General features: G+C 42.2%; 2 protein-coding genes and 2 non-coding genes across 5 annotated transcripts; all 4 read left to right on the forward strand.

Moving 5' to 3' along the window:
• The first annotated feature begins 2,909 nt into the window (after positions 1 to 2,909).
• Positions 2,910 to 3,057, forward strand: LOC129066805 (small nucleolar RNA SNORA57). Its single transcript, XR_008528739.1, has one exon. It is a non-coding gene; the product is annotated as a small nucleolar RNA SNORA57 (small nucleolar RNA).
• A 3,058-nt stretch (positions 3,058 to 6,115) lies between these two features.
• On the forward strand, positions 6,116 to 42,748 carry LOC129066760 (hepatitis A virus cellular receptor 1 homolog). The gene is given in 11 exon segments (XM_054568594.1): positions 6,116 to 6,148; positions 6,151 to 6,216; positions 8,461 to 8,518; positions 10,554 to 10,892; positions 13,767 to 13,856; positions 22,266 to 22,355; positions 30,905 to 31,003; positions 36,612 to 36,667; positions 39,302 to 39,410; positions 40,238 to 40,274; positions 42,637 to 42,748. Coding segments are annotated over 11 exon segments (1,089 nt in total).
• Positions 16,511 to 16,653, forward strand: LOC129066809 (small nucleolar RNA SNORA79). The gene has a single exon (XR_008528742.1). It is a non-coding gene; the product is annotated as a small nucleolar RNA SNORA79 (small nucleolar RNA).
• Positions 42,749 to 71,226: 28,478 nt separating the features above from the next.
• Positions 71,227 to 101,618, forward strand: TIMD4 (T cell immunoglobulin and mucin domain containing 4). 2 transcript variants are annotated; one of them, XM_054567904.1, is made up of 9 exons: positions 71,227 to 71,314; positions 75,742 to 76,083; positions 78,723 to 78,998; positions 80,519 to 80,569; positions 81,741 to 81,824; positions 97,008 to 97,054; positions 98,497 to 98,596; positions 100,018 to 100,057; positions 101,096 to 101,618. In XM_054567904.1, the coding sequence occupies exons 1-9, from the start codon at positions 71,257 to 71,259 to the stop codon at positions 101,184 to 101,186; spliced, it is 1,089 nt and encodes a 362-aa protein (XP_054423879.1). In that variant the 5' UTR covers positions 71,227 to 71,256; the 3' UTR covers positions 101,187 to 101,618. The 2 variants fall into 2 exon arrangements, with proteins under 2 accessions (XP_054423879.1, XP_054423880.1); XM_054567905.1 differs by lacking the exon at positions 80,519 to 80,569.
• The last annotated feature ends 6,778 nt before the right edge of the window (positions 101,619 to 108,396 follow it).

Raw genomic sequence — 108,396 nt, forward strand, 5'->3', positions numbered from 1 at the left:
TTGTACACACATACTGTATGCATTACTCCAAAATCATGACTACTTAGAAGGACAGATGGGGAAGTCCTGTTAAATTTGCCATTTTTCCCTTAGCAGTTGCTCAAGAAAATCTTAACACTACAGTGACAGGCATTCACGACATGACATCAAATCCATATATCGGCGCTCAGCAATGCCCAGCAATCCTGCAGTTTTCTAGTGCACTCTCTAGATGCTCTGAGATGAGCATCTGTGCCTCGCTGCCATTCCAGCCTCCCTTACTTCTCACTCAGCTGATGAAGTATCAAAGGCCTGGTCCGACAGCTTCGCCTTAGCCAAGACTTTATCCCTCCCCTTCTGTGGAATTATCTAGCTCATAGTTTTGTAATCTACTATTTTTATTAGCATAAAATTAGGTTTTAATTTACACACTCCTCTCCAGGTACTCCCATTTCTCTGCTCTACTTCACAGTCACATTTCTCAGAAGAGTTTTTCCTACTTCTCAACCCACTGGACTCTGCAACCCACCATCCAGCTTCTACACGCAAAGCACCATGGGGATAGTTCAGTCTACTCACCAGTGACCTCCATCTAACTAAATGCAATAGACACTTCTGCCTTGACTGTAGTTGCTCTTTCAGCAATATTTAGGTTGACCCTCACTCATGCTAGAATATCTTCTCTTGGCTTTTGAAACAGTGTTCTTTTACTTTATTGACCATTTCTTTTTCCTTTTTCTAAAAGATTTTATTTATTTTTAGAGAGAGGGGAAGGGAGGGAGAGAAAGAGAGAGAGAAACATCACTGTGCGAGAGAAACATTGGTCGATTGTCTCTCATACGTGCCCGACTGGGGGACCTGGCCCACAAACCCAGGCATGTACCCTGACTTGGAATCCGACTGGCGGCCATTTGGTTCACAGGCCAGGACTCAGTCCACTGAGCCAGACCAGACAAGGCCAGCTTCATTTTTAAGTTTGTATTGTTGTCTTTGGAAACTATCAAATGTGTCAGCTGATTGGCATTAAGGTTCTGCCCACTGTCACCAAGCAACCTTTTTCCATTTTCTGAAGATGATGAGTTCACATAAGGATTGGACTGTGACCTGCATAATTCTCAGGCTTGTTACATTAGCCCTGCATTCCGGCCACGGGGTTACCCAACTCAGAGGCTGCTCATTGGGGCATTAGAACCCAAAGGAGCTTCTGTGTAAGATGGAATTCTTACTATGCGGTCCTAGAATTCCAGGGATTTCAGTCCCATGATGTGTCCACGAAGCTCCTGAAACTGTGGGGAAAGTTACATGCTGGGATACATGCATTGTCTCTTTTGGTACAGAAAGTCTAAGGGCCACTGATTTCAAGGAGCACGGTGACTCATCAAAGGTTAAGAAACTACTGGAGCAGGACCAGATGGTCTTGAAGGTGTCCTTTGAGTCTCAGGGCTTCTGCTGCTTTGAAGGAAGACTCTCCAGCAGCAGCTGCCCCTGCACAGCTCTCCTCCCCAGTTGAAGACGGCCCAGCCGGCCGGCGGTGGCGCAGGAGCACCTGAGAAAAAGGAAGTGCCCTCGGTGTATGTTGTCAAGTTCTGCTTGGGACGCACTCAAAGGGAAATATCTCTGACCGACTTCTCCATTCATGGAGAGAACTGGAGCTTGTTGTCCACAGAAGAAGAAGCAGTGACTGGCATGCAGTTTCTGTTTCCCAGTGGAAAGAAGGCAAAGGGCTCCAGCGGTCCACGTTTGTCTTGGTGGAAAGACAGCTTCCATTCCAAGGTTGTGGAGACTGGGTCTGCTTTATTTATTTGTTGCCACCCTAGTGCGTGCCATTGCTCTCACACAACATGGAAATTTGCAGACGGAGCGCTGTCACCTCACTTCTTGGAGAATTCGCAAGCACCCCTAAGCTCCGTGTGTGCCCTTACGTAGGCAAAGGTGGCTGTTGTTTCTCAGCATCGTCTCCCATGTCAGGCGCTTGGCAGTCTGTTACCCCTTGTCTGTTTCCCGCTTCCTGCTGAGCCCTCCTCTGTGCACAAGGGACTAATCAACAACACGCACCTGTCCCTGCCTGAAGACTGTCCCCCCGCCCCCAGGTGATGGCTAAACTGCTGCTGTGCCACAGGCCATAGATATTAGTCACCAAAGGCGCGGGCAGGCTGTCTGCTTGTTCCTAGGAGGCTTTCCGGCAGCCTGAGCTATGGTGTGAATTCTAGCATTGGGCTGCATCTAGACAGCTTGGGGAAGTGCTGGCTTTTTTTAGGGAGCCATGGAAAGGAGATCATTTTGCAAAATCACAAGCAGTGGCTCTCATATCGGTTGAAAAAATTAATCATAAATGTTTTAAAGTTATGAAATTCTGGTGGGAAGGGACTTCAGAACACACTTGGGCCAGCTCAGTGGTTCCCCCACAAAGGAGATTCTTATCCTACAGCATTTGAACAAGTGCATATATACACCGATTACATTCACATTGTTTGCAAGAGATTTTTTCCATCAGCAGGGGAATAGTTGATTATTGTGATCCATGAGCAAGTGGGTGCAGGCAGAATTAGGCAGTTTTATCATTGAGCTGTTTTGCTCATTCAGCAAGTGTTTATTAGTGCTTACTAAGTGCCAGATACTCTGATGCTGAGACCAGAGAGACAGACCAAATAGACACACCCCTGACCCGACAGAACTCCTAGTCTGACCGGCTGGAGTATTCATTCCATCCATTCGTTCCATGAACATCCATTGGCATCGACTCTGTTAGGCATGGGGTTAGTCCCCAGGAAAAGAACAGCGAGGAAGCAGATTAAACCCTCCTTCTGAAAAAGCTATGTTACTTGTCCGAGGAGAATGCTGTATTGCTATGTCCAAAGAGATAAGTTCCAGAATATTATATGTATAGTTGATGGAAATATTTTTCTTTACCTTAAAAAAGTCTGGAAGGCCCTTCTCTTCTTGGTGGAGATAGGGTGTGCGGGTCTGGTCCCTGTAATATAAGGAGGCAGAAGGAAAGGTCTCTGGCACCTTCTGCATCATGTCTCCAGTGTGAGGGCTTCCAGGCTGCTGGTTGTATGCCCCAGGGCCCAGAAACTGGGGGAAAAAAAAAATGGAAGAATTTACCCAAATTAATATGTTTACCCCACAGGGGCAAATGGTCAAGACATAGATACTCCCTTTTTTATTTCACATGCTGTTGTGATTATTTGATGATCTCCATTTTCTTTTGTAATCACAACATAGGATCGAAGCATTATAGCCCTGCTGTCTTGTTTACCTCTTCATAGTAAGGAAACGAAGGCTGCTCCGCCTGCAGATAGCTGTTCTCTGTCTCACTGCTGTGCCAAGGAACTCTCCTACTCTAATTAGGAAATGAAAGGAAGAAAGAAAGAGGAAATGAAGTGAAATGAAGTGAGACGAAATAAAATAAAATAAAATAAAATAAAGTAAAATAAAATAAAATAAATTAGGTTGGGACAGGATGAGTAAGTTGAAGTTCACGGCCGACAGCAGAGTGTGGCCACAAGCTCGGACTGAAATTCTTGTTTTCAGAGTCGGATTCACATCACATCGATTATTGGGGATGGGAAAGATGGCGGAAGGGGAATGAAAAGTTACTTCAAATACCCTGGCGATGACAACTGGTAACGTACAGTGTAATAATATTGAATATGTGGTTTGTTCATAGAGCTCTGCTTAAGAGATTCACAATGTCTTTTTAGACTGAAAAAGTAAGGCCTTACTATGTTTTATCAGTCTCTTACGTTTTCTAGGCTTAGAATTCCTGAAGCAGAAATGCCAAGTGATTCTTCGTTTGGACTTCCCTGTTTGTACTTCACAGGTGTTGAGTTACTTCTACAAATCGAAGGCAGGGCTCTTCACCAGCAAAAAGATTCCTCCTGGGTTTAACGTGGGTGGTCTGGGACTGAGCCCACATAAGCTCCAAGGTGTGCCTGCAATTCATTTTGGGGCATCCCTTGAGCTTATTCTCATTCAAATTTAAGTTAAAAAAAATTAAACTAAACCACATTAGTTTGTCTCCAGCTTTCTAGGGAGAGAGTGTGGATTCTTCTGGAGAAAAGTAGAGATGCCCTAGGTGTAATTTTTAAGATTTTCTATCAACCTTTTCTGGGACTCTGCTGGAGAAGAGGGGAAAGGAGCGGGGCAGCTGGACCATTTAGGTGAAAGGTGCCCAAGTTCAAGCAGGGCTCAGATTTCGGGTGATTTTCACTGAAAACCTGTGCAAAGATCAGTATGAGCCAGAAATGTTACTTTAAGAGCTTCCAGTTCCTCTCTATATTTTCTTAGTTAAATTGACTATGCTTATAAAGGACATTCCAAGTAACTCATTTCCACATAGTAGTGAATTTATTTTTCTGAATTCTTGTTCAAATCCCTTTTGATTGTGGTACCACTCTCTTTTTCCCAGAAAAAAACAGTGAGTTTTTAAAAAATGGTTATTTAAGATATTCATATATGGTGGTGATGGTGGGCTATATGTTTAACTAGGCATATTATTTTAATATAGTTGTTTTGTGGGTGGGTCACCTTTAGAAAATATTTCATAATATTTTGCATAGTAATAGATAGCAAATCTTGCAAAAGCCCAGTGCTGTTAAGTGTCTCTGACCCAGTCATCTTCCCCAACATTTCCTTCACTGCTGCGAAGGAAACGTCTTATAATCATGTGATAATGCAACAAGGCACACTGGTTACAAACAGAAGTCTTGATCCAAAGGCAAATTGGTGCTTTCACCAATGTTTTTAAGCAGACAACACCCATTGTTTTGGTTTCAGGGTGAGGGGAAAGTCACCATAATATCGTAATTCCTCAGGAAAACACTCTGCTGTGCACAAGTAGTACTGTAACTGAACGCAGGTGCGGCTGCCTGCTGCTACAAAAGCCAATACTCAAGAGGCAGGTGCTGACATAAAGGAAAGTGGTTTATTTGCAGATGATGGCCACCTCCCAGATGGGGGGCCCATGTCTCAGAGTCCGTCTCAACATCTCAACGGAGGCAGAGGTTTGTATAAGGAAGGAGAAGGGAACAGAACAAAGAGATCAAGGAAGGGGGTCGAATAGTTCTCTCCGTGCAGACTAGCCCAGTCCATTCTTATAAGGCAAGTGATGGTCCAATCTGCACCATCCTGGTTTAGTCATCCTGGCTTCACGTCATCCAGGCTCCATGGATAAAGGTCCGCAAATCTCCTGCAGCTGGGGTGCCTGAGGGTCGGATTCTGTATTTTCTGAAGTTAGTTCCTAGGATTCTTATACCGACATGCTGTTTATTGACAAGCTACGCGTTAGTCAGAGTCAGCACTTACAGAAACAATGTCAAAGAGTGGTGAGGTGGCTTACAATTCCCCATTATCATAATCTGCGGTTACAGTCCCCTCTAGCTGTGTGAGCAGGAGCTCAGTTCACACCCAGTTTTCTGACACCTTTGTCCTACACAAGTTCAGTACCTTGAGTATCAGGGAACATGCTATTAACACTGGAAAGATGTGTATTAATTATATTGGGGTTCATTTTTACTTTGCTTCACAGGTTGGTGCTCAATCCACTGAGCCACACCAGCTGGGACTAGTTTGTTTTTATTAAAGGCGACAACTAGTTTTCCTAAACTTTTGAAGGTAGAGACTGTAGGTTTGCTTTTTTTTTTTTTTTTTGCATAGGGTGTTCTGTTGCTTAGCATGAGTTGGTCAATGAATATTTGGTGAAATAATGTTCATTGAGTGACACGAACAGCTAGTAGGAATGGGCACACTACACTTTCACATCTCTGTCTGCCTCACAGTACGTCTTCTATGGATCCCATTATCTAGTCCTCATTCTGGTGCTCAGTTTATTCACTGTAAGTTGAAGAGTTGACCCCAAGTAGTTTAAGGTCCCTTTGTGTATAAACAGTCTCAAAATCTGCATGACTTTTCAGGCCTAGAGTCTGGCCTAAAATCAAGCTCTGTGCTCAATCTTTTAGAGAGAGCCTAGCAGAGAGCAAATGCTGTTCCAGCCCACTAACGTCTCCTTCTAATCTATTTAAGCCAATAAGTAGAGAAATTCAGCAAGAATTCTGTGGCAGACTGGAGAAGTTTGACTTTCAAAGAGCCTTCCCCATGTTCTTATGCAGAGGTGTGGCAAAGAGATAAAGAAAGAATGGAATTCTGGAAGAGAGTTGTCTTTACCCATGAAAACCTTTAGGAGAAGGATCAGTGACAACTGCCAGAGGAGCTGGAAGCCTCCTGCCTCACCGGTAAGTAGAACCCTCTGGAAATGTATGCCAAGGAGGAAATCAGAACTTTGTTGCTTGAACTGTCCGAGCATTATATGGCATATTAGGAAAACGAGGACTGAGCCAATAGGAATTAGGGAAAATTCGGTGGGGGGCGGAGTCAAGGTGACTGAACAGGTAAATCCTCAGCTGGGTTCTTCCCGAAGCATATTAGTATTAAATCTAAATATTAGCACAGCCATCTCTGATAACCACCTGAAGACGAGCTGAACAGCGGTCCTCTACGATTATAAAGACGGAGCCACGTTGAGACAGGTAGGGGGGTGGATATGTGGTCCGGGCAGGTCCCACACCCCCGTGTGGTGACTGATGAATGGGAGGGAGAGCTGGGCTGCAAAGGTCCCCGGGAGGAGCCAGAGGTCTGAGCCCCACACCAGGCTCCCTAGCCTGGCGCGCCTATGCCGGGAAGACGAGTCCCTGTAACGTCCAGCTTTGAACACCAGTGGGGATTGTGTCTGAGACCGTGGAACGGTTGTGGGAGACCAAGGAGCTGTAGTTAGAGGTTCGGCGCAAACTCACTCCCTCCAGGGTCCAGCACAGAGGCGGCAGTTGCAGAATGGCCTGGGACATAGGGGAGGACGTGAATTGACCCACTTGAGGGCAAAGGCGGGAGGGGCGGGGGTTGGTAGGAGCTGTTTCGGGGCGCAGGAGCTCTGGTGGGTGTTATCGTTCCTTTGTTGAGCTCTGCTCCCATCCAGCCGGCCCAGAGCGGGCAGGAACAAAATCTCTCTCGTTCCCTCAACCTGGCTACACTGTCTGCTCTGCTCTGGCTTTTCCCTGAGACCCTGCCCCACCCAACCTGCTTCCCCTGCTGGAGCTCATTCCGACAGCTCCAGGCCCTTCACTGGAGCCTTGGGGCCCATCTTGTCTCTTCTAAATGCCTTCTAGCTCTACAGGAGTAGTGGGTTGCTTCCGGCATTCCTTGCAATCTATCTTAATTGCCCTCCCGCTCTACAAGAGCAGTGGCTGGGCTGGACATACTACTGCCCCTCCCAAATGCCTTCGAGCTCCAGGGGAGCAATGGCTGTGCTCAGCAAACCTCACCCCCACCCCCACAGCCCCCAGACTCTCCTAAAAGCCCTTAAGTGGCTGGCCTCAGCTCCCATTGTAGCTCCTGCTAGGAGCCCTAAGCCCAGCAGAAATGGCGCACACCTCAGCTCACATTATAGCCTTTTTTAAGTGCCCACAGCCTGGCACAAGTAGTGACTGGCCTGGGCTTACAAGATAGCTCCAACCAAGTGGCCCCAGGACTGAAAGTAGCAATGGCCTCAGCCACCACAAGAATCCCACCTAAGCAGCTCTAAACCTGACACACCTGATGGGCAGCTAAAATAATGAATGCCTCACAGGATATATAGGTGAGTGTCAAAAGGTGTCAGTATAAATATTGCCACTAGCACAAAAGGGCATACCTTCTAAAATAAAAAAATAATAATTTGGGAGAAAGTAAGCCACATAGCTATAAGACATTGAGGAAAGAAACTGAGGAAGATGCAAATAAATGGAAGGATATACTATGCTCATGGATAGGAAAAATCAACATTGTTAAAATGTCCATACTACCTAAAGCAATCTACAGATTCAATATAATACCTATCAAAACTCCAATTACCTTTTTCTCAGAACAAAAACGAATAATCCTAAAAATTTACATGGAACTCCAAAAGAGCCTGAATAGCCAAAGCAATCTGAAGAAAGAAGAACAAAGTTGGAGGTATCATGCTACCTGATATAAAACTATACTACAAGGCTATAGTATTCAAAACAGTATTGGCAAAAAACAGACACAGATTAATGGAACAGAATACAGAACCTGGAAATAGTCTCACAGCTGTATGGCTAATTAAGCTATGAAAAAGGTACAAGAAGATAGAAATGTTAAAGACAGTCTCTTCAGTAAATGAAGTTGGGAAAACTGGACAGACATGCAAAATAATGAAACTGGGTTACTTTCTTACACTATATACAAGAATAAAGGGAAATAATGATCTGCTTCCACAAATAACTTTGTTAGAGGTGCAGAGCCCTCAGCCACCTAAGCTAACAGAGGCCTGAAGCCATTGTACGTGGTCGCCAGTCCCCAGCAGGGTAAGCTCATGGGATTCACCCAGCCAGAGCGAAAGGAAAAGTTGCACTCTGAGAATTCAGACTTGTTCCCATACCTTCTGGTGGGGGGCACACCCAACAGTCCATTTTCTCCTTCCTTTAGGCTGATTCCGTCATGCATTTGTGGGTAGCCTTCGCGGGCCTCATGCTGCTTTGGACAGGTAAGGGAATAGGTGGGCTGGGGTTTGGAAGCCCTGAGTGGGTGGGTGTGGTGGAGGTGCATGTTCTTGGGCTCTGTTGGAAGGTGATGGGTCAGCTAGTGAGCAAAGAACCAGGCTGCAATCTTAGTCCAAAGACATTGCTTAAATGCTCTGAATTACAAAAGCTGTGGCTAAGTAGAACTGTGTCGTATGCTGCCATTTGTGTTCAAACAAAAAGGGGGTGGGTAGGTAGGTGGGTATGCGTGGACTTCTCGTGTGTATGTGAGAAATAGTACCAGTGTGACCTTGGGGTGGGAGGGGATGGAAGGAAGGAATGAGGACAGGAGGGAAAAGTGACCAGTCTTTCCTTGTACACTCTGTGCAGTTTGATTGCATTTTTTTAATCATTTACAATGATTTATTTTAAAAATAAGATATTTTAATTCAAAACATTCTATAAGATGGAGAAAAACTTAGTAATAGATATTCTAAACTTAAACAATAACCTCCAGAAGTGGGATTGTGGGGGGAATTTTTATTCTACTACTATAACTTATAATTAGCTTGTATTATATTTGTAATGCAGAGTGATTTTAGGCAAAAGTAAATATTATATTAATCCAGTGAAAATGGACTCTTATTTTAGGTAACAATAAACATTTTATTCCCAGAGAATTTCTGTAACTCACAGCTGAGTCCTGACTATGACTATTTTACAGGATGTAAACTGCAACACGAGAAATACAGTCAATAATATTGTCATAATTATGTATGGTGTCAGGTGGGCACTAGACTTATTGGTGTGATCACTTCATTAGTTATATAAATGTTTAATCACTATTTTGTACACCTGCAACTAATATAATACTGTATATCAATTGTAATATAAAAACTCAAAAAACTTAAGTAAATAAGATTAATTGGTAAATGTCAGATTTCATTTAAGGACCACCTTGGCTACATTTAACAACATAGAGTTTCGATACCACTACCACAGGGGAGAGTTTTGTTTTTAAGTGGCATCGTTCAGTACTCGACTGAATATTGTCCCGCTCCTGGCTTCACCCGGGGAAGCGGGCCCTGCTGTAGGGCTGGCTGCCACCCACCCACGGGGTCCGGTGCCTGCGTGGAGGGTTTTCGAGCAGCCTAAAGCACGTGATAAGCCTTTGCTCCTCCTGGAACTTTTGGAAACCCGTTTCCTAAAAATTGATTTCTGAAGGGTTTATTAGACTTCTGCCTTTAAGCCAACAATACCTTAAACAAAACATTAGTTTTGTTTATTTTTGTGAGAGAGAAGTAGTGAGGTGACTTCATTTGTGATAGACACTTAAAGAATCTCAATAAAAATGAAAACTTTAGCCCTGGCAGGTGTGGCTCAGTGGATTGAGTGCCAGCCTGCAAACCACAGGGTTGCAGGTTCGATCCCCAGTCAGGGCACATGCCTGGGTTGCAGGCCAGGCCCCTAGTAGATAGCGTGTGAGAGGCAACCCCACATTGATGTTTCTCCTCCTCTCTTTCTCCCTCCCTTCCTGTCTAAAAATAAATAAATACAATCTTTAAAAAAATGAAAACTTTAATGACAATAGAATTTTCAAACATATTTCAGCTGAGACAGTGATGGACTCTAGGGGAGGGGGAGAGCGACATGCATGTGTTACCTATTTAATAAGCAGGGCCTGCCAAACACAGAATGAAATACATGCTCACGTATTGCTAGAGTGTCATTTGGTTTGAACACTTTGGGAAGAAATTTGAAAAAAGAGATGGAAAATATTTCTGCTCTTTATTCTGATCATTTCTCTTTTAGACATTTATCCTATTAGGAAACAATCCTAAATATAGGAAAAAAAGTTTACATTATTTGTTATTTACAAACATCAAAAACCAAAATGTTGATAAAGATGTAAACCGAAAAATGCTTATAATAAAATTTTTAGACTGAAGACATATGGTCATGTGATTGCAAATGAAATAAACTATGTAAAGAGAAAAAGGCAGGAATTAATAAAAAATTAAAACACTGAGTCCGCAAGCTCTGTTTTCCCCTTATTTGCAGAAGCTGCAGTTGCTCAGGCGCGTGTTAACGGAGTGGTGGGCCAGCCTGTCACGCTGCCCTGCACCTACTCCACAGCTCGTGAAACCACATCCATGTGCTGGGGCCGTGGCTCATGTCCTTCCTCTCAATGCGCAAGTCAACTCATCTGGACGGATGGCTACCGCGTCACCTTTCAGAGGGACAGGCGTTATACCCTGAAAGGAAGGATTTCTCAAGGGAACGTGTCTTTAACCATAGAGAATGCAGCCCAGTCTGATAGTGGCATGTATTGTTGCCGTGTTGAGCGCTCAGGGTGGTTTAATGATTTGAAAGTCAACATATTATTGGATGTAAAGCCAGGTGAGCTCCTCCTTCTTTTGATCACTTCACTTGGGTGAACTGAGATGTTTACTGTTTGGTAATAATTTTCTCTTCTTTTAATAAAGAAAGAGGAGGTTGTACAATTGTTTTTTAATAACTCCTGGGAAATAGAATTACTTAATTGGGTAGAATGAAGTGTTAAAAACAACTTTGATTCAAGAACGTCAGCTAGGGGATCTTCCCATTCAGCAAACTATCTCTTACAGCAGTGCTTCCAAAATGTTAGTTACTTCGTGAAAAAGCATTCACTGCTCCATTGTGAATTGTAGTGAACTGTGTGTCAAGCTGAATTTATTCAGTTTAAACATCTGCATTTTTTCTCTGAAATTATGTCTTAGAAAAATGATGAAATGTCCTCTCAAGATTTTAAAACTCTTATGGAGAATTTCAAACATATAAATAAGCAATATTTTGCATGATACTATCAAGTTAATCTATCACCTAGTTTTCATATGTATCAACTCAATTTTGTTGCATATATGTTGTCTAAACATATATAGTTCAGCCCCACTCCCTGCCCTGCCTTGGAGTTCATGAAGCATAATTCATATCCTATCTCAACATTGCTTGTTTAAAAATCACAATGACTTTATTGCAATATAAAAACATTTGCATCTCAATAACTGTTCACCAGTTGCTTTTAAGATTTTCATGAAATGCAAAAATCTGCAAGTTTACATTTTTTTCTCTTAAGGTGGGCATCTTAAAAGCCCAGGTTTCTGATTATTTTTTCTTAATCTCCTTATGGTAAAGTCTTATATTGACAGTAGAATACAGTATTTACAACCTTACTTAATAAGCTGTATCTCCGTTTCTTTTTTATTGAATTAGAAAAACTTTATTTGCATATTCCTGATTTTTGGACTAGGTTATTTCCATTATAAAAGCAAGTAAGATAAGGTCAGTTCTGATGGAAAAACAGCTGACTGGGGAAAGTTTATCTGCAAGGCAACTCAGGGGAGCCAAAGAGCTGATGAGATAGAGGTCTAGAGACAGATGTGAGGGGGAGGCAGCATGTGGAGAAGAGATCATGATTACAAACTTTTGGAGTTTTGAAATTATTTTGATCTGGTTAAATTTTTGAAAATGTCATGGAAAGGAATTAGTAGGAGGCTTTTACTGTGCCTACCAATTCTTTAATAGGCAGGTATTTACAAGGCCACTGCTCTATCCGGTGGGAAGTGTGTCCATAACTGAGGCAAAGTGACTCTCTGGCTCCAATAACCAATTCTTTGCTTACGTTTCCTTGTATCTTTCACAGGCTCAGCTTAGTCTTCAACTTCTGTTACAGCTTTTCCTCACCTGCATCTACACTTCTATCTTCCTTGTTTCTTCCTGGGAAAGATATTTCCTTTTGGTTAAGGCAAGTTCATTACTAGATCTGTCTTGGTTTCCTCCACTTTATTGTTTCTTACGCTCCTTTGATCTTTGAGAAAAAAAAAAAGATTTTTTGCATGCTTGCTTTATCCTCCAGATTAGATTGTACACTTCTTAAAAGCCTCTGACTACAGCTTAGATCAGAGTCAGCAAACTATATAGGCCAGGGCCAGATCAGATTCAAAACAGGCCCACCAAGTGTTTTATAAATAAATAATGCTTATACTATCTGGTCTCTGGCTGCTTTCAACACTGGCGTAGTTGAGCTACTGCTGCTGAGACCGTCGGGCCCCCAAAGCCTAACACAGTTATTGCCTGCCCCTTTGCAGAAAGTGTGCTGGCCTCTGCTTAAGGCTAATATCTTGCATGTAATAGATGCTCACAAATATTTGTCGGAAAATTATTTTTTCCTCTTTAGGGCACAAATTGGCCTAATTCCAAATTAAACTTATTCTCTAAAAAGAAGAGCATGCAAACCAATTGTTTGCTCTCCAGGGATTTCTTTAATAGTAGAGTTGAGTTTTAAAGAAACTTCTTGTAAAAAAAAGGAGGGCCTATTGAGAAAAATGTACATATATTGTTTAAAAAATTTATTGAGAGAGAGAGAGAAAGATTGAGAGAGAGATGCATATGTTGTTCCACTTGTTTATGCATTCATTGGTTGCTTATTGTATGTGCCCTGACTGGGAATTGAACCTATAACCTTGGCACATCAGGACAACACTCTAACCAACTGAGCTACCTGGCCAGGCATTCCTTGATCTACATTTGCGCCAGGCACTTTTTGGGCTTAACTCTAGTTTCAGCTCTCTGTCTGGATAGCTCTGAGACCTTCTGTAAGTGGTTTTGAATTCCACATCCCTCGGACCCCGTGGTCTAGTCCACCTTCTAGCCAAATATATAAATCATCTGTGTGATCTAACATAGGCTAGTGAGTATGAGTTGATCCTCACTTAGGGTGCAGGTCTCGGGATGGTATCCTCAAGACTGATTGAATTTAATGTTTGTTTGTTTGTTTCTTTATAACTTCCTGGGCCTAGAAACTACTTTTTGAGTTAGTCATTCACCACTGAGAGGACAATGACAGGTCCAGGTTCTAGACATTTTCTCCATCTCTCTGATCTTTACAAATATGTATGAATCTGATAGGCAAGGTTGGTCTTCTCAAAGTGCTTCAGTGTTCACCCCAAGTATCCTTCTTTACCTCTGAACTTCCCAAAATATATACTTTTCCATACAGCTGTGATTTTTGTTTGTTTGTTTGTTTGTTTGTTTGTTTGGCTTCTCTTCAAGAAGTCCTCCTCTGCAAGAATTTCACTGACCAAGGATAGAAACCTTGAGTCCAGGGGAGATTAGTGTCCATTTCTGCCTGGGGACAGACAGCCTCTCATTGGTTATGTGTATATAAGCCCAACACAAGGCTCTTAGCTTCCTGCTGCCTGATTGATTAATCTTTGCTTTCATGTTGGTTTGTAGCACCACCTAAGACCACCAGGGCTCCAACATCACCCAGGGTCTTCACCTCTGCTCCTACAACTGCAGCTCCCATGCAGAACCTCAAGACAGGTAAAGCAATGTGTGTCTGAGGCCAGAGGCCTCCTGATGAGAGAGCGTAGGCCATCCGTGGCCTTGTGTTCAGTCAGATGTACAATCCACATTAAGGGTTCTTAGGTGGCTCCAAATGGGTATCACAGCATCTGTGAATCCTGGTCTGATGTTATATGCAGCTTTTGTAACTTCAAGTATTTGCAGAATACTTGAGGATACTCATTTGTTTTTATAGTGAGACTCTCAGAGAGATTCATTATTAGCCAAACACCCCCAGAATATTGCTCTTCGATGTCTAATAAGGGTGGTGTGGATTTTGCACAATGAGCATGGGTTTAAGAAGCAAATATAGAAAATTCCAGAGGAAAATGGTCAGGTAAATGGAATTCTATTCTCCCAAGAAGTTCTGAATAAAGAGCCTTTTCTTGACTCCACTCCACAGAATAAGATTGTAGTGAGGTTAATATTTACTCAGGAGACATTATTACTTAATTCTGATGACAACCCTATGCACTGTAGATGTGATTCAAATCTATCTTAAAAGATACTGTCAAGCAGACACAACACCAGCTTTAATAATTGTCTATTCAATCTTGTTGCACGTACCTTGTGTAAGCATTAAAGAAGACAAGTTCATTAGACAGTAAGGTTAGTGTTTCTCCTCTTTATTTTTCCTTATGTTTCTTTAAATAGATTTTTTGCATGCTTGCATTTTCCTTCCTATTAGATTTACAGCTAGAGAAAGGAGATTGGATTGTCTCTTCCTAAAAACCTCTGACTACACCTTAGATCAGGGTCAGTTAACAATAGCCCCAGGGCCAGATCAGATTCAAAATAGGCCCATCCCCTCTTTTATAAATAAAGCTTTATTGGAACAGTTACATCCATTTACACTATCTTTTGTATGGGAACTTTCACACTGATAGAATTGAGCAACTGCCATGGGACCACCCAGCCTAAGTTACCATCTGGACCTTTACATCATGTTTGTTGATCTCAGCTTTAGAACACTGCCTTGCATGTAATAGACACAAATATTTGTCGAAAACCAGTTTTTTTTCTCTTCAAGGAAGCAATTGGCTCAATTCCAAATTAAACTAGATCTCTCAAAAAAAGAGTTTTCGAGTCAGTAGTCTCCTATTCATGGGTTGTCTTTTATGCTTAGTAGAGTTGGGATTTAAGAAAGCTTCTTGTAAAACAACAATAAGGTACATGGTGAGAAAAAGTTATACATTCTTGAATCAGGCCTACATTGATAGGCTCCTGAGCCAAGCATTATGATTGGGATTAATTTTAGTTTCAGCTCTCTCTGTATGGCTCTGAGATCTTCTGCAATTGACCAGCAAATCTTACACCTCCTCTGACTCTGGACAAAGTTAAAGTCATTCCTTTAGTCCACTTTTATCCAAATATATGTTGTATAAATCCTCCCTGTGATTGAGCATCAGCTAGTGGGCGTGAATTATCCTCATTTATGGTGCAGGTCATTTGGGAAGGTACCCTCAGGGCTGACTCAGTTCAAAACTACTTATTTGTTAAACATTTTGAGTCTGGGAGCCTCTATTTAAGTAAGTCTTAGCCTTTTGCCACTGAGAAAACTAAGAGAGGTCCAGGTTCTACACATTTTCTCTATCTCACAGATAGATGTTTATGAAGACATATAAATCAGAAAGGTATGGACAATATTTTGAAAGTACTTCTATGTTAATTGTGGGTACCCTTTTTCACCTCTGAACCTCCTGGAATATATACTTTCCAGTGCAGCTGTTCCCTTTCTGTGGGCTTGTCCTCCTGCCCTCTCCTGTCCACTTGTAGTAGCACCAGGACAGGCACTCTGGGTTCAGGGGAGGGTAGCGCGTAATTCAGCTGGGGGACCACCTCTCTGGTTATGTTGATGTACAGGCCCAGAGCAAAGCTCTTCTTTCTTGCTGCTTGATTAATCCTTGCTTTCCCCTTGGTTTCTAGATCCACCCAAGGTCACCAGTGTTCGCACATCACCTCGAATATCACCTTGGGTCTCTACCTCTGCCCCTACAACTACAGCACCAACACCGAAACTTAACACAGGTAAACTGCTGTGTCTCTGTGGCCAGAGGCTTTCTAATGAGAGGATGGAGACCTCCCAGGTGTGTGTTAAGGCAGAGTTACAATCCAAAGTATTAATTGTTCCCATGGGCTTCACAGGATATGTGAACCCTCATCTCTTACTATATGCAGGTTTTGTACCTCTAAGTATTTTCAGAGTTAGGGGGCCTTTGTTTTTAAGACTGAATTCCTAAAGTTGTTTACTTTTAGGCAACCAACTACCAAAATGTTTGATTATCTAATGAGGGTGGTATGAATTTGGCCCTGTTGAGTATAAGTTTATGAGGAAATATAGGAAATGCCAAAGAGAAGGGTCAGCCTAATGAGATGCTGATTTCACGCAGGGCTCTGAATGGAGACCCTGTGGTCCTCTGTGAAGCTGGACCCCCCACTGAAGGATAAGATTTCAGTGAAGTTAACACTTAGTTGGTCCTCTATGTGCCAGGAAGCATTGTAAGAATTTTTACAAGTATTATACATGTAATTCTCATGACAATCCTATGCACTGTGGGTGTGATTCAATCTATTTTATAGTTGTGGGTACTGACAAATAGATACATCACCAGCTTTAACAGTAATTGGCTCTTTCATGACTGTACCTTCTATTGCCTGTAGGGCTGGCACTAGAATTTTAGGTCATCATAAATTAAAATTCAATTTTCTTCACTCAGAGAATATTAGAGTAAAGGATTATCATTTTATTCTCTGAAATTTGGGGAATCAAACATTTAGGGGAAAAATTATCAACTCAATCTTGTTGCACATACATTGTGTAAGTCCATATGGTTCCACCCACACACTCCGCGCTATCTTGAATTTCTTGGAAGCATGTCTTACATCATCACAACATTGCTTATTTAAACATAAAAATGACCTTATTGCAGTTGAAAACACTTGGATCCCAGTAACTGTTCTCCAGTTGCTTTAAGATTTCACGAAGTCAGGAAATCTGGGAAGTTTACAGTTCTTCAGTCTTGATGTGCATATGCTAAGCCTAATTCTATGGAAGAAGTAGGTGTTTGAGGATTTCCTGGTTTCTAGTGTTCCTTCTTAATGAACCTGTCCACTAAAGGTTTATATTTGCAGCAAAATACAATGCCTGTGGCCCTAATTACCTAATAACCTGTACCTCTCTCTTTCTATCTTTTAAATTAAGAGAACCTTCATTTTGTAAATTCAGATTTTTGGACAAGGCTTATTCCCCTTAAGAAGGGAGGTAAGATAAAGTCAATTCAGATGGAAAAAACAGCTGACCCTGCAGAAAGTGTATCTGGGAAATGTATCTGGGAAGCCAACGAACCTGAGGAGATGGTGGGCTCAAGGCAGATATGAGGAGGAATTTCGAGTTGGAAAAAATTATTTTGATTTGGCTGAATATAACATGGGAAGGAATTAATAGGAGGCTTTTACCATGCCTCCCAATGTTTTAAAATGTTTTTAAAAAAGAATTTTATTTATTTTATAGAAAGAGGGAAAAGGAAAGAGATACAGGGAGAAAAACATTGATATGAGAGTGAAACATTGATCAGTTGCCCTGACTGGGAATCAAACTGGCACCCAACTAACTGAGCCACACCAGTTAGGGCAAGCCTGCCATTTTTAAATTTTTTTTTTTTAAAGATTTTATTTATTTTTAGAGAGCGGGAAAAGGAGGGAGGAAGAGAGGGAGAGAAATATTAATGTGCAAGAGATACATCAATCAGGTTGTCTCTCACACACCCCCAACTGGGGACCTTGCTCACAACCAGTGCATATACCCTGACTGGGAATCAAACTGGCGACCTTTCAGTTCACAGGCCGGCACTCAACTCATTGAGCCACACCAGCTAGGGCAACCTATGAATTGTTTAATAGGCAGGTATTTACAAGGTCACTGCTCTATCTGGTGGGAAGTGGGTCCGTAATTGAGACAAAGTGACTCTTTGGCTCAATAACCAATTCTTTGCTTAAGTTTCCTTGCATTTTTCACAGACTCAGCTTAGTCTTCTACTCTCTGTTGCAGCTTTTCCTCACCTGCATCTACACTTATGTCTTCTTCGCTTCTTCCTGGGGAAGATACTTTCCACCAATAATAACAAATTCATTACTAGGTTTGTTTTAGTTTCCTCCACTTTATTGTTCCTTATGCTCCTTTGATCAGATTTTTTGCATGCTTGCTTTTTCCTCCAAATTAGATTTTAAACTAGAAGAAAAGGATTAGATTGTATACTTCTTAATGCCTCTGACTACAGCTTAGATCAGGGGCAGCAAACTATATAGACCAGGGCCAGGTCAGATTCAAAACAGGCCCACCAAGTGTTTTATAAGTAAGTTTTATTGGAACAGCCATACCCATTCATTATATTGCTGGTCTCTGGCTGCTTTCAACATTGGCATAGTCGAGCTACTGCCGCTGAGACCGTCGGGCCCCCAAAGCCTAACACAGTTATTGTCTGTCCCTTTACAGAAAGAGTGCTGGCCTCTGCTTAAAGCTAATGGCTTGCATGTAACAGAAACTCAAAATGTATGTAAAAAAAAAAGTTTTTCCTCTTTAAGGCACAAATTGGTTTAATTCCAAATTAAATTGATTCTCTAAAAAGAAGAGCATTCAAACCAATCGTTTGTTCTCTAAGGGTTTTTTAATAGTTAATAGAGTTGATTTTAAGGATCAACGTTGTGTTTCGTATAAAAACAAACAAAACAGATGTCTGGTAAGAAAAATGAATACATTCTTGATTCTGGCCTTCATTGACCTGCTTTTGTGCCAGACAGTGGGTTTGGCTTAATTTTCATTTCAGCATTCTCTCTCGGTAGCTCTGAGACCTTCTGTAAGTGGTTTTGAGTCCTACACCTGCTCTGACCGTGGAAAGAATCAAAGTTATTTCCTGTGGTCTAGTTTACCTTCTAGCCAAATGTATATATCGTCTGTGTGATCTAGCATATGCTGGTGACTGTGAGTTAATCCTCACTTAGGGTGCAGGCCCCTTGGGAGCATACCCGTAGGACTGACTGATGTGAAGGCTCTATGTGTGGGAAGCGTTCTGGACCTGGGTACTACTGTCGAAGCCTTAGTCATTCCCCAATGAGTAGACTAAGGTGGGTCCAGTCTCTCACGCACATTTGTGAGGATATATGTATAATGCATAGCTGGATTTTCAAAGGGCTTCAGTGTAAATCCCAGGTATGCTTTTTCAACTCTGAACTTCCCAGAATATATATCTTTTAATAGAGCTGTTTCTTTTCTTTCAAGCCCTCCTCTGTCAGATTTTTGTACCAGGAACCAGGACAGGAACTTCCTCTGTCAGGAACCAGGACAGGAACTCTCAGCCCAGGGGAGATCAGTACCTAATTCTTCCTGGGGTCAGAATGCCTCTTGTTGGTTGAGTTGATGCACAGGCCCAGCGCAAAGCTCTCCTTCCTGCTGCCGGATTAATCCTGGCTTTCGCGTTGGTCTCCAGCTCCACCCAAGACCACCAGTGCTCTGACCACGTCTGGGGTCTCTACCTCAGCTCCTGCCACTGCAGCGCCCACGCAGAAACTCAAGCCAGGTGACCTGCTGTGCTCCTGAGGCCAGAGGGCTCCTGGTGAGAGGATGTGGATTTCCCAAGGCACTGTGTTCAGACAGAAGTCAAATTCAGGCTAAGGTTTCTTAGATGGCTTCCAAAGGAGAACCTCACCGTGTCTGTGAACCCCCATCCCATAGTACATGCACCTTTTATATAAATATTTTCAGAATGAGGAAACCCACTAGTTTTTCAGTCAGAGTCTCAAAGGGATGCATTACTAGCCTAAACCCTCCAGACCACTGGTCTTTGGCTTATGATGAAGATGGTGTCGATCTGACTCTGTGGAGCACGAGGAAAATACAGGGTTATGCCTAAGAAGAGGCTCCGGTTAGTGAGTCAGTCCTCACATGCAGCTGTGAGTTGAGATCCTTTTGTCTGCTCTGAAGTTGGGGCCTGCACTTGAGGATGAGATTTCAGTGAATTCAATGTATATCCTGTCTCTTATGTCAGGGACCATGCTAAGTTCCGTGGAAGTATTACATTACTTAATTTCTTAACACAACCCTATGCACTATGGGCGTGATTCAACCCTATTTTTTAGTTGTGGGTACTGTCAAGTGGATACATCGACAGGTTTAACAATTGTCCATTCAATCTTTTTGCGTATACGTTGTGTAAGCATATGTAGTTTCACACCTACTCTTTGCCCTGCCTTTGATTGTTGAAGCATATCTCATCATAACATTGTCTAAAAATTAAAATAAATGTATTGCAATGTGAAAATATTGGCATCCTAATAACTTTTCACCCACCGGCTTTAGGAATCTCATGAAATTCAAATATCTGGGAAGCTTACATTTTTTTTTCCATTTTGAGGGGGACATACAAATAGCCTTATCATTTGATGAAAAAAGTGAGTGATACTTGGGGAGTTCCTGGTTTATGCTCTCTTTCTTAACCTCCATCCACTAAGGTCTTTTGTTGACAGTAGAATCCAATATCCGTGGTCTTAATAACCTATATCTACTTTTCTTTTAATTAAGAGAATCTTTATTTTGTCATCTCCCAAGTTATCAACTGGGTGTTTGTCTTATGCAGGCAAGTAAGATAAGGTCAATTCAGATGGAGAAAACAGCTGCCTGTGGAAACTGTATCTGACAGGCAATTTAGGGAAGTAAAGAAACTGGCGAGATAGCGGGCTGGAGACGGGTGTGAAGAGGCAGCAAGTGAAGAAGAAATGATTGCAGCATCGTTGGAGCTGTGAAATTATTTTGACCTGGCTGAAGTTTTAAAAGTAACATGGAAAGGAAGTGGGAGGAGACTTCAGTAGGTGGGTAATTACAAGGCAACTGCTGGGTCCAGTACAAAGAAGGTCCGCAACTGAGCCAAAGTGACTCACAGCTTCCAAAAACCCATTATTTGCTTAAATTTTCTTGCTTTTGCACAGGCTGAGTATACTCTTCTCCTCACCAGCAGCTACCCTAACCTTTAGTGGAGGATACTTACCACCGAATAAGACAAGTTGAATAGACAATCTAACTAGGTATCCTCCCCCTTATTGTTCCTTATGCTCCTTTGATTGGCTTTTTGGGTTTCTTTTGCATGTTTGCTTTTTTCCCTCAAGGTTAGATTTTAAACCAGAGAGAGAAGATAGAGTTGTACTCTTTTTTAGCCCCTGACTACACTTTACATCAGGGCCAGCAAACTATAGCCCTGAGACAGACCGTATTCAAAAAAGTCTCACAGACGGTTTTATGAATAAAGTTTTATTGGAACAGTCATATCTAATCATTATACTATCTTGCCTATGACTAATTTCATATGTCAGGGTTGAGTAACTGCCACTGACACCATGGTGCCACCAGAGCCTAAACATGTACTATCGGGCCCTTTGCTGACAGTCACAAATACTTGTTGAAAAACAGTTTTTTCCTCTTCAAGGCAAGAATTGGCTTGATTCCCATTTTAAATTGGATCTCTTAAAGAAGAGCTTTCAGGTCAATGGTCTCCTATGCCAAGTTCTCTTTTCTAGTAGTGGAGTTGAGATTCAAGGAAGCTTCTTGCAGGGTAAAAAGATGTCTTGTGAGAAAAAAATGAAAAGTACACACTCTTGATCAGGCCTTCATTGCTCTGATCTTTTGTGCGAGGCACTGTGTTGGACTTAATGCTGGTGCCAGCTCTCTCTCTCTCTCTCTCTCTCTCTCTCTCTCTGTAGCTCTGAGACCTTCCATTAATGCTTTGAAGTCCTAAATCTGCTCTGTCATGGAAAGGGTCAAAGTTATTACCTGTTACCATATCTTAGTTGGGAAGCAACCATTAATGGCCTAATTCACCTTTCAGCCAAATGTATCATGTATAATCATCTGTGTGGGAACAGGTCCCTTGGGATGTTATCCTCAAAGCTGACCGTTCCAAGCTAGAGATAGACTTGATGTTGTTTATTTAGTAAAATTCTGGGCCTGGGTGCTACTGTTTAAATCTTAGTCATTCATCATTTAGAGAACAAAGACGTGTCCAGGTTCCAGACATCTTTCTTACTTCACTGATGTTTATAATGTATCTGATAGAATTGGTTGGTCTTCTCAAGTACTTCCATGTTAATTGTGGGTAACCTTTTCCACCTCTGAACCTCATGGAATATATACCTTTCAGTGCAGCTCTTTCCTTTTTGTGGGCTTGTCCTCATGCCCTCCCCTGTTAGACGTAGTAGCACCAGGACAGGAACTCCGAGTTCAGGAGAGGCTAGTGCCCAATCTGCCCGGGCACCGTCTCTCATTGGTTATGTTGATGTACAGGCCAGGGCAAAGCTCTTCTTTCCTGCTGCCTGATTAATCCTGGCTTTCATGTTGGTTTCTAGATCCACCTAAAGTCACCAGTGTCCCAACATCACGTCGGGTCTCTATCCCTGCTCCTGCAACTGCAGCACCAACACCGAATCTTAACACAGGTAAATGGATGTGTCTCTGAGGCCAGAGGCCTTCTAATGGGAGGATGGAGCCCAGCCAGGGCATGTGTCTATGGCAGAGTTACAATTTAGGGTATGAGTTATTCCTGGGGTTACAAGCATGAACTTCACAGGATATGTGAACCCTCATCTCTTATTGAATATATGCAGCTTTTGTACCTCTATCTATTTTCAGAGTGAGGGGGAGCATTCTTTTTTAAATCAATTTTCGAATTTGTTCATCCTTAACTAACCAACCGCAGATCACTGATCTTTGACATCTAATGAGGATGGTATGGATTTAGTCCAGTTCAGCACAGGTTTCTGAGGAAAATATAGGAATGCCAGAGAAGGGTCAGTTTAATGAGAGTCTGTGCTCACAAGGAGCTCAGAATGTCCATCTTTCAGTCCTCCTTGAATTCGGACCATGCATGCAAAGATCGGATTTCAGTAAAGTTAACATTCACCCAGTCTTCTATGTGCCAGGAACCATTATAATTTCTTTACATTATTGCCTTTATTATTTCACCTAATTCTCATGACAATCCTATGCACTGTAGATGTAATTCAATTCTATTTTATAGTTGTGGGTACTGACAGGTAGATACATTACCATCTTTAACAATTATCAACTTGGCGTTAGTACATACACATTGTGTTAACCTATATAGTTCTACCTATACTCCTGCAATACCATGGATTTTTTAAGCATTATCTCACTTCAAATCAAACATTGCTTTTTCTAAACATTAATGTTTTAATGTTTAAAATGTTATTGCAACATGAAAACGCTCACAACCCAATAACTATTCATTGGTTGCTTTAAGAATTTCATGAAATCCATGTCCTGGCTGGTATGGCTTATTGGAGTGAGCACCAGGCTGCAAACTGAAATGTTTCTGGTTAAATTCCCAGTCAGGGCACATGCCTGGGTTGATGGCTGGGTCCCCAGTTGGGAGTGTGCGAGAGGCAACCAATCAGTGTTTCTCTCGCACATAGATGTTTCTCTCTCTCTTTCTCCCTTTCTACCCCTCTCTCTAAAAATAAATAAATAAAATCTTTTACAAAAATAATTTCATGAAATCAAAAAATCTCAGACATTTATATTCCATCTTGATGTGTACATCCTAATACCCTTATTATTCAATTAAAGAAATAGGTTCTTAAGGATTTCCTGGTTTCTGATGCTCCTTCTAAATGAATATCTGTCCACTATAATCTTTTATTGACAGCAAAACCCAATAATGGTTGCCTTAATAATCTATGTTCTCTCTTTTTTTTTAATTAAGAGAAACTTTATTTTGTAATCTCCCACATTTGGCCTGGGCTTGTTTACCCCTAAAGAGAAGTAATATAAGGTCAGTTCAGATGGGGGAAACCGCTGACTCTGGGGAAACTATACCTGGAAAGTGATTCAGGGAAGCCAAAGACGCTGGTGAGATAGTAGGCTAGAGATAGGTGTGAGGTGCCTGAAATTCAAGAAGAAATTATGGTTTCAAGTTTGCAGAGTTGTGAAATTTGTATCTGCTTACATTTTTAAAAATAACATGGAAGAGCATTAGTAGGAAAATTTTATATTGCCTCCCAGTTCTTTTATTTAAATTTATTTTCTTTTTTTAGAGAGCAGGGAAGGGAGGGAGAAGAAAATGGGTATGAGAGAGATACATCAATTGGTTGCCTCTTGCACATCCCCAGCTGGGAACCTGGCCCACAACCCAGGCATGTGTCCTGATGGGGAATCAAACCAGCAACCTTTCAGTTCATAGGTTAAGGCTCAATTCACTGAGCCACACCAGTCAGGGTGCCTCCCAATTCTTTAATAGATGAGGCCACTGCTCTATCCAGTGGGAAGTGGGTTCATAACTGAGACAAGTGACTCTCAACTTCCAATAACCAAGTCTTTGCTTAAGTTTTCTTGTATTTTTCATGGGCTGACATTACTCTCCAAACTTCTGTTAGAGCTTTTCCTCCCTGGATCTATTTTTATATCGTCCTAGCTTTTTCCTGGGAAAAATATTTCCCACTGATGAAGTCTATTTCATTACACAATCTGACTAGTTTTTCTCCTTTTTATTGTTTCTTATACTCACTTGATCATATTTTTTGCATGTTTGCTTTTTTCTCTAGAGTAGATTTTGAACTGAAGGGAGGGAACACAATTATACTATTCTTAAATGACTTTGACTATACCCTAGATCAGGGTCAACAAATTATATCCCAGAGCTAGATCATATTCAGAACAATCTCACCAGTGGTTTTATGAGTAAAGATTTATTGGAATGGATATGCCCATTCATGATACTGTCTTATCTGTGACTACTTTCATGCTGACAGAATTGAGCAACTGCCACTGAAGCCGTAGAGCCACTAGAGCCTAAACACATACTATTGGGCCCGTTACATAAAGTTTGCTGACCTCAGCTTTAGACTAATGTGACACATATCATAGACACACAAATATTTCTTGAAAAAATTTTTTTCCTCTCAAGGCAAAAATTGGCTTGATTCTGAAGAAATTGGATCTCTCAAGAAGAGCTTTCAGATCAATGGTCTCCTATGCAAAGGTCCCTTTTCTAGTTAGTAGATTTGAGAGTTTTGGAAGCTTCTTGCAGGATAGAAAATGTCTGGTGAGAAAAAAACATACAGATTTGATCAGGCCTTCATTGCTCTGCTTTTGTACCAAGCACTGTGTTTGGACTTTATTCTAGAGCCAGTTCTCTCTCTCCCCGCCCCCTCACCCCCCGCTGCCTCTCTCTGCGTAGCTCTGAGACATTCTATAAGTGCTTTGAAATCCTGAATCTGCTCTGTCATGGGAAGAGTCAGAGTTACTACTTGTTATCATCTCTTAATTGGAAAACTACCATTAATGGCCTAATTCGCCTTTCAGCCAAATGTATAATGTATAAATCGGCTGTGTGATCTAGCATATGCCATTGGTGTGAGTTTATCCTTATTTAGGGTGCAAGATTCTTGGGAGGGTACCCTCAGGACTGACTGAAATGAATGTTATGTATTTGGTAAACATTCTTTGTCTGGGGCTGCTGTTTAAATCTTAGTCATTTGCCATAGCGGGGACAGACACAAGTCCTGGCTGTAGACATTTTTCCCACCTCACCAATGTGTTTAAAGTTACATAAATCTGATATGCATGGCCGGCATTTTCGAAGTTTGTCAGTGCATAACCCAAATAATCTTTTTCACCTCTGACCTTCCCAGAATATATAAATTTTAATGCAACTATTTTCTTTTCGTGGGCTTGTCCTCACGCCCTCCCCTGTCAGATCGTAGTAGCACCAGGACGGGAACTCTGAGTTCAGGGGAGATTAGTGCCCAATCTGCCTGGGGACAGTCTCTCATTGGTTTTGTTGATGTACAGGGCTCAGCACAAAGCTCTTGTCTCCTGCTGCCTGATTAATCCTGGCTTTCGTGTTCTTTTCTAGCTCCACATAATATCAGCAGTGTCCCAACATTCACCTCTGCCTCTGTGACTCCTGCACCAACAGCGAACCTTACGACAGGTAACCGGATGTGTCTCTGAGGCCAGAGGCCTTCTAATGAGACAGTGTAGACCACCCAGAGCATGTGTTAAGGCAGAGTTACAATCTGTGCTGAAGGTTCTTTCCCTGGGTTCCATCTGGTCTCATGTGTTCTGTGAAACCTTGTCCCATATGACATGCATCTGCTGTACCTATGTGTATCTCCAGAGTGAGAGGGCCCATTGTTTTTTAAATCAGAGTCTCAGAGGGATTCCCCATTGGCCAAATATGCCCAGACTATTGATATTAGACATCTAATGAGGATGATGGAGATTTGGCCCAGCTGAGCACAGGTTTATGAGGAAAATCCAGGTAATGCCAGAGAAGGAGGGTCAGGTTAATGAGATTCTGTCTTCACAAGCAAATCTGAGTGGAGTTCCTTTAGTTCTCTCTGTACCTGGACCTTCCACTCAAGGATAACAAACCCACCACTGGTTTTATATGAAAGTTTTACTGGAACAGCCTTATCCAATCATTATCCTCTCCGGTCTATGGCTGCTTTCCCACCGACAGAGTGAACAAGAGCCACTGAGACCATGAGTCCCCAAACCATAACACTTATTGTCTGGCCCCTTATATAAGGTTTGCTGTTGTTTGCCTTAGACAAATGTCTTGCATGTAATGGATACTCACAAATATTTGTTGAAAAAGGTTTTTTCCCTCTCAAGGCAAACATTGGCTTGATTCCAAATTATACTGATCTCTCAAAAGAAGAGCTTTCAAATCAATGGGCTCCTATGCAAGTGTTCTTTTTTATACTTACTTAGCTTAGAGGTAAGAAAGCTTCTTGTAAGAAAATAAAATGGTGTCTGGGGGGGAAAAGTATATGTTCTTTTTTAAAAAATATTTTCTGATTTTTGAATACAGGTAACATACATTATTATATTAGTTTCAGGTGTGCACTCCAGTGATTAGACATTACACACCTTACTAAGGATAATCCAATACATTTTGAACCCATCTCATATAACACCTAGTTATTAGAATATTATTGGCTATATTTCCTATGCAAAAAAAGTATGTATTCTTGAATCCAGGTTTCATTGAGTTGCTTTTGTGCAAGGCATTGTGTTTGGGCTTAATTTTAAGTTTCGGCTCTCTTTCTGAGACTCTCCATAGAAGAAGTGTAATCCTATGCCTACTGTAAGTCTTTAAAGACTCAAAGTTATCACCTTCTAACCAAATGTATGTTGCATAAATCCTCCCTGTGAGCTAGCATGTGTTAGTGAGTTGTGAGCTAATCCTCATTCAGGATGCAGTTTTTTGGAGGATATACCCACAACTGACTGAGCTAAATGCTATTTATTTGGTAAACATTCTGGGTCCATGGCTACTGTTTAAGCCTTAGTCATTCACCACCGAGAGGACAGAAACAAGTTCTGGTTCTAGACACTTCCCCTACTCATCAATCTCTATGAAGGTTCATAAATCTGATATGCGTGGCTGGTCTTTTCAAACTGTTTCAGTGCTAACCCAGGGAACCTATTTTTATTCTGGACATCCTGAAATACATACTTTTCAGTGTAGTTGTTTCCTTTTTTGTGAGCATGTTCTCAAGTTCCCTCCTGTCTGATTCTAGTAGACCAAGGATTAAGAACTCTAAATTCAGAGAGATTAGTGCCTCAGGAAGATTAATGCCCAGTTCCACTTGGGGTCAGTCTCATAGCAGGAGTTGATGCACAGGCCCAGCACAGGCTCTTAGTTTCCTGCTGCCTGATTAATCTTTGCTTTCACACTGGTTCCTAGCTCCACCTAAGGCCCGCAGTGCTCCAACATCACCCAGGGTCCTCATCTCTGCTCCTACAACGCCAGCGCCCACGCGGGACATTCTGAGAGGTAAAGTGATGTATTTTTGATCTCAGAGGCTTTCTAATTAAAGGCGGTAGACCACCCAAGGTATTATGTTAAGGTAAAAGTACAATCTAGGATTAATACTCTCCCTTTGGGTTCCATATGTGAGTTTCACAGATTCTGACAGTCTCCATTCCAGATAACACGTACCTTTTGTACCTGTCAATATTTTCAGAGTAAAGAGACCCATAGTTTTTTAAAGATCAGGTTCTCAAGGGCATTCATTATTAGCCAAAAAGAAAAAAATCCTCAGACCACTTATCTTTGATATCTATTGAGGAGCGTGTGGATTTGGTTCAGTTGAGCACAGGTTTACCGGGAAAATTAAGGAACCAGGAGAAGACAAGGAAGGGGCAGGATAATGACTGTCCTCACAGGGAGCTCTTAGTGGAGACCCTTCCGTCCACTCTGACCTTGGAATCTCATATGGAGAAGATTTCACTGAAGTCATCATTGACTCTCTCTCCTATGCGACAAGATTCATGTTACGTTCTCTCTCTCTTTTTTTTTTATTTTACAAGTTTTTATTTATTTAATTAAAAAAACACACTTAACTATATTATTATATTAGCTTCACGTGTACAACCCTGTGATTAGACATTTATGTAACTTAAGAAGCAATCACCCTGATAAATCGAGGACACATCTGACACCGTATAAAGTTGTTACAATATTACTGACTGTATTCCCTATGCTGTACTTTACATCCCCGTGACTATTCTTGTAACTACAATTTGTAATTATAAATCCTTTCACCTTTTTCATCTAGCCCATCTGCTAAGTTATTTCTTTATATATTTTTTTTACAAGTGTTATTATTTAATTCTTATGACAACCCCATTCGTTGTAGGTGTGATTCAATCCTATTTTATAGCTGTGGGAACCTAGGCACACAGTCTAAGTTCTTTGTTGAAAGGCATGTGGATAGAAAGTGGTTGAGTCAGGATTCGATCTCCATTAGTTTGAATTTGGGGCTGTGGTTACAATTACCAGATCGTGCCTTCCACCGTGAGCCCTGACTGAGGTGACATGAGGAGGGATTTGCCCTGACTGACCTCCTCATTGAACAAGTCTTTATATAATTTACGCTGTTTTTCCATGTCAGTCAGTGACTTACACAGTTTTGCATCAAGTATTCTATACTATTATGTAGCATAGAAATAGAAAAAAATTGCTATTTGTATAATGACACAAGATTTAAGGATTTCCGGGATTTAGAATGTATAGCTCCTTTTTCAATTCAGGCTACATGCTTCACACTTCAGATTTCTGTTAGTTGAGAGTTCAGAGGTAAAACGAACGAAGATAATTCAACTGATAGGTAGGGAAATAGCCTGGTCTCCTGAGAAGCAGGTTAGGTTCAGAATTGCTATTTGTAGGACTAAAAAGATAACTTTTAGTGAAGAGCCCCAAAGCTGTCACAACTCTTTGGCTCCTTGAGGTGGTCTGGATTCTGAGGAGTAACAGCGATGTCACAGCCTCTCAGCCGGAATTCCTGATGGGACATGTTGATTCTCCCTGACTCCCTTTGAACCACGTGTGTGTTCACGAGGAAGGACCTGAAGCACTGGGCTACGAGCGGAGTTTGGATGAGGGCTTCAGGTTAAAACTGGGATTCAGAGCCATAGGAATTTCTTGGGGTGGGGGGAGCTTTGTTTCAGACAGCTGAATATACTAGAGAATTTGTTCACTTTCTCAATATTGGTTTAGCTTCCTTACACTTAGTTTGGTGTACTGTGTGCCTGCAAAAATGTGAGGATTAGCAGACTTGGTTTAGCGAACACACATGAGTTTTTGACTTCATTCAATGCAGATTCAGAAGGAAAATGTCTGTGTGACATCCTAGGGAATATTAATTGTATTATTAATTGAATTGAGCCTCATCTTTATCCTGATAGTTTCCTAAGGAGTTTGAGTTTAGAATTGAGCTTCCAGAACAGGAAGGAGGTGAACAATGGACGTAATTCACTGCAGAGATATTTACCTTTACACCCACCCCCTGCCTGTCCTCAGTGTCTCTACACCTGCTGGCTTCCTAAAATAGCCGTGGGATGGTTGGGGCTTGAGGTTACAGGAGCAGGTGAGAAAAGAAAGATGCCCACAAAGAACCAAAACCAGGAAAGAAGTTAAGGTCAAGAGCCTTGTGTGCAGATCTAAGTTGGATAGACTCTGATCATCTGACTTTCTTGTATTGTCCTGGTCATTGTTCCCAAAGAGGGCCACATCCTCTTATCAGGTTCGGTAAGGAGGAAACCATGAAATCGGTTCAGAACATAAGGAAGGGCGACGTTGAAATGTGAAGGCGATGGTGGCAAAGGGGAAACAGAAAGCGCGGTGAGAGGCAGCGAGGGCAGCCCAGGTGTGAGAATCCTTGCCCAGCCAGCCACACTCGTTTGCTCTGAAAGTCTGTGCGGTGCTCTCGGGGGCGGGAATATAAAGACCCGATAAAGAGGCAAGCGATGCATAGCTGTGCGTTGGACAATTCTGGGGCAGCATTTTGGGGGAAATGGAAGATGAGTCAGAGAACGCAGGAAATCAGTCATACAAAAGCGGTGACCGGAATGCCACTGCAGAAGGAGCTGGGGTCAAGGTTACCAGGCATCGTGCTTTGAGGGCAGTGAGTGATTACCAAGTGGAGGCTCTGGGCAGCATAGTCAGCTTGAAGAGACTTCCAGGAATTAGTACTGAGGGCACGTATCCCGTGCTGGCCCATAGGTGCATCTCCCTGGAAGGGTGTGTGATCGGATAACTGGGAACTTGAATAAGGCCAGAAAATCCACATTGGGGTTCTGGTGAAGACGGGAAGACAGATCAGTGCAAACGGCCAGGCCCCGTTCCATGAAAATGGGGCGTCATTTGTATGAATAAAGGCTCTATTTGGTTTCCTGCAGAAGACGCACTGTTGCAGGCATTACACACTCAGGGGGATCCTAAGAGTATGAAAAGTGAAAAGTTCCCATCTATAGGTAACGATCGAGATCATTATCCATATCAGATTTCTTCCTAATAATAAAATACCTAGATAGCAGTACAGTGCCTCAATGTTGTGTTTGAATGAATTTCTAAGAGAGAGTTGAAGGTCGTTCCTGACTTTAGTTTTGCTGGATGTGGGTGGGAACGCTTGTCCACAAACAGAGCACAGCGCTCTCATCCTTTCTGTTTCAGAAACTGCTTCATCTTCTCCAGTGCAGACAGCAGAAACCCAGCCTAACACACCACAGGGAACGAACACGACCAGCTCATCATCACACTGTGGCCCAACAGGTAACCTCATTTTCTGTCCTGAAGCCCTAGAGCATTCACATTCTCATAATCATTGACGTGCTGTTAAGAGCACATGATCTGGCACGAACGCCGCCACTGGTCCTTCCATCTGCTGTGGGACTTGAACAAATGTTTCTCTCTCTGAATCTGTTTTCACCATTTGTACAATGAATGGAACATCTCTGACCACGTAGAATCCTCGTGAAGGTTAAATGAGGGGAAGAACGTGGGGCATAGTGACAATAGCCACTATGACTATCGCTTAGATGTCCGGGTACTTAAACCTGACTAGCATAGGTAGCTTGTATGATTTGGGAACATCCACATGCATATCTCTATCTTTCTAGATCGCATGAACCAGTCTTTACTCCATATGTACTTATTACTGGGTTTACTACCTTGGGCCAGAGCTATAATATTGTTAAATCGGGACCAAACTGGTCACCTGTGTGGATGTTTCGCCTAAGCTCTGAGCCTCAGCGCATCTAGGAGGCTGTTCTGCTGCCTGGAGAGGCCTGCAGGGGACACTGAGAGATGGTTTGCGGCCACCGACACTGGCGCCAAAGGGAGAGGCACGCCCCACGGAGAGCCTGCTATTGCCTTCTATTTCTAGGCCGGTCCCATGTAATTCCTCCCTTCTGAAATGGAAGAATGGCCTGTCTTTCCCACGGTGGAGAAAGGTGGTCCTGCAGCCTGTCCTCTTTCCCAGCTAACCCTGTGACCCAGGGCGCTGAGTGTGCCGAGCGCCCCATGCGGAACCCCCCTGGGTTTGTGCTGTACCCAAACAAGGGCAAACCTTGCAGACTCCTCCCGTGCAGGCCTCGCTGTGCCCAGGAGCTGCCAATCTGTGGGGCCCCGCTACGGCCTCCCTCTTGCCAATCATTCCTGGAAGATGGTTCATTGCAGTGAGAGTCACAGAGAGACCCATTCTGTTGGGATGAGAGCATGTGACATTTGGTTTTGAATGTGGAATCCTTACATGCAAACTGTTTCCAGACACAGAAGCAAAGTGAAAAGAGATAAGAACACAGGGTAACAGCAGGAGGAGCAGCCGCACCCGCACTTTTAGGGCTGTGAGCAGGAAGAAGGTAGGAGTGGAACTCATTTTGTAAATACCATGTCACCGTAACCCGGTGAAGGCAGAGCTTTCCAGGGTGGAACAGACGTTGGAGCAGCTGTGTCCCCATCCTGGCGGGTGTCTGGGGCTCTGAGCCAAACCCTGCCTGTGCCCGAGTGAGCCTCCCACGGGCGGTAGCTTCACAGAAGCAAAGACTGTTAGGTCTGGAGGGATTTCGGTTGTAGTATGGCCCGCCGCCCACCTTGGGCAGTTGTACGGGCCAGGAAACTTTCCTACTTTACCTCATTTAATTTTTCAGCGCAGGCCTTCTTAGTGCCGCTGCCAGCCGGGGCAGGCCCCGTGGCTGAGTTTGGGAGTCGGCGCCCAGCTCCGCGCAGGCACGGGCTGCGTGGCCGAGGGCGAGTGGGTGCGTTCCTCCCAGGTGCTTGTGCTGACTGAGGGGCGGGAGGTTTGGGCAGTCGTGGCACAGTGTCCCCGCCCTCTGCTCCTTTCGTAGAATGACATAATATTTAGTAGCAGCTGGTATTTATCTGATACGATGTTAAGTACTTTACATGCATCATCTAATTTAACAACTTTATGAGATGGGTGATATAAATAAGTTATAGTTGTAGTCCAAGGTTACTTTAGCTAGGAAAAATAATATATATATATAATGTATATGTATATATGTATGTATGTGTATATATGGATGTTAATATACACACACACAAATATATGGATGCAATGGACCTTGGTCAAGGTCACGCTTGTAAGGCATATTTTCTTATTTAAACTCAATCTCCTCTGACTCAAGTCCAGGTATTTTTACTGCATCTTCCAGTCCTATAACCAAACAACTTCCTTAAAGTCAATCACAAGTCATGAACACAGCCTAACTGTAGATATTGCCTAATCCTCGTTATTGCCCTAGTCTGAAGTAGTCTCAGAATGAGTAAAATATAAGCACAGAAATTATGTAAAGATATTGGAGGATAAGACTATTCCAATTTCACAACTGTGGTTTCTTTTTTTGTTTGCAATTATTTATATATTTTTGATCTAATCTGTCGTGTATTTTTTCCGTGACCATTTAGTCTCCTTAGGCTTCCCTTCCCCCAGCAATCACCACACTGTCGTGCATGTCCGTGAGTCCTTCTTCCTTTCGCTCAGCTGCTCCACTTCCTACCACCCCACCCCACTCCAAGGAGTCTTCCTGCTCTCCATCTCTGAGTCTGTCGCCATCTGGCCGGCTCACTGAGCATAATGTTCTCCGGGCCCATCCCTCCTGCCACAAAGAGTAAAATTTTCTTCTGTTTTTGCAGCCAAATAGTATTCCATTGTATAAATGTCCCATGGTTGTTTTATCTACTCATCTACTTAATGGACACATGGGTTGCTTCCATATCTTACTGATTGTAAATAATGCTGCAATGAACATAGGGGTGCCTATGTTCTCTCAAATTAGTGTTTTGGATTTGATGTATTCCCAGAAGTGGGAGAGTTGGGTCAAAGGCAGTTTCATTTTTTATTTTTTAAGGTGTTTCCATACTGCTTTCCACAGTGGCTGCACCAGTCTGCGTTCAGACAACAGTGTAAAAGTGTTCTCCTTTCTCCACATCCTCACCAGTGCTTATTTGTATTTATTGATGATAGACATTCTGACAGCTGTGAGGTGATAACCTTATTGTGGTTTTAATTTGCATTTCTCTGATGATTAGTGATGCTGAGCATCTTTTCATATATCTGTTGGCCATCTGTATGCCATTTTTGGATAAATGTCTATTCAGGTTCTTTGCTCATATTTTAATTGGGTTGTTTGTTTTTTTGCTGTTGAGTTTTGAAAGTTCTTTACAAATTTTGGATATAAAGGAGTTAATATCCAAACCAATATGAATATGTTCTCCCATTCAGTGGGTTGTCTTTTTATTTTGCTGATGATTTCCTTTGTCATGCAAAGTTTTAGTTTGAAGTAGTCCCTTTTGTTTATTTTTTCTTTTTTTTCTCTTGCCTGGGGAGATAGATCCAATAAAATATTGCTACAATCAATGTCTGAGATTTTGCTGCCTATGATCTCTTCTATGATTTTTATGGTTTCAGGTCTAACATTTAAGTCTGACTCATTTTGAATTTATTCTTGTATGTGGTATAAGAAGGTAGCCTAGTTTCATTTTTCTGCATATACCTGTCCAATTTTCCCAGCATCATTTATTGAATAAACTATCTTTAGCCCATTGTATGTGTTCATTCCTCTGTCAAATATTAATCGACTATAAGTTGGCAGTTTATTTCTGGGCTATCTATTCTGTTCCATTGATCTGTGTTTGTTTTTACGCCAATACCATGCTGTTTTAATTACTATGGACTTATGGTATAGTTTGATATTAGGTAGTATGATTCCTCCAACTTTGTCCTTCCTTCTCAGGGTCACTATTGCTATTTGGGGCCTTGTGGTTCAATATGCATTTTTGAAATATTTGTTCTAGTTCTGTGAAATACATCATTGGAATCCCTATCATATCAAGATAGGGATTGCATTGAATCTATAGGTTGCCTTGAGTAGTGTAGACATTTTAATGATATTAATTCTTCTTATCCATGAACACGATATGTATTTTACCCCTGGGTTTCTATAGCCTTGTCAGTAGTTAGGGAATTTAGGGAATTTCAAAAGCCTGAAGTATGTGTGGTGGTTATGATTGGATACTTTTGTCATTACTAGAGTTAGAAACTTCTTTAACCATTCCAGGTCTGCTTCCTCATCTACAAAATTAGATCAAGGAAATTGTTGTAAAGATGTGAAGTGCTTGGTACATCATAGATACTCAGTTAAAAGAGAATTCTATATTTGACCTATAATTTCCTAGGAAGGCCAGCAATATTACAAACCAGGTATTTGAAAGCACTAATATAATTTGAACATTCAAAACTTTAAAAGAATGGAAAAAGATATTTCATGAAAATAGAAGCAAAGAAAAAAAGCTGTGGTAGCAATACTTATACCAGACAAAATAAACTTTAAAACAAAGTCTATAACAAGAGATAAGAAGGACATAGCAATTCCACCTCCCAGGTCTTTATCCAAAGGAACCCAAAACTTTAATTCTCAAAGATATATGTACCTACATGGTCATTGCAGCATTATTTACAATAGCCAAGATATGGAAGCAACCTAAATGTCCATCAGTATATGAATAGATAAAGAAGAAGTGGTATACATATATAGTGGAATACAACTTAGTCATAAAAAAGAATGAATCTTGCCAGCTACAACAATATGCGTAGACATAGAGGGTATTGTGCTAAATAAAATAAGTCAGACACAGAAAGACAAATATCATACGATTTCAGTTATATGTGGAATCTAAAAAAGGAAATAAACAAATCAGCAAAAGAGAAATGAAATCATAGATACAGAGAACATTTTGATGGTTGTCAGGTGGGTGGGGAGTTGGGGGGATGGGAGCTAAAGGGGATGGGATTAAAAAGTACAAAGTGGTAGTTATAGTCATGGGAATGTAAAATACAGCATAGGGAATATAGTCAATAATACTGTAATAATTATATATGGTGGCAGGTGGGTACTATATTTTTTAAGGTGTTCACTTTGTAAGTTATGGATGTCTGTTCACTATGTTGTATACATGAAAGTAATGTATTATATGTCAGCTGGATTAAAAAATAAAAATTATTTAAAAAGTAAACTAAAAAAGAAACTAATAAAACTCAGTCACTTATAAGTCAGTTTATGTGGGGATTGATAGAGATTGGAGGAAAGAAGAGAGTGAAACTTTTTATATCATTTTCAGTTTGGACCATATAAAAGTACTCGTTATTTAAAATGTAGAATTAACTTAAAATTAAGATATTTTAATCATTTAAAAATTATGCATGCAAACATAAATATAATTGTTTTACAAAAATATGGAATAATGCCTTTTAATATTAGGATTTTAGGTAGTATAAGATATGTTGGTCTTGTGGGTGATATAACAGGTGTTTTCTACAGTACTTCTGGATCACTCCCTAAGCACATTGGCATATAATGCAGGAGTTAGGTGCCACTTGTTTTAGATATCTTAGTACTTTTTCCTTACCATTTGAATGTAAAAATCCATGCAATGTCCACCGTGAATAGAGTAGTTTGATCTTTAGATGTGCATAGGGCCCCTGGGCTCTCATTGACAGGTTCTTAGCTGGCATAAAAATATTGATTACCTATGTATAAGTGGCATTCTTAACCTGGTTCCAAGAGGGCCTCTGTTATCCTAAAATTGTATGTAAAACTTTGCATGCAATGCATTTTTTTTCCATAAAAGGTAGAAACGGGTTTTCATAGGGTCCATGACAAAATTGTTAAGAAACACAACCTTCCAGGATAAATTCGTAAATGCTAGTAATTTGGTATAATTCTTGCAATACCTTCTGCATTTCGGCATACTATTATTCATCTTTTTATTCATTACCAGGGAGCAATGTGAATATATTTGGTGTTTGTAATGAAAATTCAATATTTTTCTCACTCTGAATAATTTTCTTTTTGTTGAGCAGATGGGAACAGCACTGTGATGCAACCATCAGAGGGTGGCTGGCAAGACAGTGGAAATGTAAGCAAATCCCCCCTATTTTATTTACCTTTCCTCGTATGTCTCCCTGGAGGCAAGTTATATTCAGGGATTACTTCTGTAAGGCTCGCCCCCAGGCTGACTCTTTCTAGGGAAGAGACAAAGAAGAAAATAATTCGTTTCTTAAATAAGGATGCTTTAATTAATTTGTAAAGTTCACGTAGATACAGGTAGAGCAGCTTGTGAGAGGTGACTGAGAAGTGACATTTTACTCAAACCGACACACACACAACCCCCACAGATGACAGGCTCCCTCCTGGCCAAAACTTGGGCAAAAAATAATGAACTAATTTCAGGAGAGTGAGTTAACATGACACGCCCAGGAAGACTTCAGTTACCATCTGGGGGACAACAGGCTTCAAGTCTCTGCGGTGGCTCAGAGGCCACCCCCAACCCACGTATTAGGTACATGGAAGTGTGCTGCTTCGACCTGGGCTCCCTGGTGTGCTTTCCAACCCTATTGTTTTTCTGTGTAGAAATTTTAAGGCCACTGCAGAGTGTTTATGTACCTGAACCTCCCCACAGGATGACTAATTAAGGCATTAACTGTCACAAGTGGTGATAAATGACAACCCACAGTACTAAGAGCAATTCAAGCTGTGTCAAAGTGGGGAGGTTTAGTGTAGGATCAGATTATATTGTTAACCTTAGTTACAAAGAGAACATTACAGAGGAGTGATATGAACAGTTTTAACAATTTACATGGCATGACTGGCATGGTGGATGTGGGCTGAATTTGTATATACCTCCTAAATACCAGAACTGCCACCATGGATATTATTATTATATTGCTATATGGCTGGATTTATGCTGAATTAAAAGAGCACAAACACTCACATTCTGAATGATGAGATTGTTCTTGACCTCAGTTACCTGTAGAACAGGTATGTTTAACAACAAGGAGAAGCATCTTAGAAGCAAGTTCATGATAGACAATAGTAAAATTGTGGGCATTTTGTGCCTTGGTTCTGAGGATGTCAAGATGTCTTTCTGGTATCTTGAAAACACACAGCATATATTTTGACACAGTAGGTCAACATGCTGGACACTATGTGAAGGAGAGTATTGAGCAAATACATGAAGGTGTATGAGAAAAGATGTTCATTGATGCTCTCTGTAATCATGATAGCATTGTAAGCATCCTCAGTGCTCCATAGGAAGGGATCGATTACTTAATTAAGCACACTCCCATATTGCCATTCAGCATGTCATCGCTGCAGTGCATTTGCTGACTTGGGAAGACAGTCACCATTGATTGTTAAGTGGAAAAACTAACTTTTAAAATAATATATATATTCATTATATATTGAATGTAGTAATTATTTATGTTAAGAAAAAACAATAGAAAGAATAATTCTAAAATAGTATGTAATAAAAAACGGTAATAGTGGTTGTTTTGGGATGTTAGGATTATGGTTGATTTTAGTTTTCCTCCCGTTGTGCTTGGCTGCACATTTTAAAAGGAACATGCACTTTTCATGTAATATAATCTTTAAAAAATGGAATGTAAAGTCTCCTTTGGCAGCCCCCTGCACCATCTACCACTTTAGCCTCCATAGGTCAGGTAGTTCCAACGCAGCTTTCTCTCCCGGATAGTGTCTATTTCCCCTTCAAACACAGACAGCTCAAGTGCTAAATTACCCTACTCACATTCCTGTTAGTTTTTTTCAGGAAGTATCTAAACCTACCTTTTCCAGGAACTCTATTTAATCTTCAGTTGACAGACACAGAAACAGAGGCTCAGAGAAGCGGGATAACTCGTTGAGGGCCCCACAGGGACTAAAAGAGCCAGAATTCTGACTCCAGAGATTAAACTTTCAGCTGCAAAAGGTTCCATCCGTCTCTCTGATTTTCCACTTCCTTTCTGTTACCTATGCCCTGTGGGGCCTTCTTAGGACTGGAGCTAAGCTATGTCAGGGGGTCTGGCACGATGCCTGGCATAGTTCGGGCTTATTCGAGGAGGGTGATCTTTATGAAATGCACCAGGAGACGTAAACAAAATTCTGCACTTGTAGCCCATTGCACGGCATTTTAAGTTAACTTTCTCAGGGCCATGTCTGTGAGCAGTTGCTTTCAGGTCCATTATATAGACATAGATAGATAGAACCTTGAATTATAGTGAAAAAAAAATAAAGACTGTATCAATGACCAAGTTCATTAATTATATTGTGATGATATCATATACCATCACCTAGTCTTATTAGCATCATGGCCTCACAAAGTCCACTTATATAGGAAAAAATTGTTTTTTTGTTTAATATCATAATAGGATATGTTCATGGAAATAGCTTAATGATTTTTTTAAATATGGGTAATTTACATATATAAAGAACACCCTTTAAAGCATACAGTTTGATCTGCCACACATGTATACACCCACATAAGTCCCACTCCAAGAATGATGTAAAATATTTCCACATCTCCAAACGCTCTCAATTTCAAATTCTTTTATAATTTCTCCATGGTTACGACGTCAGATCATTTCGTCTTATCCCTCATGATCTAGGAGTAGATAAGGGCCACTAAAGATAAATGTGTCTGAGTACATTATTTTAGGAAATGTTGTCTGCCCATAATTCTGACAAGATGTTTTTGAATCTGCTGATCTTTCCTCAGCGCGTGAACTTGGAAGAAAACCCATGGATGAGCCGTAAGGCTCTCTCCATCGGGCTCTCCACAGCCGCCCTGATGCTGCTCAGTGTTTTGGCTGCCGTAGTTACCAGAAGTAAGTCATTTCAGGGTCGGGCGGAAGGGAACAGAGCGAGGGTCCCAGAGCCGAACGGCCTGACTTTAAGTAGCTCCACACACCAAGTAATTCTGATTTCACATAATTACCATGTCTCATAACCTTTTTCTCTTTTTCTTAAAAATATTGACCTGTAAAAAGAAGACTGAAATTTAAATTCTCTATAGGAGAAATTAAATACTAAGAAACAAGCGTTTGTTGGATAGAGTTGGGATTTGGAAAGCAACAAAACCTATTATGTAAGATTTGTTGACTCTTCTTCTCTTCCCCTCAAGACCTAGTGTTTGTGCTTGTGAAGGACAATGTTGTTCATAGTTTTACAACATTCACTCAGCTGAAGAGGCAAAGGAGACACTGGAAGGGAAGCAGATCTCAGTAGCCATCCACCAGCTCATGCGTGTGTGTGTGTGTGTGTGCGTGTGTAACCAGCCTCCATGAAGAATCACACATTCTATTTTTTAAAAATTAAATATAATTATTATAATTGCCTTAAAGTAAGTTGGGGCATGTGTATGAATACACTAAATCAAAAATCCACACAAGGTAGTTTGCACAAAGGGACTTGTCTGGGTCCTACATATTTGAAAAGAGTTAGCTACAGTTACCAGAGAAGAGCCTAGGCTGGGTTTTATTTGTTTTCCTTCTTTTTTAAACATTCTTCTAAATTTAATTTTTCAGACCCTGTCTTTATAGAGATTTTGTTCATATTAAAATAATAGCAGAAATAATATACATGTTTGGGAAAAGATCTCATGAACTCTTTGACTGACACATTTAATTTTCTCTTTATCTGTTCCCCAATTTAGGATATTTTTGCGTGAATAAAATGGTGTTCCAAGTAAGGTAAGCTCGAAAGCTGTGTGGATGCCTGTTGATGTCCCTACCCTAATAAAAATAAAGAAGCATTTCTGTCTGTCCCTCTCCTCTTTCTCCTGAACTCTCCATTTCACACCCCGGATCCTGAAAAATCTCGTGTAACGGGAGCCTCCATTGCTGCCCGCAGGGTCCAGGGACAGCTTTAGCTTGCTGCATTTCCCTGGCACTGTGCCCGGAACTCCTGCAGACACAGCCCCCCAAGCCTCACCTCAGAGTAACGGGACTAAGTCACAAAGAGTGTTTGATGAAATTACATTCAAATGAGTTGTTTGGTTTGGTCTTGATTTCTTTCAGTGCCTTGTTTACTGAAAGCCTATTATATGCCAAAGAGATAAACAAAACAGGCAAAACACGTAAGCAAATAAACAGGGTCCTTTTAGTGCTTCCAGGCAAATGCCATGGGGGATGTAGACCAGGGTAGGGGGCTGTGTGAGCAAGCCCTGGCGGACCAGGAGGCCGCGCACAAAGACCTGGAGGAAGACCACGCCAGGCTGAAGCAGGGCAAAGGCACGGGGTGGGGGCAGGGCCTCAGTGCTCCGCAGTCCCCCGGCCCTTGTAGGCATTTGATTTACAATTTTTGTAAATCCGCTGTACTGCCCAATTAAAGCTTAAATCCCCTTTACTTTCATCCATGCCTTGGGTTCATCTGAGCGAACACCTGTATTGGTATGAAGCCACTACTTACTACCAGTTCCAGGTAGCCTGCTTCATTCAGTCCAATTTGGGCTTTAAGCAAGGTGTTTATATACATATATATAAATAAATTTATTTATTTATTTATTTTTAGAGAGGAGGAAGGGAGGGAGAAAGAGAGGGAGAGAAACATCAATTTGTGGTTGTCTCTCATGCACCCCCCTACTGGGGACCTGGCCTGCAACCCAGGCATGTGCCCTTACTGGGAGTCGAACCTATGACCTTTCAGTTCACAAGATGGCACTCAATCCACTAAGCCACACCAGCCAGGGCTCAGCAAGGTCTTTCTTTGGCTCAGAAGCCATCCTTGTTAGGCTGCCATTCATTATTCGCTGGCTGTCAGGCATTCCTATGTCTTCACTACATGAGCCAGTCCCCAGAGTTTGCCTTGAACATTACCCACCACATCGTAACTGCTCTGTAAATGCTGGCTTTAACTATTGCTATCATTCCTTCATATCAATAAACCTGTGGGATAGGCACTACTATCCTCACTTCATACATTAGAGAACAGGTTTAGAAATTTTAAGTGACATCCCAGTTCACATCACACAACAGATAAAAGACTCAGTATTAGGTCTTTTAGAGTTCAAAACCCATACTAATAGAAGTTTTGAGTACCTGCTTCCATCAATAGAAGGGGAAAGAATACTTGTTACTGGCAGAAAAGCAAGGAATGTAGTATCCCTTTAGTCGATTTCTGTCCTATCACTATCGATATTTTCTTTATATTCACTCTTATCACTTAATTATAAATGAAAAATTTATTGTAGAAAATATTGTAAAATTTTTAAAAGCTGAAAAAAAGAAAGAAGAAGAGCCTTTTATTATGCCAGTTTGTTGGCAGCTATTTCACACCTGACTCATTTCGTGCTATTGACGCCTGATCGGTTTCACACTTGTAAGGCTGGTTTATTTAAAGGTTTGAGTTGCGTGAAGACTCAGTACATTTCATGTCATTTCCAGGTGGGTTCTGGTAATTTAACAAATCACTGTATTCAAATTATGAAATAGCAGCTATACCAAAACTTTACTCATACCTTTTCGTCCACTTGATATGTGAATGTATGTATTATAAAAGTTATCTAGCTCATGGCTTTCAAATTCTGACCATAAAGACACAGCTAAGATTTTTGACACCATCTTCTAGTACACACTTATGTGAAACAACATTGTTTTACTACATTCAATATGCTCTGATATTTTGTATTATTCTGTTTATGTTAAATACAAGATGTATATCACTACCTAGATTTAAAAACTCTCCCTAAAATGGCACAGTCGAGAGTGGGGAAAGCACCAGCCAAACCATTTGGTAGCCACCTTTGAGAATGTACATCTTGATTTATTAGTACTTCAATTTGATTTTTGATAACTGTCTTAGGTTTTCAATTTTTGTATTCTATTACATGCATCTCTTGAAGGAGGATAGTCTGAATATGTCTTAGGTTTTTGTTTTTTGTTTTTTAAATCCTGGTTATTAAACAAACTTTCCCACAAGTTAATATTCACAACTCTGGAAACCTCTACTCATGTAATAGGTTGTGTGAATAGGGCCTTGGCATTGCAAATAAATGTGCTGCTCACTATTTAGACATGGTCTGCTTTTCACTTACTCATGTTATTCTGTTTGTAGCAAGCCTTCGTCTATAGAGCTTCTGACTGGACCTTCTCAAAATGAAACTGCAGTGCACTACCAAGGAGACGAGAATGTCCACTTCGAGAACAATCTTTACAACGAGCATTAAGACTCAGCGGCCGTCCAAGGCTTTATACCCTTGTCTGCAGAAGACAATAACCAGATCTCACCATATCAGAATCCTTTTAAGCTCCAGGACAATTTTTCTGTCAATTTTTCATGGCATTCTAACCTGTCTGTGAGTTGGTTAGAGTGTCTCTAGTTCATCTGTGTGTAGTCAACCTTAGTGGTTATAGGTCCTAATTTTTTATGTGAAAACTGGCTAGGTCTTTCTGACTATAGCAGAGCTCTCTCCCAAAAATGAAGTGAATACTTTAGACCTTCTGAATCCTGTGTCTAGCAAGAATTTTCACTGTGTAGACAGGAAAAGAACTGCTACCTTGGTCACATAGGACTTGAAATCAACAAATCTGACTTGGTACTTAAATGATTTCACTTGGAAGCATTCCCTAATTATCTCTTGTTTTTTATTTTGTTTATGCCAAATGTTATATTTAAGCCACCCAAGGGTTTCAAATCATGTATCATGAAGGTGCATAGGTTTTTATTTCTTTCATGGGGAAATAAATTCAGTGTGATTTCACCTTAGCTCTTTTTTTCATGGTTCTGAATATATAAAGTTTTAAGTGCTTTCCCTGGGACCAGGATGGTGTTTCTAGTAGTCAGAAGCTCGGGCGGTAAGAGGATCGAGGAGATCAGGGGAGAAGGTCAGTTGACACCTGATTTAACACATATACACTATTTCTGCTACACCTGGGCCATTACATCCCAGCACTTACGAAGACCACTGTTAGGGAATCTGAATTAATTTCAGGAATGATGCAGGGCAGAGATTTTTTTAAAAAAGGAAAAAAGAAAGAGAGGGATTGGGGAAGAAGGCTTGCTGCCTTAGAAAAGCATAGTAGAGTGGTTTGAGGGTGTTACTAGTTTCATCTGAAATTCTAAATTGTCCCTAACAACTTTGATTATTAAAATTATTTTGGAAGGATGACGGTTTTTGTCATATCAAATCAATTGCAATGCTCTTCTTTCAAAACTGAATTAAATTTTTTATTTTGCTTAGAGACTTAAACAAGCAAAAAGTAAGGATTTTTTTTAGCCACCAGAAACATTTCTACATTAATAGTTCACAAGGCTGGGGATGAATTTCAGTTTGAGTTAATCCTGAAATAATTCACGCCTGGACTTCAGTGCTGCTCACACCAGAGTGGTCCTGGAGGGCAGGGTGCTTGTATTTGAAGGCAACATTTTTTGACACAACTCTGCAGAATTCTAGAAGATTAATAGCAAGAGCCTCAATAAAGGTTGTATGGGTAAATAAGATTAAGCATTGTCTATCAGATTTCCCAAATTGGGCCAGACTAATCTGGTCTCAAAAAGTCTTTTTCAAGCTACAGTGTTTTTTATTTTTTCCCCCTTTTGAATTTTTTTAAATTTTTAAACCATGTTTATTCTATTACAGTTTCTCAATCTTTCCCCTTTACCCTCCCTCACCCATCCCACCCCTCCCCCCTGCTCCCACGGTCAGTTCCCACTCTGTTGTCCACGTCCATGGGTCATTCATACATGTTCTTTGTTTAGTCCCTTCTTTCCACCATTGTCCTCCTTCCCCATCCCCTCTGGTCACTTTCAATCTGCTCCATGTTTCCATGCCTGTGGTTTATTTTGTTCATTAATTTATTTTGTTGAATAGATTCCACTTATAAATGAGATCATATGTATTTGTCTTTCACTCACTGGCTTATTTTACTGAGCATAATATCCTCTAGTTCCATCCATGTTGTAGCAAAAGGCAGGAGCTCCTTCTTTCATTTATTTTTTAAATGCAGATTAATTTTATCTTTATTTTTTAAATGTCAAAATTCATTATAAAATATTAAAAATTTAAATCTATTATAAAGTTTCAGCAATTAAAACATGACACCAGCACATGATCAAGTAGATCAATGAAATAAAATGAGTATTCTAGAAACAAACATATATATATATGTCTAACAATGTAATATATGATTGAATTGATATTTCAGATCAATGCAGAAAATAAGGTTTATCGAACAAATAAAGTGCATGGACCACTATTACTTGAAATAAAACAAATATAGAGCCGTATTTCACACATTATACAAGAAATATTCAGGTGAGTTAAAAAGCAATATGTAGAATCTAAGGAGTTTTAGGAGAAAATACAAAATAATACTTTTCTTACCCCAAAGTATTATATTCAAATCCAGAAGCTATGAAGTAAAATATTGACAATATGCACATATATTAAATACTTAAGACTATATAGTAATATACATATTAAAAAATGTTAAAGGACAAGTAATAGAATAGGAAAGTATTTGTAACATATAAAAAAGGGTTAATAGTTTTTGGGGTTTTTTTAGGGAGAAAATTCTACAAACATTTAATGAAAAAATCAATAAAGAATACCAAAAAGTCATCTAAAGCTTTTTAAAAATAATAGAAATATACAAAAACAGATTTAGTTTCAACAAATAATAAAGTAACAAAATAACATCATTGTCACAACAAGATTAATAAGTATTAAAAAATATTGGTAATATCAAATATTGATGACTGAAAGGAACGGTATTCATAGACTCCTTTTCTTCAACTTCTTAAAGCAGTCCCTTCAGCATAATTTGCAATGCTGGTTTGGTGGAGATATATTCTTTCAGCCTTCTTTTGTCAGGGAAACTCCTTATTTTGCCTTTCATTTTAATTGAGATCCTTGCTGGATAGAGCAGTCTTGGTTGCAGGCCTTTGCTTTTCATGACTTGGAATATTTCTTGCCATTCCCTTCTGGCTTGCAGGGTTTCTGTTGAGAAGTCAGAGTCTAGCTGTATTGGGGCTCCCTTATATGTTACTACCTCTTTCTCCCTTGCTTCCTTTAGGATTCTCTGTTTGTCTTTGATATTTGCCATTTTAATTATGATGTGTCTTGGAATGACCTCATTGGGTTCCTCTTGAATGGGACCCTCTGTGCATCCTGGACTTGTGTGACTTTCTCCTCAAATTAGGGAAGTTTTCCATCATTACTTTTTCAAACAGGTGCTCTATCCCTTGCTCCTCTTCTCCTCCTGGTATCCCTAGTATACGGTTATTATTACGTTTAAGATTGTCCTGCATTTCCCTAAATGCCTCTTCATTCTTTTTGAGTCTTTTTTCATTTTCTTGCTCTTTCTGGGAGCTTTTCTCTACCTTATCCTCCGGCTTGCTGATCTGATCCTCTGCTTCATCTACCCTGCGCTTAATTCCCTCCTGTGTTCTTCAATTCAGAAATTGTATTCTTCATTTCCTCTTGTTTCTTATTGATAGTTTCTATGTCCTTTTTCATGCTGATATGGTTTGCAGTAAGTTCCTCGTAGTTTCCCTGTACCTTTTTGTAATTCTCTCTAGCTTACTAAGCTCATTGAGCTTCCTTAGAACCATTTCTTTGAACTCAATATCTGATAGTTTACTTGCCTCTATCTCATTTAATTCTCTTTCTGGGGATTCCTCCTTTCCCTTTGACTGGGAGAGGGGGTGGTGTTTCTTTGTCTTCCTATTATTTGCAAGACTCTTTTTTTTTTTTTTTTTTTGCTTCCACTTCTTAAATTGATCTGTCTTAATTTCCTGACTTTGAGGTGTGAACTTCTATAGTAGGAGACCGCTGTTTTTTCTTTCTGGATCTGCCGCTGATGATGTCGTATGTTGACCCTGTCTGACCTTAGGCAGTCAGTTCGAGACTTCCAGGAATCTACTGTCTGTGGCTGTCTCCTTCAGCTGGTAACCTAATTACTCTGCACTCAGCAGGCTGGCTTAGACACCACAAGGTGGGGTGGAGTCCCTCCTTGGGGTAGGCTTATTGGGTCCTCTCTGCTGCAGCTCAGGGAAGTGGTCTGCCTGAGCCAGACAGCTGCTGCCATATGGGGGAGGAGTCAGCACCAGGATCCCACCAGCTTCTCTTCTCTCCCTAAAGGCTCCATCTCAAGACTCTCCGCAAGTGTATCTAGACCACTCTGTGCCCCCTTTAGCTAGGGATCTACTATCTGTGGCTGCCACTCTGTACTCAGAAGTCAATCTTTAGCACCACCAGGCCTGGGCCAAGTCCCTCCTGGAGGTAGGGCTATTGTGTCATCTTACACTGTTGCCGCTCAGGCGAGTGGTCTTCCTGAGCAAGATGGCTGCTGCCATATAGGGGATGAGTCAGCATTAGGATCCCATCGATTACTCTCTCAGTTCGCTCCCCAAAGCCTCCTTCCCCAGATTCTCCCCAGGTGTTTCTAGCCCACTCTGCCCCCTGCCTTTGCCAGAGACCAGGGTAAGTGGTTGCAAATAAAAATGTATGCATTGGCCCTTTAAACAGATCTTTGCATCTCCAGCTGCCTGTCTGGCAGAGAGCAACCCTGCAGCTTTTCGCAGCTAGCTGTTATCTGTGTACTTTTTGGGCCCTGTTGCTGTAGGTTGGAGATCCCCATTTATGGTTTAGACCCTGCTCTTCTCAGGGGGATCCCACTGGCCATTTCAATATCCGTCTGGTGCTGCTGCTCATGAGTGCCCTACCCACCTTCTCTAGTCTCTACTGCGCTACCAGTTAGGTTGTGCTAAAGCTGATTGTTCTCTGTCTGAAGTTATAAGGCTCCTCTCTTGCTATTATTCAGTAGTTTGTTCCAGGTGATTTCTCCACAATTTAGTTGTAATTCCAGATTGGTCCTGGGAGATGGTCAGTGTGACTTCCACTCACTCCTCTGCCATCTTGATTAGTTCCAGTGTTTTTCTTTTATATTGAAGACAACACGGGTGAATATGGAGATTTCAGATTAAAGCCCAGATATGTAGCTTCTCTGGAAAGACTTGGTGATGCTGGACTGCATTCCTATGCCGTCAGGACCTTTTAGTGACACACCACCCTCTCGCCCCCAGTCCTTGTCCCTGCAGCTCACGCTTGTTACCCGCTTTGTGACTTGCGTGGCTTTGAGTTATGGTGCAGTTCTCTTCTCCATGACCTTAGTGAGGGCACGTTAAAGGCTCTGGGTTCTGGCAAGCTCTGTTTATGCCAGCATTTCCATACTCGTTTGAAACTCATGAGCACAATAATAGCTACTGGCATGCCCGGTGGCACCTGTGGGATCCTGTGTGGGGGGTGGGGGCAGCGGGTGGTACACGGAACTAGAAGTAGGACTTGAGTTCCATCCTAACTCTTGCCAGTGACACTGGATGACATTAGGGCAAGTTGTTCTTTATGCCTTCGTTTTACATCTATTTTAGAGATAATTATTTCCACACCTACTTCCGAGCATAGTGGCAATTGTAATGATAATGATATGTTACTTGTGAGAGGTCTGAAATGTGAAAACCATTACAGAAATACAAAGGCATTTTTTTTGTTGTTGAGTTTTTAGTAATAGTAGCTCTAGTATTAGTGCTTAGTAAATAACTCCAATAGTGTTACATTCATAGGTTTCTTGCTGTATAGTACCTCTTTTATTAAAAAAAATAATACTTTTAAAAAAATTAATTTGGCTATGATTTAAAACTAAAAAATAATGGTCAATAACAGGAGAAGAATAGGTTAAAAGAAAGAAAGAGAGGTATTTCATTAATATTTCATTTTTTTTCCTGTAAATATATCGATCTTATAGAATTTTGTATATAGTTTTGTTTTTGATCCTTTGAAATTGTTGATATTTCATTTTCTAAAATCTGTCTTGGGACACTAGTACATGGGTGTAATTAAACCATATTTTAAACATAGGAAATTTTTGCACTTCTTTAAGAAGTCGCAGAACCAATCTCTCACTGATGGTGATGATGATAATTTTGTGACTACAAGAAAGTGCAATGGTCTCTTATTTTTGCTGTATGAACAAGCACCATTAAACGTGCTTTCTGTTTTCATTTTGAAAACAGGCCTCTTTTCTCAGGCTGGCCCACTGAGCTCGCCCGCGTCGTCAGCGTCCCGTGGATCCCAGGACACGGGCAGGCGGGGCACGGTTGGAGAGAAGTGTGCCTGGCACTGCCTAGGGGCTGGGGCTGGGGCCGGGGCCGGGGCTGGGGCCGGGGCCGAGAACCACCTTGGACTTCAGTTCTCGAGGAGCTCCAGGTTCGCAGGGGGCCCCGCCCCCAACCCATCCGCGCCGGTACCAATGACTGCGGCAGAGAATGAGGATTCGGTGACAGAGGCAGTTTCTCAGCTGTGGCATTTGGAGCCAGATAACTGTTTGTTGTGGGGGCTGTCGGTGCACGGGAGGGTGTTTAGCAGCATCCCTGACCTCTCCCAGCCAGGGGACAGTTGTTGTCCTCCAGTTGTGACAACCACGAATGTCTTCTGAGAGGCCATATCACCCCTGGCTGAAAGTCACGGTGACACAGGATGCCCGGGGGAGAGCGGGGGAGGGTTGTGGGTGGGAGTGTGAGGAAAGGTGCAGGGTTGGTCAGGGTCTGCCTCTGAGAAAGAGGTGACATTTGAGGTGAAACCGAACAAGGCAGTCCCTTGGGGGAATCCACCGAATGCACAGGCCTTGGGGCAGGAAGGAGCTTGTGCATTAAGAGGGAGTGAGTAAGATGTTTTCCAAACCAAAAAGGCCCCTGATCTTCATGGCTCAGTTGGTTGTGCATCTTCCTGCAAAGTGAAAGTTTGCCGGTTTGATACCTGGTCAGGGCACATGCCTGGGTACAGCTGATCGGTGTTTCTCTTTCGCTTTGATGTTTCTCTCACATTGATGTTTCTCTTCACTCTCTCTTCCCTATCTCTTAAAATAAATAAATAAAATCTTAAAAAAAAAAAAAAGCCAGTGTGGCTGCAGCAAAGTGAGTGATGAGGGTAGAAAAAAGATGAGGCTGGAGACATGGGCACCGTCCCATGGGTGCTGGCTGCAAAGGGCTGTGACACATCGGTTTGAGGAGAGTCCCACTCTTAGAAACCTTTACATATTAAGGGTTATACCTGCTTATTATACTAACATTTGTTAACATGCTTCAGGGAGTTGTCCTAAGTTTACATAGAAAAGGCCAGTTTGGTTGGGGTGCCAGAAGAGGGTGTCGTGGGGAAGGACGGTGGGAGTGGGGTACTTTCTGGCGGTGAGAGGCTTTTCACAAGGCTGTGTGAGGGCTTTGGTAGAGAAGTCCTGGGAAGGACAGGCAGGGTATCAGAGTTAGATCCACCGGGCTAGGCAACAGCTGAACCCAGCCTTGCAGCTTGGAGGAGTGGAGAGACACGCGCCGCTGGGGATAAATGCCTCAGATGCCCACGCTCCGCTCCATAGATCAACGCTTTTTGTGGGGATGCTTGTCTCTTGTATATTCTCTGGGCATGTCACCCCTCAAGGCTCAGCCCAATGTCACCTGTCCAGTCGTGCCGGCCTCATCCCCCAGCCAGAATTCATCTCCTCTTATGAGCACCTCTGTGTAGCCCTTTCAGTCACTTGACAGATATGCCAGGTATGCGGTTGTGTCTACCTCATGTCATTCTGCGCAAGGCCAGGGCCCTAATCTAGCACGTGCAGCACATTTGGGTAAATTACAGAGACCCTGTGCCCCCTTTTCTGGCTGACTCAGCCCCTGAACCAGGGCAGAGGGGTGTCAAATGGAGTCTGTCCAAGCTGCAAGCACAGATAGTGACTCTCTAGTGACGCTGTAACTTAGTCCTCTGTAGTAGAGATGTGTAGGTCGATGACGCCTTGTATACTGAGTCTTTGAGGGAAGAGGCTGCAGTTTCTCAGCACTCAGTTTACACACAGTAGGTGCTCAATACCTTTCTGTGAAAATTGAAGAATGTTTCCTAGAACCTTCTTGTGTGCTGAGGTTTGGGTAGGGGAGAGAGAAGTAAACTCTTTTATGATGTAGAAACAACACTCTTCATATGACTGGCTGGAGTCTGTGCATCTCAAAGACCCTCTGAGACCCATTCATTCATTGCAACCTTGGCTATACCTTAGAATCACCTGGGAAGCTTGACTAATTATGGATGCCCAGACAAACTGAATCAGAATTTCAGCAGGTGAGATAGCATTATTTTCTCAATCTCCCTGGGTGATACCAATGTGTAGGCAAGGTGGAGAACCACTAACCCAGAAGATGGTCAGAGAAGGTGACAGAATGTTTTCTTGTTTTGTGCGGCAGGCACTCTGGAAAAGCAGAGAAGATACAAACTAAAACAGAAAAATATCAACAATGTGCTGGGACAAGTAAACGACAAAGGAGATGTGGTGCTGTGTGGCAGCAGAGCTTTCCTGCGTCTGGCTCCCATGACAGACACAGGGAAGGATTCTATTGGTGGCAGCCATGGGAATAAGAAGATGTCCCCTGCCACACTTTTGAAATCTTCTCAGGAAGCTGGCCCAGATGCCAGCTGACTGTCCCTAGGCTTCCTAAGAACTAAATGTTTTCTTCAACAAGTTGTATAAATAGGCAAAGAGGAAAGTCCCTTCGGCCCCTGAGGATTTGCTCTAAGGTAACCTTCTTTGTTCTGCACTGTTGATTGCTAAGACGGGCTTTGCTCTGTCTGCAAATGCTGAACCTGCTTGAGCCTAAAAAATGCTTGAGGACTGATTCAGACATTTCTCCATGGAGTGCAGGTTTTAAATAGTTTATTTCTCCATTGTATTTTTTCCCATTACCATTTATCCCCTTTATACCGTCTCCCACCTCCATCCACCCTCCTCCCCTCCACAGTCACCACACCGTTGGCCATGCCCACAAGCTCCTTTGGTTTCTGGCTTGGGCCTCCCCCAGCCCCACCCTGCTCTCTGTCTACGAGTCTGTCTCTATTTTGCATATTAGTTTGGTTTGTTCATTAGATTCCACATATGAGTGAAATCATATGGTACTTGCCTTTCTCTGACTGGCTTATTTCACTTAGCATAATACTTCTCAGGTCCGTCCATTCTGTTAAGGGTAACGTTATCTTCTTTTTTATGGCTTAGTAGTATTTCATTGTTAGACTTCATTTTTCAGAGGAGATTTAGGTTCACTGCGAAACTGAGTAGAAAGTACAGAAAGTTCCCATGTAGCTACCTTCTTCTCCCCAAAGCACTCAGTATCCTCACCATTAACCTCTTTCCTAAGTGAGGAACATTTGATACGGTTGACGAACCATCATCTTTTTATCCCCCTTATGATCCACAGGTTTGGAGGAAGAGGGAAATGCATCCCTCTTCCCCAAGGTCTGTGACAACCACTAACCTTTTTACTGTTTTCATAGTTTTACCCTTTCCAGTATGTCATGTTGTTGGACTCATACAGCACATGTGTAGTCTTTTCATATTGACTTCTAACACTTAGCAATATGAATTTACATTTTCTCTCTTTTCATGGCTTTATAACACATCTCTTTTTGTTGTGGAATGATATTTAATTATTTGGGTATATCATAATTTGTTTATTCATTGACCTATTGAAGGGCATTTTGGCTGCTTCCAAGTTTTGGCCATTATGAATAAAGCTGCTATAAGCATTCGTGTGTAGGTTGAGAAGTGTGACTGATAAATTGTATGACAAGAGTATGTTTAGTTTTGTGGGAAACTACTAAACTGTTGTCTCTCAAAGTGACTGTACCATTTTGTATGCCATCAGCAATGAATTAGTTCCTATTGCTTCACATCTGTGTTCACATTTGGTGTTGGATTTTAACCATCCTACTATATATGTAACAGTATCTCATTTTTAAAAATTTGCATTTAACTTCCTAATAACATGTTGACTATGTTTTCATATGCTTGTTTGTCATCTGTATTATCTTCTTTGATGGTGTGTCTGTTCAGATCTTTTGACCATTTTTTAATCAGGTATTCATTTTCTTATTGTTGACTTTTAAGAGGTTTTTGTATATTTTGCTTCACAGTCCTCTATCAGATATGTCTTTTGCAAATATTTTTTCCAATCTGTGGCTTATTGTCTCATTTTCTTGACAGTGTCTCTCACAGAGCAGAAGTTTTACATTTTAATGGAGCCCAACTTACCGCTTTTTTTAATGGATCATGTCTTTGGTGTTATATCTTAAAAGTCATTGCCATACCCAAGGACATCTAGATATTCTTCTGTGTCATCTTCTAGGAGTTTTATAGTTTGGTGTTCAACATTAAGGGCTATGATTCATTCTGAGGTAATTTTTGTGAAAGGTATAAGCTCTACATCTAGGTTTTTGTTTTTTTAATTTTTTTGTTTGTTTTTTGCATGTGGATATTCAGTCCCTTATCTCAAAAAAAAGAAAAACCCAATCTTTTCTCCATAAAATTAGCTTTGTCCTTTTACCAAAGAGCAGTTAATTCTATTTGTATGGGTTTCTTTTTTGGTTCTTTATTCTCTTCCACTGATTTATTTTTCTATTCTCTGGCTGATAGCACACTATCTTGATTATTGTAACTTTATAATAAATCTTGGAGTTGAATAGTGTCAGTTTTCAGACTTTGTTCTTCAATACTGTGTTGACCATTCTGGGTCTTTTGCCACTCCATATACCCTTTAGAATCAGTTTGTCACTATCCACAAAATAACTTGCTGGGATTATAATTGGGATTTCATAGAGTCTATAGGTCAAGTTGGGAAGAAATGACATCTTAACAATAGTGAGTCTTCCAATTCATGAACAATGGACTATCTTTCCATTCATTTAATTCTTTGATTTCTTTCATGAGAATTTTTGTAGCTCTCCTCATATATATCTTAAACATATTTTATAGATTTATATCTACATAGTTTACTTATAGGTGCTAATGTAAATGGTTTTATATTTTTTTATTTAAAGTTCTCATTTTTTTGTTGCAAGTATAAAAGATAGTAGTAGACTTTGGATATTAATTTTGTATCTTGCAACCTTGCTGTAATTGACTATTAGTTCCAGAATTTTTTTTTTGTCCACTCTTTGAGATTTTCTTCATAGAAATCATGTCATATGCAAACAGAATTTTATTTCTTTGTTCCCCTTTTGTACACTTTTTATTTACTTTTTCGGTATGTTGCATTAGCTAGAATTTCCAGCATGATGTTGAAAAGAAATGAGGAGGGGGATATCCTGGCCTTGTTCCTGATATTAGCGGGAAAGCATTTAGTTGGTCACAAGTGTGGTATTAACTGTAGTTTTCTTGTAGATTTTTAAAAATCAAATTGCGTTCCCCTCTATCAATTCACATTTTTATAAGAAAGAAAACTTACATTGATATTTCTACCTCTAAGTTGCCTTCCATTCAGATTTAACAAATCTTTATTGTGTACCATAAATACACAATAAAAACCTGTCTTGTAGCACCAGACAGGTTTAAGATTTTTATGTATTTTATTAATTAACAAACTTTATTTTTAAAGTAGTTTTTGTTTTTCAGTTTTATTGAGGTTTATTTGCTTATAGCACTGTATAAGTTTAAGGTATAAACCATAATGACTCTACTTATATATATCGTGACATGATAATCACAATAATTCATCATCTCATATAGATACAAAAAAGAAGAAAGGAAAAATCTGTTGTTTTCCATGTTATGAGACCTCTTAGGATTAACTTCCTTAACAACTTTAAAATATACCATATATCATCAGTGTTGACTATCTTCCTTAGGTTCTGAATTAAATCCCCAGTATTATCTTATACCTAGAAGTTTTTACTTTTTAACAACTTTATCCAATTCTTCCCTACCCCCATCCCTCATCTCTGGTAACCTCAAATCTGATCTGTCTTTTTTTTATGAGTTTTTTAAGATTCCACATATAAGTTAGATCATACAGCATTTATCTTTCTTTGTCTGACTTATTTCACTTAGTATAATGCCATCAGGGTCCATCCATGTTGTTGCAAATAGTGGGATTTCATTCTTTTTTATGGCCGAATAATATATATTCCACATCTTTATCTATTCATCCATCTGTGCACACTTAGGTTGTTTCTATGTCTTGGCTATTATAAATAACAGGGCTCTGAACATTGGGGTGCAACTATCTCTTCTACGTAGCATTTTTGTTTCCTTTGAATATATACCCAAAAGTGAAATTGCTAGATTGTATGGTAGTTCTATTTTTAATTTTTTAATGAACCTCCATAATGTTTTCTATAGTGGCTGTACTGATTCACAGCCCAACCAACAGTGTACTGGAGTTCCTTTTCTCCACATCTTTGCCAGCCAGTGTTGCTTTTAAGATTAAGAGTAGGCAAAAGTATAAGTGTAAATCTTCATCATCTTGGATTAGGCAATGGTTCTTAGCTATAACACTAAAAATAGATGTTAAACTTTATCAAAATTCAAAACTTTTGTTAGTCAAAGGATACAATCAAGAAAATGAAAAGATAACCCACATACTGGGATAATATATTTACAGATCACATTTTGGATAAGAGTCTAGCATCCAGAATATATAAAGAACTCTTACAACTCAACAACAAAAAGACAACTGATTAAAATGTGCAAAAGACTTTAATGGGCATTTCTTTAAAGAGGATACACAAGTGGCCAATAAGCTCGTGAAAGATGGTTAACATCCTTAATAATCAGGAAAATGGTAACCAAAACCACAATGAGATACCATTCCATTCCCATTAGGATAATTATAAAAATAATTTTTAAAATTCCATAAAATAACAAGTGTTTGTGAGGATGTGGAAAATTGGAACTCTTAAATGGTGCAGTTGTGAGTATAGAATGTTCTAGCCACCTTGGAAGACATTCTAGCTATTTCTCAAAAAGTTAAATATAAAATAGCACTGCCATATGATCCAGCAGTTCCACCCCTACTGATGTAGCCAAGAGAATGGAAAACATATGTGCATAGAAAAATGTGTGCCCTGGCTGGAGAGCTCAGTTGGTTGGAGTGCTGTCCTGGTGTACCCAGGTTTGGGGTTTGATCTTCAGTAGGAGCACAGGCGAAAATAGGCCAGTAAATGCATGGATCGGTGGTGCAATGGGTTGATGTCTCTCTCTCTCTCTCCCCCCCTCCTTCCTATCTCTCTCGCTAGAATCAACAAATTAAAAAAAGAAAAGTTTCTCAAGAGGCAGGACGGTATAATGATAACATTAAAAAATTGTATACAAATATTAATAGCAGCATTATTTATAATAGCAAAAAAGTAGCCATCAATCCAAATGTCCATACTGAGGAATAAATAAATAACATGTGATATATCCATATAATGGAATATTACTCAACCATAAAATGGAATGAAGTACTTATTTGTGCTACATTATAGATGAACCTCAAAAAAATTATGGTGAGGGAAAGAAGTCAGACGTACAAGGCCATGTCGTATGTGATTCCCGTCTATAAAATGACCAGACAAATACATAGGGAAAGAGCACAGAGCGTTGGCTGCCAGAGGCTGGGAAGAGAAAACAAGGAGAGACTGACAATGAGTATAAGGGGATTTTTTGGAGGGGGTAATGAAAACATTCTAAAAGGAAATAGTGCTGATGGTTGTACAGCTTGATTGGTATACGAAAAACCACTCTAAAGTGGTAAACTTTATTGTCTGTATATTGCACCAGAATAAAAAATAACTAAGAGTAGGGAAAGGGCTTGTAATGATTGACAGAGGAACATAGGTGATTTAGGGATAATGGGAGAAAGGATGTTTTTATGGGATCCAATCATAGGAAAGAAAAGCTCGGACTGAGGGCATCTGGGCTTTGAACAAGGAGCATGACTTTGAGAACTGTCTACAGTATCTTGATACGTGCACAGTCTATTCTCATCTGTATCTGCAGCTTCTGCTTTCTGTTGGAACCTTACCCTCTGCTTTGTGAGCATGACAAACAAAACCCCTGTCTCAAAGGGTCACTGGATCCTGTAAGAATCTCTGGAAACTCCCCTTTTTCTTTCCTGTACTTCTCAGTCAAACTTTTCTGTTGCAAATATCTATTTCCCTGCCTCCCATTTGCTCCGTAAACCAATGCAGTCTGGCTCCTGGCTCCACCCGTCCAACGAAGCTGTCAGATAAAGTTCCGTGTAAGCACAGTGGCCATTTCTCAATCTTTATCACACTGGACCTTTTCGTGGCATTTGACTCCTCTGACCAAAGCACCTGCCTTACAACTCTCTCCTCCCCTTTGCTCTCAGGAAGTGGTGGCTTTGTCCTGGTGTTTTCCCATCCCTCGCATTTGTGGCTGGATCCTCTTGTTCTGTCTCCCTAAGCACTCCTGTCTCCCACGACTCGCTCCGCTGTTTGCCTCTTTCTTGCCATCTTCTCTCCGTTAACTGGAGACCCAAACCTCTATTACAGTCGCATTCCCTCTCCTGAGCTGCAGATCCAGTTGTGAAGTGTAAGTTTATGCCTTTGCCCAACTGGAAGTTTTCCGTTATGATTTCTTCCTGTTATTTCAGTTCCACTCTTTCTTCCCTCTCCCCTCTCCTGTTAGAATTCCAATGATGTGAATGTTTGCTCCTTTGCTATATTCGTTCCAGTCACTGAGATGTGGTTTCCGCCCCCAACCCCCTGTCTATTTTCTGTCTGTTACTCAGATTGGATAAATTCTATGAATCTGTCCTCAAGTTCTCTGCTTCTATCCTCTATCCTCTCCTCTCTAGTATGGAGCCCATCCATCAGCTTTTATTTCAGTTATGGTGTTTTGCCAAGTATAATGCACACCCACATTTTTGGCCCAAACTTTCAGGAAAAAAAACTTTTGTTTCAATTTTTTAATTCAATTATTTATTTAGATACTTGTTTTTTCTATTATAAAGGAATTTAGTATTTATTTTTGAACATGTTATGGTACAAGAAATTTTATGTAATAAATAATTACAAAGCACAAGAGTAGATACAAGGTATTTTAGGTACTACCCATGTATAATGCATATCTTTATTTTTCCCTGAAAAACTTGGGCAAAAAAGTGTATATTATACATGGCAAAATATGGCACTTTATTTATTGTATTTTTCAATTTCATGATTCCCATTTGGGTCATTTTCATAAACTCTATTTCTTTGTTTATAGTCCTAGATGTTTTTATGGACAAGAATACTTCTTAAAGTGATGGCTATGCACTAAAATGAAATTGTGAAATGTAAAATAAAATTTGTATGTAATCACCATTATCGCACCTAACAAAATTAGTCATAACTCTTTACTACTGGTACATATTTGAATTTTTCTGATTTGCCACCTCTCCAATTGTCTGTTTATAATTAGTTCATCCAATCACTATCCAAACAAAACCAGTAGATTGCATTTGGTTGTTATGTCTTTTAAGTTTCTTCTAATTTAGAACTGTACCTCCTCCCTTTCTTTCATGCCATTGACTTGTTGAAAAGCTAGATCTTTGTTCTTAAAGTGTCCCATATTGTGGACTTTTCAGATTGTATCATTTCCTATAAATTAAAAGAGCTAAAAGTTTTGATTAGATCCAAACTGAATATTTTTGTAAAAAAAAACAACAACTTCATAAGTGGTGTTATTAAAGTGCTCTTTTCAAACAGTAAATAATTGGGGGAAGGCCTAACCACCTAATAAAGGGGACTTGTTTAAATAAATCATGACATATCCATGAATTGTGCAGTAGAAGAGAGTTTAAATTAAAATTTGAGAGCCTAAAACCTGTTCATGGTGCAGTAAATTTTAAAAGCTGGTCACAAACATAGGTGTGTCATGTGTGATTATGACCGGCAGGGTCTATATCACAGTATTGATGAATGTTGGAACATAAACTAATTCTCCTGTTTTTCATTTGATGAAATAAAGAGAGATACATACTGATCATGCATTGCTTTGCAATCATATTAATCTAAAACCAACAGAAGTTGTCTTATGAAAGCTTCCCCAGAAATAAGATGGCATTAAGTAGGTACAGGCTGCCGGGGCTTCCCACAGGTTCCTCAACTCCATCAGACGACCTTCTTAAAGAGACAAGGCAGGGCGGAGCCAAGCGACACCTGCCCACCTTCACAGCCTTCGCACATGAGGAGCCCAGAAACCGGAAAGGGGGACGACAGGAGAAATCAGAAACCAACGGACTGCCCTGCAGTTTAACGAGCAGAGTTGTTGGCTGCTCCTTTTCAACCCAGAGATCCAGGGAGCCTCTCGCACACACATGCTCTGCCCCGTGACTGAGACACAGCAGCAGTCACCTTTGGCACGGTCCGGACGGTCACATGGGTGCACCTCCCCTGGGCCCGTGGTAAGGAGCTCCAGAGGCCAGCCAGGCCACAGACGGGAAAGGAGAACCTGGCTGCTGGCACCTTGCCTTTGCCCTTTTGGGTTCCTTCTTCTTGCGTGGCCACCCCACCTTTCCCACTTCTTATTTCCAAAGGCCTTCCTCTCCCAGACCCCTCCCCACCTCGTTGCTTCTGACTGTATACTTACTCTGCAGGTACCTTCTCTTTGAGGCAGGCCCTAATCCTGTCCAAGCTCTAATCAGAGGGGAGAGCCTGGCTCTTCCGCTTATTGGCATGCACCCTCAAACAAGCAATTAACAGCCCTCAGACTCAGGTTCTCCAGGGTGTCAGAAGGTGAACGTGGAGGTTTTCCAGATGTTTAATTTCCAATGTCAGTGTTGCAAGGTTTCCAAAGGCAAGCGTGGAGGCTGAAGCTGAGCAAGTTTTTTCTCCTTTACTTTTGTCTCTCCGCTTTCCAACTAAGTATTCAGCACAGAACGGTATTAAAATAATTTAGAGGATATGTATTTTCTCCTGGACTGTTAGGTAAAATGTAGTGCAGCTAAAAGAAATCAAAGGAACAGATAACATTTATTCTCCTTTCTCTTTGCTTACACCCTCTCCCCCATTTAGCAAAGGGAAATTGCCATTAGCTGAACACGTGCCAAGGGTGCTTCTTTGTGTTTAGTTTAGTGTTAAAAGAAATGCACTTAAGAAAAATTCCTTATATTCTGTAGAGCTTTACATTTTACAATATTTTTCACATACTTTGTTGGATGTACATGTGTGTGTTTTAAGTTGTGTGCTTCTAAAAACAGCTCTCCTGAGGTACAATTTACACAAACAATTCACCCATTTTAAGTGTACATCATATTGGCAAGTGTGCACAGTTCTGTAACCACCGTCACGTTCTACCCGGGACAGACATTTCCGTCGCTCTGGCACCTCCCTGTGCATCTCCCATAGGCAGCCTGTGCCCTCCCTGCCAGGCTCGCCTGACTGACAACTGATCTGCTTTCTTTTCTCTTTTCTTTTCTTTACTTTTTCTTTTTTGGTCTGCTTTCTGCCACTATGATTTTGCTTCTTTTAAATGGAATATTATAGTACATAATGTTTTGTGTCTAGATTTTTCACCTTGTGTCATGTTTTTGAGATTTCGTCGATGTTGTTGATGTATTGGTAGTTTTTCTCATGGCCGCCTAGTGTTTTGTTGTGTCAACATTCTGTTTTTGTCTACTGCCCATGATGCTATGGACATTTATGTACAAGTCTGCGTGTGACACACTTTCATTTCTCCTGGGTAAATCCCTAAGAGTGGAATTGAAACCAGAAAAGCCGGTGTTCATGCTGCCTGTTACCTACCAGACCCAATAAGCAGAGACAGGGATTGAACTTTGTGGGCGCTTTATCCAGATGGTCGGAGATCTGAGTCAGGGGGCAGGGTTTGTATTCTAACAGACTTCAATTCCATTTTAAACTGACCCTTTTTATAAGGAGAAGAAAAGTGTAGGTAAGGGGTTTGGAATTCAGGGGAAAAGTTAATCAGACAAAAGCGGCAACATTCTTTCATCTGTGCCCTGGGCAATGGTCTTTATCTGTGTCCTGGGCGGTGGGCATCTCACCCTCAAGTATAATGGCTCAGATACCATCTTCATTGCTTGCAGTCCCCCTGAGGCACAAAGGTGGGACTGTCTATGGTCCCCTGGGGTCAGGGTGGGTCATACCTTCTGTTCCTGAAACAATAGCTTTTTACAGACGTTAATTACTAAGCTTATTAGCTATTACCTGAAACTAAAATTTTTCCAACGTTTGAGTCCCCCGTCAGAATTTCCGGGCTCATGGTAAGCATGTTGAATTTAATTACTAATTGTTTATGGGAGGATGTTTTGACTCACCACAAAAATTCCAGAGGAAGGCAGCTCTTCGTACTTCAGATATAAACAAACTGAGGCAGGAAGAAAGTTTGGTGATTTACTTGGATTTTTCTACTGTTAGGTTTGGACATGCGAGATTAAGACATACATCTCTAGTGCTCACTTGCTTTTTTGATTTTGGTTTTCTTTCTTTTTAAACTTTTGCCATAATACAAGAATATAAGTTAATTTGTACAGAAAATTAAAAACTATAGAGCAATAAAGGAAAAAAGAACCTAAAACAATCTGTTCTTCCCAGAGGAGACCAGTGTTAACATTTTTAATATTGCAGGCTTGTCTATTGTATATATGTTTCTTCTTACAAAGTAGGCTGAGATCATGCACTATCTTTTGTGTCTAGGTCATCACATTCAATCATGAAGACCATTTTCCTCACTTCTGTCCTGAAGATCTTTTCACATCAATAAATATACACCTACAATATTCTTTCAAATGGTCACTGAATCTTTGTATTGATGATTCAGTATGGATCTTCATATTGATAGCACATGACACTCAGGTGATTTTCAATATTGTGCTATTTTTATCAGTAGTCCATTTTGGAGAATTTATTTGTATCTAGATCTATTTCTAAACCATATATTTGCATTCTGAGGTGATCATTTGATTTTAAGATTTACTGTTTTTCAAAAGCCTAACTTTAGTTTCTTTCCAAGTTACCCTAGAGACATTGCTAGGGGTTGGAGCTGCTGTGTAGATGGGGGAATGGGACTCATCTAAGTGAAGAAATGTGTCTGTTATGCAAGGCACTCAGGTAGTGGGGTTTGTACTTTGTCTCAGATATTTTTTTAAAATTTGACTATTGGGAAAAAAAACCCCTCCTACCTCACAAAAGGGGAACTTGGAGTAAAAATCTGGCAGAGAAATGTCTGAAAGAACAAGTTTCCTTTAACAATGCAACTCCAGAAGTTTCACTTCTCTCTCTTCCTCTTCTCTTCCCAAAGTAGAAATCTAAAACCCACCGACCCAGTTGAAAAGAGCTTCCATACTAGAGTGGGGGTAGAGCTGATGGCAGGGAAAGAGCAGGTTCAGGAACCAGCCAAAGCAAGAGTGATAAAAATAATCCAGGCCTTCTCCAAAAGTGTCCAATCTCAGATTGACTCTGCATTTACATGGACAAAACTTACGGTCCTTGTGTTTCCTTACAAAATAACTGTTCTTAAAGTCTCTTTGCCTGAGAAAACAATAGAAGAAGCAAGTCAGGAGAGGAGATTCATTCACACTTAAAATTATTATTCGCACTCCCACTCTTCATTCTCTAAAAAGCGTATGTTCAGAGGCCTGAGGCAGAAGGAAGCTTTGCTATCATTTAGTACAGTTTCCTCATTTTATAAATGAGAAAGTAGTTGGAGAATATCATGTTTAGATTTCATTCTGGTATTTGTTTTCTTTTTGCTCTGAGGGGTTAGTTTTGCAATTCTTGGTTTATGTAACTCTTTTTGAAAAGGGTTATTTCTTTAGTAACTTCTTTAATCACATGACCACTAGGTTATCTAACAGAAAAGTATTTTCTTTCTTCAAGGGATGAGGTTTAAACCCCTCAGGACTATTTCAGTTTCAGGAATGAACTGTTCAACTTCCTTTACTTAACCTGCTAAATTTTTCTCTATCCTTAACCTTTCTTGTTTCTCTTTTTCCTGCTATAAAGGAAGATAGAACTTTGTTCTTACAATGGCAAACTTCCTATGTGTTCTTTTTTCCTTCTTCTGTTTTGTAAAAAGTTTTTGAAAAGTAACTTATATTAATTGAATATAAAATAGAAAATAGTTAAGATGTGAATAGCAATCTTTATCTCAGCAATAATTATCTAGATAATATAAAATAGGTATAACTCAAAATAGCAATGAAAAGCATAAAGTATGTAGCAATTAACCTAATCAAGGGTGTGCAAAACCTTTAGGAAAAAAATTTTAAACTCTGTTAAATAACACAACAAAACCTGATATGCCAAGTTTATGAATGGAATTGCTTAATATATGTTACGATATCAATTTTTCTTTAATCAACAGGGCCATTCAAGTCGATTCCAATAAAAACCTAATAGTATTTTCCCTATAGAGAATATATATATATATCTCTATATATGAGATATATAATATATCACATATATTATATTGTGTGTATATATTCTATCGTCAAGGTCTGTGCTAGGTTTGGGGCTACAAGAGATTTGAGTATAGTCCCTGTATTCCAGAAGATAACCTGGTTAGAAAGTAGACATGCAAATGGATAATCTTCATATGACGCTCCAGTTGAAGAGATCAGATGTTCCCACGTTGCTACTAGAGCTCAAGTGGGAACTTTGGGGTTAGGAAGACTTTTGGAGAAGATTCTGCCTGAGTGTTGAAGGGTGAACCAGTTAAATAAAGTTCAGAAGTTCTAGATAAGTGGTCCTCAAACCCAGCTTCACACTTAAGCCTAAAGTCCTAATGTCCTGGCACCGCCCAAGACCAATAAAATCACAATGTCTGGGATGAAACCTGGGCATGTTTTAGAAAAGTTCTGCTTGTGATTTTTAAGGTTCAAACAGAGCTGAGAACCACAGAGCTGGACTGCTAGAGAAAGAAGAGCAAGGCTGTAGGGATGGGAAACGGTAAGGCCTATGGCTAGGAAGCTTCAGACTTCAGAGCTTCCAAACCTCACTTCAAAGAAGGTTCTTAATGACTTCTCACTGCTGTTTCCACATGACTGAGGTGGTATGAAGATTAATTATATTGTGCTGCAGTTAAACAATTTAGCGGTTTAAAACAAACAAACAAAAAATGCTTTTTGTTTTTGCGTGCTTCCATTAAAGGTCATTGGGGAACGAAGGACTTCCTGCTTGATGTCATTCTCACTCAGGGACCTGAGTTTGTGGAGGTTGCACTGTTTGGAGCTAGTTCCTCTGTTAGGGGAAGGGAAAATAATGAATTGTACACCAATTCTTACAGACTTCTACTTGGTAATGACCCATGTCATTCTTCTGCCCATGTGTACTGGCCAAATCAAGTCATGTGGCCGTATCTAATATCCTGGGGGTGGGACAAGCTACTCCACCATGGACCTGGAAGATAACTAGAGTATTTGTAAAAATAACTGTCAGTAAGTTGTATAAAATCAAATTGAACTCAATGGTCAAAGGCAGCAGTGATATTTATCTGTGATTCCTTTATATAATATGACCTGGAAGTCGTAATTTTACTCTATTTGGGTCAACTAAGATATCCCTAGAGCTGCTGAATGCAGTCAGTTTTTTCATCCTTACATCTAATTCTCTCACTTTCAATTTCTTAACCCAAGTCCTGACCTTCCCAGAAGAATAAGAGTTGGGTTTCTAAGATTTCAGCACTTTACACACATCAGATGGAAACTTTTCTCCAGAGGGTAAACTCAATGTAACAATGACTTCTTGAGCCAATCAGAAATGTGTATCCACCCAAGCTTCATTTCTCCTTTTCTATTTGTGGGGGGCCAACTTGGGAGCATGATTTCAAAGTCCAATTGACTCATCCCAGCTTCCTCCTATCTTTGTTTCCATCACTTATAAATTGAAACAATATTGTCCTTATTCTTTATGATTCCAGAGAACTTACCCAGAAGTAGTTTCACTCAATTTCCCAATCAACTTTATGATGAAAGGATTATTCAATCTCATTTTACAAATGAAGAAAAGGAGGTTCAGAGAGGTGAGACAAGGTCTCATAGAGATTTCTGAAATACTTGCATCTCTTACAGCCACTCTAGTCTTCTTTCTATTTTTTATCAGTTTCTCCTTTAATGAGTCAAAATATTTGTTCATATTCATTCATTCATTCATTTATTCAACAAGAACTTGTCATCTCTTGGAAGCCTGGCACTGGGCCAGCTGCAGGGGGTGTATATACACGTTCCTTGGTCCTGGAGGAGTGCTTCAATAAAGAAGATGGTGTCCATTGTTCCACCAATAGCTTCTCCATGTCCAAATAGAGCTCTAATTTCTTTCCAGGGGACCATCGTATTTCATCCCTCACTCTCAGAAACCCTAGGTCCCTACCCCAGGCTTAAGGCATGGCTGCAATTTGTTTGAACCAAGTCATAGACATCTCATGGGATGGATTTGAAAGGTGGCTGGTGAACTCGTTCTGGATAAGAAGTTGTAAGGTAAAGTCTGCATAGAAGGACTTTCCTTCCCAAATAAAAGTCAAGGAATAATAATGTAAAATCCCTTATGATTCTCCTTTTTGCTTCACAAAGATGAATTTGATGTTCAGAAGCATATCAGCTCTCCTGTGACCATGTGGCAACAAACCAACATGAAGGAACAGCAAGAGAAGAGTCTGGGTAAAGTTTTCTGTGTTTTGTTTTTTTCACATTTTCCAAGCCTGCTTTCCTTGTATGAATAGGTAAAAGGTAATACTTCCTTAATACATTTGTTGTTTGGGTTATATGTGAAAATCACTTACCACAGTGCTCAACACATAGCCATAGCTTACTGAACATTAATTCCTTTCAATTTTCCCTAACAAACAGGGCTGTATGGAGGTAGAATGGACTACTTGGAAGGAAGTGTGCCAGCAGAAGCTTGGCCGCATATATAAAGCTTTGTATGGATGAATAAATTTGTGATCTTTTACTTGCTTTTTTCCCCCCAAGATTCATGAGTCTTCATGTCTCTGATAAAACCAATTTTTCCAAGTAAACCACACTGTGTTTCCTCACCTTGTATCAATCCCCAAAAGAGAATAGACTAAAATGAATGGTTATACTTAAAATGTATGCCCACCTCACTCATATGCCAGATTGGATCCACATAGACTGAGGAAGGGTTGGTCCACAAAGGATGGGATGTTGACAGACAATGAGATATATCCACTAAAACAGGTCATTCTGTATTTTCTGCTACTCTAACCATAACCTAAATAACAACTACTCGAATAATAACAAGCAATTGTTGCATATTCACAATTCGCTTGGTACTCTGCTATATGCTTCCTATGGGCCATCTCATTTAGTGCTCATAGCAATTCAAGGTGTAAATACTATTATCTCAATTTTGTAGAGGAGTAATTGAACACAGGAAGGTTAAGTAAATTGTTCATAGCCACACAGCTGGTATGTGGTCAAGATGAAACCCAGGCAGTCTTGTTTTCCATCCCACAGGAAATCACAAAAAATAAGGAGGCTGAGGCATTCTTTCTACTCCACCCCAAACTTCTCCAATGTCCTTTAGGTCTGTACTTACAAAGTGTCCTCAACTCTCTTCATCCACCTCCAAGACTGGGCTAGGAATCTTTTCCCAACACTCCCATAGTATTCCATCTTTTCTCAGTCTCATTGTATCCCAACGATGCTGTGCTGTCTGTTAACTTCCTTTTCTACCACCAGGAGGCACAGCGTGTGAGTTTATTTAGGACAAGAATGGCTGGTCTAACATTCTTGTCACAGCGCTTAGCACAGTGTCTGTCACACAGCATGAACTCAATATACAGTTACAGGGTTGGTGAACTTTTTCTGTTAAAACCATATAATATCTTGGTATTTACGCGACTCTGTCACTGTAGTGTGAAAGCCACCATAGGCAATATGTAAACACCTGCCATGGGCTGTAATTAAACTTTATTTACAGAGATAGATTTGGTCCATGGGCCATAGTTTGGGAACCTGTGCTATAATTGGTGAAGATGTTAACAAATAAAAATGAATAAGTGGGATTACATTAACCCTGTTTACCAGAAATAGGGCTACCACAAAGAACTCTATCAAAAAACCTGAGTTCTGTTTTCTTCCTATTACTAAACAGTCTTTTATCTCTGGCCTTCTATGGCCTTGTCTTTAAAATGGGACCCGATGATAACTCCTCTGCTTAAAGATTTGAAACTGTCAAGTTCTGAAGGGTAGAATCTATGCCTTATTTGTCTTTATTCCTAGAGCGTAGCAGAATCCCCACATGCCTAGAGTATAATAGGTAGACAAGCACTTACTAAATAATTGAAAGTCAGGGTGAAGCTGGTGTTTAATGAAGCAGGTATTTGGATCAGAGAGTAGTTGTAAAGTCTTAGACTTGGAAAAACTTTAGTCCTCAGCTGAATTACTACTATGTAGAAGTCCTTCTAGGTTTAAGCACTTAGGATATTTTGATTCCAAATGGCATGAAACCCAACAGAAGTTGGCTGAATCCCCAGAGAGAAATTGGCACACTGATGTGCCTTGTTGCAGGGGCTCACTCCATGTCAAAGACCCAGGCTTCTCTCTTTCTTCATTTGTTTTCTGCCTGATAGGTTCTCTTATCAGACAGACTTCGCCTGTTGGTGGCAGGTGGCTAACACTGGATTCAGGCTCATATCCTCACAGCCCAAAGACCAGTGGGAAATTGGGAGGATCCTCTCTCTCGAAAGTCCTGGTAAACTTACCAAGATTGTATATTCTTGGCTTTGTTTGGGTCTCTTGTCCATCTTTGAGCCAAACACCATGGCCATGAAATAAGCACCAGCTGGGCTGCACTGACTGAGAAGGGAGGGCTGGCTAACCAAAGGCAAACCCCCATATGCAAAAAAAAAAGAAGGTGGCAAAGACATGAAGTACCTAGAACTGTTAATGGACCCTTTCTCAGGAAACTGTGATTTAGTACAGTTGTACATATTGAACATCCACTATTAGGATGTTTGTGAATTCCGTGAAGTCTGCCCATGGACCCAAATTTAGGAAGAGAAGAAAACCGAAGTCAGTCTCTTTTTCCTGTGTGCAGCCCCTTGCAGATATCAAATTATTATTAACAGTTGCATTTCTAAAATAAAAGAATATGTGAACTTAAAAAAAATAAACTTTATGGCTATGGTCAGTGTGTAGGAACAGAGTCCTACAAACTGGAAGGTGTGGGTTCGATTCCCAGTCAGGGCACATGGCTAGATTGCGGGTTTGGTCATTGTTCAGGGCAGGTTCAAGAGGCAACTGATCAATGTTTCTCTCTCACATCAATGTTTTTCTCCCTCTCTCCCTCCCTACCTCTCTCTCTACAATCAATAAGCATGACCTTAGGTGAGGATAGATAGATAGATAGATAGATAGATGATAGATGGATAAAATTTATTTTAGATTCACAGAAAGATTATGAAAATAGTACAGAGAATTCTCATACAACCCACACCTAGCTTTCCCTGTTGTTAACATTTTATAGTAGTGTGGAGTATTTGATGCAACTGATGAGCCAATATTCATACGATATTATCAATAAAAGTCCAAAGACCTTAGTTTTTACCAAATGGCTTTTTTCTCTTCCAGGATCCTCTCCAATACTGCATTACATTCATTTGTCATGTCTACTTAGGTTTGTCTGGGCTGCAACAGTTTTTCAGATTTTCCTTATTTTTGATGACCTTGACAGTTTTGAGAAGTATTTGCCAGATATTTTGTAGAATGTCTCTCAATTTGGTGGTGTCTGATGTTTTTCTCATGCTTCTACTGGGATTATACTTCTTGAAAAGAACGGTACAGAGGTAAATTACCATTTACATTATGTTTGGGGTGCATACGATCAACATGACACATCTCTGTTGAGGCTGACCTTGATTGGCAGCCTGAAGTAGTGTTTGCCAGGTCTCTTCACTGCAAAGTGAGCCCTTTTTCCTCCTTCTCCACACTGTTTTTTGGAAGAAAGTCACTATGTCCAGAGCGCACTCAAGAAGGGGGAGTTATGCTTCACCTCTTTAAGAAGAAAGTATCTACATAAATGATATGGAATTCTTCTGGACAGAAGATTGGTCTCTTCTCCCTCATTTATTTACGCATCCAATTATTTATGTATTTATGTCAGTGTAGATATTACACTTATACTTAGGGTTATAATTCAGTACCACTTCATTGTTTTTGTTGTTCAGATTGCTTTGGCTTTGGTCAGTGGGAGCTCTTCCAGTTGCCTCCTCTGTTGCTGTAACAATCCCATCATTGTGTTTAATTGTTTTTTTCTCCTCCAGCACTTCCACACTGTCTAGCACAAGAAATTACTCCAGACTTAGTTAAAATATTTCCTGCCCAGTCCTAGACTCAGCCATTTCTGCAAGGAGTCCTCGTTCTTTCTATTGTATGTGATGCTTAGAAATGAAGATCTGGGTGCTAGGTGTGCTCAATATGTACATTTTTGAGGCAAAATTATTTTAAAAGGTTTATAACCAAAAAATATAGTCAATTACTTTTTCATTCCTTTTATACATTTTATACTCTTTTGAGTTTTTTCTTCTTTTTATTCTCTCCATATTACTCATACTGTGCTTATCCTATATTTTTGATTGATCAGTCTGAGACACTATCTATTGGCCTCCTGTAAGGGTGGATAGGGTTTGACTTTCTTGCACCCCCCACCCCATGTCCTCTCTGCCTGTCTTTCCACTGTAGTCATATCCTGCTTTTGTGTTAAACCAGTAGCCAGAGTTTACATTACTATCACCATATAGATATCTTCCATACTGAGCAAATATACTGTATTACATATTCTTTCTTACACATTTTATCTTTCCTGATGATAATAATTGCCTCATTTTTTTCTTAATTCCCCAAGTATCCTTTAAATTTATCCCAAATGTTCCAACCTATCTGTCAAAGACCTATCAAATCTATTTTAAAAATACCTAAGTGTGCCAGATAATCTATTAGTTACACCCACTACCATCACCCAAAACCACCTATGCCTCTGGCCGTCTGCTCCATCCTGGTTTGGTTGTTATGACAAGTAGTTTCCAAAGCTGATTCCCCTTCAAAGTTTCTTCCTGAGCCTGTTGGAATGCTCATTTTTGAGAAAGCCAGATACTGTGTAAGAATCCGTCTGCTTTGAGACTGCCATATTGTAAGGAAGCCCTAGATGCTGTGTGGACAAGCCATGTGGAAAGAGAGAGTTGTCTGTCCAGCCCCTCACCCTTCATCTTATCAATTTGCTAGATATGTGAGTGAAAAGTCATGTTGGATGTCGTCTTTGTATCTATTTCTAAAGTTGAAGGCTTTCCCCAAATGTCTGGTGGTATTTGGTTGTCTATATTTAAAGTGATACACTAAAAACAACTTAGAAGTGCTGCGTGCATGACTGAGGATCTTGCACTGGTGACTTTAGTGAAGGAGGATTGGGTAGTATTGAAGGACAACCAAATGTCAATATCTGTAAGATTTTTTTACTAGGACCATTCAGTTTATCCAGAGATTAAATCCCCTAGTTTCCTGGGAGTAGAATCCCACAGTTCAGGGGCTCTCAGTGGGAAGGTTTTCTCAGAATCCCTCTATTATCACTTCTTCCCATGTTTTCTGGCTTCTCAGAATTCAGAGCCTCACCCAGCGTTTGTGTTTCCACCATTTCCTTCAGTGTGAGAAATGGTAAATGTTTGACGCTCATTTGGCTGGTTACAATAAAATAAGAGAATTTTTTTTTTTTTTTTTTTTTTTTAAATTTAGAACATCCACGCATCCTTAAATTCCCCGTCTGGGGCTGGGCTGGAACTGACCATTCGTTGGTCCCATGACTGTATTTACCCGAAGGGGTCCAGGTCAAAGGAGAATGTAGTGATTAAGAACATGGTTCTTGAGATCAGGAATTTTTGAGCTCAAGTCCTGTTTCTACTACTTATTAGCTGGGAATATCATTTACATAACTCTCTTAAGCTTCAGTTTCCACACCTGTTAAATGAGATGAATATTATCCATTTCTTAGGGTTGTGAGAAGTAAGTAATATATCTGCACCATTTAGCAGAGTGCCTTGCATATAATTAAACATTCAATAACTAGTGATGGTGGTATACATCTGGCTTAGAAAACACATCTGGTGGGTGAGCATTGATTTGATTTCCCCTGTAAGTGGTTCTATGTTCCTGGATATGTCATTGACTCTATAGAGTCCATAAGCACTGCGAGTACCATCTCGTCCAAGCCCTGTAATCTGGTTCATAATTTTTTTTTTTTTTTTTTTGCTTTTCTCCATTAAGAGGCCTCACTAACAAATGGTGGAACTGGGCCCAGACCTTGGGCTTGTTTGTGATGACCATGGTATGAACCTTTTTTCCTTGCCTGGTAAACTCTAATTGTGTCTTTAGCTTATGTGACGATTGATTTCAGCCTTGCTCTTCTTTCTTCATTATCAGAGCAAGGTAGGGCCAAGGACCTGGGTGAGGGAGACCCCAGAACGGGAACAGAGCCAAACTCCAGCTCACCAGCTACCTCTGGGGAGAGCTCATTGAATTCTATTACCAGCCACACAGCAGCCAGGCGAACCACAGCCCATGCACAGCTTAAACGTGCAGCCACACACAGGCACACACATGGATGCTTGTGCATGTCCAGGAAACCCCCCAAATACATGGACAAAGGGGTACACACATGCCCACACCACTGTGCCCCCCATTTGTGTGTGTGCATGCGCGCGCACACACACACACACAAGTGTCCAGGAGAAAAGTGCTCATTTTATCATGCATCCCAGATTCAGCAATGTCATTCAGGATGGGGGAAAGGGAAGATTTTGAGACAAAAAGAGAAATGAAAACAAAACAGTCCCGCCCCGTCAGCATTCTCTGGAGTATAAGAAATGAAGTTTGGGCAGACAGACGGGCTCCTGGGGTCTGCCAACAGTCAAAATGTCCAAAGGGCCTCTCGTTCTCTGGCTGCTGACTGAGCTGTGGGGGCTTTATCTGAGTAAGTGCCTGACCCTGCCATGCAGGAGTCCCCGGGGGGCTCAGCGGCCTGGGATGGAATTCCTTGGCTGGGGGGGCCTCAGTCAAGCAGAAGCCCCCTTCATTCCTGCATCTCCCCAGGGTTTCTTCTTCGGAGGGTCTCTCCCCTCCCTGTCACACAAGGTTCTAACTGGAGAGCGGTTTGGGGGCTTTAGGGTGTGTAATTGAGTTCATATCAGAAATGGTGATTTAAGAAGAAACATAGAAAGAAAGAGGCAGAAGCAATGAGGAAAAGAAGTGCCCTCTGGCCCTTTGCCGGTGTCATAGGTATAGTCAGAGCCGCAGGAGCTTGCTCCGGTTAGAGCTCTCATTACTGTTCTTATTTTCTGCTTTAGTTTCGGGAGCTTTTGTCTGCTTTTGTGTTTTATTTTGCTGGGGATGAGGCTTCAAGGCGAGGCTCGGTTCTGCACGCTGTTTCCAGGCTTTGGACAGCGCGAATGCACACGCTGGGTTCAGCCATCTGGACCTTCGCATCCTGGTGGTGGTCGGCGCAAAGCCCCCAGCTGGGCTGCCGTCCTGCCTGGTCGCTGGCCTTGACATGGGGGACATGTCTGAATTGCTCTGGTCCTTCCACGCATGACATGAAGGAACCACATAAGACCAGTTTTAACCATCTATGATTCCAGAACTAGACACTATCTAGTGTCCCTTGCAGCTTTAAAAGTTTCGTAGCTTATTTGCATATGAATCTTTCAAGTGGGCTGCTGTGTGAGAAAACAGCTACCTTCCAAGGAGAACGAAGGCGTTTCCTTACCTCTCCAGCTCTTTCAGCCATTCTTCCCTCGACAGCTCCTTTGTCCTCAGGCTCCACCTAAGTCAGGCTTTTCCTCAGCACTCAGGGCTGATGTAGGTGGTTGTGCTGTGAGTTCCTGTTCTCCCGCGGCTCCGGGTCAGAGAACTTGTCGCCTTCTAGTAATCGCTCACTAAACTACTTCTCTCCCCAGATATTCTGTAGCCATCTTCTTTCTTTCTTTTTTTGATTGAATGTATTGGGGTGACATTAGGTAATAAAATTATATAGGTTTCAGGTGTATGATTCTATAATGCATCATGTGTTCACCACCCCAAGTCAAGCCGCCTTCCATCACCGTTTATCCCCACTCCCCCACTCCCAACCCCCATCTGCCTTCTTTATCAATGGTCTTTATCTGGATTTCTGGGAGCCTGGGGTGTGGAGGGTTTTGTCGTGCTCACGGGCGCTGGAGCCTGAGTCCGCATTTGCAGCTCCTGGCGGGACACTGACTGAGCTTTGGTGGGGCTAAGGCAGCTGCTCCAACACCATTTAAAGGGCGTCATGGTGAACTGTCTGTCCGTTTGTTTTTTCATTTGTGCCTTTTCTAAAATGGCCAATTTAGAAGACAATGACTGTTCAGAATCACCGAGAGTCGATCAAAGCTGCATAGGCTCTTAAAAGATGCCAAATTAGACACTTCGGTCTGTAGGTGGTGACCCCGAGACCAGACCGGGGAAGGGCCTTTCTCGGGGTCCCCGGCGGGAGAAGAAAGCTGGCTGGCGCCAGAGCCTCGGCTGTACCTGTACCTGCCTTCCTGGGGGACTCCTGAGAGGGGGCTTGATGTGATGCTGACAATTCTTCTGCTCCCGGAAACTTGTAACTGGAAAGAACGGTTTTTTGACCTATTTCTAAATTCTAATGTGCTTGGTTACTTTGTTAATTCTGTGCAGCTTTTGATACCTCCTCTCATGGGAACCTTAGAAACTCTTTCTGAGGGGAGTTGTTACCCCATGGCCTTTATTTTATAACGTAATGAAGTGAGAATTCTTGTGGCTTTTCTCCAAGAACATAAAAGCTGTAACTGGCAGATGAGGTTTACAATGTAAGCCTAATGGGTGTTTTCATGCCACACAAAATTGCCTGCTTCCTTTTTCTTTTAAATATTAATATTTAATCAGATGAGTAATACAGATACCCGTGGTAAAAGAAAAAATATATATATATAAATGTTATAAAAGCTAAAGTCACTTTTGAGGACCACTCCCAGGCCTTGTCCCTTCCCAGCGGACATGGGGTCACTGACAGCAGTTGGGTGTGTAACCCACCAGACGCTTTTCTCTGCATTTATATTCATACAGCTGCACACGCACACAAGACACAATGCAAACTTTTATTTATTTATTGTATCAAGTGGCTTTTTATTTTGTGTGTTGCATTAAAATTTGCACTTTTTTCTTTTTTTATGTATTGATTTTAGAGAGAAAGAGAGAGAGACAAAAACATTGATTTGCTGTTCCGCTTATTTATACATTCATTGGTGCCCTGACCAGGGATCAAAACCACAACCTTGGGGTATCAGGATGACGCTCTAACCAACTGAGCTTCCCAGCCAGTGCAAAAATTTGCTCTTTTCTTGCTTCCCTAAGACTTGGAACTTTCATGCCAATTGACATAGGTCTATCTAATTCCAATAATCTTCTATACATGACTTCATGGGATGAATGTGCCACAGTTTGGCCATTCCCATGTACACATGTTCACTCCATTCACATGTGCATGAGGGCAGCGGTGAACATGCACAATTAGGTTTTCCTATGCATATGTGTTTTTCTACAGAAAACAAAATATGAAACTGACAAGGCTCAGATATTACATGTCCATGTTAAATGTTAATAGAAACTGCCAAATTGGCTTTCACTGTGGCTATATCAACTCTTCCCGCATTTCATTGCAGGTAGCTCCAGTAGGCTGTCTTTTCCTAGATCCCTGTTGGCCAACAGTTACTACTATCAGCATTCTAAATTTTTGCCATATAGGTGAAATTTATTATTCAATTATGTTGCCTCACCTATGAATTGCCTGTTTTGTCCTTTTTTAGTTCTTCTACTGGGTCTTAAGAAGTAGGATGCATCCTTCGATGCTTTCATACTTGGGAACATAAAGTGATGACTCTCCAGTAGAAATAACTCCCGCATATATTTTAAAATGAATCTCCCAAATATTAGTAGGAACAAGCTTGTGTTTTAGAAGTTACTAGTTTCAGGCACGTGTGTTCTGTCTTGCTAACACAGCCGAGGGTGACGGCAATGAATTTCCTATCTATTTTCCTGGTTTTATGGTGAGTAAAATGGATGTCCACAGCATTCATGATCCGCGGAACACTTTCACTGTGGCGGAATGGAGAGACCGTGCGTTCAGGGAAGGCTCCAGGCTGCTCTGACTTTGGAATGACCTCCATCGTGAGAGCCTACTCTGAAAAACCCAGGATGCATGTCCTTCTGCTTTCTCTCTGGGCACCTCTTCGGTTCTATGCTCACCTGCTAGAGAGGGATATCTGGACGTCACTTACACCTGTGTCAGGGAGGGACGGGGAACTGCGGGCCATTTCAACTTATACAACTTAGCCAAGTGGGTCAATACAGTTAATGAACAGACAGTGTCACAGGGCCGGGGGTTCCGTGAGGAAGACAATATGCAGGGACCTAGGCACTTAGGACGTTGTCCTGATGGTCTGGATCTTCAGCCTGGTTCTCACTTCAATAGTATTTCTCTCTCTCTCTCTCTTTTTTTTTTTTTTTTTTTGGTTTAGAACAATCACTGATGCCCAGTGGGCTTAACACTTGTAGAAGTAAAAATATTTCGTAGTCCCTCAGAAATGGATCTAATCTTAGAAGGGCTTGTTCAGGGGTTTTCAAGCGGTGGGTGAGTGGCCAACAACGTCAGCATGACTGGAAGAGCTTGCTGTCCATTTCCATGGGCTTTGGCCTCAGCGGTCCTGACTCAGGGTTGGTCAATAAAATATATATTTTTAACACACTCCCCAGGTTACACCGATGAGCAGCACAAGTTGGGAAACATGGATACTTCATTTTAGAAATACAGGGTGGGGCAAAGGTAGGCTTACGGTTGCTCATACTGAGCAACCTGTACTGAGAGGAGGAGACAATGAGATACAGTAGGAGAGCCCATCTTCCTGCCATGGCCCTGTCTGGGTGGGAAGACGGAGGGAGACCCACTGGCGGCTCTCCAGCCAGTAGTACATAGTCGCTGCTTAGTGGGATCCAGGGGACAGAGGGCTGCTTTGGGGCCTGTTTCTATGAGTTAGTGGGATTGGTTCGAGGGTCAGGACTTCTCATTGGCAAGGGTATTCGTTAACATAATGGCACTCAAGGTCATGGTTTTTAAACCAGCAACAAGGCCTTGCTGTGGAAAGGAGTTTAGACACTCAGATAGGTCATCTGTGCCCACTTGGGAGGTAGAAGGATGTGGTGTTGGGAGCTCAGCTCTGGTGAGGGGCCTATCAAAATTAGACTAAAGGAACACATGTATTAGAACTCTCTCCATCTTCCTGGGAGCATCTATTCACACAATCTCTGTATAGCGTCTACGAGGTATTTTAGTGTCACATGACCTGGTTTTCTCATCCTTCCCCACAGCTCCAGCTGCAGCGCAGACTGTCGTGAGGGCATTTGCGGGTCAGTCAGCAACCCTGCCCTGTGCGTACTCCTCGTGGAGCAGCGGCAGCAACAGCATGTGCTGGGGCAAAGGCCCGTGTCCCAAATCCAAATGCACAGAGGAGCTCCTCCACACTGACGGGTGGCGGGTGACGTCAAGACGGTCGACGAAGTACGTCATTCAGGGGGAAATCCAGAGAGGCGATGTCTCCTTGACAATCTTCAACACCAATGAAGGAGACAGCGCTGTGTACTGCTGTCGCATAGAGGTGCCTGGCTGGTTTAATGATGTTAAGAAGAACATTCGCCTGCAGATAAGGAAAGGTGAGCAGGTGGAGGGGCGCTTGCTGGTGGAATGAGAGACGCAGTGGTTAATGGGTAATGGTCTAGGTGGGTGGGGGAGGGGCTTTAGCTCCTTCGGCAACAAGTGGACAGTTTGCATCTGAGATGTGTTGCTATGACCAGAGGAGCCACAGTATGGAGCAAAGGCCTGCGGGGGCCAAGAAGGCGGCAGAAATGAGTGAGTGGAGCGTGGTGGGTGGGGAAGGAAATTGCAGGGTCCGTGTGAAGGAGGCAGCAGCTTCTCATTAAGGAGACTGTCACCTTGCAGGAATTGGGGCCCAGTGTTTTGAGACCTCTCAGTTTTTATGAGCTGTGCTGATTTTTGCATGTTGGCAAAGATTTCAAAATTTAGAAAAGTATATGCTGTATAAACTAAAGAAAATGTGCCCATGGGTCAGCTTCAGTAGACTGATACTTTGCGGCTTCTGACAGAGGACAGAAGGAGTGGGATGTGGGGACACTGGTGAGAATTTTCAGGTGTTTTGTTATTCTATTACTATCCATTGCTTTTGGTGAAATTTGGGACACAGTGGAACACCTAAAGATTTGAGCATTCTCCTCCCTTACCTGGGATTGTCAAACCTCAATTGTTATGCTCCTTTTTTAAATTGAATTTATTGGGGTGACATTGGTTAATCGAATTATGTAAGTTTCCGATGTATGGTTCTATCATACATCATCTGTGCATTGTATGTTCGCCACCCCAAATCAAGTCTCCTTCTATCACCTTTCAGCCCCCTTTCACCCTCTTCTACATCCCTTCACCCCCTTTCCCTCTGGTAACCACCACGCTGCTGTCTGTGTCTCTGAGGTGTTATCTTTGCTGAAGCCCTTCCCCTTCCCCCCGCCCCCGCCCCTCCCCTCTGACAGCTGTCTGTCTGTTCTCCGGCTCTATGAGCCTGTTTCTATTTTGTTATTTTATTCTAATGGGTTTTAAAACTTTACAGCTGGTGTGAAGGCTTCTAGTTAGAGAACTTTCATACACATTGGCATATCTTTCTTTCAAAACAACTTTGTGAGATAGAAATTACTATTATTTTGATTTATTAAATTAGACAATGCCAATCAAAGTCTGCTCTTTTCATGCCTGGTATGATATGTCATTTTCTTTTTAATTTTTATTTTTTGTTCAAACACATTTGTCACCACCTTCCTGCCACCGCTTTGCCCTGCCCCCTTCCTGATATGTTATTATTTTATAAAATACTTGTTGACCTCCATGCTCTGTGGGGTCATTTCTAAGTTCAAGTGACAATATTGGTATCTTTCCGGTCAATTAGCATTCATGGAAATTTGGCATATTTCTTAGTGGCGTCTGTAGAATAACTGTGTCTAATGAACCCAAATTCAAACATTTAGGGGGTGAGTGGTACTGGCATGAACCAATCTTTAATAACTGAAAGGGACTACATCCTTATCCTATGGTGTGCACTTTAGGCTCAGTTTTTATAGATTTTAATTTGATTTAGTTTTATTGTGGAAAGAATGCCTCATGTGAGTTCTACCCTCTTAACAGATTTTTCAAGTGTACAATATATTATTGTTAACTGATAGACACAGTTGTGCAGCAGATCTCTGAGTTTATTCATCTTGCTTGACTGAAATTTTATTTTACTTATTTTTCTTTCTCTCTAATTTAAATGGTCCCATACAAGGTTTTTATGTACAATCAGTGTTTATTGTAACAGTTTATATTAAAAGTAGATAACATTTATCTAAAATGTTACCTGGCTGTATGGCACATTTGACATTGTTGCCCACAGGAAGAGGGAGAACAAATGGATTTACAATAACCTTTGGCTGTTTCAGATTCTGAAAGTGTTCTGGACTGAAATTTTATATTTGGGTTCACTTTTGATGCAGTCACTTAATTACTCATTGATGTTTTGGGGACACTTACTGTGTGCAGGACACCATGGTAGGTATTAGATTTGTACCAGAGAAAAAAATAAGTGCCAGATTTTCCCTCATGGAGCTTACTGTCTAGTGGGAGAAGCAGACATTAAACAGTAATCATCAAATAAATGTGTGGTTACAAAATGCAACACATGCTGTGAAGGTAAAGCGTAAGAATGCAAAAACAAATTGTTATTACAGGACACAGATGACCGCCTTGCAAGACTGTCCTTTTAGCTGAGACATGCGGGCTAAGGAGGGGTTGTCCTGATGCTAAGAGAGACCCGGAAGCAGCAGGCACAAAGTTCCTCCAGCTGGGCGGTCACTAATACGTTCAAAGAACTGAAGAAAGGCCAGTGGGCTGGGGAAAGGTAGACAGCACAGTAGAGACATGAGATAGGACAGAAAGACAGGGCCAGACCAGGCAGAGCCTGCGGCCAAGGCGGAGGGCTTGTCTCTCTATCTTAAGAGCAAGCAGGGCTCAGTAAAAAGTCTTCATTGGGGACTGACATAATTAGATTTATCATTTTAAAACATTACTGTAACCAATGTGTGAAGAACAGATTGGAAAGGCCAATTTTCTTGGGAATTGCCATGATCCAGGGCAGGGGGCCAGATGAAGGCGGTAGGAACAGAGAGAAATGGAAGGATCCCAGATATAGTTACATTGCTTCCCTTTTCCTCCATCTCTACTCAGTATCACACACGTCTTCTGTCGGTTACAGCCCCAACGACCACCCGTCGTCCAACCACCCGTCGCCCACCCACTACCACGACCACCACCACCACCACCGCCATGGCAACGCCCACAACCACGCTTCCAACCACCGTCATGACTGCGCCCGACTTCACACCCAGAACACCACTTCCGACAAGAACCACCGCTGCCCTCTCAGTAATGACGACCACATGCCCCTTGACAACACCAAGCCCCCTTCCTGAGACAGCCAAAACTCTTCCCACTGCTGAGCCTTCCACCGCAGAGCCCATGCTCACTGCAGGTACCTGGTACAGTTGGTCATTCTTTCCCTTCTGCTGATCAGATACATACAGGGTCCCTTGGAACATGGGTCTTCTGCTGAATGAGCAGGGCAGAGCCTTGCTCTTGTGTGTGTGCTGGGGGGGGGTGCGGTATGTGTTAGTGTGTTAGTTTTCCAGGACTATCATAACAAAAACCACAGACTGGGTGGCTTAAACAACAGAGTTCATTTTCTTACTCTTCTGGAGGCTGGAAGTCTGAGATCGAGGTGTCAGTAGGAGGGCTGGCTTCTTCTGAGGCCACTCTCCTTGGCTTATAGATGGTCATCTTCTCACTATGTCTCCACGTGGTCTTCCCCCTTTGTATGTCTGTGTCCTAATCTCTTTTTTTTTATAAAGACAACAGTCATATTGCCTTATAGCCCATCTTAATGACCTCATTTTACCTTAATTATCTCTTTAAAGGCGCTATCTCCAAACATAGTCATATTCTGAACTACTGGAGTTTAGGACTTCAACACATAAATTTTGGGGGGTGGGTCATAATTGAACCCATAACAATGTGTGTTTGTATTCACTAAACTGTTTCTCCTCTTTGTTTTATGGTTCCTCTTTTTTTCTTTGTTTTTGAAAAGCCAGCTTTTTGTTGTTCTCCAGTTGACCTCCCAGCAATCTTGCAGATGGTTACTGAAGAACCAGAAAATGTCAGACTCCAGTTCCATCCAGCCAGGGGTTAAGTCTCTGGCTGGGCTTTACAGATTAGTTGAGGAAAATCCTCCTCCAGATGCCTTAACATATTTTTTGATAGTGAAATAGTTCTATTCTCTTTCTTATTTTTTTTCTCCTGAATCCTTCTTGATCCCGCATCTTGGACCTCTCACTGAGTTACTAATGGGGGCTTATTGAAGCTCCCACCTCTGATTCTGAGGATAAGATTAGTGGAAAATAGCCCAGGCCAGTGATGCTCCAGTTGGTTGGGCATCATCCCACAAAAGGAAACATTGCTTGTTCGATTCCCAGTCAGGGCACATGCCAGGGTTGCTGGTTCGGTCCCCAGTTAGGGTGCATATGAGAGGCAACCAATCGATGTTTCTCATATCAATGTCTCTCTCCCTTTCTTTCTCTCTTCTTCCCCTCTCTCTAAAAATAAATAAGTAAAGTCTTTTAAAAAATACTACTAGAAAACCATCATGAGATAATTTGAAGGCTTTCTTAAGCATTTCAGCTGCCTCAATAAGGCCTGGATCATTTAAATAGTTTTACACTATTCAATTGGCTAATTCTATTATACTCTGAATAGTCACCTGAAGTCCATGAACCCTAAACCAATCCACTGTCTTTTGTATTTTTTATTGGCCTTTAAACTAATCATCTTAAAATACATTTGCAGTTTTTTCCCTCTAGATTCTAAAAATTACTTGCAATCCTTAAATAGAACCTGAAATATATAAAAAGCACAAAAACAACTCTAAAAAAATAGCCCCAAATCTCACCACCCAGCTCCAACACTCATTTTTTTAGCTGCCTTTTTTTTCCCTTCCAGAATCAGAAACTTTTTTTCTCCCTGAGGAGACTTCTAGAGACACATCCACAGGTATGTGGACACTTGCTTGCTTCTTCTTCCCTCACCTCTTAGATTGAGGAGAAGGAAACAGTGACCAGCGTGTCCATAGAGCAAATGAGTAGAGGTGACTTATGGCCCCTGTGTGCCATGAAGTCCACCTGGGACAAACTGATGTCAAGGCAGCTTTTGTGGCGCATTCATTCCTGCAGATAAAGGGATAAAAGGGGGAGGGAGAGGGAGAAGAAGGGAAGGAGGGAGGGGGAGATACTGATTGACTGATTGACTTTGAGTCATTCATGGCGTCCTTCGTGGCAGCACATCTCTAGAAACCGGCCTTTGCACCCTAGGTTAGGTGGTGCTTAGCTGCCTCATTCTGATGCCAAGCCCACCAGTCTTTTGGGTTGCAACGCCCAAAGGGTACACTCACTTGATTGGCTGGCTCTTTATGGTAGAGGGAGAATTCTTTTATTCCCTTGTCCTTTCATCCATCAAGCCTTCTTTAGGTATTTACTAGGGCTTAGGGACAGGGAATTCCCTACAAATAAGACATGACTCGTATCCTTGGGGGCACTAGGGAGAAGGGCCTGGGCTTGACTCCCAGTTCTGCTGCTGTTGCTGGGGGTCACTGGCCTCGGCATATTCCCAGGCTTGTTGTGGAGCTGCGCGACTCCATGCATGGACTTGGATGAGGGTCTGGCACATCAGTAAAGTGCTCACAAGGTAGCCGTTACCTGAACGGGACTTACAGTCAAGCAGAGGCAAACCGACATCCAGGAGTAAATAAACCGATGCTTGTGACAGAACAATACAGGGAGGCAGGGTGGTAGCGTGGGCCCTGTGTGCACTCTGGTGCCCCCCTGCCTGGGTTCAAAACCTGCCTTTGACCTGCTGTGCTGCTTAGGGAAAGTTGCTCAGTCTCTCTGGGCCTTCCTCATTGATAAAATGAGAATAATAATAACACCTCTCCTATATATGTGTTTTCCCAAGGATTAAATGAGAAATGCATGTAGATGATTTAGAACAGTGCCTGGTGTGTACTAAATGCTCAGGAAACATTAGCTCTGTCTTGTTTTGTTTTGTTTTTGTTTTGTTGTTTTGTTTTGTTTTAATGACAGCAGTTTTGGGGACAGAGGGAAACCCCAAATAGAAAGACAAGTATTTACCTAAGTTTGTTTTCTCTTTTCCTTTGCTTTTTTTCCAGAGTCCAAAGGTTGGATTCTCCAGTCAACATCCCAGGCATTGCTGTCGAAAAGAAGAGAGCCAGGGGGTTTTTCTCAGCCAGAGGGTAAGGGGCTGTGCATCTGTGAGCAGTGTTGTTTTTGGCCGTGGGAACAGTCTGGCGTCTGCCTGCTTGTCTTGGGATTGAGCTGTTTTGGTTCCACTGTGGTCACATCCTACATCCTCCTGTGAGCTGGGATGAAAGTGAAACATGCTAAAAGCATCAGCGCTGGTCTCTTCCCTTTTCTCCTTCATTTCTGAACCCCTTTCTCAGCCACTTCTGACTTGAAGCTAGGAATGCTAGTAGGAGAATCATTCATTCATTTTTCAAAATACTACTAACTTCTTTTTCTTCTTCTTCTTCTCCTTCCTCCTCCTCCTCCTTCTCCTCTTCTTCTTCGTCTTCTTCTAATTATTTTAATCCTCACCTGAGGGCATTTTTTTCATTGCTTTGAGAGAGAGAGAGGAAAAAAGTGGGGGAGGGGAAAGGAGGGTGGGGGAGAGAGAGAGAGAGACAAAGAAACATTGATGTGTGGTTAACGTCAATCAGTTCCCTCTTGCACGTGCCTGGACTGGGGATTGAACCCACAACCCCTCTTTCAGTCTATGGGACAGCGCTTCAACCCACTGAGCCACATCAGCCAGAGCCTACTAACTTATTTTAAATTACACAAATATGACACTAATGCATTCCTGTGGATGATACCTTAAAAAAAGTTAGAAACAAAGTTCTCTTTGACTCCCTCCCTTTAATGCCAGCCCCTCCTCTGAGGTTGCCACAGCTATTATTTGAAGATGAACATTCTAGATCTCTTTTTATTCCCTATGTGTGTGTATAGATATAGAGACATACAGTTTGTTTTGTACGTGGATATTTTTTAAATCCTATCAGACTGTGTGCAGTCTTCTGCATTTTACTTTATTCACTTCACATTATATGTATTAGACCACCATCTCCCTCAGTCCATGTAGATATGCCTCATTGTGTTAAATTGCTGTGTAGTATTTCACACCATGAAGGATCCATTGCCCTGTGAGCGCATTGTGGTTGTTCCAATGTCTCATGATTGTGAATAGTCTGCAGTGAACTGCGTGTCCCCTTAAGCGTTTATGCAAGTGCCTCTCTAGCTAGGGTGGTGCCCAACGAGGAGCAATGCTAGGCTGAAAGACATGTGCAAGTTTTAAATTTAATAGCTATTACAAAATTGTCCTCTGGAAATGCTGAGACAATTTGTTTTCCTGCCCACAGAATATCTGCTCTCCAATATCCTCCCTACACTTGATGTGACCATTTGTTTAATTTTTTTCAATCTCCCTGGGAAGAAAAATGTCATCTCGTCGTTTGGCTCTTCTGATTAACAGAGAGTTTGAGTGTCGTCCTATGTGTTTATTAGCCAGAAGACGGCCATCCTTTACCTCCGGGAAGGAGGCAATGTCATATCACTCACAAAGGCTCAGAAGATAGGATGGAAGGGGACAGACGAGAGTGAGTGGAAGGGGTATAGGTTTTGAAGGAAGACTATAAATCAAGATGAAACGCAAGGGTGATCTAATGTGGAAAAGCTCCAGCTTGCACTAACTCGTACAGTGGGAAGACAGATGATCTGGACTCGATGTTCAAAACGTAAGGGAAAACGCGTCCCAGAGATTCAAACCTTCTTTGTCTGTGTGCGGCACAGGGTTAGGAAGGAGGCAGCTCTCTGTCAGAAGAGAAGGTGGCAACCAGAGAAGTGATGAAGGGTGGGCAAGGAGTTTTCAAAATGTTATCCTTTATTCCATTTAAATCTTAGACTATTTTACTTTAAATTGGGAGGAGGAGGTCGTCTGATGGTTTACCCTCTTCTGTGATATTTCTGATTGTTTTCATCTCACTCCTCTTTGTTAAGTTCTGGGAGAGAGGGAACGCCTGCTCCCACATCTGGAGGCCGCACTGCGGAGGAGGAGGAACTTGTTGTGAGAGGGTGTGTCTGTCTCTGTGTCAGCATCTCTGCGTTGTGAAACGAGCCAGGGTTGATGGAGCATGTACCACGCGGCTGGTCAGGCTCTCGCCATGGGCCGCTCCGCCGAGTCCCTCTTTAGCAGATGCCCGCATTCCCTGTTTTATGTGACTGTCACAAGGCCACGCCTCTCTCGGGTACCAGGCCCGGGCAGGCCAGCTTGGACTCCATGCTCGTAGATGTTATTTCATGTTACCTTGTTCTCCAGCCTGAAATGAACGGTCTTGTTCTTTCATTTACCACTCTCTTTTCCCACTGGTTTTGGTAACAAAACACGTACAACAATATTGACCATCTACTAAGGACTTAGCTCTGTGTTAGGTGCTGTACTAAGGGTTTTTAACGTGCATTTTCTTACTTAAATCTCACGATGAGCTTCTAGTCAGACAGAGGTATTGCCCCCATTTTACACATTAAAAGAACCAAACAGAAGGTCAGAGAGTTTATTAGAGAAGCTTAGGCCTACTCTGGGCTTTGCTTGTTTTAACACCATTCATTTACATGCATAACCTTATTAGATTATTCACAAAAGCCTATGAGATAGACACCATTATCACCTTCATTTAGGAGTCCCTGAAGGTTGGATACCTAATGTGGAGGATGGCAGGCCTGCGTCTAGCCCAGTCTGCCCGACTCTGACACCATGCTGTGCTGCTTCCCCCGATTCCTCCGATGCCCCCTTGGAGGCTCTTATAGAACAAGACCTCTCTTCACTTCCATGGACGTGCCTCACCCAGTAGCAGAACACCTGCATGCCTCTGTAGGGTTTTCTTTGATTCCCTCCTCATTTCTTCATGTAATTTTTGGATGGGAAAACTTCTTTCATGATTGAGGGCTGGTTTAAATCCTTAAAGAGGCTCTAGTCAAAATTACTATTCCCTAAAATGAGCATTGCCCAGAAAGGCAATTTCTCACTTCTACTCTTTGTGGAGCTCAGAGATGGGGGGTGATTTGCTCAAGGTCACAGAGCTTGAAACAGAAACAACAACAATAACAATAAAATCCCTCCCAGGTTCTTGCGGCAGCTAAAGGAAGTCTGTTAGGGGAATATCACCTCTTAGTCCTCCAGGGACCTAGGAATCTAAATCACGTCTTCTAGCCCGAAGAGTGATTCGTGTTTGCCTGGCAACAGGAGTACACGAAATGGTTCCAGATTGTTCCCTAAAAACTCAGTCTCTATGGGGCAAGGACTCTGAAGGCGGGGTGAGTCGAGCCACATGGCCTCGATATAATCAGGGGGCCTGGGGTTAAGTTCTCTGCTGACTATACCTCCAGCTCACTTTTACTAGTTCAATAATACCCCAAATCCTTTCTTCCCAGTCCTTCCTTCTCACAGTCTGTCGGGTAGCCTATGGCAAGGGTGAAAGGGGCTGTATGTAGCTGGTGTGGGAAAGGTTCAGGTTATATCCCAGCTGGACCATTTCATGGTGGGTTCTCCCCACCCCCTTTTAGAATTTCAGGTGAGTGGCTTGTTATATCCTTTTCTAAATCTCAGCTTCTTCAATATATAAAATTGAAGTTATAGTGGTCCTTATTTCACAAGGCTATTAAGTGAGGGAATGCATGAGAAAAATGCCCAGTCCATAATTACTGGCTAGTCACTGTGGTGGATACCTATGTCCTCTCTTCAGTTTTCTGCTGCTGTTTCTACTCAGACGCCCTCATTATTAGGCCAGACCAGCAAGGTAACGAGAGGCCACTTCCAAAAGCTCCCAACTGACTCGCTGTTCCTTGTAAGCTCATAGACACTTTTGGGTTTTATGTGGGTGTATGTGTGTGTGTTTTTTAACTGTTGATCACACCAGGGAAACAGCTGATGAGTGACAAAATTACAAAGTTGGGGAAGTTATGAAAGCTTTAAAATTGTATGGTAAAAATTCTTTACTTATGATTAGAAGAAATCTGAGATCCTGAAAGCTTTTCATGGACTCCTTTGTCTATGGCTCTACAGCACTCTTAATGATTGCTTTTATTTCTGTGGGTGGACATCTTTAATCTTCCACTGCCTCTTACTTGTTTTGTCCTCACATTGCCCCATCTATGGAAGTGACACTCTATAATTTAGGCTTAGAAGGCAAGTTATGGCTGAAAAAGAGCTGTTGTGGAGTTGGCCTCGCAAGGGCTTCCCGTTTTCTGTTTCTTATTTTATAAGACGCTTCTAAGTGCATAGCTTCTATTTCTACCATGTGAAGAAAGCCCCACCCAGGCAATCAAATCTGCCCTCTCTATAGCTGCCTGGAATGGAGCTCAGAGATCTGGGGTTATTGTCCTGACATCACGCAGCTAAACAGAGGGAGGGTGGGGACTCACACCTAACTCTCATGGGTTTTTAGACTGTGTCCATGAACTCGGGGGGACTGAAGGGTTGTTGTATATGGAAAACTGGGACACTGAGTCCAGAAAAGGCCAGCAAGTTAAGAGAGGCCTTACACTGAGTTAGGAAGACAGCTGAGACCAGAGGCTACAGTTGGCCTTTGTCTCAGGACTGGCAGCCCTTGTCTTTCAACAGAGCTTCCCTGAGGGCAGATTTTCATATTTGATCTGGAAGCATTAGGACTCACTTTTTTCTAGCTCCCAGATGGATCATTATACCTGTCACCAGCATGAAGTCAAAGCTGTAGAACAATTTCAAATTGAATGCACCCAAATAACATGAGGACTTTGCTGTCAATCCAGTAAAATTGGAAAAAATGAATGTTGCTCTGGTAATAACATTTTTCATTCCTTGAGATTTTTACAGTAACTTTTTCTTGGTCGCAGGGTTAGGATGGTGAAGAAGTGGGGAAGAGATGCTTTTAGAAACATTTGTTCTATTACTGTTTTGGCATTTTTTTGTTTGTTTGTTTGTGTGCTTTTTGTTTTAGTTATTCAAAGCCAGCCCATGTATCATGGTCCAGAGCAAGCTGGCCTTGCCATGGAATCAAAGAATTGTCAGAGGAAATGGGTTTTCTATCTTTATTCTGGCATTTGGATTGCATATTTGGATATTTGGGAAAGGCCTTTCAAATCTGTCATTCATTAATGATGGCTTAGCTAGTCGTTTCTCTGTACACAGCACTGGACATAGAAATATAAGTCAGCCATGACCTCTGTTCTTAAAAAGGTCACACCTTAATAGTATAGGCAGCCTTGGACATAACAGTGAGTCGCCCAGTGTGCTTTGTTTTGGATAGCAATACGAAAATATTCCATGGAGCCCCAAAGAGGAAAAGACAGATGCTTTCTTGGAAAGGAGGGCCAGGACAAGTTCACTATGACCTTGGAATTTGTTCTTCAAAGACAAGACCATTTCATTGACAAAGGAAGGGTGAATAAGGAGAAAGACCAGCCTGAGCAAAGACAGGGGGGCTTGACAAGAGTGTGAAATCTTTGGAGATTGTGTAATAGTCTAGTTAAGTCTCATGGAGACAGGAAGCTGGTCATGGTCAAGCTCCTTAAAGGACTTGATTGATGTGCTAAAGAGTTTAGATTTCACTTCAGGATCATAAAGAACCATTAGTGGTTTTCTTGTTTGAGTAGGGAATGACATTTTCAGTTCTGATGTAGGAAAAATTGCTCTGGCAAGAGTACGGAAGCTGTATCAGAAGGGAGCAAGCCTGCAGGCAGAGAGGCTATGATGATTAGCATTGTAAGTGCTAAATAGGGACTTGCCCCTGTGCCAATAATGTGTCATGCACATTATCTCATAAGGGACAGTTCAGGGCTATAGATATAATTTTGGGAGTTACTGATAATCAATGTCACTGATCGAGTTCTTCTTACATGTCGGGGCTGGGCCCAATGCTTTGAACACGTTGTCTCATTGTGAGGCATCGTCCGGATCTGTGAGGAAGACTTGATTATTACCCACATTACAAAGGGGAAGAAACTGCAGTTTGGAGAGGTGGAGAAATTTGCCAGAGTTTGAACCCCAGGTCTCTTGGCTCTTGAAACTGAGCTCTTAAACGCTTTATTATATTGTCTTCTAAGTAAGCTAAGCTCTAACTGAAGTTACTGTAGGATCACCTAAAGGTATTTGTATGAGAATAAGGGAGGGATAAAGAGGTGCAGAGGAAGACAACCCCCTATTCTCCGTGCCCCCCACCCCCCAAAGAACAATTGTTAGTGAATGAACTTTAGGTGTTGTTTCAAGAATATTTAAAGGGGGGCAAGGTAGAGAGAGAAGGGGGCAGTGAATGGAGCAAGGCTGGTCCTGGTGGAGGAGGGAAGGATGCAGTCAAGAACAGGGGAGAAAGAGAGAGAAGAGAGTAAGGATAGAATAAATGAAGGTGTCAGAGTGACCAGATCTCACGCTGCCTCCCAGGGAAGTAGGAGAAGGCTAAGAACCAAGACCTTGAACTTAGAGATCATCCAGTCTGTGAACACCAGACCTGTTCTTGGGCTGGGCTTACAGGGGAGCTCAGGAAAAGCAGAGATTGTCCTGCTTCACTCAAGACTTGCAGAATTGGAACCTCTGGGATAAGCCCAAGAAATTATATGTTTAACAAACTTCCTCAGTATATTCTTTTGAATCCAGCCCATCCCTGGCCCCAAGGAGGCATTTCAGAATTGCTAATGTAGTACACCCTCCTTATTCTACAATTAGGGGTGTCCAACCCACGGCCCGCGGGCCGCACGCAGCCCAGGATAGCTATGAATGTGGCCCAACATAAAATCGTAAATTTACTTAAAATGGTATGAGACTTTTTTGTGATTATGTGTCACAATACATTTAATGTGTGGCCCAAAACAACTCTTTTTCTTCCAGTGTGGCTCAGAGAGGTTGGACACCCCTGGCACAGAGGCACTGAAAAAGTTCGTGAGAACTGGGAACTAGGCCCTAGGCAGGACCCTCTTCTGGCTCCCAAATACAGCTCTTCCTCCAACACTACACTATTTTATTAAAGACAAAATCGAGCCCTGTCAGAACCTGACACTCTCCTGGGTCTTCCGTTGATCAAGGACATAAAGAAGTTGTAGGAGAAATTGCCATTCTCAGTACCAGTTCAGCAGAAGGAATAGAGGCAAGTAGGGCAATGAAGCAAAGCTCATTTTCACTCAAAAACATCATTGTTAGGCGGAAAGAAATTGGATGCAGTTGACTTCAAAGTCAACATCTTTCTCGAGGCATTAGCCGATTTGTTTTTCTCTCTCATGCCCAGTGCTTTTCATGGGCTCAAATCAGTTGATAGGCTTGCAGTCTGGGGATAAAAAGAAAGGACAGAAAAAAAAAAAACAAACCCAGATCCCCACCATTTTCCTCACAATAGCGTCATAGTCTACCAACCGTACCACTGATTTTTTTTCATTAATAAAGTTGGACTGGAATCCATGTCATTCTCGCCTCTAACAGCTCACCTTCAGAAAGGTCAACCAAATGAGATCAAAGGGAGTCACCAAGCTTTAAGAGAGGCACGCCCGTGGTGAGGTCAAGAGTGTGAAAATGAAAGTACCAGCTGCTGAGCAGGACACAGAGCCAACCCCGGAATGAGTTCTCATTAGTGGTTAACCAAAGGAGCTGGGTGACTCACTCTGCAGACCACAGGGGCCCTCTGACACCCGCCAACTCGGCAGGGATCTCTGGTCTCCCAGGGTGGAGCAGGATAAAAGGGGAAAAATCAGCAAGTTCTGTGGTGATGTATCTGTTTCCCCGGACCATGAACAAGTCAGTGAGTCAAGGTCCCAGTGCCCTTTGGCGAGGGCCTGCCTGCACTTAGGGCCTGGAGCCGTCACGCTCCGCAGCTTGGCAGAGGGGGAGGAACAGGCGGGAATCTGAACTCAGGTGTCATTGTCCTCCCATTTACTATCACTGCAGTGAGGCAGCATTGCACAAGGTATGAGACCTGTCTGAGCATCAGTTTCTTCCTCTTTCCATAATTCTGCCCAAGTCAATTCAACCTAAGTTTACTTACCTCACACATTCACCCTGAAGTTCAAATGTGATAATAAACGTCAGAGTTTTGTGTACTTTCAGCAGCTTACCTGGTGCTCATCATTGTCATCAAGCAATGATAATTATTAGGATCTCTTTTTCAGAAGCGGCTCCCACCTAGGCAGCGGAGGGCTAGGGGGTCTGTTCCAAATGTCTGTCTTCACCATTGCGCCATGGAGGACCATGGCTACTCGCTGTCCAGCACTGGTCTTTCCATGTGAGTGCTTGCCACGTTGTCCAAAGGCCACGGAGCCCAGAGGACAAGAGCTTGGGCTCTCAGGGAGCTAATAGGGGCTCTGAGGTTTTCTCACTCCCCTCCAAGCAATGTGACTTGAGCAAGTTGCCTGCCATCTCTCCACCACACGGTTCCCACCGAGAGATGAGGACAGTAATAGTACCCACTGTCAAGCATTTTCTGAGGTCATACATCGAAAGTACTTGCCCTGCACTGGGCATGTAGTAGGTGCTCAGTATAGGGTATCCATGTATTATTGTTGTTATTGTTGTCATGGATAATTCTGGAGGTTCTTGGTAAAATGTGCACCCTGCCACCTCCCCCCATCAAGATTTATTGATCAGCTGGTGTGGACAGGGTAGTACGGACATTGCCCTTCAGAGAGGAGTCCAGGGAGGAAGGATTGGGCCGAGGCCTCGTCTGTGATTCACCAAGACCCTCAGTGGGTGGCATGTGAGAGCAGTGGCCTGCTGTGGTGACTCCAGGCTCTCACAGGGATGATGGCATTTTTGTTGCTGGGGCACCTCAGGGGCCGTGGGAGCTGGAGGCACAGTTCAGACCTGGGTGGCTCCACCAGCGCGGTTCCCCAGTCCCCGGTCTCCCTCTGTCACCCCATCTGCGCGAACCGTGAAGTCATCTCGCTGTTCTTTCCTCTTTATGAATCATGTCTGGCGCTAACACAAGTTTTTTTCTGTTCCTCTTCAAAATTAAAAAATAGACCCCACCCAATTCTGCCCTTGGAGCTAAGAAACATCTGACTCACGTATGTAATGCTCTGTTGATTCATTAAGTGTAGAGTTTTAAAATTCTCACCTGAGGATATGTTTTTAATTAATATGAGAGAGAGGGAAAGAAAGAGAAACATCGATGTGAGAGAGAAACAGATCGGTTGCCTCCTCTTCGCACCCTCAGTGGGGATTGAACCCGTAACCTTTCAGCGCATGGGAGGATGCACCAACCAACAGAGCCACGCGGCCAGGCTAGAGCACTCTTTTTGGTCATTCTACATCGTAAAAACACATGGAGGTCTCCCAAATTTAAAGGAATTATATGAATTCAGTTGAAAGTCATTTTGAAATTTCAGATCTACATTAATACTGCTAGGCAAGGTCAGAAGATATGAGCTCTCATTTGTAACTCATTACTCTAGAACCTAGAGTGAGTAAAATTCTAAACATGTATGTTTTTCTACTAATTAAAAAAAGGATTCAGAGAAAATAATTTCAAATTCTTCTCAGCTCTAAAATATTCACATTGTGATTCAGGGATCCTTGAACTATCCCGTGGATTTTAGAGACAATACCACCAATATCCCAGAAGGGGGCAGCATAAGCCAATGCTACCTGCAAAAAAAAAACAAAAAAAAAAAAAAACAAAAAACAACCAAAACAACTTCTTTGAAGGCTTGAAGTTGTCACTTTTCAAATTCTAGGATTGTGTTAAGATTGTACCATTGACTTGACTTATTTTAGAATTGTATTTGTTTTACAAGTAGAGACTGATGAGTTCCAGTGTCTATGAATCCAATGATGAGTCAACATAGGTAGTAGGAGTTTTAAAATGTATCCACTGTGGAGATAGCTTTTATTTCCAGCTGATTTCTGGCATGAAGCCCAGTGGTTATAGAATTTGTGTTTTCCAACAGGATTTTAATACGTTCTTTTTCTTTTCTCAGCGGGGTTAGTGATCATGATTATTTGAGTCTCTCAGAGTTGGTTCAAATTTCCTTTTATTGTTTGTGTTACCTGGGTGAATGATGTAAATGTTTTTCAGCCTCAGTTTACACACCTGCAAATGGCTTTTGCACGCACCAAATGAGATACTTTACATGAAGTGCTCCTCACTGTGCCAGGCATGAGAGGGAGTTTCTAGTCATTTCAAAGCGAATTTCTGCTAATGGGACGGGAACAAGAGTGATGTTCAAGTTGGATTCTTAAAAGAATTTCTAAAAACACAGTGCCTTTCCAGAATGGCACACAACACATAGTTTTATCTGAGTGAACAAGACAGTGGGTTCTAGTCTACAACCTCAGGCATAATAACCATCCTGAAGGGCAAGCCTCTCATCACTCTAGGATCTGAAAGTCTGAATGTTTTACGAGTACAATTGTGCTTAGAGAAATAGCACGCTTAATTCCCTGACTGCACGGGGGTTGTTTTTGCACCAGTGGACTAGGAGTTGTCAAGCTCCTGGTACGCCGCTTAGGCCTTGCAAGCCATCCTGTCTCTGTTGCCATTCCTCACTTCTGCCTTTGCAGCGCGGAAGCAGCCGGGCACACGCATAAGCCAGTGGGTGCCACGACGCTTCAGGAAAACTGTGCTGATGGACGCTGGAGTCTGAACTGTCTGCAGTTCTCAGGTGTTCTGTGTCATTCCTCATCTTTTCACTTCTTCCCAAGCATTAAAAATATATATCAATGATTGTTAGCTCTCAGGCTGAACAAAAACAGGCCGCAGGCTGTATCCTGCCCTCCCTTGACCGGTACCATCCGGATGCAGGACGAGCCCTGTTTCAATAGGGCTCTTCCAGAACATTCATTGATCGTCGCCTGCCTACTAGATTCTAAGTCCTCTGAAGGTGAAGGTGGTGTTTTTATGCTATAGTTTTAACATTTAAACTTTATTTTTCGTGTTTTAAAATAATGATAGGCTTTTCTAAAAAAAAAAAAGTTAAAACACTATAAAATGAGAATTCCTTGTATTCCAAACATTCCTCACCCTCCCACTCTACTCCTCCCCTGCCCCAAATGCTCAAGCTAAAGAGATTAATTATGGTAACAGTTTGAGCTATATCCTCTCAGATCATTATTTTCTACTAATATAGTAACATCTATCATTTCTTTTTACAAAATTCTCGAATTTTTTTTACAAAATCACTCTCCATATTGTTTTAAACTTGCTTTATAATTCATTTGACACTTTTGCTGAACAAATTTTTACTGCGAAGCCATTATGTATCATGCATATGTTAGATAGAACCATATGAAAAGGCTGACGTTTAAATCATTGATAAAAATCTTTTTATTTTTAAATACTTTTAGACTCACATGAACTTGTAAAAATAGTGCGGAAAAGTCTACACCTTCCTCTAGCTTCCACCAGTGGTAAGATCTTACATAGCTGTGGGTTAATGGGTTTCTAACACCTATCTGCAAAGTTCCACCTCAAAGGTCAGTGTGGTATTGTTTTGGAGAAATGACACTTACTTAAGAGTTAACTCATGACTCAGGCATCTTCAAGAGTGTACAGTGATTAACACTTGATACATAGGATATTTCACAGTTAAAATTTTTACATTTGAAAAAATTTAGAAATTACTCAAAAGTGCTAAGAAGAAAAAATGTAATTGCCAATAATATTTCCCTGCAAAGTCATATGTATTTAGCCTTTGTTTCTTTTTAGTTTTCTTTGGGGAGTAGGAGGTATGCATGTATTCGTGTATCTATATTTTTAAGCTATTTATATACTCATTTTGTATTCTACGTATGGCCCTATATCATTTTAAATAACTCCTATGTAATGATTTTTCTCAGGTTAGTCAAATTGTAAAAAGGCATCTAGAAATAAGGTTAAAAAAGACATAGATCAGTTGGTGAAATACGGGCATTTTCAGATGACTAAACTCTGTGGCTCAGAGAGAGGAAACGTCTTGCCTAAGGTCACACAGCCAGGGAACTTTGTTTAAGATAAATGCTCAGTAATGGTAAATGCTCAGTAACGGAGGCTGAATGGTAGCCACAGAATGTTCCAAAGTCTCATGGCAAATTTTACAGAACTTTCAGTTTGACGGAGTGTGCATGCATACTGTGAACCCTGCGGGGGTGGGGGGAGGGGAAGACCCCTATTAAGAAGGGCTCCTGCTGGCTAACTGGGCTCAAATAAAAAAGCAGAGACGAACATGCATTTCTGCACCGGGGCCTCTAAGGCAAACCGCACTTTACCCAGAGGCCTCTGCAGTGAACTGCCTGCCAGAAAGGCGTTTCTACCAGCCCTTAGAAAGGAGGTCTTGAAGTCCTATTTAACCAATAGGATTGAGATTTCCCCCACCAATCAGAGCTATGCATCTCGGACCAATCACAGTGGCTCTATTCTGATCAATCAGAACAGTGCCTTTGGATAAATCAAACTGTGAGGATTCAGAATCCTTATTTGCATGTGGATGGACCAATCAGGGACCAGGGGCAGGGATTTCTGTCCATACAAGCCAGGGCTGCAGGAACGAAGTACTCCTGGTGGCTTTGAAACAAGAATGTATCCCCTCGCAGGTCTGGAGTCCAGAAGCCTGAAATCACGGTGTCAGCAGAGCCACGCTTTCTCTGAATGCTCCAGGAGCCTCTTTCCTCGCCGCCAGCTCCTGGTGCCCCAGGAGTCGTTGGTTCATGGCCGCATCACTCCAGCCTCTGCCTCTGTCTTTACATGGCTTCTCTGTGTCTTTCTGGGTCCGCTTCTCTTCTTATAAGGACACCAGCCATTGGATTCAGGACCTACTGAAATCTAGGATGGTTTCATCTCAAGATCCTTAGCTAATTACATCCGCAAAGACCCTATTTGTAAAGAAGGTCACAATCTGAAGTCCTAGGTGGACAGGATGCATGGGGAGGGGGGGTATTCAAACCATTACCGAATTTTCTCACAGAACAGAGTTTTTTCCCCTAGTTTTGGGAGGCTCCTGCCTTTGCCCGAAGCTGTTTCAGCCAGAGAGGTCAGTCCTTGGAATGGCAGGGCCAGGAACACACAGCCAGCAGATGCGAACACCAGTACGTGTGTCTGACCCACGGCCCCTAGCCCTTCGCATCACCACTTTTCACACGGAAGAAACATCATCAATTTGTACTTTTTGTTGCTATTTGATGGACAACACTGCGGTCTTTGTAGTGCTTCCCACTGAGGCTTTTGGCATTTTCTGAAGACGAATAAAAAGAAAAAGTGCTGTTTGATATCATTCAGCAGTGTTTGTGTTTGCAAGTTGTCTCCCCCATTAGACGATTGCAATTTAAAATACAGATTAGCACCGATGAAACTCACCCAGGCCGCCTTTTCCCTTTGATGGTTTCAATTCCAGGCTTATCCATCACAAATGATTGTAGTACAACAGGAGTTTGACAGAAAAGGGGTAGGAGTTTTGAATTCTTACCTGCAATTTCCAGCTCTAGGGGATAATAGCAGAGAGAAAAACAACAATAACTGAGTTGTAGGATATAAAAACATGCCGACCTCTCCCTTGGAGTTTTATGCTGCTAGGCATTCAACAAGTCACTTTCCCTTCCATAAGCTCTTGTATCACATAATGAGCCTTACAAAACTGATCACGTTTCTCCTTCTGCCTCACGAGGGAGGAAGTTTAGGGAAAATAATGCTCAGTTTCAGTAATTGTTAGCCTCGATATTTATACCGCTCAGGTCTTGTCTAGGTGTGCCTCGCGTTCTATCAGAAGGTTGTATCACACGTGTGATTTTGCATCTTTCCTGGACATTTTCTCCTGCCCTGGTCTCTGTCACTCTGTTCTCGTGCTCTGTCCATTTCTTCTGCTTTCTTCTTTGCTTCCTCTGCCCACCTTTTTAAGTGCTGGATTTCCCAGGATCATTGTTCTTCTCTGTCTAGACATGCATCCCTTGGATTTCTTCTTTTAAAAAATTTTTTATTGACCAATTGCTTTTGGTGGGGGGGAGACAGAGAGAGAGAGAGAGAGAGAGAGAGAGAGACATTAATTTGTTGTTCCACTTACCTAGTCATTCATTGGTCGATTCTTGTTTGTGCCCTGACCATGGATTGAACCCAACACCTTGGTGCATCGGGATGATGCTCCAACCAACTGAGCTACCTGGCCAGGACCAACCCTTGGATTTCTTATACACACTGAGTATTTTAATGGCTTCCTGGATCCTGATGACTCTGACATCAGTATCTCCAGCTCAACCTTGATTCAGATTCAAATCCATTTATGGAGCACCAAGTATGTGGCAGGAAATGTTGGGGGTCCCTTTTTGAGCAGGCAGAGAGGGACTGTGCCCTCATGGAGCTTCATTCTAATAGCTCTTGCTGAGCTACAAAGTTGGTCTATGTTCCTTTGCCTCTGCCACCTCTCAGGCTGCCTGTCACACAACTCTATCATTGCTACCCTTGGACTGTTAGGCTTAAGTAACCCTCTGGTCTCCCTTCTCTAATGTGCCATAAGTTTTGCGAGGCTGGGGCCATGCTGTGTTCATCTCAGCGTTCCTCACGCCTGCAGCAGTGCTTAGAACTTGGTAGATTCTCAGTATGCTTTCCTCATTGAACTCAACTATCAGTTCAATATAGATGACTCCATGGCTCATCCTAACCTCCACCTTCTCGAGGACACTTTCCTTGACCCTCCAGACAACCATCCTCATGATATGGCCTGTGATGTCTCATACTGTTTCTTCCTAGAATTTGGCATAATTATAATGACTTTTCTTTTTTTTTTTAAAGATTTTATTTATTGACTTTTAGAGAGAGAGAGGAAAGGAGGGAGAAAAAGAGGCAGAGAAACATTAATGTATGAGAGATACATCGATTGGTTGCCTCTCGCACACCAAATGGGGACCTGGCCTGCAACTCAGGCATGTGCCTGGGCTGGGAATCGAACCTGTGACCTTTTAGGTCACAGGCCAGCACTCAGTCCACTGAGCCACAACAGCCAGAGCTATAACTGTTTTTCAACTGTTCACATTATGTGTTTAAATTTGGTCTACTGCACTAAGTTGTAAATTCCACAGGTTCTGTAAGTGCTTGGCCTACCATAAATATTCAATAGATACATGCTAATTGATAGAGTGACAAGTTTTCCTGATGGATAAAAACCCTGAATGTATTGATGGAACCTACAGAAAACTTCGACCCAATTGTCTGCTGGCCTAATGCCTCGTTCAACCTGTCTATAAAATGGAGATATTCCTGTGGGATGATGTTGGATAGCAGATGAGCTTTGGGTAAAACCACATCGACACAAATGTTAATAAATAAATTGATATAGAAAGATTAAACACATCAACTGAACTTCCAGATAAGCTTTGAAATGCCTGTTTCAGAATGTGACATTTCATTCTCCCCCAGGAAATATAAACATTTCTTTTCTTTTTTTCCCAGGCTCTGAGACGACAACTTTTGTGCAAGTTAAAGTTGAACAAAAACAGGTAAACATTTTTTCTGAAGTATTTGAAATGTATGACTTAGATTGTTAAAATCTACAGTAGAGGGTGCAGAAAAGGACTAGGGAGAGCAGGTATACCTAAGGTGCAGAATGCACCGCAACTGTCCTGCAGTAGCTGAGGAATTCACAGACTTGGATTCTTGGCAGGAATAACATTAATATTATTACTTTTATACATGCAGATGCTTTGTAAAGGAAACGGAAAAATACAAAAACATGGAAAATCACAGTGTCCCTTCGGTGTGGCCTGGGGTGGGAGACATACTGCAGAATCAACACCTGCCTACAACATTCCTCTTGTTTCTGAGAGGACACTTCGTTAACATTTATTCTTACAAAAGTGATCCAAGCCATGTTACGGAAAAACCTTAGGCAGGGAAGACATCCAAAAGGAAAAGTGAAGGTCCCCTGTCCCTGCTTTGTTTTCTCCTCTCCTCTCTGTTCAGAGAGAGCGCGCCTCCCTGGCCTTGTGGCTGTGTTGGGGATGGGACAGGACTCGCCGCACGGCCAGGCAGTGGAAGCTGCGTAGCCCCCACGAGACCTACACGGAGCTTGCCACGCGGTGCTTCTCAAACAACAGGCTGTCAGGACACCTTCACACTTATAAAAATTAACACTGAGAAACCAAAACCAATATTTATTCATTTAAAAGTAAGATTAGCAAACCCATTACACATTAACATAGATAACATACATTTTATGGAAAACAACTACATTTTGCCAAATGAGAAAATTCTACTGAGAACAGTGGCAGTGTTTTCCATTCGCAAATCTCAATGTTCGGCTTAATGGGAGACAGAGAGGTTCTCGCATCAGCTTACGGGTTCCCTCATCAGAGAGAGGTACAGCAACTGCTCACACGGCATGTAACCTCTGGGAAACGCCACTGTACATCTCAGGAAAGAATGACAGCCAAGATGACAAATACTGTCTCAGGAAAACCACTGTAACCTCATGGGTCCCCTGGCCACACTTTGAGAACCCCTGCTGTGGAAAACGTGAACTGGAGTTGCGTGTTTTCTTCGGTGGGGTTGCCCCCCGTGGTCTGAGCCAGCCGGGAGAGGGGCTGCGCGGGCTGGGGAGAGCCTCGGGCACTGGGGCAGCGGCCGCAAAGTGACTCGATAGTACACAGCTCGCAGCACCATCGTTGTTCACTGTAGACCCCTGAGCCCCACAGCCTCTATGCCTGATGTCTGAGACCTAGGAAAATGTTGGGAACTGGGGACATGTTTCGGGTTTTCAGAAATTAAAAAAAAAATTTTATTTGTACGGTTGGCTTTGTTTTGGTCTTGAGACACACTGGGCAAAAGGCGGTGAGATGCAGTGAAGCTGCTGGCCCGTGGAGGGTATGGTTGGGATGGGAAACCCACGCGAGGATGACCTTCAGGAACAAGGGGCGCCATCGTCTTCCCTGTGTCTCCCCAGATAGGCCAGGTGGACGGCTCCCCTCTGCTGAAGATCATCGTTTCCTCCCTGGGACTTGCGCTGTCCGTGTGCGCACTGACCGTCGCGTTTCTCTTTCGAGGTGAGGCGGGTGAAGCCCTTTAGAGCTGCGGAGGCTCCAGGAGGATCTGGGAGTAGGCTGAGGTGGCTTCCTTCTCCTTTTCTCCATTCCCCAGGCTCCCATTTTTATCGTTGTCTCCATCCTGGTGGAGGAGGCAACAGGTAAACTCACTAACGTGCTAAAGGCTTCATGTAGCATCCTCCTGATAGAGTTATATTTTGAAAAAGAGAATAAAAATAAGAGTGTCTTCATTTACTGGACACTTATTCTGTGTCAGTCCTGATGCTGGACTGTTTTATTTATTGATTTGAGAGAGAACGAGGGGGGATGGAGGGGGGGGAAGGTAGGTAGGTAGGTAGATAGGTAGATAGACAAACAGATAGAAACATTGATTTGTTGATCCACTTAATTATGCATTCATTGGTTGATTTTTGTTTGTGCCCTGACCCGGGATTGAACCCACAACCTCGGCGTATCTGAAGGACAGTCTAACCAGCTGAGCCATCTGGCCAGGGCATTGATGCTAGCTAGACTCTTGATGAGGCTAACTCATTACGTCCTTATTATCGCCTTATGTGGACAGTGCTGTTATCATCAGTGTCTTGGGGTGGATGAAACACTGGCCCAGCCCCCTCCTCTGGCTGGTCTTGCTCTAGGAAGAAAGTCATGAATGATTCCTGGTCTTCTTATTTGTTCCCTTAAAGCAAGCTTTCTAACCTGTGGTCCACAGATGGAACTTGGGGGACAAGCGAATCCCTTGAAATCATGTACAAAAGTACTTATTTGTTCTTATCTGCATTTTTCAAGGGGCAAGGTCCATAGCTGTCATTAAATTCTCCAACTGGCCTGTGACCTTCACGCCGGTCCCCACTACAGAAAGGAGTCAGGAAATAGGGCTTAGAGTTTCCATGCAAAACATAGGCATGTGGCCTCTGGTCCTGTTTTTAAAAAGGGGGAAATTATTGTATAGGAACAGAAACTGTTTCAAGATGGCAAGTGAGGAGATAAGACTAGTAATCATCACAGCCTGTTTGAGCAACAGGGAAACTTGCTTAGTTTGAAACCTGTCCCTAGTGAACACTACAAAAGGAAATGTACAAAGGCATGTTCTGATTTCAGGTATTCTGGGTAAGTCTCATCAGGAAATGTTTTAAAACCCAAATGAGTACTTGAATTGTGGGTGGGCAAATGACTCAGGTATGAAGCAGCTTAAGAGCAGTGCCCACGACATGGGAACAATTTTGTCGCTCATAGGTGCTGCCTAGGGGCCTAAAGAAGTAGTCATTTGATCCAGGAAAAGGAATGGCTTTCCCAGCCAAAGCCAGTCCCCAAATTCTCACCTTTCGACTACTTTGGCTCCTCCTAAGGTAGCAGTGGGCTTCCGCCAGCATTTGAAATGCTCTAGCCAGCACTCTGCTTACACTGTGGCCTTGTCTTTTCAGGGAAAGTCATGAAAACCAACTGCTTCAACAAACACATAAGGTAATTCATCTTGCATGACTGATTGTTGTAATGATAGTACAAGGTGTTACAAATGATTAGATACTACTCAGTGGTTTAATGACTTGTGTTTGTGTTCTGATTAAATACAGGGTTGGAAAGATGTGACATTAGAGGTGAAAAAGAGGCGGGGATTTTGCTCACATTAACTTTTGTCTTGGTTAACACTGTGAGGTTTGTCCAAAATACACATGCAAAGACAGGTTGCATTAATGGAAGTATGACATGCAAAAGAAAGAAGGTGATACATACATGACTCTACTCTGTACTAGAATTTCTTCATTCAACTCTGGGCAACTTACTTTAAAAGGACATTGTTAAACTGGAGTTCATGGAGAGGGGAGTTGGCAGTATGAAAAATGAAAAAACATGTATCATTCCTGAGATACATGGTTTCTTTCCTCTGCCCAATTAGGCCTTAGGAGCTTTTTTTTTTTTTTTTTTTAAACAGTTTGGCAAGTCTCTAGAAAGGGATTGTGGGTATTTGTCCTGTTCTGTAACTTTTCGGGGAAGAAATAAAAAGATTTGATGTAAACTGTGATGAAGACCTTGTCTTCACTTTATAATCTCATCCATACCACAATGTTTTAGAGAGAGGAAGGGAGGGAGAAAGGAGGGAAGGTGGGAAGAAGTGGGGGAGGGGAGAGAGAGAGAAACAGAAACATCCGTTGGTTGCCTCCCCTATACGTCCAACTTGGGGATCAAAGCCGCAACCTAGACATGTGCCCCGACGAGGAATCAAAGCTGCAATCTTTTAGTACGCAGGATGACACTCCAACCAACTGAACCACCCAGCCAGAGTGGAGGGTTTTTTTGTTTGTTTTTGTAAATAAACACCTTTAATTTCTGATTTTATGTTTTGTAACAAACAACCTTCTACATCTCTCACTAGAATAGATTGACAAAAGCCCTGTATCTCCTGTGGGCTTCCCCAGCCTTGGTTCGTTGTGTTGCAATTTAGCAGTGCCATTTATTCCTGGTCTTGGCGGTTCCCCTTAGCAGCCTCTCTTCTCTTTGCAGGCTGGACAACGCTGGAGAGAGTAAGAGACACGTCCTCGACGATGACATACAGCATGGAAGAGAGGATGAAGAAGGTCTTTTCACACTATAACACGCCGCTCTTGCTTAGGGTGGAGGACGGGCAGGACAATGTGAATTGTCAAAATAAGCCTTAGAATGTTTGTTGTTGTTGTTGTTGTTTAAAACCCATCGATTCCATTGGTGTCACTGAGCTGGTCTGGCTTTAGTGAAGGTACTTCAGAGGCCACACCTCTGCCCAGGGCTTTAATCTCCTTGGTAGCATCACTGCTCAGTGATGATCTGTTGACAGGAGAGACCTGGTTCTTCTTGCTGATGCATGTAAAGAATTACACATCGGCAAATTGTCCTTCAGAAGAAAACAGAAGTCCGGAGCTCAGCCAGGCAGGCCTCTCCCAATTCCCAGCACCATCAGCTGTGTCGCCGCGATTTCCAGTTCCTAATCTAAACCCGTGTGGCACCTTCTCATGGCCCCCTAGCAAGAGTCCTTTCTCCCCTTTCTTTCCTGCATGGTCTTCGCATTGTTCTCCCAGGGCATGGGGCGAACCATCTCCGAGCTCTCCTGCAGGCGCGCTGTAAGCGGGGTGGGGGAGCTGCCTGCATGGCCGCTACACCTGGCTTCCCGGCTCCCCAATACCACGTGTTTAAAAGCCCCTGGCACGGCTGCTGCGCCTGTCCCAGCTCTGGCAGGAATCCTCCCCGGTAACCCCATCTCCAACGCTTTCGACTCCTTCAGCAGGGGAGGCAACCAAGGGAGCTGCTTGCCCAGTTATATCCTGGGTTAAAGTTATGCAAACCTGCCTGGTTAGCCTTGCTGATATGCAAAATAACCATCTTTGCTGACGAGGTCTGAAGCTATCCTGCTTTTATTGACATGCAAAATAACTCTTAATAGGCCTGCTCCCTGTCTCCCATCGCCCATGGCAGCCTGCCTTAGGGGGGGGTTAGAATATCCTATATTTTTCTTGGACACCCCAATTTCTGGGCCCCCCTGCTACAGATCTCCTGGGGGGGGTGGCTAGCTGCACCCTGCCACACTTCCACACTGTGCTTGAACACTTCCAGTGATGATGAGCTCACCACCACCTCTAGGGGAGTCCATTCCATCACAGAGCAGTGCTGAGACTTAGAAATAAATATGTAAAGCAAAGTCTGCCTCCAGGTAGCATGTGCCTACCAGTCCCAGCTGAACTCATGGGGCTCACACAGGAAGTGTCTAATTTCTGTTCTACCTGGTAGTGCTCCAGATACTCGAAGGAGAACCCCGTCTCTGTCAGTGACCTTGCCTCTGGGCCATCGTTTCTGGTCCCTTCCCTACTGTAGTTGCCTTTGCCTTGTATAAACTTGTATCTCTCCTTTTATGCTCACCTGTCAGAGTCGAGTCTCCCCCCACCCCCCGCCCCCATGTATGCTGTGAGCAGCCCTGGATCTATGCTCCATCATCACTGCAGGAAATGACGTGGACTCACACCATAATTTTGAGTCATCTCTAATACCTCTAGGTTTTCTATACCTTTCTGTTCACATTTGAGTTTCTTTAGAGGTGATCATGGTGTCACAACTTAATTTTTCCTTGGGGAAGTTAATTTCGGAAACAGCCAAGAGCCCATCGGAGCACAACGTGGCGAGTGGCGTGGTCAGCGCATGAGCCTAGGAGTAATGCAGCCCAGATTAGTTTCTTTAACTATGATTCAGGGAAATTTGTTCATCAATAGGGCCAGATTTATTTAAAACCTTTCATAGCTGGCAGCATGAAAAACCCAGGGAGAGAGAGAAAAGCAAAAGGTTGTTGAAAGAATGAACGGAAAGCATGTGTAGCTGAGTGAGGGAGGCCGCTGGTTGAGCAGGAACGTGGTAAGTCACCAGATCTGGAAGGGGTTTCCCTGATAATAACTTCCAGCTACGTTTAGGGCCATAGCAGCCATAAAGCGCACAGTCTTTCAAGGAAACCACGTTTTCTATTCTTACTCTCTTGACATTACTTTTAGGAGAGGAAAGACTCAGTCTCATTACTTCACTGATACAGCTTATAGACTCCTTGCATGGATCCAGCAGTTAATAAAAACCCCCTCTCCCCTGAGCGCTTGGAAAACAGCCTGCCCAGAGCGGTGCGCCTTCTGGCTCATTCTTTCGATGCTTAACAGAGTGTCAGACTTGGCTTAAGGGACGGAATCAACTAGCAGCATGTGGGTAGCTTCTTTCTCTTGGCTTGATTCGCTCTTCTCTATGTTAACCTGAGCTACTGGAAATGACTCACAGTTAGACACTGAGGGGCAAAGAGGATCTAGGGTCAGGCTCACAGCCTCAGTTTCCCCATCTGGAAATTGGGTTGGGTCTAGGTGACCTTGTAGAGTCAGGTTCTAGGATTTGTGAGTCTATGATACAGCCCCTCCTAATTTAGCTCATGCTTCCTGGGCACTTTCGTAAAGAGTCACCACCGTCAATGCTACCATTGACTCGGGTCTCACTAGGGAAAGATGGCAAACGCTTCCTGAACAGAACCTTTAAGCTCCCTAAGTATCTTTCTGTTTTGCAAGTGGGTAGTCGTGGTATCTTAGAACTGGTGATGGCCTGCAGGAGACTCTCCGGTTAGGTATCAATCTTAGCTGAACATTGCAATTAACCAGGCAGGTTTTTAAATGCGAATTCCAGAGTCCCATTCTTTAAGAGATCCTTTTGCAATGGTCTGGGATATGGCCTGAGCATCTGAATTTTTTTTAAAAACATGCCCCAAGTGGTATCGAAGTACAGCCAGGGCTCAGAGGTTATCAAACTATGCACTTCAGACCAGCGGCCTCAACATCATCTGGAACTTGTTAGACAAATTCTTGTCCCTACCCCAGACCTCCTGACCCAGAAACTCTTGGGGGTCAGGGGCGCCCAGCGATCTGCGTTTTAACGAGCCCTCCGGGTGACCGGATGTATGTTCAGGTTAGAGGACTACTGCACTGTAGTAATCCCTAGGGGACTGAGATTTCAGGGCAAGCCTCCCTCCCCTGGGGCTCTGGGGGTGGTTGTGGCCACCAGGAGGGGGCCGTGTCCCACAGCAGCTGGCAAGGGCAAGGTGGAGGGTGCAGGCGGAGACCTCAGGGCGCCGGTAGCCCTTTCGGCAGCCAGCTTCCTGATCCCGCTGGCCACCGCACGCTGTTCCCTCTCCACCCGCTCCTCCGCGCTGTTCCCAGGCATCTCCTCCAAAAGCAGATCTGAGACCCTGTCTCCTGACTCCCAACGCGGGGGGCGGGGGCAGAGAAGAAGTACCCCAGAAGCAGGCTGGGGTGACAAATGCCGATGAGTTCAGAGGCCAGTCAGCTGATGCAGATGAATGAGGTGATGGGAAGCAATGTGGCCAATGATGAAGTGCAGTGTGTATCCACTTCAAAGGCATTACCATTCATAGTTAAAATAATGTCCTAGGGAAGCAACACTTGGCTATGGTCCAGATTAGAACAAGGCAACCAGCCGGAGGCTCGAGGTCCAGGGGTGAGTTTGAGAGATGAATTAATAAATATTTAATTCTTATATGAGACACCTAGGTCAGAGGAGGTTGCTGATGCATTTGTTCCCTTTTCCCTCTCTGTGCTATCAGGATGAATCGGTAGCCAACTACTAACAACTTCCTAGTATCTAGTGTGTGGGGGTGGAAGTGGGAGTGGGGGAGGGGTCTCAGGAGAGAGACTTGCTTCACTTAAGGAGCTTAAAAATCTAAATGAGACAAAACAGACACGGGAAATGCAACAGAATGGAGATGTGGCTTGAACAGCTCCTGTTTACATGGTAGGCCCACAAACCTTGAGGATTTACGGCCACCTGCTTCGACAACCTTGACCTTAACCTTTCTAGGCTAAATGAAAGTTAACATCTAGTCCTTCAGTAGCATTCGCTATGTCCTGGGTACCTGTATGTGTTTCAAGGCAATTTCTCATTGAATCCTCACAACAGCCCAACGGACCGGCCATATTATTCTTGTTTTCAGAGATGAGAAAACAGAAACAGAGACAGATGAAGGAACTTGCCTGAGGTCACCTAAGTCCAACCCCCTGTGACAGAGCAGGAAGGAGCCCACACTCTGAAGGGCCCCAGAGAAAGACTTCATGCCCGCAGACCGGCAGGCTCAGCAGGCTCCCCAGGCTCCGCCCGCGTCAGTCCCCACTGGATTTTAGTTTACTCGGATGAGCGGCAGACGGAGTGTTTTCACGGTTTTCCATCCCCACCCCTTTAGAGTTCAATCTTCCCTTGTCTGCAAATTATTTACTCAGAATCGTATTTGCATTTGCGGGGGAGGCGGCAAGTGGAGGACCTGGCAGGCACGTTAATGAAGCCAGGTGGGACGCATTTAAACGGGAATGTGTTGAACTAGCTCCCGGAGAGCTGAAGCCAGCTGTCAGCAGGCTTAATGAAAGGTTAACAGGAAGGCGGCAATGGGTGGCTGGGGAGGCTCTTTGTCTCTCTAAAGAAAACAAAAAGTTGAGAAGTGGGCTCCCCCGGTGGAGGCACGAGCAGAAGGAGAAAGGCACTTGGAACCCAAAGACTGGGTCTGAAACAGACTTGCAGCTAGATTTGTAAACAAGTTACAGACTTTTTTAAAAAGGGGGAGGGGAAAGCACGCTGAGTTCTCAGCGAGCCCCCTGAGCATCACGGGACCGGGGAGGGGGGGCCCTGTTACCGGGTGAGACGAAGGCTAACGCTGTTAGGGAGCCGCGGGGGGAGCCCTGGAGACGCCCTCTCACAAGACAAGGTGGGTTCGCTTCTCCAGCCGAGCAGGAAAATCGGTGTTCTGCGGTTGCAGGCTCTGTCTGCGTTGCTATGGAGGGGCGGGGGAAGTAGGCAAGACCCTCACACCTCCTTCAATTCAAGCTTTTTTTTTTTTTTTTTTTTTCCTTTAAACTAGTGAGTCTGAGGTCCAGGCAGGGCGAATGAGTTACCGCAGGCGACGCAGGCAGCCGTTGCCAGAGCAGAGGCCTAATCCTCGTGCCTTAGACTTAGCTCTGCGGCCGGTGACTTGTTCCACTTCCACCTGGTCATGCCTGATTATTCACCCTCCTGAAGCCACGTCTAGGAGGTTCCCATTGGTACCTGCAACTCAGCGTTTGTTTTCCTTGAACCATCTTTTTCCAGCACAGCCTTGACCCCGTTGTGGACTTCACTCCCAGAAAGAGGAATTAGAACAGGGAAGTGCAAACCCTGGCTGTTCTGTTGCTTTTTAAAAACACACCACCGTAACTAGGGTGGGCACTTGGCCCAGTGTTAAAGCCCCAAGTCCCCTCCCGTGTTCTGCGGACTCCCTCAGTTCGGGGCCAACTGGGACGGTCGGTCGACATAAGTCCATAGCTAAACTAAATCAAAACCAACACCAACCACTAAATCAAAACAATGGATTGCATTGAGGGGGAGGGGGGGGCAGGTGTGTGTGTGTGTGTGTGTGTGTGTGTGTGTGTGTGTGTGTGTGAGAGAGAGAGAGAGAGAGAGAGAGAGAGACTTTGCAAATGGACTCAAGTGGAATTTAATTTGTTAGGATCTAGCATCAGAATAGGCTACCAAGTCTAGATTCTAGACCGTGGTTATTCAAAGACTGGGGCTCAGACCACCAGTATTGTCATCAAGGGGAAGCTTGTTAGAAATGCAGGTCAGTCCCTACCTGAGACTCTCAGAATCTGCATTTAAACAAGGTCTCTCAGAGATTCATATGCACATAAAAGATTGAGAAGTTCTGGTCTAAAGCATTGATTTTCAAACTCAGCTGCACATTGGAGTCTTGTGGGCAACTTAAAAATTACTCCTGCTGGACTCCCCTCTGAGGTCCTGATTTAATTGGCGTCGGGGAGACCTGGGCATCAGGCATTTTAAAAGCACCTCAGGAAATTCTAATATACAGCAGTGTTTGTAAACCACTTCTTTTTTTTTAAAGTATATTTTATTGATTATGCTATTACAGTTGTCCCAATTTTTTTCTCCCCTTTATCCCCCTCTGCCTTGCACCCCCTCCTTCCTGCCCTACCCCTTAGTTCATGTCCATGGGTTGTACATAGAAGGTCTTTGGCTTCTCCAGTTCCTATACTATTCTTAACCTCCCCCTGCCTATTTTGTGCCCACCAATTATGCTGCTTATTCCTGTATCTTCCCCCGCCCCGCCCCCCGCAAACCACTTCTTAAGGGAGGGTAGCTTTGTAGCCACAAGTAATGTTATTAATTAATCAGGATACCTCTTGGCCTAAGTTACAAGTTTATGTGGGTCTAGTAGCCCCACATGATTTTGCTCAAAGATATGATCACTAAATTTGCTCAAAAAGATCTGAGGACACTACATAATGACCTCAATGTCCCCATTACTATGCATGAGGCCCATTAATTCAAACCCAGATAGAAGCTGACATACCTTGTTGTGCTTCATAGACGTGTGTTTTTTACACGTCGAAGGCAAGACCCTACACCAGCAAAAAGATTACAGTTCAGTTGATTTTGATAGTCACTTCACTGCAGTGGCCTGGAACCCAACCCTCAGTTTCTCCAAGGTGTGCCTGGATTTGGGCTGTACAAAGTGATAATTAGAAGACATAGAAGCTAAACAGAGAAGGCATGTCTGGGGCCAATGTAGCACTAGGAATCTGTTCAGAGACATCAGAGGGATAATGAGGTGATGCCAAGATTTTAAAAGAAACATGCAGGATTTCCATGTTAAAGTAGAACTATGGTAAGTGATATTTAAAGAGGAAATACAAAAATAATAAAGTGGAAAGCTTTGTTGAGGAACAAGGAACTCGGTAGAGAGGCAACTGTCTGCTCTCTTCTACCTAAATACAATGAGACCCTCCTTGGGGCACAGTTGTTCATCGTCTCAGTGAGGTTGCATTCAGCTGCAAGTGAAAGAACGCTAAGAAGTAGTGACTTCATTAAAGAATCATTTTTCATAAATAGAAGTCTGAACTTAGGCTGTTTCAGAGTTGATTTATCAGCTTCACTAAGGCAGAAATCTGTGACTTTCTTGCCTCCTCCCTCATGGTTGCAAAATGGCTGCCACAGCTCCACTACCATCCACAAAAGAATCCCAAGTAGGAAGGAAGAGGGTAGAATGGGATTTGCCCTCATGGGAGTCTAACCCCATATCAAAATGAAAAATCTTTTGTGGAATTTACCAGAAGTGTGACCCATATATTTCATTGGCCACAGATGTCCGTGGGTCACATGCATACCCTTTGGCAAAGGGAAGTGAGATTTCTAGGACCAATCATTACTCAACTCTCAGGCTGTGTATGCTCGCATTCAGCCAAAATTTAGGATTGGTCAGC

Source organism: Pteronotus mesoamericanus, unplaced genomic scaffold (assembly GCF_021234165.1).
Source record: "Pteronotus mesoamericanus isolate MK-2021 breed Mesoamerican mustached bat unplaced genomic scaffold, CSHL_Meso_final contig_2, whole genome shotgun sequence".
Lineage (NCBI taxonomy): Eukaryota > Metazoa > Chordata > Mammalia > Chiroptera > Mormoopidae > Pteronotus > Pteronotus mesoamericanus.

Bases quoted from the DNA above. Each gene is read 5' to 3' on its own strand.
- TIMD4 (XM_054567904.1), top strand. From the start codon at position 71,257: ATGTCCAAAGGGCCTCTCGTTCTCTGGCTGCTGACTGAGCTGTGGGGG. The intron at 80,570-81,740 runs GTATGTGGACAC...CTTTTTTTCCAG, and splicing joins TTCTAGAGACACATCCACAG to AGTCCAAAGGTTGGATTCTC. The intron at 100,058-101,095 runs GTAATTCATCTT...TTCTCTTTGCAG, and splicing joins TGCTTCAACAAACACATAAG to GCTGGACAACGCTGGAGAGA.